Source organism: Enhydra lutris, unplaced genomic scaffold, assembly GCF_002288905.1.
Source record: "Enhydra lutris kenyoni isolate GAN:26980312 unplaced genomic scaffold, ASM228890v2 scaffoldscaffold55, whole genome shotgun sequence".
Taxonomy (NCBI): domain Eukaryota; kingdom Metazoa; phylum Chordata; class Mammalia; order Carnivora; family Mustelidae; genus Enhydra; species Enhydra lutris.
The window spans coordinates 11,490,749-11,630,031 of NW_019154139.1; the positions used below are offsets into that span (position 1 = coordinate 11,490,749).

General features: G+C 53.0%; 2 protein-coding genes across 3 annotated transcripts; both read left to right on the forward strand.

Annotated features, from left to right (window-relative positions):
- The first annotated feature begins 13,065 nt into the window (after window positions 1-13,065).
- LOC111157586 (myosin heavy chain 9) lies at window positions 13,066-102,262 on the forward strand. Of its 2 annotated transcripts, XM_022519126.1 has the most exons (43): window positions 13,145-13,283; window positions 42,833-43,184; window positions 47,572-47,728; window positions 61,021-61,048; window positions 61,853-61,946; window positions 64,946-64,960; window positions 65,964-66,056; window positions 66,465-66,528; window positions 67,057-67,155; window positions 67,517-67,660; window positions 68,649-68,744; window positions 69,784-69,902; window positions 71,654-71,806; window positions 72,766-72,939; window positions 74,276-74,449; window positions 76,469-76,583; window positions 76,853-76,915; window positions 78,877-79,070; window positions 79,355-79,476; window positions 80,229-80,298; window positions 82,019-82,179; window positions 83,038-83,146; window positions 84,139-84,270; window positions 84,649-84,855; window positions 85,294-85,431; window positions 86,694-86,817; window positions 88,663-88,834; window positions 89,611-89,823; window positions 90,153-90,297; window positions 91,477-91,683; window positions 91,842-91,946; window positions 92,165-92,317; window positions 93,315-93,563; window positions 94,594-94,806; window positions 94,950-95,162; window positions 95,413-95,574; window positions 96,956-97,084; window positions 98,052-98,140; window positions 98,231-98,354; window positions 98,667-98,875; window positions 99,441-99,549; window positions 99,689-99,861; window positions 100,696-102,262. In XM_022519126.1, the coding sequence occupies exons 2-43, from the start codon at window positions 42,852-42,854 to the stop codon at window positions 100,811-100,813; spliced, it is 5,961 nt and encodes a 1,986-aa protein (XP_022374834.1). In that variant the 5' UTR covers window positions 13,145-13,283; window positions 42,833-42,851; the 3' UTR covers window positions 100,814-102,262. The 2 variants fall into 2 exon arrangements, with proteins under 2 accessions (XP_022374833.1, XP_022374834.1); XM_022519125.1 differs by lacking the exons at window positions 64,946-64,960; window positions 76,853-76,915 and having other exon boundaries at window positions 13,066-13,283; window positions 100,696-101,888.
- Window positions 102,263-110,381: 8,119 nt separating this feature from the next.
- Window positions 110,382-116,196, forward strand: LOC111157638 (apolipoprotein L2-like). The gene is made up of 4 exons (XM_022519232.1): window positions 110,382-110,588; window positions 110,770-110,867; window positions 111,861-111,987; window positions 115,042-116,196. The coding sequence occupies exons 2-4, from the start codon at window positions 110,837-110,839 to the stop codon at window positions 115,901-115,903; spliced, it is 1,020 nt and encodes a 339-aa protein (XP_022374940.1). The 5' UTR covers window positions 110,382-110,588; window positions 110,770-110,836; the 3' UTR covers window positions 115,904-116,196.
- The last annotated feature ends 23,087 nt before the right edge of the window (window positions 116,197-139,283 follow it).

Here is a 139,283-nt window from a genome sequence, read left to right on the forward strand (position 1 = left end):
TCCCATGATGGAAGCAAGCCCAGGGTGCAGTGGGAGCACAGGGGAGGACTTCTGCTCCCCCTGGGGAGGGTCTGAGAGGCCTCCTGAGGGACTCATCACCCTTGAAGACGTAAGAGAAAGGGGGACATGGAGATCTTGAGTGGAGTCCTGGAGACCCGGGGGCCCTGAGACAGAAGATGTCTGCTGGGAATGAGAGACATTGCACTAGGTTCATGGGGCACATGACTGGAGAGCCATGAGTGCCATTCCAGGGAAGGAGAAGGCTTGGGCCCAGTGAGGGACTACACATGACGGGTGCTGAGTAATCATTTGCTGCATGAATAACAGATTTATAAAATATAGGTGCTCAGGATATACCTCCTGAGACTGTCTTCATTAAAATCTTGCCGGAGGATGCCTGGGTGGCTCAGTTATTAAGTGTCTGCCTTTGGCTCAGATCCTGATCCTGGGGTCCTGGGATCAAGCCCCACATCAGGCTCCCTCAGTGGGAAGCCTGCTTTTCCCTCTCCCACTCCCCCTGCTTGTGTTCTCTCTCTCTCTCTGTCTCTCGCTGTGTCTCTCTCTGTCAAATAAATAAATACAATCTTTAAAAAATAAATAAATAAAATCTTGCCGGGGATTCTCGTGTCTGATGGCATGGACACCCCCTGATGGGGCCCGGGACTCGTCACACTTGAGGGTGATGCGAACGACCCTGGGGGCCTTGTTACCTTGCAGACTTGGGCTCTGGTGGGTCTGGGCTAGGGTCTGGGCTGAGAGATCTGCATTTAAGAAGCATGGAGGTGAGGCTCACACTCCCCATCCCTGTGCTTCTGGTGCGAGAATCCCACTTTTCTGCAGCAGCCCTTTGCCTCGCTGCCCCCCCCATCCCTGCTCCTGGGCTCTTCCCATCCCAACACTGGACTGCTCAGAGTCCCACACAGTGTGGTCTTCTCCCCATTGGGGTTTGTGCTCCGTGTTTCTGCCCGGAGGTGCCACCCTTTGCCCCTCCAGGACCCTGCCGGGCTATCCCGTGGGCCGTCCTATCAGTACTGGGGTGAGTCCCCCTAGAGACTGCAGCTGGTCGGTCACCCACCCTGCCAGGTGAGCTGACTGTGTCATGGGTACTTGACATTGATTTCTCCTTTGCAATGACCATCGTCATCTTCATCTGACAAAGGAAGACACTGAGGCACAGACAGGTTCAGTAAGGGGGCAGAACCTGGATTCTGACCCCCCACTGCCCAAGACAGACACACACACGCAACAGAAGGGAAGAGGGGCCTCCCAGAGAGATGCAAACACACAGTAGTTCCCCCAGAGGGAGAAGTCTCCTTCTAGTGGGTAATGGGGTCTTATAGGCCGGTGGCGGCTTCAGGGGGCAGAATGGGCAGAAAAGGCATGAAAACTGTGGGGCAGCAGCGGCTGGTTTGTACTATGGGCAGGTTCAGAGTGCAGGGAACAGTTGCTGCTTGGGGTATAGGACCTCCCCCTGCCCCCCACTCCCAGAGGGGACCAGGGAGAGACAGGGCTTACCAGAAGGTTGGAAACTATTGGATGCCCCCTCTTCTATCACCCTCTCCCTCCCCCCTCCCCTACCCCCTCAGCCAGGCTCTCAGTGTAGGAGTTACCCAGAAACCACTAGAAAGATTCTTGGGCTGGATAAAAGTGGGAGGTGCTCTAGGGTCACGGAGGGCCAGGGCAGGCTACCAAGAGAGAGCTTTTGGATTTTGTACCAACAGAGTATCTGGATTCAAATCCCAGCGCAGCCACCTATGAGCCCAAAGACTCTGATCAAGTCTCTTCCGTGCTCCAGTTTTCCCCTCTGCCAAAGGAGGAGAAAAAAAGAATAACAATTGGGCTGTTGAGAGTAATGAACAAATCGCAATTAGAACGTTATTAGAATCTGAGAGATCCGCTGTGGTCTTAGGCACATTACTTGACTCCTCTGTGCCTCAGTTTACACATCTGGGAAATGGGGGAGAATAATAGTACCCACATCAAAGGGCTGAGATGAGGATGTAATAAGGTAATCTTCGTGCCAAGTCCTCAGCACCATGCCTGCCCAGAAAGGCTCAGTAAATCTGGGCTGGGCTGATGCTTTTAGCTGAACTTCAGCGCAATCAACTCAGGATGTGAAAATCCCGGGGAGAGGGGAAGTGGGAGGAGACCTCTGACGCTAAGGTCATTGTCTGGAGGGGAGGAGGGAAGGGCAAGCGACAGATGGCAGTGAGAGTCTAGCAAGAAGGAAAAAAGCCTGGGTGAGATGGTCTCCGGCAGACTGAAGGCTCCTAGGGAAGAGGGAGGACGAGGGAGGCCTCTGGGTCTGAGTCTGATTGGCATGGAGAGGCTGGAAATGTGAGTAGAGCTGAAGTCAGGCGCACAGACAGGTTTGGCAGGAACCAGGATGGTGGGAGTTCATCGTTTAGACACCGAACAATAGGGAAACACATAGAGAATCTTGGGTAATAGAACTATAGGTAATTTAGATATTTTTCTGTGTTTTAAAAAAATATTTTGTAACTTTAAAAATGAATTTTTATTATTTTATATGTGTGTGTGTATATATATATATATATATATATATATATATATTTTTTTTTTTTTTTAGGATTTTATTTATTTATTTGAAGAGAAGAGGGAGAGAGGCACGGTGATCCAGAGCACAAGAGCAGGGGGAGGGAGAAGCAGACTCTCCACTGGGCAGGGAGCCTGGTGTCCGGCTCTATCCTAGGACACCTAACTGACTGAGCTACCCAGGCACCCCTATATGTCTATTTTAATATGTAGCATATGTTTTCATATTTAGGTTTGATTTATAAATAGATAATACATTCCGATGAGTCTAAATGTAAGAGATTTAAAAGGGTTTTTCAGTGAAAATTCTCCCACCCCAATTTCCTAGACCCCAGTTCTAAGGAAAAAACTCCATGTCCCTCACTTCTTGTATATCCTCCCCAAGGTATTCTGTCTAGTGTAGGATGTGTTGTTCTAGCATTAAAAAATAATGCCGATTAAGATAAAAAGACTGAAAAACACATGCAACAAAAACATAGACAAATTAAAACTTAGGAAAATCAAAAATCTTTGTGCCTCAGAATCTACTATCAATAAAGTAAAAAGGCAACCCACAGACTGAGAGAAAATACTTAAAAATCATATATCTGATACGGGATTAATATCTAGAACATACAGACAACTCTTAAAACTCAACACCAAGAAACAAGCCACCCAATTCAAAAATAGGCTGAGGACATGAGTAGACGTTTCTCCAGAGAAGACATACAAATGGCCAAAAAGCCCGTGAGATGATTGATGCTCAACATGTCTCATCAGGGAGATGTCAATCCAAACTACAATGAGACACCTCCTCACATCGGTTAGGATGGCTGCTGTCCAAAACCCAGAAAAATGTCACCTATTTTCCTGTTGTACATATATTCCTTTATTGACAGTACATTCTTTTTAAAGATTTTATTTATTTATTTGACAGAGATAGCAGGAGAGGGACACGAACAGGGGGAGTAGGAGAGGGAGAAGCAGGCTTCCCATCGAGCAGGGAGCTGGCTGTGGGGCTCTTTCCAAGGACCCTGGGATCATGACCTGAGCCAAAGGTAGACGCTTAACCACTGAGCCACCCAGGTGCCCCCCCCCCCTTTTTTTTTTAATTATTAAGGAGAAAGACACCAGGAAATAACAAATATTAGGACAGTGTGGAGAAACTGAAACCCTTGCACATTGTTGGTGGGAAGGTCAGGTGGTACAGCCATTGTGGAAAACGGTATGGTGAGTCCTATAAATAAATAAATAAATAAATAAATAAATAGAAATAGAAATACCATGTGATCAAGCAACTCTACTGCTGAGTATATATCCCAAAGAATTCAAAACAGAAGAGAGATGGGTATAGCCATGTTTGTAGCAATATTACTCACGGTAGCTAAAATGGGGAAGTGCCCCCACGTGTCCACCAGTGAATGAATGGATAAGCAAAACGTGGTGTATACCTACAATGGGATAGAATTCAGCATTAATAAAGAAGGAAATTCCAACACCTGCTATAGCCTGGGTGAACCTTGAGGACATTATGCTCAGTGAGATAAGCCAGACACAGAAAGATAAATACTATATGATTCGAGGGGACCTAGAGGAGTCATCGTCCGACAGACAGAAGATGGAATGGTGGTTTTGCAGGGGTGGGGGTGAGGTGAGACGGGATGGGAGTTACAATCCAATGGGTGCACAGTTTCAGTTTTGCAAGATAAAAAGAGTTTTGGAGATGGATGGTGGAGTCAAAAACGGTGAATGTGGGATGCCAGGGTGGCTCAGTCGGTTAAGTGTCTGCCTTTGGCTTGGGGCATGATCCTGGGGTCCTGGGATCGAGCCCCGCAATGGGCTCCCTGCTTCTTGGGGAGCCTGCTTCTCCCTCTGCCTGCTGCTCCTCCTGCTCTCTCTCTCTCCCTCTCTCTCATTCTCTGACAAGGGAAATAAATAAAATCTTTAAAACAAAAACAATAAAACAAAAGTTAGGTGGTCAATTTTTTTTTCCAAAGATTTTATTTATTTATTTGAGAGAGAGAGAGAATGAGAGAGAGAGCATGAGAAAAGAGAGGTTGACGGGAGAAGCAGACTCCCTGTTGAGCAGGGAGCCTGATGTGGGACTCCATCCTGGGACTCCAGGATCATGACCTGAGCTGAAGGCAGTTGCTTAACCAACTGAGCCACCCAGGCACCCCTAGGTGGTCAATTTTATCTTATATGTGTTATATGACGATAAAAATACATTAAAAAAAATAGACCCAATGTCAGGATGTGGCTGGGGTTGCAGATACAGATTTGGAAGTCATTCCCATAGAGATAATATCTCAAAGTGGGGGAGAGTGGGGTAGAAGCCCAGGAGAGAGGGCACAGACCAAGAAGAGGGGAGAGGAGGAGGGCTGAGATTCCACAGACACAGGCCACTCTTGATGCCAAGGTTGTGAGTTTGAAACTTGTGTTGAGATTACATAAATAAATAATTTTTCGCAAGATTTTATTTATTTGTTTGACAGAGAGAAAGCAGAATAAGCAGGGGGAGCACCAACCCCATTTGCTGTCCTCACAGTTTTGTTTTTTCCAGAATGTCATCTTGGCAATGTCACATCTCCAATGTCAGTTGGAATGCCACAGAATGTAGCCTCTTCAGACTGGCTTCTTTCGATCAGTGATACGCATTTAAGTTTCCTCCATGTCTTTTCATGGTTAGATAGCTCATTTCTTTCTTTCTTTCTTTCTTTTTTTTTTTTTTCGGTCATTTCTTTTTTTTTTTTTTTTAATTTGACAGAGAGACAGAGATCACAAGCAGGCAGAGAGGCAGGCAGAGAGAGAGAGGGGAGGAAGCAGGCTCCCCGCGGAGCAGAGAGCCCGACTCGGGGCTCGATCCCAGGACCCTGGGATCATGACCTGAGCTGAAGGCAGAGGCTTTAACCCACTGAGCCACCCAGGCGCCCCTCGGTCATTTCTTTTTAGTGATGAGTGATCTATCCTTGTCTGGTGTACCATCATCTATCTGTTCACCCACATCTTGGTTATTTTCAGGTTTTGGCAATTTTGAGTAAGGCTGCTGTGTATATATGTATGCCGGGTTTTGTGTGGATGTAAGTTTTCAACTCCTTTAGGTAAATACCAAGGAGCCGAACCCCTGGATCATATGGTAAGAGTATGTTTAGTTTTGTAAGAAACTGCCAAACACTGTCTTCCAAAGTACCTTTGTGTTCCCGCCAGCAGTGAAAGAGAGTTCCTATCACCCCCAACTTTGCCAGCATTTCGTGTTTTGAGTATTCTGGATTTTGTCCATTCTAACAGGTGTGTAGTAATACCTCATTGTAATTTGCATTGCTCTGATGCCATCTGTGTTTCTTCTTTGATGAGGTGACTGTTAAGGTGTTTGGCTCCTTTTTTAATCTTGTCATTCTCTTATTGCTGAGCTTTAAGAGTTCCTTGTATATATTTTTTTAAGATTTTATTTATTTATTTAACAGAGGGAGATTATAAGCAGGCAAAGAGGCAGAGCAGAGAGAGAGGGGAAGCAGGCTCCCTGCTGAGCAGAGAGCCCAATGCGGGACTCAATCCCAGCACCCTGAGATCATGACCTGAGCCTAAGGCAGAGCCTTTAACCCACTGAGCCACCCAGGCGCCCCTCTTTGTATATTTTAGGTAACAGTCCATTATCTGCTATTTATGTATTTATTTATGATTTTATTTATTTATTTGCGAGAGAAAGGCAGAGATAGTGAGAAAGAGCACAGGAGGGGAGGAGAGGGAGAAGCAGGCTCCCCTCTGTGCAGAGAGCCCGATGCAGGACTTGATCCCAGGACCCTGAGATCATGACCTGAGCCAAAGGCAGACGCTTAACCAACGGAGCCACCCAGGCGCCCCTCTGATTTGTTTTTAGGTTGGGGAAATCCAAAATATGTTTTTAGGTGGGTGAGCTCCCGAGATGTTGAAGAGAAAAATAATTAGCAGGAATACAAAACCATAGATAGAGTATAATTCAAATCATACTACTTTCTTTATGTTATTGGTAACTTAATTTTGTGTAATTAAAAAACTCATAGAGGGGCGCCTGGGTGGTTCCGTTGGTTAAGCATCTGCCTCTTGATCTCAGCTCAGGTCTTGATCTCAGGGTTGTGAGTTCAAGCCCCATCTTAAGCGCCACACTGGGCATGGAGCTTACTTAAAAAAAAAATATATATATATATATATATAGATAGATAGATAGATAGATAGATAGATAAAACTTATAGGAAATTGCAACAATAGTAGAAAAGACTCTTGTGCTCTTTATCCATCTTTGCTAATGATTTATATTTTGCCCCAATTTTATTTTATTACTTTCCTATTTATTGAAGTATAATTTACAGTCAGCATAGCACACGTCATAAGTGCACAAATCAATAAATTTTACATGTGTAGACCCTAAGTAACTACCAACCAGACCAAGATATAGAACATTCCAGTACTCCAGAAGGCTCCCGTGGGCCTGTCCCATTCATAAACTCTCTTCAGAGGGAACCTCTATTCCGGCTTCTGTGGCTAGAGATTGATTTTGCCTGTTTTATTTATTTATTTATTTATTTTTAAAGTTTTTATTTTTTTATTTGACAGAGAGAGACACAGTGAGAGAGGGAACACAAGCAGGGAGAGAGGGAGAGGGAGAAGCAGGCTTCCCACTGAGCAGGGAGCCCGATGTGGGGCTTGATCCCAGGACCCTGGGATCATGACCTGAGCCAAACGAAGAGCTTAAGGACTAAGGCACCCAGGCACCCCGATTTTGCCTGTTTTAGAACTTCACATAAATAGACTCATGCAGTAGCTACTTTTTTTTTAAATCTAAACTCTTACTCAATAGTGTGTCTGTGAGATTCTGTCATTAAAAACAACAAAACAACTGAGTAATAGAGATATGTCATGTACCATAAAGTTTGTCCTTTTAAAGTATAAAATTTAAAAAAATGACAGGAGGGGAGGGAACCAAGCAGAGCCTGTGACTCCTGGTCTCAGGGTTGTGAGTTCAAGCTTCGCATTGGGTGTGGAGCCTATTTAAAAATAAATAAATACATAAGTAAATCAAATATACAATTCAGGGCACCTGGGTGGCTCAGTCGGTTAAGCATTCAACTCCTGGTTTTTGCTCAGGTCCTGATCTCAGGGTTCTGGGATCGAGCCCTGTGTTGGACTCTGTGCTCAGTGTGGAGTCTGCTGGAGATTATCTCCCTCTCCTCTGCTCGCTTGGACTCTCTCTCTTCCTGTGTCTAAAAAAAAAAAAAAAAAAAAAAAAGAAAAAAAGAAAAAAAACCCAACTCCTTAAAGAATACAATTCAGTAGGCTTTTAGCATAGTCATGGAGTGTGCCACTGTCACCACAATCTGATTTCAGAACATTTTCATTGCCTCAAAAAAAAAAACCAAAGAAACAAAACAAAACAAATACCCAAAGAAACCCAACCCTCCTAGCCATTAGCAGTGACTTCTCATTTCTTCCTCTCCCCAGCTTCTGGCAACCACTAACCTGTTTTCTGTCTCTATAGATTTGCCTATTCGGGACATTTCACATACATGAAATTAAACGATGTGTTCTTTTGTGATTGGCTGCTTTCACTCATCATTCTGTCTTTAAGGCTCAACCCTGTTGTGGCAAGTGTCAGGGCTTCCTTCCTTTTTCTAGCTAATATTCCATTGTACAAAGATGTACATTTTGTTCATTCATTTGTCAGTTCACAGACATTGACATCTTTGTATTTTTTTTTTTTTTAAGGATTTTATGTATCTCTTTGTCAGAGAGAGAGCACAAGCAGGGGGAGTACCAGGCAGAGGGACAAGCAGGCTCCCTGCTGAGCAGGGATCCCGATGAGGGACTTGATCCTGGAATCCCGGGATCATGACCGGAGCCGAAGTCAGGCACTTAACCGACTGAACCACCCAGGAGCCCCACATTTTCATATTTCTTTACATGTTAACTAATTTTTTCCCTTCTCTGTGTTAGTCCATTGCATGAACATACTCCATACATTTTTTTCACCGTTGGTATTCTTCTCTCCTCCTGGTTTTTGGCTATTTTAAGCTGCTATGAACATTTTTGTACCTACTTTTGTTTTGTACTCAGTTTTGTTAGGTATATGCTTAAGGGTGGCTTGCTGGATCATTGGATATACACGTATATTCAACTAACACTTTCGCAGAGTGGTTGTAGAAACTTACACTCATTCCCACAAGCCATTTATGAGAGTTCCAGTAGCTCCCATTCTTGCCAACATTTTGTATGTTACTTTTAATCCTGCTGGTTGGGGATAGTGCTATCTTGTTGTGGTTTTAACTGGCATTCTGTGATAACTCATGATGTTTAGCACCTTTTTGTTGCTTCCTGGGTAATTAGGTATCATCTTTTATAAGTGCCCATACAACTCTTTGCCCACTTAAAAAAAGTTGGGTTGTCTGTCTTCTCTTTCTTTCTTTCTTTTCCTTTCTTTCTTTCTTTCTTTCTTTCTTTCTTTCTTTCTTTCTTTCTTTCTTTCTTTCTTTCTTTTCTAAAGTAAACTCTACCCCCAGCTTGGGGCCTGAACTCACAACCCCAAGATCAAGAGTCACATGCTCTACCAACAGAGCCCACCAGGCACCTTGTCCGTCTTTTTTTTTTTTAATGTATTTTTATGACAGAGAAAGAGAGAGCACAAGTAGTGAGAGCAGCAGGCAGAGGCAGAGGGAGAAGCAGGCTCCCCCACAGAGCAGGGAGCCTGATGTGGCGCTCGATCCCAAGACCCTGGGATAATGACCCAAGCCAAAGGCAGTCACTTAACCAACTGAGACACCCAGGTGCCCTGATTTTTCCCTCTTTTAAATGTGTCTTTTTTTTTTTTTTAAAGATTTTATTTATTTATTTGATAGACAGAGATCACAAGTGGGCAGAGAGGCAGGCAGAGAGGGGGGGGAAGCAGGTTCCCTGCTGAGCAGAGAGCCCGATGCGGGGGCTCGATCCCATGACCTTGGGATCACGACCTGAGCCGAAGGCAGAGGCTTTAACCCACTGAGCCATACAGGAGACCCCCCCCCCTTTTTTTTAAATGTGTCTTTTGATGAACAGAAGTTGAACAGAAGTTCTTAATCTTTTTTTTTTTTTTTAAGATTTTATTTCTTCATTTGACACACAGAGAGAGACAGCAAGAGAGGGAATCCAAGCAGGGGGAATGGGAGAGGGAGAAGCAGGCTTTCCTCTGAGCAGGGCGCCCGATGCGGGGCTTGATCCCAGGACCCTGAGATCATGACCTGAGCTGAAGGCAGATACTTAACGACTGAGCCACCCAGGTGCCCCAGAAGTTCTTAATCTTAATTAAGTTCAATTTAACAGTCTTTTTTTTTTTTTTTAAAGATTATTTATTTATTTGACAGACAGAAATCACAAGTAGGCAGAGAGGCAGGCAGAGAGAGAGAGGAGGAAGCAGGCTCCTTGCCAAGCAGAGCCCGATGCGGGACTCGATCCCAGGACCCTGGGATCATGACCCGAGCCAAAGGCAGAGGCTCAACCCCCTGAGCCACCCAGGCGCCCCTAACAGTCTTTTCTTATAGTTTATACTTTTTGTGTCTTAAGAAATTTTTGCCTATTTCAAGGTCATGGAGAAATTCTCCTATGCTTTCTTCTAGAAGTTTTGTTGTTTGCTTTTTATATTTAGGACTCTGATCCATCCTGAACTATTTCCATAAATGGTGTGAGGGTGTGATTATACCCATTTTACAGATAAGGAAATAGATACTGAGTCTTGCCCAAGTATTCACTAAGGACTATTTTATGCCAGGCCTTGTGTTGGTTCCATGTCCACAGAGACAAATAAGGCACAGTCCCTCTGTGTCCTCAGGCAGCTCCCAACCTGGGCAGAGGAAACAGCTAGGAGATGGAGGATTAAAATCTAATGTGCAGTGAGAGAGATAAGGGAAAGGTGATGTGATTGTACAAAGGACAGGCACCTAACTGGCCTGCAGGGTCACGGAGGACATTTTCGAAGAGGTGACATCGGAGTGAGTAATTTTCTTCTAACTTTGATAAAATTATGCAAGTGATATTTGTGTTAGAAACACAGATAAGCAAAAGGAAAAAAACAGTAACAATCCTTCTACCAAGACATTAACCTTATTTACACTTTAATATAATCCTTTTGAAAGTTCATTTTCTGTTTCTGAGACATACACACATGTGCACACACACACACACCCCAGATAAACACACAAATACTGCACAAGAATAAATGAAATCTTGTTATAATAGCATTCTATAATTTGCTTTTCTTTACTTAGTATATTTGAAATCATAAATACAAATCTAAACAAAATTTTAGTGACTTTTTTGGTATTTATTTCTGAAACATACAGATGTATCAACATTTATGCAATCAATCTCTTATACAATTATTTCTAATATTTAGTGACTCTAAACAATGTTGAAAAGAGTACCTTTTTTTAAAAAAGATTATTTATTTATTTGACAGACAGAGATCACACGTAGGCAGGGCAGGCAGAGAGAGAGGAGAAAGCAGGCTCCCTGCTGAGCAGAGAGCCCTGATGTGGGCCCGATCCCAAGATCCCTGGGTCCCAGGACCCTGAGATCATGAACTGAGCCAAAGGCACAGGCGTAACCCACGGAACCACCCAGGTGCCCTGAAAAGAGTACCTTTTAAACCACTATCCTTGCACTTTCCCAATTATTTTTTTATGGTGAATTCTCAGAGAGAATTGATCAATTTATTTTCCTACCTGTATCTCTAAACCTGGCCAACACGGGACATTTTTATACTTTCATTAATTTTTAAAAATTTGTTAGGTGATGGGATCTGGTGATATTGTGTTTGCATTTCTTTGCATTTCTAATAACTTTTTTAAATTTTACATTTTTTATTTTTATTTTTTTTAAAGATTTTATATTTGTTTATTTGACAGAAAGAGATCAGAAGTAGGCAGAGAGGCAGGCAGAGAGAAAGGAGGAAACAGGCTCCCTGCTGAGCAGAGAGCCCAATGCAGGGCAGGGATCACCACCTGAGCCAAAGGCAGAGGGTTTAACCCACTGAGCCACCCAAGCGCCCCTCTAATAACTTTTTTTTTTTCATAATTATTGGCCATTTATGTTTCTTCTTTCTTACTTCTGTTCCTTTTTTAGGGCCATTTTTGTTTTGGAGTACTCAGGGTTTTTCTTAATCACTGAGAAGAGCTCTTTGTATATTGTTGGTAGTAATTCTTAGGGTTGCAAAATTCTTTTTTCCAGTGCTCTTTCGCTTTTCTATCATACATTTTTTCCTCAAGTTATAGTTTAGTCATAATAGTATGAACATTCCAAAAGGAAAGTGTCATAAGAAATTTGCCCTCCTAGATAGAAAATGTATTATAAAGCTACCATCATTAAAGTATTTTGGAAATAGCACAGGAACACACAGAAAGGTCAATGGATACAAACTCAGAAGCAGGTTCAAGCACATACAAGTTGGAAAGGCGATGAATAAAAAATAGATAACTGGCTATTGCGAAAATTGTATTAGATTTCTCCCTCTCTCAACAAACAGATTCCAGATGGATTAAAAGATAAGAACAAAAAATTAAAAAAAAATTTTTATTTTTGTATGGCGAAACAATTTTTTTAAATTAAAAATTTTTTTAATATGCTCTACATCCAACCTGCAGCTTGAACTCACAACTCCTAGATCAAGAGTCTCATGCTCTATCCACTGAGCCAGTCCCTAAAAAAAATTTTTTAATAAAAAAAGTTTTTATTCTCGTGTAGTAGGCAGTAACCAAAAAGAGTGGCTCTTTGCCTACCCAAAAAGAACACCCAAGAAAACATTGGTAACAAATATCTAAAGGGAAGTGTGCGAATTAATCACGTGCAGGTGAGAATGCTTGGAAGTGCACCCAGGAACCCCTGTGAGGACAGCTCTGAAGGCTGGAAGACTGCGCCGTGCCCACTCTAAAGAGAGGGTCAGGAAATGAACTCAGGGCGCCCACACCGGATCCGGGGCTGAGTCCATGCCCGCCCCCACAGGCCATCATAATTATGTAAAATAGCACTTTTTCCATATATGGTACTTAATATCTGTTCTTCTGGTAGGATGACATGGGACCGGGAAAACAGCTCGAGGGGCGGGGTGTCAGAGCCCCGGACCTTCCCAGCCGGCTCCCGCCCTGCCTCGCCCCGCCTCGCCTCGCCTCGCCCCGCTTGGGCAATACACCAAAATCCCGGCCTCAGCCTTCGGCGAGCCTCCTCCTTCTGATTGGACTCTCTCTGTGTCAATCCTCTCCCTGGAGCCTGGCTGTTCGTCGGGCCCCCTACGGGGGCGGGGCTCCCGCCTAGGAAGCGCGGGGGAAGGTGGAGCGGGTGGAGGTGGGGGCGGTTAGCGAGGATGAATACCCACCCCGCTGGACACAGAGGCTCCGCCCTCCCCCTTCCCACAGGCCCCAGGTGTCTGTCCATCAAGACCGGGGACGGGCTGGAGTGGGCGAGACGGTTCGAGGGGGCGGTGTCGTCCCTCCAGGCTCCGCCCTCGAGCCGGCGCCGGGCTGGAATAGGCGGGCAGCCGCAAGGGCGGGGCGGGAAGGCGGCGAGGAGCCGAGCTGGGTGCGGTGAGGCGCGCAGATCACCGCGGCTCCCGGGCAGGGCACGGAAGGCTGAGCGAGACTGACCTGCTGCAGCACCCGCCTCGCGTTCTCGCCCCACCCCGCCGTCGCCCGAGCGCTCGAGAAAGCCCTTTCGGGAGAAGCAGCGCCCGTTCCCCGGCGCAGATCCAGGTTCAGGTGAGCTAGCCGCACCGGCCGGTCCCGCCCCGGGCGGGGGCGGTGGCGACCGGACGCGCGGCGTCTGGGGCGAGCGGCCGGACGTGTGGTTTTCGGCCTCTGCGCGGCCGACGACCGGCGCGCGGGGCGAGGGGGTGCGCGCGAACGCCGCGGGCCCGGGCCGGGGCACCGCATCCTTCCGGGAGCGGCCGGAGGACCCCCTGCGCGACGCTCGGGGAGGGCGCCGCTGGAGGCAGGGCCTCGGGAGCAGGCCAAGGCTTTGGGGCCGGCGCTCCCCGGAAACCCTCCGCCCCTCCCCCTGCCTGCCCGGCGCACTCCCCCGGCGGGGCACCGGGAGCCTCGACCTCCCCTTGCGGCCGGGGCACGCGCCCCGCCCTCGCCTCGCGGAGAGCCCAAGTTGGGCAAACTTTTTAACCCCTTCCGGGGAGCCGCTGTCCCTAGGACCGGACCGAGCGAGCGTGAGATGGGGGGCTCGGGGGCAGCGGCTGCTTTGGAAGTTTCCAAGCTTTTTCGAAACGGAGGTAACGGGCAGGCAGGGACCGTTTGGCAGCTGTCAGGGCGTCCGCCTGAGTCAGAATCGGACTGTCCTGCTGCAGACATTGCACTCGGCTCAGTTTCCGCCCTCCGCTCCCGACTTCCTCATTCGCCCGGCTGCGATCCGCTGGGCGGAGGAGGGGGACGGGGAGGTGCGGTGGGTGCGTGGGGAACCGGGACCCAGCGGGTGCCAGGCGAGGCAGGAAGGACCCCCCCAACCCCCCCTCCCGCCCCCAGCCCCTCAGCCGTTGACTTTTGACTTCCGCTACCCGGCGGAGGAAGGCCCAGGAATGCCCGCAGCCATCTGAGCGGCCCGGGGCGCACCTGATTTCCACCGCACCTGGGGGCCACCCCACGCGGGCGGGGGCGGGGAGCTGGGCCCTTCTCCTTTAGGACTAGACCTGCGCTATTGCATCGTCCCTGTTTGGGCCAGATCGGGGTTGTTACCCTGCCTTCTCCGCTTTTCTGTGCCAGGGGAGGAGGGGGGTATCCTCACGCCATCCTGTCCTGGGGCCACGCCCGGGGCAGGACTGCACCCCCTTATCCCTGCAGGGAGCCCAGTCGTTTATAACAACGCTGTACACACCAGGACAGGGTTGCCGGCAGCCTTGAGGTGGGGGCGGGGTGAGGGACCGGCTGCGGTCTGTGGCCCCACCCAGCTGGTGTGGGGAGAAAGGTTCCTGGGAAGTCCCAGGTCCTGGCAGGTCCCGGAGACCAGCGGCCTCTCTGCGCTGGGCGGTCAGAGGCCCAACAACTCCTCGGTTCAGTGCATCCTTTTCTAGGTTTAAGAGGATTTCAAAGTAACTGTTGAGTAACTGTTGAAGGGGAAGAGAGCCTTTGCTCCTTCCTGCAACACTGTGGCCATTTCTGACACCGCAGAGACCTGCCTGATAACCTCACCTGGTGGTTTATTTCCCTTTTGGTGAGGAGGGAGGCTGCTTTAAGGCCTGTTTAGACAATCACTCGATTAATATTAGTCAATTTATATACAAGGCTGCGGGGTGCAGAGGGAGGGTACATAGATGTGTAATTGAACAAATATTTAACTGACTGCTCTGTGCCAGGGACTCTGGCAGGTGGTGGGGGGGTGGGAGGTTGAGTAAGACCTGGCCCCTGCCCTCCGGCACTTAGGGAATGCTGAGACAAATCTGCAGATGACTCTAATATGAGGCGAAGATGACATGGTCCTCAGAAAGGTACGGTGAGTCATGGGGACTGTGAGAGCAAGGAGCCAGCCCACTCTGCCCAGGTCCCAGAGGCCTCTGCCCTCCAGGAGTTCCCAGTCCCCCTCCCCCACCTCACCCCCACTTGCATAACTGAGCAAGCAAGAGATTGCTTTGTGTAACTTGAGAGTCACCGTGCCCCCCACTTGGCTGCGGGTGACCCCGAAGAGCTCCGCTTTTCACACTCAGCGAGCCCCTGAGCCCCGGCAGTGCCTGTGGGCAGATCCAGGTGCCTGGATTGGCAGGCTCTGTTCGGGAAGGGCAGCTCGGCTCCGGAGGTGGTCTGTGGGGCTGCTTGCCTGAAGAGCACAGGAGGGTAGAGGAAAGAGGATCAGGGTCCCGGCTATCTGAGTTTTTACTTTTTAAAAAAATTTTTTAAACTTTTTAACCAAAGGGGTGGGAGATGGGACAACTTCCCTCTTGCAGAATGAAGGAAGCATGTTAATCACAGGCTGCCTTTTGCCTGTTCTTGCTCCAGAAAAAACAAAAAGAGGATCTGTTAGCTTTTGGGAGCGAGAAAAGCACACTCAAAATGCGAGAAAAGCACACTCAAAATGCGGCATTGTTGTGTCGCCTGCTAGGGTATTGCTGGAAACCTGGCTCTCTGTGCTTTCTTCACTTCCTCTTCTAGCTAATCCTTCAATCAAGTACTGAAGACAGCCTTTACCAGCTTGACATCTTTATTTCAAAAGGAGGGGAGGGGTTGGCTGTTGTTTTCCTCTGAGCCTGGTCTTACCCTTCCCTTGAAGGGGGAGAAAGAAACCCAAAGCCAAGGAAAGAAAGGAAAAAAAAAAAATCCATGTCTTGACAGCTTCCTTCCAAGCATCATGTTCCAAAAATATTTATAATAACAAAATCTGTGTGTCGTCTTAATTAAACAAACGTCCTAATTTGCTGAGCATAAAACAGCATCTCTGCCCGCAGGGGCAGGAAGTGCATTTTCCCTTTGTGCAGCCCCGGAGAGTCACTGCCTCTCGGCCTTAACCCTTGGTGTGCTGAACTCCTGGGCTCAAGTCCCCTGGTGACAACAGACTGGGCTCAAGTCCCCTGGCGACGACAGAATGGAGGCCTGGTCACCCCCTGGGAAGTGGGGGGTGCTCCTGTGACTTCTAGAAGGCCGTTCTTAGAGATGGGAAGTGTGGGGTGGTGAGCCTGAGAGCTAGAGTTCAAATCCTGACCCTGCCACTTAATTAGCTTTACGACCTTAGGCAAGTCATGTCACCTCCTGGAGCCACAGGGCCCTTCTCTGTCAATGGGAATGGGTACCTACCCTGAAGGGTTAGGTGTGAGAACTGAAAGAAGTAAGGTGTGCGCAGGGCCCGATATACAGTGGCTGTGTCAGTTTCTAAGAAAATATGTAAATGACAGGTCTCAACTCCCTGGGTCCTCAGGTCAGGAAGCAGGGAAGGGTAGGGTAGGTGGGGTGGGTGTTCCTAGCTCCTGCTCAGTGTTCTTTCTGCTTTCTCAAAAGGGGTGTGTGTGTGTGTGCACATGAGTGTGTACAGTGCTTGTGGACTGTGAGGCAGAGGTGGGTGGGGCAGGGCGGCATCTGCTGATGCTTTTGGACGCCCTCAGCGATGAGCTTGTGCCGAATAGCCTCTTTTCAGGGCTCTGGCCCAGGCAGAAGGTGTGCAGACTGTCTGCGGTTTTTGTTCTAAAACCTGGTTTCCTGTGATCCAGGAGGTCTAGGGTAGAGCCAGAGGGGTGACATGGAAAGAGCACAGCTCTTGAGGGTCTGGAGACCTGGCTTCTGGCTCTGGTTGGGGGGAAATCCGATTTTGATAAAAAGGGCCCTGTCATCTTACAAAGACATGATGCCAGTTTATGTGCCCACCTGTTAAACACAAGAGTGAGTGCCTGGGAAACTGGAAAATTCAGTAATTTTAATTTCTCCGAATTGCCCCAGTGGTGAAGGCACGTGCTCAGGCCCTACGCGTAAGATGGGAGTATAGGTTGTAAGAAACTGTCTTTTTACACTTGATCTTAGCCAAAAGGCCGAGTAGTGATGAAACGGTCTTTTTTTTTTTTTTAAGATTGTATTTATTTATTTGACAGAGATCACAAGTAGGCAGAGAGGCAGGCAGAGAGAGGGGAAGGGAAGCAGTCTCCCTGCTGAGCAGGGAGCCCAAAGTGGGGCTCGAACCCAGGACCCTGAGATCATGACATGAGCTGAAGGAAGAGGCTTTAACCCACTCAGCCACCCAGGCGCCCTTGAAACTGTTTTAAAGGTAGTTTGGTAGTGTCCGCCAGAGCACAGTCCCTCTGACTGATTTGTAGGAATTCAGCCCACAGATAAACTCAGATAATGCGAGAGGAAGTATCCTAGGATGTTTTTTACGGCATTGTCATAAAAAAAGACAGGAAAGAAGCAAACTGCCCATCAGAAGGGTCCGATAGGGGCCCCTGGGAGGCTCAGTGGTTAAGCATCTGCCTTCAGCTCAGGTCATGATCTCAGGGTCTTGGGATCGAGCCCCGTGTCGGGCTCTCTGTTCAGTGGGGAGCCTGCTTCCTCTCTCTCTCTCTGCCTGCCTCTCTGCCTACTTGTGCTCTCTCTCTCTCTAAAAAAAAAAAAAAAAGAAGGGTCTGATAAATCATGGCACAGCTCTCCAGTGGGGATCCTACAGTGTAGACCTTAGAAAAATGAGGCTGAGCCGTAAGTGCTCATAGGGCATGATCTGCAAGATAGTTGCCAGTGGAAAGAAAAAAAACTATGTGCAAAGTAGTATGTCTAGTGCTCCCCTTTTTGTCAGGCATAGTATGTCGCTGGGGCTCTGCATGGAAAGAGACCAAGATGCTGGTAATTGTGGCTGCCTCGGGAAAGGGAGGAGGGCCCCGGAAGCAGGAGTGGGGTGAGCATTGCTCTTCACTACCTGGCCTTTTTAGTTTTATCACCTGTCAAGATCAGGGGGTCTTCTGGCCAGTCTTGTAGGTTTCAACGTCACGATGCATTGCTTTCGATTTTCCAGTTTCGTATTGAGTGCCTGTTGTATTGAGTGTGCAAGGAAGGAGGAAGGGTCTTAAAAACGGACTGACTCGTTCTCACGGGTGGAACATTTTGGGTCTTGTTTTCTTCCCCGTGACGTCATATTTCCAGAGTAACCCCTTAAACAAACGCCTGTTCTGATCCACTCCCTGTATTCTGGGAAATGATAGATGATTGCTTTTTCTTTGCTGTATGAGAAAAGGAAGCCCGCAGTGTGTGTCTGGAAAGTATTTCAGGATACCCTTTTGCCAGGCTTCCCACAATTCCCCTGGCTCCAGATCATCCTCTGGTCTTTCCTGGGGAGCCCGCTCCAACCCTAGGGCTAAACCAGACCTTCATTCACTTAGATTCTCTTTTTGAAACTCGGGGTCCCTGCAACCACTAGCGTGCCCCTTCCCCCTCTGTCCCCAGTTGTCCCTCAGGCTTCTGGCCTGTGGTTTTTAATGTGTATTAATAACAGTGGAAAAGCCCAAATTCTTGAGAAAATGTGATCAAAAGGGTGTTTTGCGTTGGAGGGCCCCGGTTGCCTTCTCAAGAAAGACCATCTTAGCCTTGGATGCTGTGAGGACTGGAGAAGCCGCCAGGTCTGCTCACTACCAGAGTTGGCTTTTTTTCTGTGGCGAAGCCAGAAGAAGACCCGGTCAGGGTATCCGACAGGTCTGCGTCCCTGCCAGGCAGTCTCTGGGCCTCCTGGAGGAATGGCATGAGTCACACAGGAGTACACAAAATGAGCCTGGGGCTAAAATGGGCCTGCCACCACATGGGCAGATGGCTTGAAGGCTGGATGCTGGCTGGTGTCCTTTCCCCTGTCCCCACCTCCCCACCTCATGCTGTGAACACTCCAAATATTTGGGAAGCAGGATGGGGGGAGCTGCCCTCCTGCTCCTGATGTGTGTCTCTCTAAAAAGTAACTGAGACAGGCTTCCATTGGCCACTCTCTGGGGACCCACTCTGCCCTCTAGTTTCTTAAGCCTGAGGTGATTCAGCACCCAGAAGGGGACACAGCCCCTGGCCCCCTGCAGGTGGACCCAAAAGAGGCTCTTGGATCGCCTTTGGCTGAGGGCGAGGCCTTCCTGGGAGTGTCTCTGGGCCTGGCTGCCCCTCTCTGGCGGTGCTGCGGCCTTCACCTCCAGCTTCTCCACAGGGCTCCCTCCCACTGTGGCTGGAGGGAGCCTTGCCGGGCCTTCCGGAAAGTGGCCACCGAAGGGTGTGGCTTCCTGCTGGGGCAGGTTGGGCCCAGACCTACGGCGGGGGGGAGTGGAAGGTGCAGCCTATCTTCCCCCCCTTGCATGGCTTCCTCCGGGCCTCTCAGAGGTTCTAGGTCCTTATGGTCCTTACAGTCTGTCCCACGCAGAGGAGAAAGGGGGCCTCTTGGAGGTCGTTTCCTTCACCTCCACCTCCCCACAGACATTTCCTTTCTGGGACCTTTGCATCTTCGAGATTTCCCTTTCATGTGGCATGGAAAAAAGAAGAATGAACAACAGAAAAAAAAAAAAAACCCTCTACCAAATTTATTTAGAATTCTAGAACACGTGAGCTGGAGGGGCTCTTAGGGATGATTTCACCCCCCCCCTCCAATTCGAGAAGGAGCTATTTGCCCAAAGCTCAGCGAATGAGTTGGTAGAAAGCTTGGGCTCCTGGTTTCACTCAGCGCCAGAGCCTTGCTTCTCAAAATCACGTGGCCTCCTTTAAAAGTGTTTTTTTTAAAGTGTTATCTTCCCTTTCTTGGCCTTTATGCACTGTTTAGCCGAGCAACACATACTTAGCTCCTTTAATCTTTCCTCAAGAGTCTACTCTCCACACCCTTCGTCTTTTTCTTTTTGGGGGGAGAGGCGCTCTGGTTAAGAAGTTGGGTGGGAAGTATTCTCGGTTTCTCTGAACTTCTTCCAGTTGGACAGGGCCCCTTCAGCTGAAAGTTCCCACAGCTCAAAAATCAATATTTCACATGGGGTAGCGCCAGGCAGCCGGGTGGGCCGCTCAGAGGGCCACACTGGCTTTCCAGTGTCCGTCAGCTGGTGCTCATTTCTAGCAATTTTAAGTCATGTAAGGACTGAGGGGATCGATTTCTTGTATTTTCCATACGAAACCCCGGTGGAGGGAGCAAAACAAGGGCTTTGGGGTCAGGCGGAGCTTCGACCAGCCTTTTGCCTTTTCTCCAGCTGCTCGACCTCTGCCTCAGTTTACCCGCCAGCGACAGGGAGGTGTCTGGTTTTTCCGGGGCTTATAATTGACATGTAAAGATACGGAAAGCGGTCCGGTTCTTTCCTCCCCCTCCTTCCTCCTTTTTCATGTTCTCATCAATATCATCTGTCCTCGGGTGGTGGGCAGGAGGAAATATGTGGTCAAGTTTTAAAGATTTTAAATGCATCCAACGAGTCTGTCCCTGATAACAAGAGTGTGGGTTTGAGGATGGCTGAGGAACCTGCCAGAAGGTCTATCTCCTGGGTCGGAGGCTGAGTTGGTCAGTCTCAGCCCTCGCATCCTTCTTAGCACACAGTACAGCTTACCTTGTCGCACTGATCTGAGCCGCGTTAGTGAAGCTTTTTTTTTTTTTTTTTTAAAGGTCATTACACAGCCGTAGAGGCTCCTTTATTTGGAGCTGCCTGTGTTCAAAAGCCGCCGCATTTCCTGTGTTTTGCATGAAGTCACTGGGCTGGAGAGGGAGCTTCCTGTCTGATAAACATAAAGACATGCACTGGAACTGGTCCCACTGGTCTGGGATGGGGAAAGATGCTAGAACCCGCTGGTCTGAGGACGTGGAGGTCAGAGGTCCTGGGGGGGGGGTCAGAGGTGGGGTCTGTCCTCAAGTCTAGATCCCTAGGTTCTGCCCCTGGGGCCTGGTGCAAAGGTGGCTCCTCGTCATGAGGGCTGGGGCTCACTGCTCTTCTGTGAGCCTGGGGACGATGGGGCCCGGACAACCAGAGCTTTCGAATGCTATTTGCTCATCTTTTCACTTGACAAAGCGCACATGCCAGGCACCTGTCTGGAAATCTCGGGGAAGAAAAGTGGTGGCAGGGAGTCATTTTTAAAGTTTTTGTCTTTTTTTTTTTTTTTTTTTAAAGTAGGTCCACACCTAGCATGGAGCCCAACATGGGGCCTTGAACTTACCACCCTGAGATCCAGATCTGAGCTGAGATGAAGAGTCAGACGTTTAACTGACTGAGCCACCCAGGGCCCCCCTTTAATATTTAAGACCAGCTATTGGGATAAGGGTATTGACCCCAAATTTCTTTGGTGAATCTCAGTCATCAAAAGACTCCTTGGGCTGCTGCTGTGTGGCCTTCACCATGCTGGGCTTGGTGGGGCTTTGGTAGGGTGGAGGGCAGAGAGCCCATCTCCGGCCTCAGGAATCTTCCCCTGTGACAGGAAGTTGGAGGGGAGGAGGGAGGGACCGACCACTCATCCCAGGAGGTAGGCCCCTGCAACCCTCTGCGACTGGGGATTTCTCAGCGATTTCTCAGCATCTTGAGCCAGCCTCCCAGAGGCTAGAATTGCCTGGGGGGGGGGGGGGGGCGGGAAGATGGAGAAGGTGGGGGCCAAGGAAGGAAGGAAGAGGCTCTGTTGGGAGGGCGTTGGCCTTGGAATCAGGAGGTCTGGGTTGAAGTCCCAACTGTGCTAATGAGAGTAAGAGTACCAGTAGTTCCATTTTGTTGAGCACGTGGTGCATTCTAGGCGCACTGCTGGTGCTTTTACATGGATTATCTCATGTTAAGTCTTACCTCCTCATGAGGTAGGAAATTACCCCCATTTTACAGATGAGAAGACTGAGCAGGTGTTCACAACCCAACGCTCTGATTCCAGACGCCCCCATGTGACTGTGTAGATGCCCTTCACTCCTGAACTTGTGTTTCCTTACTTGGTGGTGATAAGTGTTGGTCTGGTCCCCAAGGCCTCCTCTTGCACTATTGGCCAAGAATTAATGTAGGGAGCAGAGCTTCGAGCTGCTGCAGAGTGGGGCCTCCATCCTGTTGTGCGGATGGCTACCCTAATGTTGCATTGGCTGCTGACATCACCTTTAACCTCATCCGGCCATTCTTTAGATGCCTGTGGTTGGTCCTGAGGGAGGGCAGGTGATAGACCATCCTGGCCACTGTGCCCGCCTGCTCGTAGCGGGGCCGTGGCTGGTCTTCACTGGAGAGGAAATGAGGGCCAGAGGTGCCAAGGAGTCTTGTCCACTGGGAGGCGGGGGAAATAGCTCCCTGGCCCTAAAGAGAGACCTCTCTGTGACTAGGTAGGAGGCAGCAGGGGGATGATGGGCAGAGGCGGTCTCAGAAATGTCCAGAAACCATGGGCAGGCCACTTGGGCTCTGCTGTAGCTCCTTGGGCCCAGGGAAGTCACCGGATCGTAGAAACAAGTTGCAACAGTTTAGTTTTGTTGTGAAGAGAAAGTTTCAGAATCCTAGTGGCAGCTTTGGGGCAGATAGATGTTTATAATGGTAAGGGAGTTCTTTGCGGGGCGTGAGGGGAGAAGATGGGTGGTCAGGGGGTCCAGAGACTGGACTAGAAACAGGTCTAGAGACTGTCTTTGCTCTGGTATTTTCTTTCGCTCCACATCAGTGGCTAGCTTGCAGGTGTCCTTGCCTGTTCAGCCCTGTGCTGTCCCTGTCTTTCAGCTTCTGGCTCAAGGGAGCCTTCCCTGGATGACACCCTTTTCCTAGAGAGCTGGAGAGCAGCCCTTATTGGTTCAGAAAGGAGTCACAGGCTTGTACCCCTGCCCCTCCCCCCCGAGGAATGAGTGGACACTTCTGGCCCTGCTAGTGTGGCTCAGTCCATCGCCCTGAGTCCCCTCTGCAGCCTGCGGAGCGATCTGGGTCAGTACTGGGCTGCTCGGGCCTGACATTGGGTGAGGAGAGTTTCTGTCCCCGTTCTCAGTGCCACCAGTTGAACACACACTCAGAAAACCCAAAACCAAACCCGACCCAAACCAGCGCCTTAACCTAACCGTACACTCGTTTTACAGATTGACTGAAAATCAGTAGTAAGAATTTGACACACGCTGGATTTCAGCACTTAGTAGATTCCCTACTATCCGTGTAGTTTGCACTACTGTTTGGTGCTGGTTGTGAGCTAGAGATTATCTTGGAATTTCTACTGTCTGCAGTGAGATGACAGCTCCTGTGTTGGGGGTGGTGGTGGCTATGCGGACTAGGGAGTTAGAGAAAGCAGAGGGAGTCAGCGGGCTGTGGGCAAGGGAGTGGGTGACTCTCAAAGCAGCAGCTGGGTTATTTTTCACTCAGTTTATTTGTTCATTAAATATGTCTAAATGCTGGGGTGTGCTGGAGACTGCTTTGGTGCGGAGCGCGTGTCTGCATGGAGCCAGAGTCTGTGGTTTGTATTCCGGGAGGGGCGGGGGGGGGGAACCAGACAGCAGCCAGTCAGGCAAGGGCGTGCTCAGAGTCCCCGAGGCTGGCTTGGACCAGAGGACTCTCCGTCTCCCAGTCCCGGAGGCTGGGGGGCTGAGAGTCCACGAGCGACGCCTCTCTCTGTTTACAGCCGGCTGCCTTCTGCGCGTGCGCAGCCCCCGTGGCTCCTGTCCTCCCCCGCTTCCGGGGATGCTGGGCAGATTGGGGAGCCCACCCGAATGCCCTCGTTTTACCTTCATCAACTCTGTAAAGGCCCATGGCCCAAACAGTCCCATTTGAGGTGCTGGGGTGTTACAGCCTCCACAGGTGAATCTGGGGAGGTGTGGGGCGCAGTTCAGTCCGTACTGGGAGAAGGGAGTGGGCGTGTGTATCCGCAGCGCGCTCTCCCACAATCCAGGGCCACTGGTTCCATTCTTCCAGGTGTGAGGGACTTTCTGTGATTTCCCCAGGTTTTTATTTCATTGCTTCGAGCTGCAGTTTCCTCCTTCGTAAAGTGGCTAATAAAACCCATGTCAGTATCCTGAGTCGCTTAGGTGGGAAGGCTCTCAGCCTTTCACGAACTCCACTCACGGTGGGTCCCAGTACGTGTCAGTCCCCATGCCCTCTCCTGTCCCCTCACCTGCCCCTCATTCACCAGAGCATCTTTTCCTCCATCCTGCTTCCTCCTCTCTGCTGCCCAGTGCGCTGTGATCAGGTGCGGGGTAACGGGGCTTGTGGAGGGGACGGAGTTGTTCTTCCCGGCTTTCTGTGCCTTCCCCTCGGGGTGATCTCATGCCTTACCCAGGCCTTGTTGATCGGCCATTGTTCCCGGAGGTGGCTTCCCTCTGATGAGCCGCAGACACTGTTCTCGCACGAGGGATGATGGGTAACATTTTATAGAATGGTGGTATAGGAATCGAAACATAAAATCCTAGTTGCAGCCAGACAATGCTTTCCTCGCTGTGTCAACACTGCCCTGGACCGGGGGCTTGTTGGCACTTGTCCGTGCTGGCCTGCTTTTGGGTCTTGCTTCCCCTGTTGTTCCTGGGACCCTCACCTGTGGTCGGCACTTAATGTGTGCTTGAGAAACAGGTGAATATATTCTCCCAAGTGTGCTGGCTTAGCGTCTGCGCCAGCACTTGGCTGCGTGTGACCTTGGGGAGAAAGCTTTACTGCTTTGGTTCTGAGTCTAACCACTGGGATGTGTATATGTCTCGTACTTACGTAATAGGCAGCAGGCTCTGGAACTGGACCCTTTGTCCTGATCCTGATTCTTTCACCTGCCGGCTCTTTGACCTTGGTAAGCCGTACACCCTTTCTGCACTTGTTTTCCTTGTGTGTGGGATGAGGAAAATGAGAGTCCCCATAGAGGATTTTGATGTTCATTAAAGTTTGGCTCTATTGTTTATGTGCTTGATTTCATACACAAATTAAAAAAAAAATTTTTAAGCAAGCCCCGCGCCGGATGTGGGGCTTGAACTCATAGCCCTGAGATCAAGAGTCACATGCTCCACCTACGGAGCCAGCCGGGTGCCCTGTTCTTAACACTATTTGTCCAGCACGGACAACAGTCTGTTATAAATATATCTATTTTTATCCATTTTAAGAAACCTATTCCTATCAAATTTTTCTGTCACTATAGTTTGAAGTCAGGCTCAGGTTGTTGCAATGAAAGTCCCAATCCCATGAAGGGGGGGGCAGTATTAATGTTCCCACTTTATAGTTGGGAAAACTGAGACTCAAAGAACCTAAGTACCTCCCCCAGATAGTGAGGGAGAGCTCACATCCTCTCCTGCTCCTGGATGTCCATATCCGCTTTCATTGCCTCCCTTGCCTTCTCACCCAATGAATGCATTCAGTGTGGGCTGGGGGGGGTGATGTTTGTGAAGTTGGGGGTTTGTAGATCAGGCTTTTGTATACAGCCTTAAATCAGTGAGGCCCCCCGCCTTAAAGCAGTGAGGCCCGGTGTTTCCTCGCTGGCTTATGGGGCCAGGTGTAAAGTGCAGCCTTCCGTGTCCCTCTGAGGCATGTCAGTGGGCAGCAGGTGGGTTTTTGTGGCCAGGTGTGTGAGGTATGGTCAGTCTGGTTCCTGTGGGAAACTAGCTTTTCTCCCTCTGCTTCCCAGTGCCACCTCCTCTGAGCCTCCTGCCCGCCCCCCCCCCACCAGCGCCCTGCTCCCAGCTGCCTTCTGCCTTCTGCCGGAGCCCAGCCTGCCGCCCTCTGTTTCCTGCCTTTGGCAGGCTGAGGAGGAGGTGGCTGGCTGTGTCGCGCCAAGTGCTCGTGAAAAATGCCTCATTATGGGATTAATTACTGGCCGCTGGGCTCTGCGGCATTTACAGGTCCCCGTAAGTGTTGGGACTTCTCACCTCCAACCAGACTCCTTCCTCCAAACCAGCTGGAGTTCGTTCTGCTGACTTTTTGGCTAGCCCTTCGAGCCTCGTGTCGGAGAAGGAATGGACAAGGGCCTCTGAGGGCGAGACCGAGGATCTGGCAGCGACCCTCCCTGCCACCTAATAGCCGTGTGCACTGGAGCCCCGGTTCTTCAAAGCGACACCACTTCCAGGCTGCAAAGCCCCTTATATGCGGACGGTTGCAGTATCACACTGGTGTACTCGAGAGGGTGGGAAAGGTTGGCCCTCTACCCCTTTAAAACAAGTCACAGGCTCTAATTATCCTTAGGTTCAAATAGTGGAGGCCACTCCCCCTCCCCCCTTTCTGGCTTTCAGACAAGAATCTGAAGAATGTGATACTGAGTGTGGACCTGAGCAAAGATCAGGGGCAGGATTCTGAGCTCTTCCGGGGGCTTTACCAGGCAGCCTTTGTGCTCCTGGACCTGGGACGTTCCGAATTGGCTGTGGTTGGAAGTCTCTGACAACGACAGGCGCTTTAAATTCCAGGCTCTTCAGTGGGTTCCGAAGGGGACAGCTGGGAGGGGTTGGGGGAGGGGGGAGTCAGGTTAAAAAGGAGTTTGCCAGGGAAACAGCGGCCGCCCCAGAGGTTGGGTACCAGCCAGAAGGACTGCTTCTATCACGGGTGACTGGGCAGGTGGCTGTGGGTCGCCTCAGACTCCTTCCCCTTCCTGATGATAGCTCTCAGGGCAAACCTCTGGGGCTCACTTCCTCAGTATTTGTTGAGCCGGCCGGGAGGCGGAGCTCCAGGGCACACACACACCCCGACTGCACTAGTGTGTGTCCCGGAGCCAGTCCTTTAGATGCTCTGGGCTTCAGTTTCCTCTTCTACTGCCCACGGTCGCTGTCTGGTCAGAAGAAGCAAGTGCTGGTGGTTACTTGTCAGCATCGCCTGGGGTGTGGGCCTCATGATGCCCATTTTACAGATGAAGGAAGCGAGGTTCGCGGTGTTCAGATGACGTCCCCAGACATTCCCTCAGCCTCTGAGTAGAGACTGTGGTGGTCAGCCCCAGGTAGCCTGACTCCACGAGTGTCACCTTCTGCCCCGATCCCACATCCCTGGGCTGCACACTCACGGGTCTGTGTGCGTGCCCATGTCTGCGTGTGTCCAGGTTTGTGTGTGTGCACGTGCCTGTGGCGTGGGTTCGTTCCCAGTCCAGCAGGTGTGTGGGGTGGGGGCGCCGCTCTTCCCTTCTTTTTTTTTTTTTTTTTTTAAAGATTTTATTTATTTATTTGACAGAGATGACAGGTAGGCAGAGAGGCAGGCAGAGAGAGGGAGAGAGGAGGAAGCAGGCCCCCTGCCAAGCAGAGAGCCCGATTCGGGGCTCGATCCCAGGATCCTGGAATCATGACCCGAGCTGAAGGCAGAGGCTCAACCTGCTGAACCACCCAGGCACCCCGCTCTTCCCTTCTTAAGCGCAGCTCAGCCTTGGCCCCTTTGGAAGCCAACCTGAGGCCGTGGCTGGGGCAAAGGAGCAGTTCTTGGCGGGTGGTAAAATAAGCACCCGCCAGGTTCTTGGTGAAGGACGAGGTGAGGTCATCCCCACAGCTGGGCTTCCTGCTCAAGAACAGCTGGGTGGGCCCGCCTTGCAGACGTGGGTGCTATCACAGCCTTCTCTAGGAATTCATTAGTCTTCTCCAGGAATTGACTTTTTCTGTAAAGTGGGAGATAGGTGTGTTTTTATCTTAAATCTGTGACTAGTATTTGGGTGATTTTCTCCAGGGAGGCCAAAGGCCCTAGGGTGCTGCTTGTCGCCCCTGGTTTCCTGGAGAGCTTGGCTCCGTCCTCTAGGCAGCCTGCGTGCCTGGGGTTGGCACCTGCTAGCCCGCTTGAGAATTGTCCCGAGCGATGGAGATGTAGGGAGGAGAGGCTGTTTGCTGATCATTTGGGAGGTCTTGGTCACGCAGTCCAGGGTGATCCCAAGCAGCTCAGGGGAAACGGCCGCCTGCCCCCTCCATCCCGAGTCCCGCACTTGCCACAGCAACTTTCACTGTTGGCTTGTCTTACTGCAGAGTTTGCCTTTTGCCCCCTCCGACCTCTTTTGTGAGATTCTGATTACCCCTCTGGAGGGTAATGAAGAAAGAAATTCCTCTCAAGTCTTTGTTCATGTTGCCTTGCTGGAGAAGGAGGCCACTCTGGTGTCCTTTTGTCTTTGAAATTGTAACTGGGGAGCTTCTGGAAGGCCACGGACTGCCCGTGAGCATCTCGGTGAGTTCCGTGAGGTGGTGTGCGGAGGGTTCACTGCCTCCCATCGATTCTCAAAGGGGTCCCTACTGGATGAAAGTGTTCACAACCACTGATCCAGAGAGAACTTTAGGTTTCCTGCTTCTAGAGTGTGCGCATGTACACGTGTGTGTGTTAACAGACGGCATCAGCAGGCCGTTAGCAGGCATGAAGGTCTGTTCGTTACAGGGTCAGGTTATGCCTCCCCAGGGATATAAGTACTCAGAGAGCAGCCTCTCTGAGCTCATCCCTGTAGGATAGTGATCTTCCTTGCATTAAGCTGTTAATATGTCATTTCTGGGCGTCTCTTGAGTTTAAGGCTGGGGCTTGGAGGGGTGATATTCTGATTGTAGCAGATCAGATCTGCTGGGATTCTGCATACCGACGGAGTGCTGTCCTTGGCTCCAGGTCCTCAAAGGATATTTCCTAAATGCCCATATCCATGCCGTTTGCTCCACCTCTCTGAGCCTCTGAGTATGTATTTGAAGGGGAGGGTGGGGAAAAGGAATAGGGCAGGACCACAGGCCGCGCACTGGGCTTTGCTGAGGTTGTCAGGATCTGGTGATGGAGCAGTGGTCCTTGAACACAGCCAGTGCATGGCAGGTGACTGCTGTCCTACCTGCTGGAGGTTTGACCCCCCCAGGAGCCTTGCTTTGGCTTTGGGATAGAGCTACTTCTTTTTTTTTTTTTTTTTAATAAGGTTGTTTCACTTTCTTTTTTTTTTTTTTTAAGATTTTTATTCATTTATTTATTTCACAGAGAGAGAGAGATCACAAGTAGGCAGAGAGGCAGGCACAGAGAAAGATAGAGGAGGAAGCAGGTTCTCCGCCGAGCAGAGAGCCCGATGCGGGACTCGATCCCAGGACCCTGAGATCATGACCTGAGCCGGAGGCAGAGGCCTAACCCACTGAGCCACCCAGGCGCCCCTAGAGCTACTTCTTTTTTAAGAAGTAGCTTTTGACAGAGATCACAAGTAGGCAGAGAGATAGGCAGAGAGAGGAAGGGAAGCAAGCTCCCTGCTGAGCAGGGAACCTGATGCGGAGCTCCATCCCAGGACCCCGAGATCATGACCCGAGCGGAAGGCAGAGGCTTAACCCACTGAGCCACCCAGGCGCCCCTCGAGCTGCTTCTTGACCTGACTTGTGGTCTTGGGAGACTCACTGGACCATTCCGAGCCTCATGTGCCCAGTGACAGCCGAGTCAGATTGGTATTTTTTCAGACCATCAGCTGAAACCTCATTGGTGGGTCATGAAGTTACTTTCATAGGTGGCACCCAGTGTTTTTAGACACCGAACAAAGTAGATTCCAGTGGAAAATACCAAGGTGAGTGGCAAGTATCTATCATTTTGTGGAGCTTTCGTTTGACCTGTTTGTGTGTGTATGGGGATTAAAAGCCCTTAATTTAAAAAAAAATTTTTTTTTTGCTGTGGGTTGAAATTAAAAAACAAAAAAGAACAACAAAAAAAACCTGTTGGCGCTCCAGAATGAGATGCTCAGGGGGCCTCTTTCAGCCCATACTTTGTGTGGTTCCCGCCTACAGGTCTGAGCCGAACCCAGTCTCCTCCTCCACTCCAGCTGAGCCTGTAAATGGAGTCCCTTGCAAGATCAAACTCTTTAAAGTTCTTTACAAAATTCTGGGAAATGAGCTGCATTCCTGGGGTGGAATAAATCATGTCTAGTTAGGCTAGGCAGGATGTGACTTCAAACCCCCCGAAGTGGGCTGTGTGAGGGCAGTGCGAGTGACTGACTCATTATGAGCTCAGCCACGACACAGACTTCTTGAGAGAAGAGGCAAAGTTTGTTGGGGGGGGGGGGCGGGGGCTGGGCCTGGGCCTGTAGGCCCGGGGCACCACCAAGCACCGCTCCTCCGCTCGCCTATTGTGATCCTCACAATAGTTCTGTGAGTGGAGCAGTGCTCTGACCACATTGCAGAGCTGGGACTGTCAGCTAGACCTGGGGGGCGGGGAGGGCTGCACCCCCACAGGCTCTCCAGTACTCACAGCTGTCCTGGGGGGTGCTGGTAGCACCTCCCTTTTATAAAGTGAGAAATTAAGGCCCAGGGGGCCCAGGCGGCCCAGGCAGCCCAGCTGAATTTGTTCTGTTAACTGATAGGTCTGGGGTGGTTCTAGGGCGCGTCTGGCTGCCTCCTGAGTCAGATTCCTTCTAAGACGCCTTCTGGGAAGGTCATGAATAAGTTAACACTGTTTGGAAGGGCTGTCTCCTTTCACTGATGAAGCTCATTATCGGAGTTGACTTAAATGACTGCCTGATCGATTCAGGAAGATTGACCCCCGGCCAGTCCAGTCGTGTGTCTCTTAGAAACAAACGAACATCAGATATAGCTGGAAGGGGCACTGGTGACAAGGAAGAGGACACTGACATGGTCCTGGAGGCCACCTCTTCCGAGCCTCTCCTTCCTTTGCCTGCTCGGAGTGGGGCGGGGGTGGGGGACGACAGACCACAGCAGAATCACTTCTGTTTGGGCGATCAGGTGCAGGATTATTGGTCTTCGCGTCAGGCAGTCTGTGAATGGCTGGCAGAGAGTCTGTGGTGTTTGACCTCTGGACTTCCGACCTTTAGGGAGGCTGGAACCTTCCCCAGGTTATTCAGCGCCTGGGACCCATCCCAGGCCTTAGAGTTCTCAGCCCCACAGGGATAGGGTTGGGATGGCTGTTGGTGGTAGTGGCTATACTCCTCAGAGTTTGTTGTAGGGGTGTGTGTGTGTGTGTGTATGTGTTGTATTATTTAAACATCACTCGGAGTAACAAGCTGGTGTTGGCCTGGGTCTGGGTGCAGGGGTCTTCAGAAATTGCCCCTAGTTTCTCATGTGGGGTTGCATTTCCCTGCCACCCCAATGTGGACTCAGGAAACCCAGCGCCCTGCACTTTCCCACTGAGACGGCGGCCGTATAATTAGATCTTCTCAGTATGGTTATTTTTCTGCGTTGGGTTTCAGCAAACTGTGCTCACATGCTTGAGGAGAGAAAAACCGTCCCATCAGCAGAACCAGAGGGAAGGAGTAATTCTGCTGCAGGCTACTGAAGGGTTCAAGTTGCCCCTCATGTGCGCATGCGCCGTCTCTGGCGAGTCCTAGTGATGCCCTCAGCGGGAGGGCCGGGTCTGCGGGTCCAGTGCACACGCATTTCCTAATGGGAAGGCGGCCAAGCGGCTGTGTCAACCTTGTTACACCTGGGGGCGGGTCTGGGGCTCAGAGTCCTGGCTGTGTGGGAGGGGACACCACCTCATATCTGGAGCCTTGGGCTTCTCTTTGCAGTCCCCTTGGTGTGGTGGCTGAATGCTCGTCATGGAGAAGGTGAGGCCCATGTGTGATCTCACTGCGCAGATACTGAACCAGTTACGCGCAAAGTCAGGGTCCGGCGTTGGATGACTTCCTGCAGATCCAGCTGGGGGCCTCGCCCCCCACCTCTAACCATGGAGTGAAAACTGTGTGCTCCCCGCCCCCCAGCACTGGACAGGAGGGCTTGGGAGGGTTACCTTTGGAATTGGTTGTTCTCTTAGACAGCGCAGCTCCAGAAGACACAACGAGAGGCACTGATGGAGGACCCTCTCTGTGGACCCTGGGCTCAGTCAGCTCCTGCCTACAGGGTCTGGGGGGTGGAGGGGACAGTCCCTGCCTTCAGGGAGTCTGATGGCTGATGGGAAGACAGGGAAAGGAAGCAGTGGTTCTGGTACAAGTCAGATTATGCTGGAATCGGTCTGGGGAGGGGAGGAAGCTAGATGAAGATCTACTGGGGTATTAGGATAGGCTGCCCAGATGATGGGGAGAGTTGGCCGAGGAGCAGAGGCTCTCCCCTGTGGAGCTGGGTCTAGAATGGAGAGTGGCGGGAGGCAGGAGAGGTGGGGCTGGAAGCACAGTTGGGACGCATTGGGTGCTGGAGTTGCTGGGTTTTAAAGGCCATGATAGGGGGTGCCTGGGTGCTCAGTGGGTTAAGGCCTCTGCCTTGCGCTCAGCACTGGGCTCTCTGCTCAGCAGGGATCCTGCTTCCTCCTCTCTCTCTCTGCCTGCTTCTCTGCTTGCTTGTGATCTCTCTGTCAAATAAATAAATAAAATCTTAAAAAAAAAAAAATAAATAAAGGCCATGGGAGTCTTTCTCTCCAGGCAGGATGGACACGCTCCATGGCAGAACTTGAATGGAACGATGGGTCTGGCTTCAAGCTCTGCTTTCTGCCCTGATTGGTTGACTGAGTCATTGGTTAAGAATGTATCTTGTGGCCCAGCAGACAGGGATGGTATCTTCGAGGAGGAGATCCATTCAGGCACTTCAGTCTGGGTGACTGTATGATGCCTGAGCCCTACGCTGGAGATGGCAGGTCACTTCTTACTTGGGAGGAAATGGCTGCAGTGTGCATTTACTCCTGCTTCTCCCTGAGCTGGGCTGTGTGCGCTAGTAGATCCGAGGCTGCCGCCTGGTGCCTTCCCTTGTCCCTTTCTGTTTAACCACTTTCTCCCTGGCCCTGTCCTGGGACTCTGACCTCTCTTAGATTGCAAGCTGGCTCCTGGCTCCTCTGGGCTGCTTTGCAGCTGCTCACTTCTCCTGTCCACTCCGAGGCAGAGGTCAGAGAGGGTGATCTCTTTAAAATTCAGATCCGATGATGTCACCCACCCCCACCCCCCGGGTGGCTTCCCCTTGTCCCTCCACTAAAATCCACATTCTTCAGCATGGTTGATAAGATCCTGGGTGAACCGCTTCGTTCATCCCCTCCAGCCTCCAGCCTCTCCTCTGCTAGGGCTACTCCCCCCTCCCCGCCTCGCCCACCTTCCGTTCTTACCCATGGAGGAGGAGGGAATCTATGCACAAGGTTCTGGTGTCTTATTGTTTTAATTAATTTATCTTAGGGAGAGAAAGAGTGAGTGCATGTGCGCATGGGGAGTGGGAGGGGCAGAGGGAGAGAGACTCCTGAGCGGGACGGGACACGGGGCTCCATCCCAGGACCTGCTGTCATGACCTGAGCTGAAACCAAGAGTCAGCTGCTCAACTGACCGAGCCACCAGGCGCCACTCTGGTGTCCTCCTTGATGGTCTGGTTTTCATGGGTGTAGAGCAAAGGCAGAGTGACCCCAGGCCCTGCCTTCTGTAGTCAGGCACACATGAGCCCTTCTCAGTGTTCCCCAGGCCGGGAGGAGTCCTCGGCAGCCTCTCCCTGTGGCCTCTGTGGAAGGAAGGGCAGAGAGTGTAGGTTCTGGGGCTCTGGTGCTAAATTCCTCTCTGACCTGTCTCTGGTCTGGTGTTCTTATCTGCTGAGCATCAACACAGGCTTGGGTTGGAATACTGCTAACGGCAACAAGTCCCAGCTTCTTCTGTAAGCAAACAGCATTCCTGAGGTGGGAGGAAGGGGGCCCATCCTCCAGTCCTCAGCGGCTTCTGCCTCCTGGGCTCTGGACCCGGGAGTACCCTCCCTTCCCCCTCTCCCCCCTCCTCCTGCCCCACCTCTGCATCCTGTGAGAATGAATGCCTTAGGGTGGGCTGCTTCTGTAAGTTTGGCCCTGGGTAGGGGGGCACAGAGTACCGGCTTCCCCCAGAGATGCTTGTTCTACTAGCCCCCTAGCCCCCATGTATCTGTAGGGCAGGTTCTGTGGCCCGTTATCTTGTTGGAGCCTGAGAGCCTGACTCAAATCCCGCTCTTCTGCCCAAGGCCTCATGCACACCCTGCCAGGCCGGCACTGAGGAGGCGTTTTCCTGCAGGCTGGCCGGGGGTGCTTTGCCTCACTGGACAGACTTTAGCGGGCTTCCTTGTCTGCAGGCTCCTTGGAGCATTTCCTGTGCAGGAGGGCACGGGGAGGCAGGTGTCCAACCTCCTGTGGCCGTGAAACCCTCTTCGTGCTGAATTACTGGCGTACTGTGCCGTGGTGTTAGCTGTGGACCTGTGTATCCTGGAGAAAGAGTCGCCAAACTCCTGGAAACTTTCCAGAGGACTTCGGCGTCCTTCTAGAGAAGGATTAGGGTTAATTAGGAGGATGAGACCTAGAAGTTCTTACTCCGTGTCCAAGTCTTCCCTGGCTGTTTGAGTTACAGCTCCTCTGACACAGATTTTCCCCTCACGGTGAAGCTGGGAAGGTGAACAGCTTCAAGGTTACCGGAATTGAGTGGGGGAGTCTGTGGGACTCCATCCAAGTTTACACCCATTCCATTCGAGTACAGTGCATTACAGACTTCCCTTGGGATTTGCAGAATTGGTGCGCTGCATTGCAGTGGTTTTTCTCAAGTTCCTTCTGTCTGTTCGAAGTTGGTCCAAAGATGGATGTCTGCCGTGCTTGCTAGTTGTGGCCCGAGGGCTCCGGGAGAGGCAGGGAAGGCTGCCCCTGAAGGCTTCGCAGGGCTCCCGACCAGGGCAGAGGCCACACCACACCAGCCAAGGGCCTCTCTGGTGTGTCTGGTGGTAGATAGTGGGTGCCTCCCCCGTGATTAGTCAGGAGGGGCTAGAAGGTTCCAGAAAACGGAAATGGTTTTATTTAACCTTACAGAAAGCTTCTTGGGGACCAATAAATTATCTTCACTCCTGTTTTCTCTCTGTGGATTGAAAGTCCCCCCCACCCCCCCACCAGTGCTTTCTTTCCCCCCTTGTTTTGGGGCTCTAAGAACTAGCCCATAAATTACTTGGGCTTTGTCACAGTCGAGTGGCTGTGAGTGGCTGTGAGCCTTACGCTTGCTGCCAGCTTGGGTCTCAAGGCGATTTTCCAGCTTTTTCGAAAGCTTCCCCGTTACTCCTTCCTTCTCTTTGTGGTGTTCCTCATACATTCATTCAGGAAAGTTTAACTGAGCACCTGTTGGGGTCAGGCATTGTGCTGGACATTCAAAAGCAAGGACATGAATGAGACCTGCCTCCCGTGCTCAGGTGAAACTGCGGACAACGACAGTTCAGCTGTTGGATTACTCGCGGGAAGTCCCTTCGTAGCTATGGAGGAGGACGTTGGAGTTGAAATTTGAGAGCGGGCTCCTGGTGCTGAGGATGAGGCCTCAGCAGAGGCAGCTGTGAGCTGGGCTTGGTTATGAGGAGGGGCGGGAGCCCGGAGATTGAGGGGTGGGCTCAGAAGTGCCCACTCACCATGAAAGTAGGGTTAGTTTTACTGGGGAAGATGTGGAGCCACCAAACTGTTTGGAACTGGTGAGTAATTGCCAGTACAGTAGGATGTAGGACGCACAGAAATAGAGCTGCTGAGCCATCCTGAGGGCAGCGGGGGGGTACGGATTGGAAGGAGGTGGAAGACTCTGGGGAAGGCCAGGAAGGGGCGGCTGTGCAGGCTAGAAAGGAGGGGTGCAGTCCTGCAGCAGGGCGCTGGCCTGAGGGCTTGACGGAGGGCTTTGCTGATCCACGGGAAGGAGTTTATGGTCTCAGGTGACCAGATGGATGGGGTCTTGGTGGAGACGCAGAAGAGAGTCCGGGTTTGGGGGAGTTCAGGAGAGATGGTGCTTGTGGGCTCTCCGGGTGGAGACATGGACTGCGTGTTAGGCACTCAGATATATTAGAGGGGGTTTGCAGGAGATTTCTGGGTCAAATACATTTATCTGGGTGTCCTCCTGGGGACCAGTCCTGATGTATCAGAACCTTTCAGTGAACGGCATTTGGAATTCCCAGGATATGGGGTAAGCCAGCACAGCCAGGGGAGCACCCCCCTGGCCCCCCATGCCCCCCAGCACGACTGCTGCCTGCCTTCCATGAAGGACTTGGACCTCTTCCAGCAGGCAAACTAGGTTGTGACTCAGCAGCTGAGGAGCTGCGTTGGGGGTCCTGGAGATTCATGCCCTGCCTGGGGAGGCACAGGAGTCTCCTTTGCCAGATATTTGGGAATCTCTACAGTCCATTCCAGTAGTGGGTTCAGGTCAGGTCCCTTAAAAGAACAGTGCATTATAGGGATAAGCACTCCTTGGTGACAGTGCCATCCGTAGTGGGTGGGTCCCGCTGTGTGGGTTCTGGGAATCACTTTTCACTGGGGAACTTCTGTTTCTAGAAGTGTGTACTTCGGACTCAGGAGAGCGTTTACTGAGCTGAAGTCTGGCTTCTTTGCAAGGTTTACTCCTGCAGCTCACCCCTCCAGTCCATGCTCCTCAAACTGGGGGTCATTTTGCCCCTCCAGTACCCGTCTTGGGCAGTGTCGGGAGACATTTTCATTGTCTCTCCTGGGGACGGAGTGCACTCTCGTCTAGTGGGTGGAGGTCAGAGATGCTGCTAGATCCTGCAGTACACAGGACAGCGGCGCCCCCCCGCCCCCAAAGAATTCCAGCCCCACGTGTTTGCAGTGCTGAGGCGGGGGAGCCCTGCTTTAACCCATCAAGTCACCGTGTAGTTCCTGAAGAACTCCCCCCTCTTCTCCCTCGGCCTGGTGCCACCTCTTCCCCTCCCCCACCAGTCCTTGTCCCATCTTCTAGGACCCAGTTGACATCCCATCCCTTCCGTGAACCCCCTGCTGCTTTGAGTTTTCCTTCAACTTATGCCTTCCTCTCTGTTCCTGCGGTGAGTGACTTACTCATTCGTCTTTCTTCATTGAGTTGTGTTGGTGCTGGCTGTTTATGTGGCCTTCCCCTCTACAGTGAAGGTTCCACGAGTATAAACTCCTTAGGTCCTTTGTACCTTTGTCACCGTATTTTTGCACATGGACCTTCAGTATGTAGTAGTTCATTGAATAAGTAAATTTCAGGCATTCGACAATTTCTGGGTAACTTCAGCAGCTGCCTTCATAGGCCCTTCCTTCACGATGGAACTCAGGTGCCTTGCTAGTTTTGCTAACTCAGAAGCAATGGCTGCAGGAAGAAAGGAGAAGGGACATGTTCACTTGTGCTCTCCAGGTGGGGGTAGGGATAAAAAAAAACAAGCAAGGAGCCTGCTGGCAGACATGGGTGGTGAAGCTGGAATGGGGCTTCCAGTGTCTGAGCTGAGGTCACTAGGTCTCTGAACTGGAACCTTGGCTCGGAGAACAGAGGTGGCTCACCCAAGGTCAGACAGACCCCTGGCCCTTCTCTCAGTGCCAGATGTCTAAGGTGGGAGTGTGAAGGCCCTGGTACAAAGCAGCACCAGGAGGGGGTATTTGCAGCTTCCTGTTAGCATGAGTAGAGTCTGTGTCCCTGGTCTGCTGAATGATCCAGGGCTTCTGGGTTTGTTTCTCCCCAGAGAGTCCCAGAGAGCTCCTGGGGTTGTTGTGGGGAGGCAGCTGAGGTGGAACCCCGGTCAGTCTGAGTTTGAACCTGGGCTTTGTGACCTGTGTGGGCCTCGTTGCCCTCACCTTTGGGGATGGAGAAAAAGGAAAGCTGCTTCACAGGCCCTCGGACTGGATAGCTTTGAGATGAGATGGGAGGACCTGTAGCTCCAGGCCCAGAACTTGGCGATGGAAGCCTTTACATAGACCCTTGTTTTCTAGGAATGTACAAGCTCACAGTGTTTGGACCAATGATTTTGTCCCAGTCGAGTAAATTCTGTCTTTAAGGGGCTAGCTGTTTCTTTTCCAAACAAGCACACAAGTCAGTAAAAAGAGAACCAAGTGAAGGGTGGGAAGCTGGGGGGGGGGTTGGTCTTTGGGAAAACAGGAAGGAGTAAAAGGTCCGGATGGATGTTCGGGGAGAGGAGGAAAGGGAGAAGGCAGGCAATCAAGGAATTACATTTTGGGTAGAAAGCAGAGGTTTTTGGTCAACCTATTTTCTTTCAGTTTCATCATTTCCTGAGAGTCCTAATTTAGCCTCTGGTTGTGTCCTCTAGATTATGGCCTAAAAAGGCAACTACTTGGGTTTCTTGGAGTTGGGCTGGCACCCGCAGGAAGCTGGTGTGGAAAGGGCTGGCCTCCACCGGATCTGCTCTCCAGTGGGGAAGGCTGCCTTCTTTTTCCTTAACTCCTTGCTGGCCTGTGAACCCTGCAGAGTGCCACAATTTCCTGAGGTCCCTTAATCCAGACCCCCGAGCTTTTTCCCACAGTTTTCCTAGTGCTGGTGTGGCTGCTGCCCCATGGGCCTGCTGTTCCCGTGGCTGTGCATACCAGTCGACCCTTTTGGAAAGCATTTTGGTAATACTTCTCAAGGCCATAAAAATGTTCCTTTGTTTCAGTAATTACACTTCTGGGAATTTATCTCAAGGTGGCCCACCATATAAGAAAAAAACCTAATGAGTGTGTGTGTGTGTTTTTTTTTTTTTTTTAACCCCCCCCCGCCCCGTCACTTTGGAATATTATGCAGCCATTAAAAGTGTTTCCTAAGAAGGCCTTGAAGTCAGGAGTCCTGAATTTGAGTCCTTGCTTCTCTAGGTGTGTAACCGAGTGGGATCACTCCCTCTTAGAGCCTCTGCAACTTGGGCTGGAAAGTGAAGTTTTGGATAAAAATGGTCAGGCAAACTGTGGCCCTGTGGGGGCTTTTAGTCATGATGAAATGATAGGAAAAATCCACAATGTGAAACCCCATGCTCTGCCTATGATCATGAAATCTCTCCAGTGTTTCTGTGAACAAGGATTAGGAGGACTGGAAAAAAGAGAAAACTGACTTTAGGGGGGAGGGTCTTAGGAATTTATGGGGATATTTTTCTTCCTTTTGAAAACTTTATTTATTTGAGAGAGAGAGAGAGAGCGCACACACAAGCAGGGGGAGAGACAGAGGGAGAAGCAGGCTCCCCACTGAGCAGGGAGCCCAGTGCAGGGCTCTATCCCAGGACCCCTGGGAGCATGACCTGAGCTGAAGGCAGATGCTGAACTGACTGAGCCACCCAGGTGCCCCTCATTTTGAAAACTTTTATATTATGTATGGTTTAAAAGAAATTTATTTTATTTAAATTCAGTGAATTAATATACAGTGTATGATTAGTTTCAGAGGTGGAGATTCATCAGTTACATGAAACCCCCCACCCCCCTCATCACATCATGTGACCTCCTAAATGCCCATCCCCCAGCTGCCCCATCCCCCCACCCCCTTCTGCTCCAGCAACCCTCAGTTTGTTCCCCAGGGTGAAGAGTCTCTTATGGTTTGCCTTCCTCTCTGATTTCATCTTATTTTTGTACAAAGTGTCAAGAGAGGCCATTAAGTATGGTCCTAGGACAGGGAAGGGAGAAGGAGCTGCTGCCTCCCTAGAGTCCCTTCTCTGATGCCCCCTTTCATTTCTGACACCTCTGGCTGGTGATGGCTTTCTCCTTCTGCACTCTTCGAGGTCACTGCTCCCGTCTGCATCGCTGGAAGCTGTACTAGGCACACACGCATCCATAGCCGCTGGGGCCCAGGGGCCTGCCCCCAACTCAGGTGGACACCCGAACTCAGCCGTGGTCACTGCATGTGAATATACCCATCTGTGCTGGCGGGAGGGCTTTAGTACACGCCCTTGTTTATGGTGACCCCATAAACCCCACCCCTGTGTCCAGCCCATGTATATTGATCTTGGCGCTGCTGCTAACCCACGTCATTCCTGCAGAGCTGCTGACACCAGATAGCTCTGTCCTTGGCCTGGCCGAGTGGGGCTCAGCCGGGCGTAATGAAAAGTTCTACTCAGAGAGGGGCATGGAGGCCTTGGGCCAACCCTGCATGGGAGCCTTGGCACCCCTCGAGACAGAGGGGTGCAGCCGTCGGTGTTGGCCCAGCTCTGGGGGGACATAGTAGGACTCCCCTGTCTTATAGGAAGTGCAGACTCCAGGTCTCCTCAGGGGTAGACTGGCCCGAAAGGAGGGCAGGGCGAGGGGCTGGGGAGGTTGACCCCTGGCAGCAAGCAGCCGCTGTGTGCGTGGCCCTCCAGTGCGTACCTGCTGATGGCGTTCCAGGGGCGACCGATGGCCCAGGGCTTGCAGCCCAGAGGGAGCTCGTCTGCTGCTGAGCTGCCAGGCTGCCAGACGGCTGCTTTGTGTGGGTCCCGCCAGGGCTGGTGTTGCTGGGATGAAGTGAGTCTGATGAGGCCGGAAGTCCTTGCGCTGTCACTGCCCGGCGGCTCTCGTGGACAGCAGCAGGCCAGGGAGTGAGAATGTTAAAATTCCGACTGTGCTCTGATAGCACTCAGTGTGCTGGATGCTGTGGAATGTGTTCCCCCACACTCCCCGTGTCCCACTCAACGTATCGGCAGTCTGACCTGGCTCTGAGGCCAGCCTGACTTGTTCGGTGGGTCCCCAGCCCAGGTGTGCCAGGGAGAGCCCTGACTGGGGGGGGGGGGCGGTGATCTGGGTTAGAGCCCTGCACCCTGACTGGACTGGGTGACTCTGGGCAAGTAACTTGCCTTCTCTGAGCCTACTTCCTCATTTATAAATTGGGGATAATAAATGATCTTTTGTAGGGTGATTGATGTTTCAGTGAGGTTAATGTTAGGCTACCTAATGACTGTTCCCTTTTCTTCCACTTGGAGGGATCTCATAAAGGGCATGGAATATCCTTGGGTGTTATTCATTGGGCTGGAATAGTGGAACTTTTTTTTTTTTTTAAAGATTTTACTTATTTGAGAGAGAGAGAGCGTGAGCGAGAGAGAGAGCACACGTCAGGTGGGGGAGAGGGAAAGGGAGAAGCAGACTCCTGGCTGAGCAGGGGCTGGATCCCAGGACCCCGGTATCATGACCTGAGCCCAAGGCAGACGGCTAACTGCCTGAGCCACCCAGGTGCCCCTGGAGTAGTAGAATTCATAACCGGCAGTGGACTCAAGATTTGGGGGGACGGGGTTCGAGTGAATCCCTTGCGGCATGTTGATGGGAGATCGTCTTGTCCGTTTTGGGTTTGAAGTTTGCGGAAAGGTTTAGAACTGTAGCCTGTGAAGCCCTCTGCTCTGTGATCCTTCCAAGTCCTCAAGCAGGGCAGTGGCATGGGGACGGAGAGACTGGTTTCAGGAGCCTGGGTCCTGGGACTGAGGAGCCTGCCTGGCTAGTTAGTGGTCGGTTGGATGGCAGAGACGGAGAGGGTGGCTGGGATGTCCTCTGGTAGAGAGAAGCCTTCCATTTGCTTGAATGCCTGGAGGGTGTGGGAGCGGGGACAGCCTTCGGAGATCCCAGTCCCTGCAAACAGAAGGTGAGGCCAGGCCGTCCCTTCCTGCCTCGCGGACTGCTGTTTTCTCCCGGGGGCCGGGGGTGGGGGGCGCGGGTAGTCTTTGCAGGTGGATAAATGGCCCTGGTCCCCCAAGAGGGGCTGCTGGGGTTTGCTTGGCTGGGACTGTAAACAAAGCCACCAGCTGAGGTTGCTGGGGAGGCTGCCAGGCTCTGTTCCATGGACTTGCCTTCCCTCCTGTGGGGGGTGGGGAGGCGAGTGAGCAGATTTCCTGGAAAACAACCCCTTTCCTGGAACGCGTCCAGGGGAGCCCCTTAGTCTTGATCTGGAAAGCATTTAATGAGCCCAGATAAGATAGGCCTGGGCAGCCCAGGCTTCTTTTGTTCTGTCCCTCCCATACCTCCAGCCTCCTTGGCATCCAAGTCCCTGTTGGAATCTAGATGTGTGAAAGCCTGTGTGACTCTGGATTTGGATCTGGGGTCCTCCTGGCCTCCCGGGCCTGGAGATGGGGGCCTTGACCTCAGAAAAGAGAGGTCTTCCTGTGTTGTGTGCCGCAGTGAGCTTCTGGGCTGCTCCTCAGGGGGCTGTGGGCTGGCTTTGTCTCAGACCATGTTTCGAAGTCCTGCGATCTGTTTACCTAAACCAGCTGTCCTCCCGGTGGGTCCCAGCCTCAGCCTTTGTGCAGGAATAAGTGCTGTGGTTATCCTGTGGGAAGGCCATGGGACCAGGAGTCCCGAGTCCCCCATGGGTGACTCTGGAGAAGCCCTTGAACCTCCAGGCAGTTCCTGTTTCCTTGTCAGTAACATGGGATGTAGCATACTTCTTACTGACCACACAGAGTTATGATGAGGGTCTTTTTGAGATTCCATTTCTGTATTTGAGAGAGAGGGAGGTAGCAAGAGAGGGCACGAGCAGGGAGGAGAGGGAGGAGCAGGGAGGAGGGGAAGAAGCAGGCTTCCCGCTGAGCAGGGAGCCCCACCCGCGGCTTCATACCAGGACCCTGGGACTGTGACCTGAGCCAAAGGCAGCTGCTTAACTGACGGAGCCACCCGGGCACCCCATGAGAATATTTTGAGATAGCGAAGTGCGTGTGCAAGCATTTCATAAACCATTGAACACACAGGTGTAAGGGATTATTTCATCCTCTTTATTTTGCAAATGAGTTTTGAAAAAAGCAGACACATGGTGCTTCAGGTCTGGACATGGGTTTGGGGGCTGCCTTTCACATTAGTGGCCCAGAAGGGAAGCGCTCCTAACTGTTCCTGATGTTTCCTGGAGCCTGACTTCTTTTCTTCTCGCCTTATTTCTTTGGCCTGTGTTACCGAGATGGAATTAGCATCTCTTGGCAACATACTAGTGTTGGTGTTTTTATTTCTTTTTCCCCTCTTGGTTGACTCCGTGAAATAAAAAGTTTTTTAAACTGGCAACTTCCGCTGTGCGTGGTTGTCGTTCTTTGCCTTTTGGGGCAGGGGCGGGGGGAGCTAATTAGAAACTAGCTTTTGTTGGAAGTCCTCTTAAATTGTGTGGTGTCTTTCCTGTCTCAGCGCGTGTAGCAGAGTGACTATGGTTACATTTGTCTCTCGAGAGTCAGGTTAGACTCCTCATTCGGTGTCACGGTAGTTTTATAGATCAGTTTGATTGTGGATGGGTCTTAGAATCTACCTTCCCGTGAACTTCTTACCAAAATGTGTGAGGACAACTTGTTGTCGTTGTCTCAGTCGTGTACATCTTCTTCCCAAAAATGAAGAGCGGGAAGACACCTGGCAGCGCTGCCGCCGGGTTTTAGAAGTTTTGCTCTGTCTACGCCAGTGTTGCCGTGTTTGCAGAGCTCAGACGGGGTCAGCAGGCCTTGTGTGGCTGAGGTCGTGGTGTCTAACTTCTCCCCTTTGATTCTCCCGCAGGTCCTGGCTGTGAGTCACCATGGCACAGCAAGCCGCTGATAAGTATCTCTATGTGGACAAAAACTTCATCAATAACCCGCTGGCCCAGGCCGACTGGGCTGCCAAGAAGCTGGTATGGGTGCCTTCCGACAAGAGCGGCTTCGAGCCCGCCAGCCTCAAGGAGGAGGTGGGGGAGGAGGCCATCGTGGAGCTGGTGGAGAATGGGAAGAAGGTCAAGGTGAATAAGGATGACATCCAGAAGATGAACCCGCCCAAGTTCTCCAAGGTGGAGGACATGGCAGAGCTCACGTGCCTCAACGAAGCCTCTGTGTTGCACAACCTCAAGGAGCGCTACTACTCGGGGCTTATCTATGTAAGTGGGGCCCGGGGCCGGAGGTGGGGGGCCCGGCTCTGTCCCGTCCCCCTCACTTGCTTGGGCGCTCTTGCTTCGGGAGAGGAGGGGGCTCGAAGAAAGCAGGGGTGACATCCTCAAACTAGGCATGGGAGTGTCTTCACGGAATGTTCTGGTTTTTCTCTTCATAGCCAAAACACACCAGGAAGCCTGTTTCAGATCTGCACGGAGGGCGAATATCATGGTGTGCGCCCACCCATGGGCCTGGGTCCTGGGTCTCGGTGGAGATCGGAAGGCTTGTTCTTTCTAAAGCAAAGGAATGCCATGTCCTGGTTTCCCACCTCGTTCCTCCTGTACCACCTGGTCCCCTTCCCCCTCCCCATGGCCCCGTCTCTTTTTTAGACTCTGTCATCTTGTTCTTGTTAAAGGACTGTTGGTATGCCTTGCTTCTCCGGGCGGGATGCTTTGAGCAGAGATGAACGTGGAGAGCGAGGCTTGAACCATCCGTTCTGGTGCTGTGCCAGGCTTAGTGGCCCAGAAGGGCCCAGAGCGTGCCAAGGAGAGGGAGCGGCCCTTTCTCTGTCCCCTGGGCAGTGGGGCCACCTGTGCAGAAAGACTGCTCATCCCTGTTTTAGGAAATGTCAGGAGAGGAGCCTTTTCCTATCTCCTGCGTAACAGGCTCCACAGTCTTAGGGTCCTAGGGTCACAGAGTTCTTTCTGATTTCTTATTTCTTCTCTTCAGTTCCAGGGTATTTATTCTAGTTTCATCTCAGGTAGGGAAGAAATATCTGGCTCTTGTTATTCCTAAAATAGCTCTTTGTTTAAAGATGCTGTTATATTCACCTTGGCCTTCTTGGTCTTGGAGCTGAATACAATGGTTCTCAAAATTTGTTTCAATGGGAGGAAGAAAACATCTTGAGAGCCTTATAGCCCTCTCAGTGGGAGGGCCAAGCCTTGGACCCAGGGGCTGGCCCATGATCACACACGTAATAAAAGGACACGCTGGACTCATCCTGGCCCAGGGACTGTGAGGGGCCCCCAAAGAGTCAGCCATTTTATTTTCTGTACAGCCTCAGGCTGACGTCAGCACACATGTCCATAGGGCCCTTCTCCACCATACTGGACCGGTATCCCTGAGTCCCCTGCGATGTGCCAGAATCCTCTGTGGGGCCACAGGCCATCCTGGATTGCCCAGAGCTGCTCACCGGGCCAGACCGCGTGCCAGCACTGTGTTCCCTTGCTGGTTGGTAAATTGGCACAGGATCACGAGGTTCTTGTTTTCTGCCATCGATGACCTCCCTTTGGGGATGAGCCTGATCAGTCAGGACCTGCCAGTGAGGCCATACACAGAGAGGGCTTCCTGCAAGAGTCCTTCTTGTGGACCAGCTTAGTCCGGCCTGCTGATACAGCAGGTGAGGAGAGCTGAGGCCCAGAGAGGGCCAGAGCCCAGCGCAGGGTCATACAGCCTTCGACTGGGACTTGGGTCATACAGCCTTCGACTGGGACTTGGGTTTCTGGACTCTTAGCCCAGCTCTCTCTTTCTTGGTGAGAGCACTGTATGGACAAAATTAAAAGCCTCTGTTTCTAGGGATCTTGATCACTGAAATTCAGCATTTGGTGACACGCAGAAAAACAAGGAGCCTGGAAGGAAGCATTACTTGGCTGTTGGGGCAGCTGGGAGCCAAGGCTGATTGCCTGGGAGTGGGACGCCCCCTGGGGAGGCTCCATAGCTTATTGTACCCATTCTGCTGTGCCCCGGGGCTGGCATGGGCTCTGGTATAGGTTCAGATCTTTTCCCGGCCACGCGGCCTGGCCACAAGGAGCCTCCCTTCCTCCCTGGTGAGAAGCGTGTTGTACGTGCCAGCCCACACCTGCTTCACGGCGGGGCAGGGCTCCGCAGCCATGCTGTTCTCAGTGAAGGTAGCTGGTCCTCTGCCTGGCCTTCCCTGGTGTCCCTGTTCAGCTCGTGTAGTTACTAGGGATTTGCTGAGTGTGGCACCCACTGAGCAGCCTGTGCTGGCCTCTGTCAGCTGGCTGCAGACCGTTTTCTGTCCCACAAAGGGAAACGTTACTGAAATGCGTTCAGTGTTAGTGGCTTCATCTTTCCTCTGAAAGCGTGGGTTTCGCTGTGGAGGCAGGCAGAACTCTTTGGTTGGAAGCGTTCATTCCTGTTTCTGTCACCTCCCGTGTGCACTTCCTCCTGCCTCAGCCCGGCCTCCTTCCTAAGCATCTTCCCCAGAAGGGAAGTCGATCGTCTCTGCAGTTGCCCTGCTGGGGACCCAAGCAGGTGCAGAGCAGCGCGGGGATCAAAGCCGCTGGGCAGGGGCTGCCGCCTCATTCACAGTCCACCTCTCTGCGCACGACGTTCCAAATTGCGACCCCGGAGCCTTTGTGCAGTGTGTTTGCCTGGGGTTGTGGGCGGCGTGGCTAATCTTGAGCCACAGCTGCTCTGTCTGTTTCCCGGGGGGTGAGGCCCTGGGTTAGGGGGCGGCTGGGCACAAAGAGCCTCTGTGGCCCGTGAATGGAGCGGGTCCCTGGCATGGCCATGGCGGGGGGTGGGGGGGCAGAGCCACTCACTCTGTGTTCGCCGGTCCCTGAGCCTTCCTCTGCCAGCAGGTGCTTCCTCCCACCTGAGCTGCCGGGCTCACACCCTGTTGGTTTGATGGGATTAGTCCAGAGAACTCTGAAGCTCTGCCCAGAGAGGCATCCACAGGACCATCTGCCCACCCAGCTGTCCAAAAGCCTTGTCCCAGGAGCCCCCAGTCCCCTTCTGTTGTCACGGCCAGCTGTTTGCACACATCTGGCTCTGAGGCACGCCCTAAAAGTGTGGCGGTGTGTCCCTGGCTTTCATCGGGCTGATTTCCTAGAGTGTGGGTTTTCTCAAACCCCAGGAACAGAGCTCAATTGTTTCTGAGCTCCTGGGATGACCTCACTGCTCCCTGGCCTTCCACTTCATCCCCACCCGACAGTCCCATGGAGGGAAAACCAGAAGTCTCTCGCCTTTCTCTCATCTCCCTGTGATACCCGCGCCGCAGGTGGCCAACACCACGTGCAGACCTCTTTGCTTGGAGCTTTCCCAGTCCCTTGTGAAAGAGGAGTTGGAGGGAAAACAAATGACTGATTATCCCAGGAAGAAAGAAAATCGAGGGCCCTGAGTCCCCCCTCCCTACAGAAGAGGCAGCCAGACACACTTGGTCATTTCCAAACTTGGCTGCTCTTCCGCAGGCAGGCCGCTGGAGGTTACTGGGTCCCTCTGAGTTCTGCTTTTAATCTCTTAACTTCCGCTTGGGAAGTCCAAGTGCTGTAGCCCTTGGCCACGGCTGGGAAGGGGCTTTGTCCTCCCGATTGGTCCCCAGGTTCTAGTGGAACCCACCTTTAGGTTCAGCCACTAGCTCCATCTTCTGTTGCGGCGGGGCTGGGGCTGGGGCTGGGGCTGGAGGGGTGGGGCCAGCACAGAGCGCAACTCCCCTTAGGGTGCTGGCTGCCCTTGGATTGAGGGGTGCCACCATGGGCAGTGAGGTAATGTGATGATGAAAACAAAAAGACAAGAGTTCAGAGGACTGGCCCCTTACCGGGATGCTCTGGACTGGGGTGGCAGGAGACCTAGGGCCACTCCCAACCCTGCCTTTAGCTGCCATAGGACCTTCAGCTGTCATTAAACAGTCAGGGCTGCAGGTGTGTGTGAATCACGGCCCTGCATGGCTGCTTCTGGGCTTGTGGCACGTTGTCCTCAGAAGAGGGTGCTTGGGTTGCTCTCGAGACTTAAACACAGCTGTACCTCCCAACTGGACACCTGTCACCTGGGTGGTCTCCGGAGTCCTGCCCAGCTTGTTAGGAGTCTCTCTCTCTCTCTCTCTCTTTTTTTTTGGGGGGGGGGCTGAGGAGAAAGATCTGGGAAGGAAAAGGTTATTAGAAAAAAAGAGTAGTCACAAATTAATGTGAATTTACTTTAAGACACTGAAGACAGATCTGTCTAGATCTCTGTTGAGGCTTGAACATCTCTGCGAGAGTCTTTCAAGGTGGACTACTTGGTGGTTCTGCACAGTTTGCTCCTGAGCCAAATCCTTTGCTCTCTGTACATCTCACGATGATAGTCGCATCTCTTACTGTCCTCGGGTCCGAGTTTTTTAACTGGACTTCTGCCGTCTGTGTCCTGCTGTGGATCTTGCCCGGGGCACCTGCTTGTTGGCATGCAAAGCTGGCCGTGTCATGCAGTCGAGGGAGGACCCTCACCGGAGGAGCAGAGTCGGGGCTGGTGGCCCTCCACCCGCAGGGGAGTGGGGGGCGGGGGGCGTTTCACGTCAGCCCGACTCTGGGTCCTTGGTGGCAGACACTTTGCCATGAAGTTTGCCTACCACCGAGAGTCCAGACTTCCTAACGCATTTCTGTCTGCTGCTCTTTTCTTTAGACTTATTCAGGCCTGTTCTGTGTGGTCATCAATCCTTATAAGAACCTGCCCATCTACTCTGAAGAGATCGTGGAAATGTATAAGGGCAAGAAGAGGCATGAAATGCCCCCCCACATCTATGCCATCACAGACACCGCCTACAGGAGTATGATGCAAGGTGAGTGCCTCGGCCTTCCCCTGCCTTCCCCGGCCTTGCAGACACCTTTGCAGGTGCTCAGTCACATTCAGTGTCACGGTGATCTAGGGACTTGATCAGCGTTGATGGCCCTTGTGGTGGCACAGTGCATCTTGGCAGTCTCTGAGTCGCTATGAGAGAGCCAAGGCAAATGGCTATCAAAGGACATGTTTATATGTTGAGAGAATGTTCTAGAAGCTTTAAAAAAAAAAACAACAATCCACTTCCTAATTATCACAATTTCTCATTCTTGTAAAGACTGTCTGTGCTAGTCCCCTCACTTCCAGGCCCCTTCTTATGCCAGATACTCCTTTTCCTCGCTTTTCACATCTTTTTTCTTGCTCTTCCCTCGTAGTCTGGAAACGAGCTTGGGTTTTTCCCATCTTTAAGAAGCAGACCCTAAATCTCTCCTGGATTCTGTACCCCCTGTGGTTTGTCTTTGCGCCCTCATCACAGTGGAGGTTTGTACAGGAAGTGTCTGCTCCACAGGCCTCCCTGCCGTTCTCCAGACTGTCTGACAGAGGTTACCCTCCCTTCTGCGTTGCTAAATCCATGGTACTCACATGTTCTTATCTTGTCTAACCTCTCCCCAGCGTTGGACAATCTTGACCACTCCTTTTGAAAGCCCTTCCTTCCTGTGTGACCTTCTCTCTGGTTCTCTCGATCTCTGCCCACCCCTCTGCCTGGTTCTCTCCTGCCTCTCCCCTGCCCCCGCTCATCGGTGCCTCTCAAGGTCTCTCTGCTGGTTCCAGTGTTCCTCTGGATGACAGACCCATCTACTCGAGTGGCTTGACCGGCACATTCTGGCTGAGAACTGGGCCTGTCTCCGGATTAGCAGCCCCTTGGCCCTGGCTGCCATTTCTCCAGCCACCCAGCCACCGGAGCCTGGAGCCTGGCTTGCCCTCCACTCTCCACTCTCATTCTCCCTCCTTTTTTCAAGTCCATCAGCACCCTCTATAGATTTTATCTCTTTTCATATTTCTGATCTCCTTGCTCCTCTCTTATCCCGTGGCCCTGACCTCAGTTAGGGCCTCCACAGTTTTTAACCTGCACTGTCTCTGTGACCTCCTAACCTTCACTATCAATAGAGCCCTCCTTCTACTTTGAGCAGAGGGTCATCTTCCTAGAATGTAAAGCTGATCACCCCCCCGCCCCCAATTTTGAAATCTTAAAAAAATCTCGAAAAGGCTCCTCATGGCCCCAGAGATAACCCCTCAACCCACCAGCAGCACACAGGTGCCCTTTGTAATTGGCTTCCCTCCTGCCCCTGACTTGGCCGCCACACGGACCTGCTTACATTTCTGTCCCTGGCCTTTCTGTGTCCAGCTGCCTTGCCCGTGCCAGCTGCTTGCGATGCCGGGCAGGTCCCTAATCTCCCATTAAAGACAAGGTTGAAGCATACCTGCCCTCCAGGGAGGATGTCTGGGCTAGATTTGGTGACACTTTATTTGGCTTAGGTGTTCAAAAATTTGTTTTTCTCTCCTAGACATGGATGGGGCCCACGTTGTCTTTAGATTCTCAAGCTCAGCCAGGTGCTTGGCGTGCGGTAGCCTTTCATGTAATTCCCAGTCAGGCCCAGCTTCCAGCAGGGCTGTATGCTCACAACCACGTATCGGTAGCGGTTTCTCGAATCTTCATACTCGTGCGTGGTTTCTTTCTTTAAACTTTGCAGTGAACCTGGGCAGTGGTGGTCAAGAACCTTGCTGCATTAGCAAACTTTATCCCCCGTGTAGTGGTTTGAAGGGGTGATGAGCGCGGCTGTCCCGTACCGTGCACACAGCGTTGGCGGGAAGGCATTTCATTGCCAGACTTGATGAATTATGCAGGACGTACAATTTTGGCCTAGCGTTTGGCTTCTGTTGATGTCTATGAAAATTTCTGGAGGAAGCCAGCCCTTTAGTTTTAAAGTAGGATGTCTGTTTCAAAGTGCTAACTAAAGCAGTCTGGTGGGAGAACATTCTGTGAGATTCCAGAAGAGCCTGAGTCTGTGTCTCTAGAGGCTATGAGTCAGTTTTCTCCTAGCTGTCTTAATTGGCCTGGTGCAGGTTCACCCCGGAGTCTTCCTGAGCTCTGTGCTGCTGAGTTAGGGCAGTTCCACCCTCGGATCCTGGATTTGAACCGTTTTCTAGCACGTGGGCTTCTTTCACTTTCAGCAAGCCACAGGTTCTCTGGGGCGAGAACAACGTCATGACGTAGAGCACGGCACCAGCAGTTGGAGTCCTTGGAACTGGACTTCAGTCTTCCGACAGCCTGCACATCTCCTTCCTAAAGATAAAAATGTCCTATTTTTATCCAACAGAAAACTTGGAGGGGCAAAAGCCAGAGCAGTAGGTTGGGGAAGTTGTTGGAAAAAAAGAGAGGGGTCAGCAGAGGGCCGGAGTTTTCCTTTGTGTTGACCAGGAAGTCTCAGCTGGAACCAAATGGCCTTGACAGGAAGTAGGGATCTCCCCAAATTATGAGAGCAGGTGGGCGGATTTTTCCATCTTTTGGAGACCGGGATGGAAATTTGTTGGTGGGCCCAGGAAGCCAGAGGTGTTGCTGCTGCCTTGGAATGATCTGTGCAAATGCGGGGTCCCTGTAATTTCCAGCTCTCAGTCCATGAGGCTTTCCCTGCCCCCTGCGTAATGCTGGATTGGTGCAGCCTGAGCCTCACGGGGACCGACTGAGAACATTTCCCAGTCCCTTCTCATACGCAGCTGACCTGCACAGCAGTTAGCAACAGATTTCTTGTTCTTGGAGCAGAGAGGAAGTTAATTAACAGAAGTTGCTCCAGTCTCAATAAGAAGGTTCACCAGTAAAGAAAGTTCCGGAGAGCAGCCGTGGTTCTCGCCCTCAGTCCGGTGTGGAGGTGCTGTGGTGCCTCGGTGTCCGGGCAGAGTGGGGACGAGCTCCTTAGCACTGGCTCTGCAGGAAAACGGTGTTGCTCTCTCCCACTTTCTGACCACCCTGGTCCTTTTGTGCTTTTTAAACTAAACAGGAACTAGGAAAAAGTTTCCTCCCTGAACTGTCTGTGGCTTACGACATACTAGCCAAATAGGGTAGTTGGTGTCTTTGGGGACTTTTATGAGATGAGCTCTTGGCCTGTTGCTGGGACCTCCCCATCTTTCATCTCCTAAATGGAGGATTTAGGAGATCTTCATTTGGCTTGTCCGTGAGTCCTGATGCATGCCTGTTGTTAGTTAGCATTGCTAGTGTTCATTTCCACTTTCAGAAGCCTCCAGTTTGGATGATAAATTATGTGGTCACTCTACCTGATTGTCAGACTACACCAGGGTTTCTCACACTTGGCACGGTTGACTTTGGGGCCAGAGAATCCTCTCGGGGGAGGGGCTTGTCCTGGTGCTCATAGGATTGCTCAGCAGCAGCCTGGCCTCCAGCCTCCAGATGCCAGCAGCTCCCTCCCTTTCCGTGGTGACAATCGGAAACGTCCCCAGACATTACTACCAGATGTTCCCCAGAGGTGGGGACTGCCCCTACTTGAGACCCACTGGACTGAGCCCCGCAGATTAGTTTCATTGCGTGTCGACTCCCTGGATCAGTAGTGCCTCTGGCCTGGCTGCCCGAGGATCCGAGACTCGATGCCAAGGAATGTTGGGAGAGACGAGTGCTGTCTGCCATGGGCACGGGATGGGGCATGGCAGTGTTTGGTGCCCCGGATTATTCTGTGGAGCTAGGAGATAGAAGGTAGAACACCAAGAGGTCTAGTATATGATTCTGGCATCGGAGGCTCTGGCAGACCGGGTGGAGGGATGAGATGTGTTTGTACCCAGATACCTGGGGCTGCAGCTACGTAACGAGACCAGCTGCTACCCACACCTGGTGCCCGCTCGGCCGCAGCAGGTGTCAGGTGTCTCGGGAGTTTGGGGGGAAGGCGTGGCCTCTGAGGCTTCGTGTGGCTGGGAAGGTACTGCTGAGGTTGGATCCTGTGGAAAGGCTGGCAGGTATGTGTCAGTAGGTGGTTCTGGGGCAGCTTAGACGGGCCCAGAGTTTTGTTTTTCGTCTCGACCTTGGGTTTAATCAGAGTTGTAGTGACTTGGTTGGTTCACCCTCCAACCCAGGCCTTTCTGTTTGGTTAATCTGTTGTCCCGGCCATTAATGCGTCTTCCTGCCTCAGGGATTCAGTAAATGCATGTCAAGCTGGCCGGAGTGTGAAGGAGAAGTGGGAACTGGCTGTTGCCCGCCAGGCAGAGGACAGCCCAGTGGGGCATGTGCCCGGGCAGGAACCCTGCGTGGGCTAAAGAAGGGGTGACCAGGTTGGGAATGGCATGCCTGGCTTCCTCTGGGGCCTGGCCTTCCGGGGTCTCCCTCTGGGGGTAAGGGTGTTCTTAGAGGAGAATCAACCCATTAAAGGACCCAGCTTGAGCACAGTCCTCTCTCCAGCGAAAGCAGAAAACCTCTTCTCTGTTGATGAGGTGGAATGACAGGTTTGGCTCACTTGGGGTGACTTCATGGTATTTTAATGAGCTCCCAGCACTTCTAGGGGGAGTAGAGGCAGGGTCTGCCTTCCTTCCAGGCCTCTGCTAATCTGAGAACCATTTAACCCTTTGCTCTGTGCAGGCCCCGCCTCTGCCTCTCGGTGGCGGGGAGGCTGCACAGGCAGCGGCTGGTCACCAGGCAGTCGCCCGGGGTCTGGTACGCCTCCGAGGTCTGTAGGTGACGGACTGACCATCGTGGGCCGACAAGGAGTAGAATTCTAGTGCTGCCTTTGCATCTGAATGTGATCCTTCTTATTCATGGGCGGAGGGATAGGCTCCGAAATAAATATCCCTGACTTGTCTAGTGCCTGCAGAGTCGGTCCTGGAAGCCAGGGTCTCCTGGTGGCCCTGCCAGTGCCTGTCCCCCAGGGGCACTGTTGCCCCTCGCTCTTGGGCTGCTGTTTGGAGGACGGCTGGCTGGCGGCCCTCACTCCCTCTTCGCGTTCTCCCTGCCCGTTGCTCCTGTGGAGCTGCTTTCCAAGGCCTTTCTGAGTTAAAAGGTGCCGTATGGGTGAGGCCCCGGGGAAGGGCTTCGAGGGTGCAGTGAGGCATGACTGTGAACATACTCACGGGACAGGCGGCCGAGGAAGCCACAGACGGGGTGATTCCCCGGAGCAGGAACGCGTGGCCTGGAGGCTCAGACTGCAGAGGCCCTACCGCTGGCAGGGAGGTCCTTAGCTGGGCTCCAAGGCCCACCCCGCAGGATCGTGCCCCCTGGGGAGCTCCTGAAGGGCAGGGAAGGGAGCTCAAGGGTTGGGGGGGAGAGCTGGGTTGGGGGCTGCGGGGCGAGCATGCGGGGCTTTGACTGGTGACACGGTGTTGCGGCGCCTCCACGGTAGGTCACTGGCGCCAGTTTGCTGGGCCTCTGTGAACCTTGGTCTTAGGAATGACTGGCCTTGTGAGCCAGAGCTGTGCGGAGAAGAGCGTGTTGGGTTCGCCCTGGATTTGGGTGGGCGCCTGGCTCTGTCGCTTCCCCCCCTGACTGGGGCCACTATCCCCGAGCCTTCCTTTTCCTTGCTGGCCTCCTGGCGTAGTGAATCCTACTCAGAGGGTCATTGCAGGGGTGGAGCGACGCTCGTGCACGGTGCTGGCCTGTAGTGAACAAGGGCCGTCTGGAAGGTGCCCTTCGAGTCTGGAAATGCAGCTTCCTGACCAAACCCTGCCCTGCCCTCCGAGGTCGGCCTTCTTCCCGGCGCTCTCCCGCCTGCTGGACGCAGGTGATAACCTGTGCTTCCTGCACGCGGCTCCTTCCTCTCCTCCTGGAGCAGCCTGGGACACTTGGGGCTCCCAGTGGCAGCACGCACAGGAAATGGCTTGTCATCTGCCTCCCTGCAGCGGCCGCATAGCACTGGGGCGTGTGTGGACAGATGCGGTCTTCAACTAGTCCCATCTCGTCCACGGCCCATAGGCCTCAGGAGTCCGGGGGCTGACCCGGCTTCGGTGGGGCTTCAGGAAAACGTCATGCCCTCGGGAGGTGGCCTTCTGGCGCCACTGAAGGGGTCCTCTGTCCATGTGTGGTCGGGACCTGGGGTGGGGGTTGCGCTATGACCCGCAGCCCCAGGCCCAGTGGAGCCGATCCCGGGAAGCTGCTTGCTTGGGGGGCCCCCCCAAGGAAAGCCCTGTCCTCAGAATGAGGCTGCTTAATTATAACGTATTCCTGTCTGTTGGTCTCTTGTTGGTAAAATCTTTCTAGAAGAAGAACCAGTGGCTCATGGATCCTTTTCAAGGATTCAGCTTTATTTAGGCTTACTTTTCTGTTCGGTGTTTAATTCAACCCAGTAGGCCTGCTGTGCTCTGCTCGGGGCCACCTAAAGTGGCGGACAAGAATAAAGTGCCCTCCTGGAGCCCTGAAATTTTGAGGGTGGTTGAAAACGTGGCTCAGTGTCTCTGTGCACCTCCCCTGCTGAGGCCCCCCCACCCCAACCAACCAAAAGTCACCTGCAGTGTCTGTAACGGCTGAGACGAGCTGTGCGTGTACCCTCCCTGGGCGTGTTCCCCGCTGCCTATGGACGCCGCTCACCAGCCGTTTTTCCTGTTCTCTCGCGTTCTGGCTCCGAGTCTCGTGCCAGGAGGTCAGGACTGAACGTTGGTGTGCTCAGAGAAGAGGGTTGCTTTCCTTCTCCTGCCTGATTGCTGGAATTAAGCTGTCAGATGAGAACAAGACTGATTTTCTAAAACTAAAGGAGAAGAGAGCTGAAGTCTGCAGGCGTGAAAGGCAGGATTCTCTAAGTGGCTTCTGTAAAATTCCTTCGGTCTTGACCAAGGCTTGTCGGCCCAGAGTCCACCTTTGCGGTAAACTCTGAGGATCGTTGGTGTTCTGTTGGCTGACAGCCCGCGCTGACCAGGGCCCAGGGTGTCTTTCCAGCCAGACTTTGTGACTTGATCAAGATCTGTTCTCTGCCCTGAGTTGGTGGGCAAATACAGTAAGGCCAAGGTCTAAGCTGAAAGCCAAGGGCAGAGATCGTGTCCCAGGAGCAAAGCCTGGCCTGACAGTTACCAACACACTTCTCGCTGCATTTGGTGGCCCCTTCTCCAGGCGACTGGAGCCAGTGGCTTCTTGAGGAAGCATCTCCTGGTGTTGCTGTTCATCTCCCGGCAGGGATTTTCCTGCATTCCTGGAAAAACTCCTCCCAGGGTGGCATTTGGAAAAGCCAGCTCTGTCTGTGCTCTGACTTGGAGCCAAGTGTGTCCTGAGCTCTGCCTGGTGGTGTCCACCGTGTTCCCAGCGTCCTGTTGTCCTTCCTTCCTGTGCTCCCTTAGTCCCTCCCCGATGGCCCAGCCCTCTGCAGAGCCGTGAGCTGGGGCTTTGGTGGGACTCAGCTGGGCCCCCCTGCCTCTCTCCTGTTGTTCCCTGAGCAGAATGTGGTTTAAGAGCAAGGCAGGCTGACCTCCCAGTGTCCTGGCGGCATTTGCTGTGGGCTGTCAGCACTCACTCGTGACTTTTGAATTTCCCTCCACCCTGACAAGCCCTGTCAGAGCTGTCCGCAGCAGCCCCACACAGAACGTTCTTGCTCCCAGCCCCGCCCAAGGACGAGGTGTCTGAGTAGCCCGCAGTGGTTTCTGGAGGGTCTGCCTGTGCACTGGGAGCTCACCTGTGTGAGCAGCTGGGTGCATTTTGTCCTAGAGAGGGCCGGTTTGGGGCCTCACCTGCCCTCTGCCATAATGAGAGTTAAGTGCAGTCCCTGGGGCTTCTAATTATCGAGGGTGCCTGATGGGGGAGGCGCCCGTTCTCGGCCTCCTGCAGTGAGAGCCGTGGGCCTCCTCGGTGGGGTTCAGACATGGCCTCACCTGGGGGAGTGTGTGGGTGGAGACACAGGGCCAAGGCCGGCTGCTTGCTGCCTGGGGTGGCTGCTGATCCAGCACCTCCCCGGTCTGGGGCTAGCTTTGTATGGCAGAGAGAACAGAGCCAGCAACCACACAGTGTGCTTGGGAGCCACTGGCAGGTTGGGTGGCTGGGCGGGCGGGCTGCCTGAGGCTCCGGGACACTGGGGACCCTGAGCCTGTGCTGACACGGAGCTTCAGTCCATCTGCTTTGCTCACCCCTCGACTTGCCTCCCAAGCACCTGTAACCCGCGCTCGTGAAGGGGGCTGGCCTTGGGGAGAGCCCCACGTGAGTTTGCAGGGTCCCCAAAACACTTCCTGAGAGAGTGGCCGGCTCCTTCTCCACAGCACCGGGGCAGGCCTGCTGGTGGCCCAGGGCCTTCCCAGCCCCAGATTCTGAGCTTGAACCTACAGGTCTCTCCACGTTTCAAACTTGGTGAAAGACTTTTGCATTTTGGCCCACAAGACCCTGACACTCGTGGGGGTCTGAGGAGAACTAACCCCCGGAGTCCAGGAATGGGCCCTGGGCAGCCCGATGCTTCTTGTGCCAGGCGACGGGGAGCAGGGTTCACACAGTGAGCGACCCCAGGGTGGTGGAAGGTTGAGGCCTTCTGTGTGTCATGGGTCACCCCACACGGGCGGGTCACGCAACCTGAACCTGCCATTGGCTTTGCTTTTTTCTTGGCCCATGTCCATTGCTCAAGAGGCCTGGTTGACCTGAAGAGGGGTCCCGGGGGCAGGGTGCTCTTCCAGGTGTGACCCCAAGAGCAGCCCCTCAGAAACCTCGGGAGGCCTTATCTCAGTGAGATTGATGAGTCAGTCCCAGCAGCGGCTGGTGGTGGACCAGGCCCAGTCTTTTCCTTCTGTACTTCCTGTCAGGGCTGATGTCACCACCCTGCAAGCCTTGTGGCCTTTTATGGACAAGAATTGGCAGCTCCTCTTGTGAGGAAGTGAGCGATAAATAAAGTCCCTAGCCTAAGTCTCTACCTGGGGTGAGATACCTGGGGTCAGGTTTCCCCTCCTCACACCTGAGCTGGCCTTCCGGAGCCGGCTAGAGACACCTGTCTGCATTGGATGTGTGTATCAGTTCTGAAAGGCCTTGGGACATATGGGGTTTAAAATAAAATCAGAAGAGGGAATGGCCTCATCACTGAAGATATAACTTAAAACCTTTTTTGTTCTGTGAAGGGTGCACGGTGGAGAGCTCTGGAGGTGCAAAGGGCCTGGGGTTGTTAAGGACAGTGTTTTCAGGGGCCTGTGCTGTACCACGTGCTTCAGGCCCTGATGTCTTCCAGTCCTTGGAGCAGCCCTGCTGGTGAGGCCCTGGCCTCTGATTCTGAGAGGTCACGGGGCCAGTCATCTCCAAGGGGAGTACAGAGTGGAAATCGGAACCCTGGCCCCTCCCTTCTGTCACCACTCCAAACCCCTGGACAGTGGTCATCTGAAGTGTGTTCTGACGAACCCTGTCTCCACCACCCAGGCAGCTCTGGTATTTGTCTTCTATTCTTCCAATGGGGAATTCGAGAAGATTTTATCTGAGGGAAGGCTGCTGCTTCCAGTGAAAAACCATGATAAAGAGATTCATAGGCCTGTCTCTACCCAACTCCCACCAAGTTAGGGACGGGGAAGGCAGGGGCTCAGGGACCACAGTCAGGCTGATGCCTTCATCCCGGCAAGGAGCCCGTTTCCCAGAACTGGATTGTCTCTGCTGGGTGTACTCCCATGGTTCTGGGCCATGGGGTTCCTGTTTGGCTGGCTCTCTCCTGGTGTGGTGGAAGGAAGGGCCTTTTCAAATAAGCTTTCGGTCCTTATGGGCCCAAATAAGGACTTCAGTCAGAACAGAGCGGGCTGACCACTGGCGTGTCTGTGTGCGCAGCGAGGTGACGGTGTGGGGAAGGCTGAGGGAGGGTCCCTGCTGGAATGCAGTGGGGGTGTGGCAGAGTAAACTGAGTCAGGCAGAAACCTTTCTGGTTGCTGAGAATTCTGACGGTCCCAGTACCCAGAACAGATGCTTCTGAGCTCAGGGACAAATCCAGAAGTGCTGGGAGAAGACACACACACAAACCAGGGACAGTGCCTGCCTTGTCTGCTGCCTCGGGTTACTGTGAGACCACAGGATAACAGGCCCAGACCCACTGTAAGAATTGAGAAGACCTTTCCAGACTTACGGGGTCACGGTGTTCTTCACTGCAGGCAGGTGGAATTGGGGTGCCAGGTGGTCAAGAGCTGAGGAAATGAGGGGCCTCCATCGGTTTTCCTCTGCAGAAACATTTGCCCAGAAGAGTATTCTGGTGTAAAATGCAAGTATGGGCATGTTCCCTTTGAGTCTGTGCTGACCCTGGTGCTTCAGGGGTTGGAGGTGAAAGGTCAGGAGAGGAAGGACTGGATGGAGCGGATGGAGGTTGCATAGAGTTTGGGGCTAGGATTGGAAATGGAAGTGTGTGCAGGCCTCTGTGTGTGTACACGCGCACACAGCTGTATGTGCGACCGTGTGCGCGCCCAGAGAGACGTGTGTCTGTGTGCATGCGTGTGCATGCTCGCATCTGTGTACATGTACTTGTGCGCATCTGTGTCCGTGCGTGTGTGTGTGTCTGCACACGTGCGCCCGTGCCCCCGTTTGTGTGTGTGTGTGTGTGTGTTTGTGGGCTCTGCTGCTTCCTGTTGTTCAGCAATCCAGCATCTGACTCCTCCTCACACAATTAGAGGAATTCCAGCCATCCCAGGGACGGGGCCTGGACAGCCCTGGGAAAACGGTTCCTTCTGGAAGGGATGGGAATGTTTCCTTTTATGGTAGCGTCGGCTGCTGCTGCTGCCTTAGGCTTGCCAGCACGAGCAGGTACATTCTTGCCCGCTTGTGGAGCGGTGACTAAACGTGCCTGCAGCTGGGGCCAGCCCGGGAGGAGGGGCGGGGGAGGCAGGGGCCGGGAATCACGGCCCTGTTCGCTTCAGACCTTGCTGGTCGCCACACTGACTGTGGGGGGCAAGTGATGGAAACAGCCCTGTCTTCCCCAGCCCTTTGCCCCCACCGCCTCCCGGTCCCATCTGTCTGAGGAGAGTCAGTGGGAGTTCCTCCTGCCCCCGCCGCAGGGTCTTGAAGGACATTGCTTTGTGGGAAAGTTGAGAGGGGAGTGGGGAGCGAGGTTGCTGACCGAGGCCTGCTCTGAGCAGGTCCGCAGTGGTGCCCCGGGTGTGGGGTGTGTGCACGGAGGTGCCTGGCCGAGTTCCCTTGCACAACCGCCCCCCCAGGGTTGAGTTCTTTGGGGGCTAGAGGGAGGACTGCTGAGGAGGGTGGGGGCAGCTACAGCTCATGCTGAGTGTGAGGCTTGCTTTTGCCTCTTTTTGTCTGGATGTCCTCTTTCCCTCCAGAGTGACCCGTAGTCAGGGGAAGAGAGATGGTGGCAAATGCCTGGCCCTGTGAGCTCTCAGAGAGGGGCACGTTGGAGGCCCTCCTGGTGAAGGGGCAGATGACCTAGCTGAGTGGTGTCTGTTGGTGTTGAACAGTAAATCATCTCCTGAGGCCATGCGCACAGGAAGCCATGAGTCACTCCCCGTTGTCCCATCCTGCGCGGGCCCTGGCCAGCCAGCGGCAGCCAGTGAGCGTGTCCTTCAGATCACCAGCGTTGGTTTCTGTGCAGTACCACTGCTGAAAACGGGCTAATCCTCCTCCACTACTCCTCTGCTAGTACTCCTCTATTACCGCTCGACTAGTAGGGCTCTGTTACTCCTCTGCTTGTAGTCCTCTGTTACTGCTTGACTAGTAGTCCTCTATTACTCCTCAGCTAATACTCTTCTGTTACTCCTCAGCTAGTAGTCCTCTGTTACTCTCCCACTGGTAGTCCTCCTCTACTCCTTGCCTAGTACTCCTCTATTACTGCTCGACTATTACTCTATTACTGCTTGATTAGTAGTTTTTTATTATTCCTTGCTTAGTACTCCTCTGTTACTTCTCAGCTAGTGCTCCATTACTCAGCTAGTAGTCCTCTATTGCTGATTGACTAGTACTCTATTACTGCTCGACTAGTAGTCCTCTATTACTCTTTGCCTAGTACTACTCCATTATTGGTAGTCCCATATTAATGCTCGACTAGTAGTCCTCAGCTAGTACTCCTCTGTTAGTCCTTGACTAGTACTCCCACTGCCCTGGCAGTCCCACCACCACCCACCATGGCGACTTTACAACAGACAAGTAAATAGCAGCCATTTGTGGAATTCATTCTCTTGACTTGCCAGGCCCACTTCATCTGTTATTTCTGTTTTCTGAGCTAATCCTGCCAGGGAACTAGTAGCATATTTATTTTATGGATAAGGAAACCCAGAGTTGGGATTGAAATACCTCACCATGGGACTCCTGGGTGGCTCAGTCAGGTGGGCGTCTACCTTCGGCTCGGGTCATGATCCCGGAGTCCTGGGATCGAGTCCCGCATGCAGGTCCTTGCTCAGCGGGGAGCCTGCTTCTCCGACTCGGCCTGCCATTTACCCTGCTTGTGCTCTTTCTCTCTGACAAAGTCTTTGGGGTGGCGGGGAGGAAGCACCTCACTGCAGCTCAGATGTTAGTAAGTAGCCTGGTCCTGGGTTTGGCTGGTTTGACCTCAGGGAGTTGCGGGTATTACACAGGGCAGGGTGAAGAGGGGGAAAATGAGTTTGTCTACGCAGTTACTGCTTAAAAGTGGGCCTCCCGCGCTGACCCAGGTCCGCCCACACGTCCGTGGGCGTCTCTGTCAGCCTTAGCTTTCGAAGCGTGGACGCTGCCGTTCTTCCGGCGCGAGGGGACTGCGTTGTTTGTGTCAGTCCTTGCCGACAGGGTCACAGCTGGAGACCGTTGCTGAAGGTTTCTGATAGCCAGGCCTTGAGACCCAAGTTGTCACGGAGACCGGTCAGAGGCTGTGGTGCTGACAGGTTTCTGTTCCTCCCCAGATGGGCGGCATGGAGCACCCCCCACGTACCAGATGCCACACGGGGCTTCTCCCCACCACAGAGGGGCCTGGGGCTCCAGGAACCCGGGCCTACACACATCGTGGTGGTGGCGGTGGCAGTGCAGGACCCCGGGGCTGTCCCGCGGCGAGGCCAGCCCTGTCTGCTCAGCCCTCGCCAGCCACTGAGCCAGCATCCCTTGTTGACACGGGGACGGACGGTGTTTCCTGCACCTGCACGGGCCTTCTCTCTGTCAGCCTGCACCCCGCGTTCCGAGCACCAGGGCAGGCCCCCCCTCAGCCCCTGCAGACTCTGGGGGAGCTTTCCCCTAGGTGGTCTCCCGGGGGCGGGGCAGGCCACCAGGGTGGGCAGTCTGAGCTCCAGGCACCTGTGCCTGTCCCTCGTCCAGCGAGGCCCTGGGTCGGTGCAGCCGGCCGGTGTACGGGGGTCCCCGTGAGGGTGGCAGGCCGGGCTTTCTGCTCCTGCGAAGCGGGCAGCTCTTCAGAAGCCCGACGGGGAGGCTTCTGCCTCGAGCAGAAGTTAACCTGGATGTTTCCTCTGTTTCAGACCGAGAGGACCAGTCCATTCTGTGCACGTAAGTGTTTCCGTCTGGGGAGTGGGGCTTGTGTCACCCCAGTGTCTTCTGGCTTGGAGGTCTCCTCCCGAAACCGGGCTGGCAGGGAATAGTCCTAGTCCAGCCCTGCCCCTTCCCCAAGGGATGGGCCCTAAGGGAGTAGGTTAGCTGCTGGCAGCCCCGTGGCCCGGGGAAGCTTTATTTCAGGCCAGAGACTGGCTCGCCCTCCTCAGAGAAGCCTGTGTACAGTGTGGGGAGGTTCGTAGCAGAGGGGGCCACGAGTCCTCATCAAAGCAGGGTTGGGAACGGATTGGCCCCTCCAGAGCACGTCCCTTCTGGCTCGGAACAGTGGCTTTCTCAACCTGCTCCGCTGTAGGCACTGGGGCTGCTTGCCTGGGTCCTCTGAACTTAACAAGGAGATAAATAAACCCCGTTGCCTGCCGGGGGACTTGACGGTACAGAACATTCCTCCAAGTGGTTTCGAAGGGACGTGCATAAGTGCCTTTGACCTCGGAGTCAACAGTTGCCTAAAACTCATGCCGGAGACTTTCGGACACACAGGCGGCAAAGTGACCAGGGTGGGCGGCGTGGACAAATGTCCTGCTTGCTGGCCGGCCTCCAGAGGGCCGTGGGAAGCGGCCAGCGGCCAGAGTGAGGATTCCGGAGCTTAGTACTTACCTGCTTCTTCCCTTTTTCTGCCACTAGGGTTGGGTCCCTCATTGACATCCAGCTGAGTTGGGGGTGGTGGAGCATGCGTCGGGAAAGGGATGGACTTCAGGGATTTGGCCACTTCTCCCCTGAGAACTTTCTTGCCTCTCTTGGCAGGGGTGAGTCTGGAGCCGGCAAGACAGAGAACACCAAGAAGGTCATTCAGTATCTGGCGCACGTGGCCTCCTCACACAAGAGCAAGAAGGACCAGGTGAGTGCGGGCTGTCCTCACACGGAAGCGCCTGATCTTCCCGAGGAAGAGCCTTTAGTGATCATGGTTTGGAGCGTTTCGGGGATCGGAGCAGAGGCCAAACCCACTCCTGTGGCGGCTGCAGCTTGGCGGTCCCAGGAGTGGGCCCGGTGGTAGCCAGTCCACTTCTCCCCCAGCCTCCTAACTTTCCGAGTTGGGGCGGAAACGGGAGACCACCGGGGTTTTGCAAAGCCGGTGCTTCTGGTGTCGGCACCTAATGGCTGTTGGGCCTCCGCCCCCGAGGTCGGAAGAGAGATTCCAAAACTTGGTTCTCAAGTTGATGGAGACCTGCAGCCTCTTGGGCAGGCCTGCTTTGGAGTCCCCGCCGCTTTTCCCCGCTGTTGAGATGCCTCTGGGTGGACATTCCCCCAGGGAAGAGAGGAAGGGCAGTCGGCAAGTCATCTCACTTCCCTTTTTTTCCCCCTCCCTCTTGATGGATTTTGGTCGAACTCAGCAGTGTCCTCGCTAGGTGAGCCTTGCACGTTTACTGCACGTTCTGCACCGGGAATGCGTGTTCTGCCCATCGTGTGCCCTTGGATTATGTATTTTTTTTTCTGAGCAGCTTTTCACTCCACACCATTGTCACTTCCTGCGGCTAGACCTGTTCTCTTAGGCTCGGCTCACTGTCTCGGGAGAAGGGGCGGGGTGTGACACACAGTGACCTCTCGTGCACTCTCAGATGTCTGCTCCTGCAGAGCGGGGGTACGGGGCTGCGTCTCTGAAGCTCTTCTCACAAACGGTGGCTGGACCCCGAGCTCTCATGTGAGCACGGCAGCCGTGAGGCTCCGTGCCGAGCCCTGACCGAGGCGTAGTGGAGTGGGCATCCGCTCCCCCAGAGCCCCGCGCCTTTGGCGTCTGGACCAGATGGGGATGGCCGGCCCCCCACTGCCACCCCTGTGCCGGTCAGGAGCCACGCCTGGAAGGCCCTCCACATTGGAGCTTCCCAGGGTTGGGGGTGATCCCGTCTTCAGCATGCCCGTGTGGTGCTCTCTCTCTCTCTCTCAAGCACACACTCTTAAGCTTCCTTGTGCAATCTAAGTGCCCAAGGTGTCCCCTCAAGCCATCGGGGGGACCTGCGCTGTGTCCGTGGCTCCCCCTTACTGGGGAGTTGTGTGCAGCGTGTGTCAGTAAGTAGCGGTGTGTGTCCCTTTGCATGCAGACCTGGGGTGTGTCCTGCAGAAATGTCCTAATGAGTACAGTCTTCTGGAATCGCACCAAAAGTAACTTTTCATGTGCCAGACTTCTCAAGACATTCTGAATCTTTTCCTGTGGGGCGTCAGGAGTTATATTTAGAAACTAATAAAGTTCTTCTCACTCCCTCTCTCCAACCCCCCATTTTCCATTCTTCTTAAACACAGAACTGTGAGGTTGGGAGTCCTCTAGCTGTGGTTTCCTGTCTCTGAATTTGCGGTAAAATCCAGCTTCCAGCTATTTATTGAATGCCTAATATGTGTCTGGGTCTCTGGAGGGTCACCTTGGAGTCCCTGCCCTGGAGGATGGGAGACAGAGCAAGAACAGAGATCCATGTGCCTAAGCTGCAGGGCTCGGGCACTCTGCTCAGAGACGACGTGTGCTGGGGGTGGGGTGATAACGTGATAACTTGTCACATCCTATGTCTCAGGTCGTAGTGCGTGACGGGCACTCTGTCTCTGGATGGAGAGACTGAATGGGTCGCTTCTGGCTTCCGATTACTGCTCAGGCCCTCCATTGTAAAAGCCACAGACAATTGGGTTGATTTCCTTGCCCAAAGCCGTACAGTGATTTTCCATATGCAGCTGGGGCACGAGATGCTTGAACTTGGTTTATGGCTCTTGTGTTCTGGAGCCTGTCACAGCATACAGTGGGCCAGAGCTGTCCCTTGCAGTGACCTGGTCACTTGTCCCAGGACTGCCCCCCGGAATGTCCCAGACTTCACCCAGGCTGGTAAGGTGCAGCTTGGGGAAGGGACTTTCCAGTTGGACCTCCGTAGCCTGAGCAGTGACCGTTGTCCCCTCTTCCTCTTTCTCCCTCTGTTTTTTATATACTAGTTGGAAGCCACTGGCACAAACACCACCCAGTGAAGCCCTTCAGAATCCATATGGGTGATTCTAAATCTTAGAGGAGTATAGACTACCAGCAGGACCTCCTCATGTCATTGTATGCAAATACTGTTGAAAAATAGAGGTGTTTTCTGTGCCCAGTTGTGGGTCAGTAAAGAAGAGCCCAGACGTTAGCCCTCCCCGTTGTGTGCGTGGAGCCTGGCTCTGGCCTCCAGAGCGGCTGTTCCCTACTTGGCCCGGCGGCTCCACGTTCCACAGCAACAGCGTGCGGTCCCAAAACAGAGACCTTAGCTTTGCTTCCAAGTCGGGGCTGGCGGCGGCGGGCTCTGGTGGGGACCGTGCTCCCATCCGTCTGCGGAAACAGGAATGGGAGTGGCTCAGCCAGCCCAGCAGCCTGGCCTGTGCTTTGAGAGGAACGTTTTAGTGGGTGGGGGAGCAGTGCTCATCCAAACCTGGCTTCGCAGGCCCCTCCCAGCCCATTTGGGGCGTTGGGGTGGGGGGCACGTTCTGGGACTGCTGGTGCCAAGCACACACGGATGGTGTGTCCAGTGGCTTCAACCCCTGCCCCTCTACGTGGCTCTGCTGACCTTCCTTTACTCCTCTTTGTGGCGTGAAAACAGAAGGCTCCCGTGCCCTTGGGGGGAGCCTCAGCCAAGGATGGCTGTTGGAGGAGGAGGGCCTCCTCGGGCCCCTTCCCGCCTCTGTTGGGCTTCCAGTGCTGGCTTGGGGCTCTGCTGACGTGCCTTGTCTGCAGCAGGTGTGCCTGAACCTCACGACTCTCATGGGAGCTCCTGCTACTACCAGTTTTCCCTTTCATCACTCACAGGCAGCCGTTCCCGGAAAATCCTGGCTCGAGTCCAGCCTCGCTAATAGATACAAAAGCCGGCCTGGCCCCGTGTGATGTTCTTTCCCCCTAGAGAGAGCCCAGGTATTAAGGTGAATGAGAGCCGAATTCTTCTCGGCCAGTGTCAGTTATTGCCTGATCTGCTCAGAAGGTGATGGCCGCTTCCAGAATTGATGGAACCTGACAGGGTTCCACGCAGGGCTGGGGCAGGGCGGGAGATGTGGCAGTGAGGGATAGGTATGAGGTAGAAGACTTGAATCGGTACCTGCTTTGCTGATTGAGTGCTGGGTGACCTCGGGTAAATCATGTCTGCTCCCTTGACCTGCGTTTTCTCTTCTGTGAAATGGGACCACCCAGTTTTGCCTAACCTGAGACTCCCGAGGACCCAAGGTTAAGAAGGCGTAAGGGGGTGATTTGTCATCCACTGCATCCCATGAGACCACAAGTAGAGTTCATCAGTGTTCTTGATAAGCAGTTTGGGATCCACAGTGGGCCTTGTTGACCCCCCAACTCAGACACCTGACATGCTGGCTGCTGGCTTGGGGGTTGGCGGGACAGGGTCCAGCGAGGAAAATGCAGTGTTTGTTAGGACACAGATGAAATGAGTTTGTGTCTCCTTGTCCTGTGAAAAGGAAAAAAAAATGTTGTTGGGTCTCAGGTGGGGCTTAGAGGCACAGAGGGCAGAGAGAAGCCCTTGTACCTAGAGTTGGGGATTCTGTCCCTGAGAAATGGCGCCTCTCCTTGGTTCTCAGTGCTGCTTCCCGAGGCGTCCCGCACATTTGGTCTGGGCTGTTGTCCCAGGATCTTGAGAGCGGGGAGAGACACCCACCTTCCCTTTCTAGGGACACGGGTTGGTCGGTCCTGGGAAGTAAGTCCGAACCAGTGAAGGTTTCCAAAGGACTGGTGGGAAGGTTGCTCCCGAGTGACACGGGCCAGGCCAAGGCTGGCGTGGCCAGAGCCCGTCTGGAAGCTTCCGTTTCTGGCACGGTGGGCGTGTCGACACGGCTCTGCTGCCGTCCTCCTCTGCCTGGCGGAGCAGGTTTGGCAGCCCGAGCTGCTGCGCGGCCTTCACTGCCCCTCCGGGTTCCCTTCTAGGGCGAGTTGGAGCGGCAGCTGCTGCAAGCCAACCCCATCCTGGAGGCCTTCGGGAATGCCAAGACGGTGAAGAATGACAACTCCTCACGATTTGTGAGTAGCGGTGTCCAGCTTGAGGGGCCCGGGCTCCCACCCAGAGCTCGGTGCATGTCACCTTCTGGCCTGTTGCCCTCCAGTTGGTGTAGCTCTGCATATGTGGCTTCTTCAGCCCAGTGGCAGAAGGCCAGTGGGGGAGAGTAAGGGGTTACCTGCCGGTCCCACCGATTGTCCCTGTAGCCCACAGCCCGTTAGAAGCTGGGGCCGGCTCAAGGAGTGGGGGACACTCGTGTGCCTCAGCGAAGGGGCGTGGGAGCCTCTTGACCGTGTCCTGGCCCTCTGAGTCCGGAGTACTCAGGCAGTGTGGGCACAGGGCCCCTGGCCTCCCAAGTGGGCAGTCTCTTGCTTTTGTCCCTTAGGCTGTAGGTGGGGGGGCCTCTGATCACTTCCTCTGTCTTTCCTTAGGGCAAATTCATTCGCATCAACTTTGATGTCAATGGCTATATCGTTGGAGCCAACATTGAGACTTGTATCCTTGGTTAATTGCAGCCGGGGTCCGGGCGGGAGGGGACGAGTCGCTGGTGGAGAGCAGCTGCTGCGGCAGCTCCCCCTCATTATGGGCCTTTTGGGGAGCCTCACCTGCGGTGTTGGGAGGAGTGCTGTGAGCAGCTCTTTGAATCCCAGACCCTGAACTTGGGTGGTCCTTTAGTAGCCAGACAAAGTTGCGCCTTGAAAGGAATGGGATGATGAAGACTGTCAGTGTGGTTCCCGGAGGGGCGGGGTCTGAGCAGGTGGTACTCCATTTCTCCCCTGCGTGGGCATTCCAGCCTTGCTGGCGACAGTGTCCTGCTGTCCATCCCCATGTGAGAAGGGGCTCCTCAAAGACAGGGCTCTGAGTGTGAGATCTGCTGTTCAACAGGCCGTACCCCTCGAAGGTGAGAACCAGGGTAGTTGGTTTTATTTTGCCGTTTGCCGCCTGCTCAGGTTCAGTTGCTTTTGGCCGGGGTAGGGAAAGTGCCTTCTCTGCTGCATGCACAGTTCCTTAACGTTTGCAAAGATCTCTTGGAGAAGTCGCGTGCCATCCGCCAAGCCAAGGAGGAGCGGACCTTCCACATCTTCTACTACCTCCTGTCCGGGGCTGGGGAGCATCTCAAGAGTGAGTAGTGGGCCCAGCGGCCTGGCCTGTGGGCTGCCGGCCCCCGTCGGGCTGCACCTTCCAGGTGGGGAATGGAAACGTCATCTCCCAAGGCCTTGGCCTTCTGTTCTGACCATGCCAGAGAAAAGCCAGGGCAGTGGAGTCTGGCTCTGTGAGTCACAGGGCCCCGGCGCTCTCCGAGACTCCGTAGAGGGCAGTCTCACATGCTAAGGGGAGAACATTCCTGGCTACTCTGCAGTTCTGGGCCGTCTCAGGCCTTGAGGGCTGCTTCCCATTGTCCCACACTTTGGCGGTCACAGTGCAGCTTAGAGCGCTGGATACGGCACCTCCCCGACCCGCCTTTGCCCTCCATCCCTCTCAGCCGACCTCCTGTTGGAGCCCTACAACAAATACCGCTTCCTGTCCAATGGGCACGTCACCATCCCCGGGCAGCAGGACAAGGACATGTTCCAGGAGACCATGGAGGCCATGAGGATTATGGGCATCCCCGAAGAGGAACAGATGGGTACAGAACTGGGCCTCCTGTGGCTGAAGGAGGGGAGGCGGGGGGCTGCTCATCACACACCCTTGGAGGCGTTGGGAGGCCTGGGGAGAGCTTGCCATTGGCTCTGAATCTGAGGGAGTCCTGTAGAGGCCGGGAGGAAGGTCTTGAGATTGTGGGAAAATGGTACTTCAGGCTTGAGTACCTTAGGGTTGTTTGCTCCCAGCGGCCCTACAGGCATTTGTGCCCAGGGGAATAGGGCCAGGCGCTCAGCTGCTCCGGGCTGGGGTCGTCTCCATTCTTGCTTTGTGTTGGCGTATGGGAAGGGGCCAGGGCTGGGACCTTTGCATTGGCGAGGGGTGGGACATGCCTGTGCCTTCCTGTTTCCTCAGAAGGAGGATAAAGAGGCCTGTGGCTTTATTTTCGAAAGACTGGGGGAGAGGGGGAATACACCCTGTTCTCTGGCATGAGGCTTGGAACCACCTTGGCTCAGCCACAGACAGTATATAAATGGTGGGCATGGTTTTGTCTGATAGAACTTCATTTATAAAACTAGGCAGTGGGCCCTGAGGCAAGAGGCATGTTCTTGGTCCAGATTTAGAAGTTTTGGGAGGTTCTGTTTTGTTTTGTTTTTAAGATTTTTTGTTTATTTGACACAAGAGAGAGCACAAGTAGGCAGAGCAACAGGCAGAGGGAGAGGGAGAAGCAGGCTCCCCGCTGAGCAGGGAGCCCAATGTGGGGCTCGACCCTAGGACCCTGGGATCATGACCTGAGCTGAAGGCAGCCCCCCAACCGACTGAGCCACCCAGGTGCCCCAGTTTTGGGAGTTTTAACAGAGCTTGGGTCTAAGCATTAGGGCTGCCCAAGCCAAGGTCTGTCTCTCCAGGGTGGTGGGGCCCACCTCATGGCTTGTCCTCTTCAGGAGCCCCTGGGGGAGGGACCGGCCCCACCCAGGGACTTATTCCAGCCACCCCATCCCCGGTTCTGAGCTGCCTTTGATTGTCCCCCAAAGGCTTGCTGCGAGTCATCTCGGGCGTTCTTCAGCTCGGCAACATTGTCTTCAAGAAGGAGCGCAACACGGACCAGGCGTCCATGCCCGACAACACAGGTAATGCTCATGGTCCCGACACCTGGAACACAGGGCCCGAGATATGGGTTTGGATTTGCTTGGAAGAAGCCTCAGGAATTCCAGCCAAACCAAATACACATTATATGTATATTTATGGCTGGCTGTCGCTTTTTTTTTTTTAAGATTTTAACTATTTATTTGACAGAGAGAGCATGAATGTGGTGGGGAGCTGAGGCAGAGGGAGAAGCAGAGTCCTCCCTGCTGAGCAGGGAGCCCTCCGTCCCCGGGCCCTGGGATTGTGACCTGAGCCAAAGGCAGGCGCTTAACTGACTGAGCCACTCAGGCCCCCCACGCTCTGTATCTATCTATCTTTCTTTTTTTCTTTCTTTCTTTTAATAAAATACAAATGTCACCCTGGCATATCCTCAGGGAGTAAGCCTCAGAAGGAGCTAGAAAAGCCCTTGGTCGTGTGGACCAGGGTTTCCCTCCGTTGTTCTGGAGGCTAAACCAGTTGTCCCAGTCAGTAAAACCATGATTTCTGCTCTCGCTCCATCTCCTGCGTGCCTTCCCCCTGAACACGTCAGGACAGCGGACCGCTGCCATCCCCACATCTGTTCCTCCGCCACTGCCGTCCCCTGAGTCACTGCAAATGACCCCATTTAAGCTGTCAGCCCTAATGTGCCCTTCTTGGGGCTTCTGAGAAAATGTAACACATGCGTGTTTGGATCGTAAGAGATGTTCCCAGGGGATGTATGCTGTCGCGCCCCCTAGCACCGGGGCCGGGGTGGGGGGGCTGCTCCTCCGAGTCCTATTTGTGGGTAGGACCCACTTCCACACTAACTGTGTGGCCAGGATTGTGCAGAGGAACTGGCCCTGGGCCCCCTGTGAGGAGGGGCTGTGACCACGGGGTCTGAGGCGAGAGCTGGGCATCGTGCGCAGGGCTGAAGAAGGGCCCAGAGCCAGTTGTCCTGGTAATGATCACTCAGTTACCGCCTCTCGGTTGAGCACAGGGACTCATTCTCTTGGGTTTAATTAAAACTTCTCGCTCCTCCCTTCCTTACTCTTTGAAAAATCGCAGCTGCCCAGAAAGTGTCCCACCTCTTGGGTATCAACGTGACGGATTTCACCAGAGGGATCCTCACCCCGCGCATCAAGGTGGGCCGGGACTATGTCCAGAAGGCACAGACGAAGGAGCAGGTAGGCCCTCGGGCTGGGGGTTCGGGCTGCTTTCCTGGCAGGGTCGCTGCGGTGGCTGGTTCGGGGCCCGGTCTGGGCCACTGCTGTGATGGGCACCTTGCCTGGGTCCCTCATTCAGCCCTCCCAGCAGTTCAGGGAATAGAGTGGTGTTTACCCCCAGCGAGAACATGAGAAAACTGGTCCAGGGAGTCAGGATGCTGCCCCAGGCCCCTGGCTTAGGAACGGCCGTGGGTATGTTGTGCTCCTTTGCATGGAGTCGACATGGGGACTGATTGGCGAGTGTGGAGGCTCGTCCTGTTCTGCTGTAGAGTGAAGGGGGGAACTCGCTGTTTCCTAGCACAACTCATTCTGGTGCCGGGACGGCGGCATCCACCGCCCTCGAAGCCCGTGCCAAGCGGCTGGCTCCCACAGCCTGCTGTCTCGTGGTGAGAGACAGCAGTGTCTTCCCTTGGCTGTGCGACATGGGCAGGCCTGCCTCCCCCAGGAGCTGGGATCCCTCCCCAGCCAGGCCCTTCTGTTGCCACTGGCGATGGGGGGCTCTGAGGTGCTGTACCCCACCTTTGAAAAATACTTCAAAGTTCACATTAATGAGTCCTTTTTCCTAGGGGTGTCGTCCCTGGTACCCCACGGGCGATGCTCAGCAGAGCCGTCCTACCACAGCCAGGAACGTTGTTTTCAAAAGACAACATGCACAATTACTACCAACTGCATTTCCCTAATAACTAAAGAACCTTTATTTTTTTCCATTATGAATGTTTAAGATTCAGAAAATACAGGGGCGCCTGGGTGGCTCAGTGGGTTAAAGCCTCTGCCTTCGGCTCAGGTCATGATCCCAGCGTCCTGGGATCGAGCCCCAAGTCGGACTCCCTGCTCAGCAAGGAGCCTGCTTCCCTCTCTCTCTCTGCCTGCCTCTCTGCCTACTTGTGATCCCTGTCAAATAAATAAATAAAATCTTTAAAAAAAAAAACCACAAAAGATTCAGAAATACAGAAAAATCTAGATAAAAAAAATTGTCACAGTCCTAGTCAGTGACAAGTATTGGGCAGCTTTTTATTTCCTGCAAGGTTTTTTCTTTTCTTTTCTTTTCTTTTCTTTTTTTTAAAATTTTTATTTTATTTATTTTAAGTAGGCTCCATGCCCAGTGTGGAGCCCAACGCAGGACTTGAACTCAAGACCCTGAGATCGAGACCGGCGCTGAGATCAAGAGTTGGATGCTTAACCAACTGAGCCACTCAGGCGTCCCAAGGCTTTTTCTTTCTACAACTTAGTTGTCACCCTGGCTTATTTATCGTGGGACTGTTCCAGCATTTGCAGAAAAAGAGTGTCATGAGCCCACGAGCCCGTTGCTCAGACAGCTTCGAGAGTTCCCGACTCCCGGCCCGTCTTGGCCCACCGTTAATCTTATTCCCCCACTTCTCACATTTGAAGGAGACCTCATACGTCTTACCTTTTCTCCTGTAGATGCCTCTGTATGTCCCTCTTTATCTTAAAAAGGATTTTGCGAATGTCTGAGTACTTCATGCCGTGCGTGCATTGTCGGGCACCTAAGTTGTTTCAGTTTCGGGTCATTGTAAATAACGCTGCGGTGACCCTACTTGTGCGCGAAGCTTTTCTTCCTATCCTTAGGGCTGTCTCTCTGGGGGACAGCTGTGCAGGTGGATTGATTGGAGCAAAGGGTTACAAGGTTTAGAGGCTCCTTGCATCTGACCTTCTGTCCCCCTGGGCTTGTCCCCTCCCTTCCCCCACCCCAGGCGGACTTCGCCATCGAGGCCTTGGCCAAGGCCACCTACGAGCGAATGTTCCGCTGGCTGGTGCTGCGCATCAACAAGGCTCTGGACAAGACCAAGAGGCAGGGCGCCTCTTTCATCGGCATCCTGGACATCGCTGGCTTCGAGATCTTTGAAGTGAGCTCCCCTCCCGTGCTCTCTGGGCCACCAGCTCCCTGGGCAAGAAGTCTTCTCTCCGGTCCCACGGCTGTCTGAGTGGGCCAGCTCCTCCCTCACGTGAATACAGGACACATCAGCTGGGTGTATTTTAAGCTCCAGCAAGCACCCGTCCCCCCACCCCGGGCAGTGCTGGCGAGAATGGGACCTTCTGGTGGGTGCACTGGGAGCCTGCACAGGCAGGTGCTTTCTCAGATGGATTCTTCCAGCAACTGTTAATTGGGTGTCAGACGAGACCTTGTGTCTGGCCCTGGAGACTGAGGTCTGGCTGGAAAAGTGACACTTGGGGTTCTTAGCCTCTGGCAGGTTTCAGAGAGAGACCGTGAACTCTGAGGGAGGCGGTGGGCAGGGGACGTCCCTCTGTTTGTCACTAACATCTCGTTGATGCGACGCCTTTCCTTTTAATTGGGAATTGAGCAGAATTGACAAAGCGCAGTTGTCCTAGCAGTGCTCAGGGTCTGTCTCCGGGGGTAAGCAGACGCTTTCACACCACGGCGGTTTGTGGAGACGACGTGCTGTCCTTCACGCTCGTCTTCCTCAGCCTCCTGGAAGTCAGGGAGCCCGCAGCTTGTGCGTGTTAATAAGGAAATACCATGTGTTCGTGTGGCACAGTGTTTTCATAATTACATTTCAGCATAAGTGTTTTCCTTTCTCAGTAGTCCCTCTATTTTATTCATTTTCAAACTGTTCTGAGAGAGGCTTTATCAAACTTCTAGAAAGGTCCATGGGCTTCAGGTAGTGAGGAATCCCTGCTCTGGGTTTGATAAGGGAAGGCTGCCTGCGGGTCTGGGCTCCCCGGGGGCCCGCACCAAGCTGCCTGAGGAGGTCCATCCTGAACTCCCACCCCACGCCTCGCCAAGGGGCCGCGGCTTGGCAGCGGGAGGCAGGCACCGGGCTGACGTCTCCCTCTCTCCCTGCAGCTGAACTCGTTCGAGCAGCTGTGCATCAACTACACCAACGAGAAGCTGCAGCAGCTCTTCAACCACACCATGTTCATCCTGGAGCAGGAGGAGTACCAGCGCGAGGGCATCGAGTGGAACTTCATTGACTTTGGTCTCGACCTGCAGCCCTGCATCGACCTCATCGAGAAGCCAGTAAGAGCCAGACCTGCTCTGACCTCAGCTTGTCACTCCTCCCCTCCGGGGAGGGGGGGCCCATGCCCCGCCTCCTGCTGCACGTTGACATGGGGCAGAGGTGTCGTGTCTGGTTCCGCTCCGTGTCGGTGCCACCTGCAGGAATAAGCCCGCGGGCTTGGATCTGGTGCCTGGGGGCCTCACCCAGCTGCCGACCGGTGGGGGGCTGTGGCTGGTGCCCAAGTATCCTGTCTTCTGTCCTGGGAGACCACCCAGTGTTTACCTGAGGGGTGGGCTCAACAAGCCCGTCTTTGTCTTAGAGAAACAGGCGTGCTTTTATGCCGTAGCATCCTGTCCCCAGGTGCTTCTGCTGCCCCGTGGCCATGGGCAGAGCCAGGGTGTTGAATGCTGCTTCCGTTGCAGGTGCTGAATCTGCCCCCGCCCCCGCTTAGGACTAACTCTGTACCAGAGCTGCCGGCCCCCGGCGTTGGCTGTGGGTGCGCAGCAGTATCTGGAGAGCAGCTGGGGTCGCCTGCTTGTGTTTTAGGTTGGGCAGGATGTGCTCCTTCATGGAGTGCGAGCCGTTTCTTGCTCTGGGTTCTCTCTTGTTCCCAGAGTCCTGAGCTGCTGGAAATGGTTACAGCTGGAGTTACCCTGACATGCCAGTTGCTGGAGGACCTGGGAGGGACCTTGTGCATTTGGAAGTGTTAAGGCGGGGACAGGGGTGGAAACGATTCCTGAGCCTAATGTCAAGCATTTTACTTTTGTGATGAGTTTTTCTTAAATCAGTTGAGGTTTTCAGTGAGCAAGACCTCATCTGCCTTGGAGTCCGCTTAGCCAAGCTCCACAGCGTTTCAGCTTTCCTTGTCAATCCAGCATGTTGTCGGGGCTCTCGCCACATGGGGTGCACACGCATTACGGGGGGCGGTGTCTCCCAAGTGCCCTGGGCGTGCGGGTCATGGCGCACACCTGTCAAACCCACCCTGTGATTTCCAGGGCATGGACTCTGATGAATCATCTGGTTAAAGTGTGTCGGCCACAGCCTAGACCTCAGAAGTTTCTTTTTAAATTAGAATTTTTTTTAAGTGGGCTCGGTACCTAGTGTGGGACCTGAACTCATAACCCTGAGGTCAAGAGTCATGTGCCGTATCCCCTGAGCCAGAAGGGTGCCTCAGACTGGAGTTCCCAAGTTGAGTTGTGCTGATGCTTCCTTTTACCTCCTCTGTGGGGGCAGGTGTCACCACCTTCTGCTGAGACTCTGGGGCTTCTGAACCCTAACCTCTGGCTTCTCGTGAAGGGTATGGGTGGGGTGGGTCCCCAGGTCGTACTCACCTGTGGGGTGCTGCGTTTTTCCCAGGCAGGGCCCCCTGGCATCCTGGCCCTGCTGGATGAGGAGTGCTGGTTCCCCAAAGCCACCGACAAGAGCTTCGTGGAGAAGGTGGTGCAGGAACAGGGCGGCCACCCGAAGCTCCAGAAGCCCAAGCAGCTGAAGGACAGAGCTGACTTCTGCATCATGCACTATGCAGGCAAGGTGAGGCGAGCTCGCATGCCTGCACCTGCCCGGGGGGAGGGGAGAGGAGACGATTCTGTCCACCCCGAGGGGCAGGGCAGCCCTGGGGGCGGGCCGGGGGACAGTGCCCGGCCAGCGGGTCCGTCATGGCAGGGATTGGCATCCACGTGGCTTTCCCAGCTCGCGGAGCCCCGTGCTGTGCGCCGTTGTACGGGGCACTTGCAGCCTGCGTGGACGGCGCTCAGACTGGTACTCAGTGGTCTGGGATTAGATACATTTTCTGGGCATGGAAGGGAGATCTGTGCTCCAGGCAGATGCTGGAGTTTGAATGAGAGCCTGCCACTCGTCAGTGGTGGGACTTTGGGTCAGTTAACCTCTCTGAGCCCGTGGTCGCCTCATCTGGAAAATGAGTAAGCCCCGCTTTGCGAAGTTACGTGCGTTCAGTGAGCTAGTGCGGCCTGGTGCTTGGTGCCGTTTGGTGCTCTCGGCGGGGCCGCTCGGCCTTCGCATGCCTGGCCTCGCGGGCTGCACTGTCTGCGGTGTCTGTGCCTGTCGTGTGTGTTGGGGAATGTTCAGTAGCACTCCTGGCTTCTACCCACCAGAGGTCACTAGCACTCTCCCTATGTGTGACCAGAAGGTCTCTAGACATTGCCACATGTGGGGTGGGCACAGTGGCTCTGGCGGAGAGCCACCGCTGTGGGTGACAGCTCGGTTAATGGCCAAGGCTGCCCAGCCACAAAATGGCAAAACTGCTCTCGTCCCGACCTGAGGAGGGGTGTCCTAAGTGCACAGAGCTCTGGACTTCGAATAAAGCCGGCTTCAGCAAGTTCGGGTTCTTGCTGGAAGCTCTAACAGGTGCAGCCAGAACATGGGATGAGTTGGGCCAGGCCGGCCTTGACGCTGTCACGGCTCTGCTCCCCAGGGGCACCTGGTCCCCACACCTGGTCCCCGCCCACTGCTTGGGGTACGGTGTGTGTGCCCCGAGGGTACCCCGAAGGCCTGGCCTTCAGCTTGTCTGCTTCCTGTGGTTGCTGAGGCACACAGCTCGTGACTTTAAAAACACCCATTAAAAAAACCAAAAAACCCCGAACTACCAGTGCTATTTCTATAGTTACCTACGGTAACGTCCCTGAGCCTGCATTCCCACTTCTGTCTTTGTCAGAAATGCCCGTGTAGAGCCACACACAGGGCTTTTATTGCAGTGTTATTTATCATGCCAAAAACCAGTCACACCGGAAAGCCCGCCGGTGCTCCTGAACGTTGAACCTGGCCACGTGCATCCACGCCTGGGCTGCAGGAGTGATGGCTGTGCCAGGCGACCAGGACGCGGTGTCGGGGGCTTCGACACCTCCCCAGAGGTAGCAGGAAGCCAGCATCACACACCGCACGGTTGATGGGCGCCTGTGGGGGAACCTCCAGACGGGGCGGTAGAGGAGTGCTGGCCCCAGGACAGTGGTCACCTCTGCACCATGCTGTGGGTTCGGAAGAGGGAGGCTGAAGCGGCCTGAGGCGGCCTGCGCTGGGTATCGTTCTGGGGTCTTTGCTGTGAAAGTACAGCGGATTTAAGAATGTATTTCAGAAAATAATAATATAAGCTCAGGGAAAACTCAGGCGTCCTGAAAAGATAAAGCAAAAATCCTTGCCCTGTTCATTAAAAGAAATATTGTAACATTTGGGTTATGTCCTGCCAAAAATTTTTTTCTTTATACTTATGTTACCAAATAGATAGATAGATAGATAGGTAGATAAATAAATAAATAAAAGAGGATTCCATTATATTGCCACAACCTAAATTTCTCAGCCAGTCCCCCGTTGCTGGATATTCATGTTGTGGGTAGTTTTCTCGCTGTTGCCTGTCCCACTGCCGAGAACGTCCTGCTGTGGCCTTGCCACCCTCCTCACTCCCTCCTTTCTTGGGGAAGGAAATACCAGGTCGAGGGGTGTTCGCGTTCTTAAACTTCCTCACCCATGGGGCTGGCTGGCTTCCAGAGCGCCTGTGTCCCCAGAGCAGCCTGTGACCCGGGCCCCTGACTCTCGCAGGTGGACTACAAGGCTGATGAGTGGCTGATGAAGAACATGGACCCGCTGAACGACAACATCGCCACGCTCCTGCACCAGTCCTCCGACAAGTTCGTCTCTGAGCTGTGGAAGGATGGTACGCCCTTTGCCCCCCGCCTCCTGCCTCCCCGTGGCCTCGGCTGGCCTCGGCTGCCTGCCTTCGCCACAGTCCTGGGACGAGGGCCGGGCCTGCGCCTGAGGGAGTGCCACCACGGCCCAGATCCCCTGCATGTGGGTCCCCCATCACACTCCCTTCTGCAGTTCCACCTCTCCGTGGCAGGCCGGTGGCTCTGGAATTCTTCTTCCTTGCTTCTGTGGGCTCCTCCTCTCCCTCTGCCTGGTTTTGCTTTAACCTCTCTGTTGCAGAACTACAGAGCACTCAGAGGGCCTATTTCTATCAGCGCTTTCCCTTTCTCCACCTAGAACCAGGTGACTGCCCCCCGGGGGGCTGACCCTCGTGTGCGGTGCGACACGCTTCTGCTGAGTGTTCTTGCCCCTTGGCTCTCCCTGCCTGACTGCCCCGTCCCTGCTCTGCCCCCCACTTGTGGGCAGGCTGTCCACCTCGATCTTGGAAAGGGGGGAAAACCAGCATAAAAATCCATATTGTTCTTAAGAGCTGCCCCCTCTCCAAAGGGGGTGCTGTCTTGCTGCTTGGTTGGCTGTGGGCATCTCAGCATGAGGTTCAGGGGTTGCGTGTCCTGCTGCGTGTGTGTGTGTGTGTGTGTGTGTGTGTGCGTGTGCGTGCGTGTGCGTGCGCGCGTAAAGAGCCTCTGTGCTTTAGTTCAGCGCTCTTGGCAAGGCCCTGCTCCTTCTGGGCCCGGCCTCCAGGGGGCAGGGCATGCTGCCCTGAAACGGCCGGTTTCCGTGGGGGCACATTCACCCTTCCTCTGAGCGCCCTGAGCGGCCTTCACAAGCCTCCCACTCCCAGGAAGCCTTCGGTAGCTAGTGAGGTGGGCCCTGGGTGCTCGAGGTCCAGGATGCCTCCCCCTTTGGTGGACCGGTTTGCGGGTCTGTCCTCGCCCCTGCTGCTGTCTTCAGAGAAATCCTAGAGCTCTGGCCACAGAGGAGTAGGAAACAGACTTTCTCTCAGAGTCCTCAGCTTTTTTTTTTTTTTTTTTTTTTTTTTTTTTGGAAGATTTTTTAAAAATTTATTTATTTGACAGAGATCACAAGTAGGCAGACAGGCAGGCAGAGAGAGAGGAGGAAGCAGGCTCCCAGCCGAGTAGAGAGCCCAATGCGGGGCTCGATCTCAGGACGCTGGGATCATGACCTGATCCAAAGGCAGAGGCTTAACCCACTGAGCCACCCCAGATCCCCAAGAGTCCTTAGCTTTTATATCCAGGAGCAGAAGGCTTCAAACTTAAAGTTGGCTCTTGCTTAAAATGGACCTCCGGTCACCAGCCGCTTTGGTTGGATTTGCTTGTTCGTTTCATTTCACTGCGGAGGATGTGGGCCCCCTTGCTCTGGGCCTGCGCCACAGTGCCAACCAAGGGCAATGTCCCGGGAGGGCGTGTGAGATGATAAAGACCATGAGCTAGGAGACCCTGCAAGACACAAGAGCAGGCAGGGGTCTGCAGACTCCTTGGGACCTCGTCGCTCCTGACACCGTGTGCTGCTCTGGGTCCCCAACCTACCTACCTATTTATTTATAGTTATTGTTAAAGATTTTATTTATTCATCAGAGCAAGAGAGAGCGCACAAGCAGGAGGAGTGGCAGGCAGAGGGGAGCCCCGGGATCATGACCCGAGCTGAAGGCAGACGCTTAACCGGCTGAGCCACCCAGTCACCCTAGGTCCTCAGTTTAGGGGGCTCTGCGCGGGAGGTCCCCAGACAGTGAGGGGATCCTCCAGAGTCCTAAGAACCACGGCAGGTAACTTGCCAGCTCCCACTTTCTAACTCCCAGCCTGTGCCCTTAGGAAAGGTCAGTGTGATTTCAGGGTACTGCTCTTTTGTTACGTTGTTCTTTGGGACGTGGAACTGCAGGGTCCTGCAGGTCAAGTTTTAATACCTCCCTAGAGCATAGCGTAGTGGCCAGGCTCGCTGTCCTGAAATCCGGTTGCGGCTCTGTTACATCTCTCTGGGAACAGGAGCTTGTACAGTGGGCTGAAGATGGGTGGTGAGAATGGGGGGTTGTGGGGTTAGCCTGTGGACCCCCCGCAGTGGCTTTGCAGGCTCTCCAAACCCTTTCCCCTTTCCCGCCTCTTGTGCACAAAGTCAAGTTTGCTGAACGTTTGGAGTTGACCTTTGCCCTCTGTAGATTCTAAGTAGACACGGTCTTGTTCTGTAGCTTCTTCTCCTTCTCTCCGGTGTCTGTCTGTCTCTTTCCTGTCCCTCCACCCCCACACTAGGACCACTGGGCACTCATGGGCTTTTTTGGGTGGTCTCTGCAGTGGACCGCATCATCGGTCTGGACCAGGTGGCCGGCATGTCGGAGACGGCGCTGCCCGGGGCCTTCAAGACACGGAAGGGCATGTTCCGGACTGTGGGTCAGCTCTACAAGGAGCAGCTGGCCAAGCTGATGGCCACGCTGAGGAACACCAACCCCAATTTCGTCCGCTGCATCATCCCCAACCACGAGAAGAAGGTGCGGGTGCCTGGCCCCGTCTGTCTCTCTGAGCAGAAGTGCTCCCCCTGCCTCCCACCCCACACTGAGAGCCCCGGCAAAGACCCTGTGCAGCTCGGCACAAGGCTCCCTGAGCACACGGGCTGCAGTTGTGGTCTGCCTTCTGCAGGGGTGCCTGTGGGCTGCCGGGACTCCCACCCCCGGGGGCGTTTACCCCGTGGAGTCCCGAGGGGCCTGCCTGCCCTCCCTCCTTCCGTCGACACCAGGCGCTGACTCGAGACCACCGCGTCTGTCTCCCTCTCCAGGCTGGCAAGCTGGATCCCCACCTGGTGCTGGACCAGCTGCGCTGCAACGGGGTCCTGGAGGGCATCCGGATCTGCCGCCAGGGCTTCCCCAACAGGGTGGTCTTCCAGGAGTTCCGGCAGCGGTGAGCCAGGGCTGGGAGCCTGCCCTTCCCGCGGCGGGCCGCGTGGGCGAGGGGGCGGTTGCCTCATCCCCGTGGAGCGGGGGTCTGGCCGGCTCCTCCCGTTCTTTCTCTGTGCCACCCTCTGTATGACAAGGGGTTTCCCCGTCTTTGTTACCTTGCCGGCTGTCACTGCTTGTGACGGGGGCCCTGGCACTGCTTCCTACCGCCAGGCATCCTGGAGGAGAAATTAAAGAGGAATGAGCCAAAGACGGGGGTGTTCAGGGGACTTTGTGGAAGTGGAGGTCTCAGAGCACTGTGGCTTCCTGCCGTGTGCGCAGAGCGGGACATCGATGACATGGTCCTGTGTGCGTCATGACTATGTTCAGTGCCATTTGCTGGCCCGATGCGGCTCTCTGTTTCTGGGGCTGTCCCACTTGTTAGAGGCCCCTGCAGCGCCTTGGGGGAAAGGGGACAGATGTAGACACTGGGCCATTGGCAGTTGGTGAGCCCAACCTAAAGCTTGCCCTCGTGTGACCAAAATAGCTGTGTGAGTTTTCGTTCACTTTTTGGAACACCTGAAGGCTGTCTGTGTCACTCAGCCTAAGGAAAGAGCAGGGTGGCATTTGCCGAATGTCTTCCTCTCCTGGGAGACTCGTGAAGGGAATCCCCATGTGTGCTGTCGTGTAGGGATGGTCCTCCTCTCTCCCGTGCATCCCAGACCCCGTGGAATCCAAGTGAGGAGTGGACTGACCAGGCTTCTCGTTCTTCCTCAGATACGAGATCCTCACACCGAATTCCATTCCAAAGGGCTTCATGGACGGGAAGCAGGCCTGCGTGCTCATGGTGAGTAGAGCTGCTGTCTCTGATTCCTGCTAAGGCGGGGGGTGGGGGGGTGACACCGACGGTGAGTGTGCATGTGCATGGCCTGTGCCCGCGAGCCTGGACCTGGCCCTTTTCGCTGGATGACAGCTGCGCTCTGTTGTCCTGCGCTGACACAGTCCTGATTCTGCCCGGGCCCCTCTCGGCGGCCCTGTTGGCCCTGGGATGGTCAGGGATGGCGTGCAGGACTGGGCAGTGTGGAGACTAATGCTGCGGTCACGGCAGGCTCTGGTGGGACCCGGTCCTTTCCTTTCGGGCCCAGTCTCGTGCTTTCTTGCTCGTGTCTCCTCGGACTGTCACACCCAGTGTGGGTGGCAAGGGAAGCCCCCCCCAAGCAAGGCAGCCGGCCCGGAGCACGGCTCCAAGCCCCCACAGTGTGTGCTTCTGGACATTCCTCTCAGTCCCTTGAGCAGTGCCTGCTGTGCAGCAGTGTGTCTGGGGATGAACGACAGCCTCTGGGGACTCAGTGGCGGAGCTGGGGCCGGATGCCCTCTGTTCTGTGTCCTACTGTATTGGTGTTGCGTTGTTCTTCAGGTGTCCAGGGTAGGCTGCCCCTGCCTCCTGGTGTCTTTGCTCTGCGTTCTTTCCAAAGAGGAGAGAGAATGGGGTGGGAGTTGTCAGAGGAGAGGGAAGGAAGAAGTAGACACCTCTGTGGGAAGCTCTGCATTAGGTGATAGGGAGGGGGGTTGGGAGGGAGGAGAATGCTCCCTGCTGTGCAGTGCCACCAGCTGGTGGGACCGGGGGCCTGATGGGGAGGGCGCATGGGCCAGCCTTTCTCCAGGCTGTCCAGGCGAGGGGTGGGGCAAGGAGGGAAGATGCCCGTGGTGGCTCCACCCGCAGTGTCCTTCCCTGCTCTTCCCAGGGCCTCTCCGGGACAGTTGGTGCTATTTGCCCCCCTCCCCCCACCCCAGCTAGTTCAGATCCCACTCGTCCCATCCCAGGCTCTGCCTTTTTCAGATCGTATTCTCAGTCCTTGTCTCCCAGGCAGACAGGCAGACAGATGGACCCTTGCCTCGGTGGGTTAACAAGAGAGCCCTATACTATACCCAGACCAGTCAATGATGGTCACGGGCATTCACTCCACTCCGTCCGCAGCACGTGTGGCCCTGCATTGAGCTCAGCTCTCTTGTTCAGATCTCACAGCCGTACTGCGGACAAGGCATTATTATTTGCTTGATCTCTTCACTCTTGTCCTAATTAAAGAAAGTATCGTTCCCATTTTCCAGCTGAGGAAGCACAGGCTCCTAGAGGTTAAAGCCCCAGGTCCCCTAATTAGTGTTTGGTCCAGGGCTTGGCCTGAACTGGAGCGTGTCCTGGTCTTAGAGACGGTGACGATGCCGCTCAGCCACCTGTGGTTCGAGGGTGGCCCGTCTGGGCACGGGTAGCCCGTGGTGGCAGTGCACGGAAGTGGGAGGTGGAAGGAGAGAAGACCTTTTGGTCCCTTTGATGTCGAGGTTCTGTGTTTTTCCGCTGTCTGGTGCGTCACCCTGCCCTGTGCGGGAAGCCACCTGCCCCTCCTCCCGGCATCCTCTGAGCCCCGCTTTCTCTGGCTCCGGGGGACAGGCTGCCCAGCGGAGAAGCGGCCACTGGTGGAAAGCCCTGCTGGGACGGCCCGCTGGCTCCAGCGTTGCTCTGAGGGCCCCGTGGTGGCACGTGGTGAATGACCTGCTCTGCCCCCCTCTAGATCAAAGCCTTGGAGCTGGATAGCAATCTGTACCGCATCGGCCAGAGCAAGGTCTTCTTCCGGGCTGGCGTGCTGGCCCACCTGGAGGAGGAGCGGGACCTGAAGATCACGGACGTCATCATCGGCTTCCAGGCCTGCTGCAGGGGCTACCTGGCCAGGAAGTGAGTTCTCAGAGGGGCCCGCCTCTGCCTGACCTGCCCGTGCTCCAGCTTCCCGGCTTTCCTGCAGCACAGGGGCACGGATGCTGGCCAGGGCTGGAGCTCTGTGGCCCTGCTTTCTGGATTTATGTCTCAGGTTTAAAGTGACCAGCTGGGAAGGGGCGACTCTGGGCCTGATTTGCCTGCCACAAAGTTGTGCTTCCCAGTATTCCTCACCGTGTCCCTTGTTGTGGGGATGATGCCCAGCAGGTGACTGTCCCAAGCCTCTTGTGCTCCCAGTAAAGGAGACCGTCCTCCAGTCTGGAGCTTCTCCTCGGGAGTAGGGCTCACCTGCTGCGGGACAGTGGCTGTGGCAGTTGCACACTGGGCTTCCGAACCCCTATGTCTGTGCTTGTGGCTGTGTGTTTCAGTGTGAGCTGGGAGCCCTGAGGGACAGAACATAGCTCTGTGGTATTTGGACAAACGGAGCCCTCACGTATCCCACAGCCCCCCAAGTTGACACGTAAAGCCCACCTTTGTAGGACATCAGCTGTTATTTTCCACCAAGGGCCCCCACTGGAGGGTGGCAGGGGACTGGGAAGCTGCAGTCTGTCTACTGAGTGACCAGCAGTCCCGCTGGACACAGAGCTAGTTAGCCACAAGGGACTTTCACCCTGTGAACATACTTGTCCCTTGGTGATGAACAAAGGCTTGGTGACCTGGGTCCTTGTCATCTTCTGGGGGCTCACCCACAGGACTCACCCCCAAGGCCAGGCTCCTTCCCTGCACTTGTGCCTTGAGGCATCTCAGGTGGGGAAGGGTTGGCTCCCCCATCTGCTGGAGCCGTGTGGTCTCCTGCCCTGACGGGGTCCCTCTCCTCAGGGCCTTTGCCAAGCGGCAGCAGCAGCTGACGGCCATGAAGGTCCTGCAGAGGAACTGTGCCGCTTACCTCAAGCTGCGGAACTGGCAGTGGTGGCGGCTCTTCACCAAGGTGGGTTCCCCACGGGCTTCCCTCGCTCCTGCCCCCGCCAGCGCTCTGCCGGCCTCTGTCGCCTCCTGCTGGCCTCTGTGCAGGACTTGGGGCCCAGGGAGCTGCGTGTAGCCTGGGCCTCCCCGCCCACCCCCCCACCCAAGCCTGCCGACATGAGCCTGGGCTGGGCCTGCCCTGCAGAGTCTGGACCATGCGCGCTGTGGCATGTGTCTGGCGTGGACGGCCTGGGCGCTGGGGCCGCGTGTGCTGGGGGCGCTGTCCTCCCAAGCAGCCACAGGGCCATGGGGTGCTCCCAGCTGGACAGGCCTTCCCCTCCCTAGGCACCCCCCCCCCAAATCCCTTCATCAGGAACATAGTTCAGGTTGCTTTCGATTGTAATAGATAATTTGTGGCCATTGTGAAAAGTTAAACTAACACAGAGTGTAGAGAAGCAGACAAATGTTCACACATGATTCCTTCAGCCCCAAGCCAGTGTCTGTGCCGGGCAGACGTTTGCGTGCTTATTCCCGCTTTTTTACTCTTTACGTCTCCGCTCACAAACCATACACGTGCAGTCTTACCTAGCTGAGCTCTGACTTGGTAACCAGGCTCGTGTTGTGTTTTTGCCATTTAGGATTCCTTCACGAGCATTATTTTTTAAAAGTCAGCTCTTGTTCCCCGGAGACACTTCCTGTTTTATTTTATCTGGCCACTTTCCCTGTCGTGTGTGTTTCTCTCCTTCCTAGTTTTTCACCCCTGTGAACACGCTGTCCACATCTTTGTGCACGCACGGGTGGTTTCTCTGACCTATATTTAGCGGGGTCAGAGGCCCCGGGCACCCAGCACTGAATCCATCTCCAGGAGGATGGTCTGTGTTGGTGTAACCCCCCCTCCCCCGCAGTGGGTCCGTTTGGCCATCCCTCTAGGGAGCTTGCCCCTCGAGCCTGCCCCTGTGCAGGTGAGGGCCTGAATAGGCATCCTTAGCCAAGCGCCTCTGCCTCCATCTCTCCCAGGTCAAGCCGCTGCTGCAGGTGAGCCGGCAGGAGGAGGAGATGATGGCCAAAGAGGAGGAGCTGGTGAAGGTCCGGGAGAAGCAGCTGGCCGCCGAGAACAGGCTCACGGAGATGGAGACCCTCCAGTCCCAGGTAGGTGTGTCTGCGGGCTCTGGCCCGTTGTTGGAATGGCCGCTCCCAGTGCTGCCACCTGCTGGCCAGCAGGAGGCGGGGCGTGTTGGGAGTTGCCGGAGAGGTTTTGCTGTTCCTGTGAACAAACCCCACTGGGGTTCTGTGATGTAGGGAGGGGCCCCGTGGGACAGAGAGTTCCTGGGTGTTGGGTAAATCCATTTCCCGGGGATGGTGGTGCACGGCTCACAGGGTAATGGTGAAGGATCCAGAACACGATGTTTGGGAAATGCCTGGGAGCCTCGGCAGCCTCAAGACGGGAACTGTTCTGGCGGGCGGGGAAGCCTGAGCGCCAGGACCGCCGAGCTGCCGGGGCTCATGTGGTCCCCATGCTCTTTGCAGCTCATGGCGGAGAAGCTGCAGTTGCAGGAGCAGCTCCAGGCGGAAACGGAGCTGTGTGCTGAGGCCGAGGAGCTCCGGGCCCGCCTGACCGCCAAGAAGCAGGAGCTCGAAGAAATCTGCCATGACCTGGAGGCCAGGGTGGAGGAGGAGGAGGAGCGCTGCCAGCACCTGCAGGCCGAGAAGAAGAAGATGCAGCAGAACATCCAGGTCAGCCCCCTTCCTCCTCCCAAGAAGGGGTAGTGCTGCCTGCAGGACATGGGGCGGAGGGGATGGGGCGCAGTGCCCCAGGAGCCAGAGAGGAGGCTGCAGTCGCCGGGGCCGTGGGAGGTCGCTCTTTGGAGAGCTCCTCTCCGCAGGCAGGGAGTCCTCACAGGCGCCAGACACAGGGGATCCCAGGCACTTTGTTTTTGTACCCTCAGTCCTCACTGTGGTCCATCCGAGGAGCCAGGGCGATCGGCTCTGCCTCCGGCTCATGCTGCTAGCGAGCAGCTGGCTCAGGGAGGCACCTCAGAAGCAGCGAGCACACTGTCGGGCCGGACTCCCTCTTCGGCTTACCCTAGTTGTGAAGACGGAAGCCCGCCAGTGGGGGTTGGGCGGGTCCGTGTGGTCTGTTCCCCCCTGACAGTCTCCCTGGCCCCGTGGTAGGAACTGGAGGAACAGCTGGAGGAGGAGGAGAGCGCCCGCCAGAAGCTGCAGCTGGAGAAGGTGACCACCGAGGCCAAGCTGAAGAAGCTGGAGGAAGACCAGATCATCATGGAAGACCAGAACTGCAAGCTGGCCAAGGTGAGGCCCGGGGGGCCCAGCCACATGGTGGGCAGAGGTAGGGTTTGCGTCTGGGCACAGGCTAGGTTCCGGGATCCCGGTGCACCCGCCTCCCTCCCTCTCCTGCAGCCACAGCGTCTGGCAGTCACAGGCCCTCCTGCGTGTCTGTGGCCTCTGCGTGCCAGCATCCTACTCAATGGGGTGTTTCTCACCACTGAGTGGGGCCCAAGGGCAAGGTTTGGCTTATCTTCTCGGTAAAGCTCTCTGTCAGCTTTCAATATGCAAGACTTACAGCTGAGCCATCTGTGGGGCGTTGCACATCCGTCCCCAGGGGTCTTCAGGCACCGTGGTGGCTCGGTGTGGAGGCGTGGGTGCCCTCCACCAGCCGTCCCCAGTGTAGTGGCTGTTTCTCTTAGAGCCAAGTTGGGTCCCCGTCGGAGTCTTATCCCGTAAGCAGATAAAAGCCCAGAGTCGAGTCAGTTGAAAGAGTCAGAAGGCTCCCCCCAAGCCCAAGTGTGGGGCCTGGGCAGACATGGCAAGATGCCAGCCTGTGGACTCTGTGACACGAGGCTCAGACACCTGGACTGGGGGCTGGTGTTCGGTTAGTACCGGGCCTGGGAGGTCAGCATGGTTGGGGACTTGCTAAGATTAGGACTTTAGTGGTAACCACGTGGCGGAAGGTTGGGGGAGCAGCCGGGGTGTTTTGGAGAAGCTTTGGCATGAGAAAGGCGGAGGTCACAGACCATGCAGTGGACGGGGGCCGGGCACATAGCCGGTAGAGTCATTGTGTCTGAAGCCCCTTCCCAATTCTGGCTGCCACCTGTGTGCCTTTCTTACTTGAGCCCAAAGGGTGATGCAGGTCCAGGAAGGCCTTAGGCACCCCCATTTATAGACCCCAAGGAAGCCCACCCAGCTGATTCAGGGCTGCCAGTGACTTTTCTTCTTTATAAGATTTATTTATCTGAGAGAGACCATGAGGGGCAGAGGGAGAGCATCTCAGGCAGACTCCCTGCTGATCGTAGAGCCTGACTTGGGGTTTGATTTCAGGACCCAAATCATGACCTGAGCCGAAACCAAGAGTCTATCACTTAACCACCTGCGCTGCCCAGGTGCCAGCTGGTGACCTTTCAGGATTACCCTTTGATCTAGAAAATCCTAGTGAATCAAGCATTTGAGTCCTCCCCTTGGTTCAGTCCTAAATTTCCGGGCAAGTTATACTTTGAAGAGTGCTGAAGTGTCCTGTGCTCAACTAACTTTACTCTTTGACCCACCTCACCCGTCAGGAGAAGAAGCTTCTGGAAGACAGAATAGCCGAGTTTACCACCAACCTCATGGAAGAGGAGGAGAAATCGAAGAGCCTTGCCAAGCTGAAGAACAAGCACGAGGCGATGATCACCGACCTGGAGGGTAAGAGGGCAGCGGGCGGGGACTGAGGTGCCCCTGCTGCGGGCCCCAGCTGGGCCTCGCTGCCGGGAGCAGGAGCACTGGGCTGGTCTCGTGTTCACTGCGTGCAGGCAGGCTCGTAATTTGCAGCCCCTAACGACTGCCCTGAAGACCTTGGGGACAGCTCTGGTTCCTGTGGGAGTCTGGGCCTCCGGGCACTGGCTGGACTGGGGACGGATGTTCCCCCACGTGAGGGGCTCTCGGAACACTTCGGCATTTCTCTCCTGTCGTGTGCTGTGAGTTGCACAAGATTGACGTCCTGAGAGGTCCGAAGTCTGATCCTAGCTTTGCCGCTTACCGGCTGTGTCGCCTTGCAGCTCTCCCGTAATCTCCGTGGGCTTCAGTTTCTCTTCCCTTCAAGGGGGCGCAGTGAACGGGCGTCCACAGGGACGACACTAAATCACATGTACAGGCACACCATGCGGGGCTGGGCTGGACCGATGGCACGAGAGGCCATTGCTTGACTCGGGGCAGGTGACCAGTTGTGCCTTCGCCTCCCTGTCTTGTGGGAGGACAGCAGGGTAGAACACAGGTCTGTGTCCTTTGAGACATGTAGATAGCGAAGGGACAGGGGAGAGGGGACCACTGTGGAGGCTCCGAGCTCACGCCAAAAACCACCGCTCCATCGACAGAGACTCAGGGCAGCCCTGCGTGTCCAGGGCACTAGACGTGTAGGGCCCAGACTGTCCAGACTGAGCACCAGGAGGGTTTTCCTAGCCCTTCCTGCCCGCTTCAGGTTTGTAGGGGATGAGGCGAGTCAGGCTGGCAAGGGGAAGCAAGGTGCTGGAGAGGGTCTCTGCCCAGGGACTCCCTCCCTCATCCAGATCTAGGAGGGCAGAGCCACTGGGTGGGCAGACACAGAGGGGGGCTCAGGTTTGACACCGATGAGTGTTAACAGAGATGTGGGACAGTCTGAACACACACGGCTAGTGGGAGTGGGAATTGGTAGTGGCCTTGAACAGTCTGGTGCTGCCTGGTGGCTTTGAAGCTTCACATGCCTACAACCAACTCAGCACTCTTGGCCACACACCCTGGGGCTTCCGGGCCAGCGCGCATGGCAGCAATGCTCCTGAGGGCACACGGTGAACGCGACCCAAACGCCCATCAGTTGTGGCACGGGGATCGCTGGGGTCCGTTACCAGACTGGTCCACAGAGATCAGTTGCACTGATCCTTAAGTTGCTCAGTTTCAAGGTCTTACTGTTGAGTGACAGAAGCAAGTTGAGGAATGAGTCGCTGACCCTTACTGAGTACAGACTCTGGGCTAGGAGTTGTCGTGAGTGCTTGCGAATACCAATGCCCACAAGCCTCGCTACCTCATGAGTCAGGTGGTCTCATTATCCTTGTTCAGATGATGCACAGAAAGGTTAAGGGGTTACCCGAGTGATGTCCTAGTGGGAATCATAAGGCCATACATTGGACCCTGATCACCCATAATGACTGTATAGAATTCATACAGGACGTTCCCTTACACAACTTAAGTTCTTGAAAAACAGAGCCTGTATTTTAGGGAGGCAGACCTGGTACAACCTTAAAGGAAAACAAAGGAGCTGTGAGCACAACTTGCAGGGGAACATAGGTCCCTGGTGGGGCAAGTCAGCAGAGTTTGGAGTGACACCTGACGTGGCAGCTCGGGGGATATTCTTTCCTTCATCCAAGCCTTGGGTACAAGTGTCTGCTTACTGTGATCTTTTAAGGCTCACATCTGTTTTATAATAAAAATTCAGTATTTTTTGTAAAAATAGAAAAAGGTGGAAAAAAATCTGTGGGCACTCAGGGCTCTGTTGGTGTCCCCCGGCTTGTTCCTCAGAACGCCTCCGAAGAGAGGAGAAGCAGCGCCAGGAACTGGAGAAGACTCGCCGGAAGCTAGAGGGGGATTCCACTGACCTCAGTGACCAGATCGCCGAGCTGCAGGCCCAGATCGCCGAGCTCAAGATGCAACTGGCCAAGAAAGAGGAGGAGCTGCAGGCCGCCCTGGCCAGGTGAGGCCACAGTCAGCGCACAACAGGGCCTGTCCATCCTGCTGGCACCTGCTGCCATGCAAGCTGTGCTGCTGCTGTCCTCTTGGAGCTGTCGCACAACAAGATAGGTCCTGTCCCGCTAGGGCATGCGTGCGGCTACTTCGTCACTGTCCCTTTGTAGTCCCCCAGAAGTCATCCACAATGTCACCCAGTGCCCTAGGCCTTCCTTTCTCGCATTTTTAAACTTTCTGGTTATACGCCTGCTTTAAAAACAAAAACAAAAAACCCAAAACTTCGCTTTAGAGCAGTTTTAGTGTCACAAGAAAACTGAGCAGAAGGTGCACAGAGTTCCCCAACAGCCCCGCACCTCCCCCATGCGGCCCTGCCCAGTGTCACTTCGCAGCCAGGGCGGCACATTAATTGCAATTAATGAACCTGCACTGGTGTAATTCTCACCCCCAGGGTATGTACTGTATCTACGGTGGAGTGCAGGCGGCGTTTCATTTCCTTTTTAATTTTCACTTAATATTTACTTATTTACTTATTGTTACATTTCAAGCACTGAATTTCAGTTTGGAAAATGAAGTGATTCTTCTACGAGGTTTTTCAGTTCTCAGAGTGGTTTTGCTCTTAAATCTTCTGGAAGCTTCAGATACTGTTTCTGTGGAGAGGAGCGCCTGAGGGCTATGGTGACGACTTCCAGAAGCAGCTTTGGCTGCTCCTCTCCAAAGCCTTTTCTGCACGCTCTGCTCCCTGAGGTGGAAAGAGCCTCCTGATGTTGTTGGTCTCTTCGACAGAGTGGAGGAAGAAGCCACCCAGAAGAATATGGCCCTAAAGAAGATTCGTGAGCTGGAATCCCAGATTTCTGAGCTCCAGGAGGACCTGGAATCGGAGCGAGCTTCTAGAAATAAAGCTGAGAAGCAGAAGCGGGACCTCGGGGAGGAGCTGGAGGCTCTGAAAACGGAATTGGAGGACACTCTGGACTCCACGGCTGCCCAGCAGGAGCTCAGGTGCGTTGTGCAGCCGAGGGGCCAAGTCACTAAGGATGGGAGTGGGAGGGGCAGGAAGGGTGAGGCCCCCTCAGCAGCTCTTCCCTGGGTTGGAGCAGAGTGGAGGCCTGTCGAGGAAGCTACTGTGGAGTTTGGGTGAGGCCCGAAGCCTCCCCAGAGAGGGTCTGCGAGCCTGGGCTGGAGGATGCATGGCCGGGAAGGGAGCATGGCTGGGCAGCAAGGCTGGGGCGGCTGGTGCCCCTTTCCAGCCTCTCTGCAGTTGGGGGAGAAGAGCCCAGGGCGGCAGCACGCCCAGGCCTGGCCTCCATCCTGAGGGTGCTTCTTTGCAGGTCCAAACGCGAACAGGAAGTGAACATTCTGAAGAAGACCCTCGAGGATGAGGCCAAGACCCATGAGGCCCAGATCCAGGAGATGAGGCAGAAGCACTCGCAGGCCGTGGAGGAGCTGGCCGAGCAGCTAGAGCAGACAAAGCGGGTGCGTGGGCTTCCCTGGGACGGGCTCTGGGACTGTGGGCGGCACTGGGCTGCTGGCGGGGCAGAGTCCTCCTGGAGGTGGGCTGCCGCCCTGGGCCAGGCCTGCAGAGCAGAGCAGCTTCCAGTACCAGCTGTCTGGGTTGAAGTCCAGGCTCCAGCCCTAAGCGGCTGTGTGATTTGGGCCAGTCACTGCCTCTGTGCCTCAGTTTGCCCATCTGTAGAGGAGGCTAAGGATAGGTCTATCTCACGCAAATCCCTGACTGTCGGAGTTGATGACAGGTAAAAGCACGTGAACAAGTGAACGATAAAGACTCAGCAAGTTGTTCGAGAATGACTGTTGTTAGTGTTTTGTTCAGGACCCGCCAGACCAGAAAGCCTCCAGGAACTGGAGTGGCCTGGTGCCGAGCATCAGAGGGCCCCAGGGTTTTCTCTGGAGCCACCCCCACCTGGTCAGCTGGAGTCTTGGTGGGAAGCCTTGGGATATTAATCCTGCTGGTCTCGGGCAGGTGGCTGGGCCAGGCGGTTCCCCAAGACCACGTTCTGCCTGCTGTGGCCCCTAGCATGTAGCCACTCTGGGTGGCAGCCTGAGAGGTCAGAGGTTTTTCCACGTGACGGCCTGTACAGTATTCTCAGAGGCATGCCTTGTCCATCCGGGCCCCTTTTGGTGGAAGCCTTACCTTACCCTTCAGCTTTTCCTTTCCCAACATACCCCGTCATGTGTGCGGCCCCCTGACACGCATCTATGACCCTGTGACCAGCTCAGTGGAGAGCAGAATGGGACTGTCGAGTGGATTCTGTACACGCCACTTGTATATATTCTGGAAGATCATCACGTCATCACTCAGAACATCAGATTTCACAGAGGCTTTACTGGAAGCCTGACTGAGCAGCTGTTACTTCTCTTGGTGTTCTGATACTGCTAAAGTCTTAGGATGTAGTCATGATAGACCCTAATGCTTGAGCTGGGTGGGGACTGTTGCCAAGCTGAGGACACGGGCCGCGTGCCCCGTCCGGCCAAGTGAGGAGTGCGGGTCCGGCCCGAGCGTCCGGCCTGAGGCTCTCGGCTGCACGTGTCCCCCAGGCTGGCCCACCGGCGTTGCTGCCCGGAGAGCAGACTTGTTTCCTGGCTCCCGCCAGGGCCTCGCTGCCCATTCCCACCTCGTGGCTTGCATCCCCGCAGGTGAAAGCCAACCTGGAGAAGGCGAAGCAGACGCTGGAGAACGAGCGAGGGGAGCTGGCCAACGAGGTGAAGGTGCTGCTGCAGGGCAAGGGGGACTCTGAGCACAAGCGCAAGAAGGCCGAGGCGCAGCTGCAGGAGCTGCAGGTGAAGCTCACCGAGGGCGAGCGCGTGCGCACGGAGCTGGCCGACAAGGTCACCAAGCTGCAGGTGAGGCCTCCGCTGCGTCCCGGGCCCCCGGCGGGGGTGCCTGCCGCCACGACTCGGTCTTGGCCCGGATCTCCCTTTCAGGGAGGCCTTTGGGTTGGCGTGACGGCTGAGGTGGGGCCAAAGCACTCATGGGCCTTCCCCCTCCCGTCCCCGTGCAGGTTGAGCTGGACAGCGTGACGGGGCTTCTCACCCAGTCCGACAGCAAGTCCAGCAAGCTCACCAAGGACTTCTCCGCCCTGGAGTCCCAGTTGCAGGACACACAGGTAAAGACGGCAGCAGGGCCCAGCTCCTCCGTTGACCCATCCTCCCCTGTATCCACAGGCTCTCTGGGTCCTTCTGCCCCTGCTCCCCACCGCCCCCCCGGTCAGGTCTGTAGCAGCTGTCCTCCCAGTCCGAGGGACCGGCTCCTCCCTCCCGTGGAGGGTGTGGGGCCCGCGAGGCTCTGGCCCTGAGCCCCGGCGCCCCGCGTGTCTCGCTGTAGGAGCTGCTCCAGGAGGAGAACCGGCAGAAGCTGAGCCTGAGCACGAAGCTGAAGCAGGTGGAGGATGAGAGGAACTCCTTCAGGGAGCAGCTGGAGGAGGAGGAGGAGGCCAAGCGGAACCTGGAGAAGCAGATCGCCACCCTCCACGCCCAGGTTCGGTATCGGCCCCCTGTGCCCCGCAGCCCCCTGGAGACTCGGGAGCTGGCGGGGGGCGGGTAGTCTGCAGGCTGGGCGGAGTCCGGCCGGGCGCCCTCCCTCGGGGAGCTCCTGCCCTCGCCAGCCAGAGCTGCTGGCCAGGGTCTGAGGTGGAATTCAGGGGTCTGTAGATGTGGTGGAGGAGACGTCCCGTCTGTGTTTCCACTAGTCGGGCTGACATCGGCGTTGTGTTCGATCACACACGTAGGCTGTGAGGCAGGCAGCATCAGTACGTGAGGTGTGAAGGAAACCACAGATCGCTGTGTCTGAGCCGTGGCGAGCTTTGGGGTATCATGGTGCTCCCGTCGCTTCGGGAGCTCGTGCCGGACACGCTGACAAGGGAGCACATGGACACTGTGTCACGGTGTAAAGAAGTACCCAGCAGCTGAATTTTTCTGTATTGGTGTACTTGCTGATTTTAGCATCTTACGCTCATTAAAACACCATTATAAGGAGGCCACAGTTTTTTTCTAGACCGTCAGAGGGTCTGTAACCGGAAATAGATTTAAGAGTCGAGTTCTACATCTCGTGTAGGGCTCAGCGGCCAGGCCAGGAGATCTGTACTGCCTCCTGGGGGGAGGGGCGTAGTCTGTGCTCCAGTCTGGGTGGGAGTAGCTGGTGGCTGGTGTGGCAGCTCTGTCTCTGGGTGCGAAGGGGGCTGCGGGACAGATGCCTGTAGATCTCCTGCCTGCGGCAGACAGACTCTGTCCCTGGCAAGATACCAATATTGGAGGATGATATATGTCGATGGAAAGCAAGAGGCTTGGTGTACATCTTGACCGAGAGGCCGCCCCGGGGCTGCACGCACTAGGCAGATGCCCTCGGCAGAAAGCTCGTTTCTCTCACTCCAGCTGAAGAGGGGCGTGTCCGTGACTGGCCCTCTGCTCATGGGGTGCGAGCTGGCTGCCCCTGCCCTGGACCTGGGCTGTCTGATTAACTCTGTGCCTCGGCCCAGGTGACGGACATGAAGAAAAAGATGGAGGATGGCGTGGGGTGCCTGGAGACCGCAGAGGAAGCCAAGAGGAAGCTCCAGAAGGACTTGGAGGGGCTGGGCCAGCGCTACGAGGAAAAGGTGGCCGCCTACGACAAGCTGGAGAAGACAAAGACACGGCTGCAGCAGGAGCTGGACGACCTGCTCGTGGACCTGGACCACCAACGCCAGACGGCTTCCAACCTGGAGAAGAAGCAGAAGAAGTTCGACCAGGTGGGTGCGGCCAGGCTGCCCCCCATGCCTGTCCCGTCAGGCACATACACGGGGCGTCGAGGCCGGGGTCACCTCACACCTTGCTGGGGAGGGCAGGGCTCCCCCTTGCAGCGGGCGCTTTTCCCCTTTCCCATGTCTGACATCTTTCAGATTGTCTACAATGAACCAGTTGTACTCTTACATAGGACTTTTTTTTTCTTTACTCTCAACATGGGGCTTGAACTCAAAACCCCAAGGTCAAGTATGCACAGGTCCTAATGACATCCCTGTGACGTAGGATTTTTATTGACGCATCCTACCTCTGCCTCATTCCAAAAGCTCTGAGGCAGCTTACGGAGAGACCCAGACAGTGGGGTAGGACAGTTCAGGAGAACTGGTCAAGTGTAGCCCCATACATGTTGCTGGGGGTGGAGGTGCACCGGATCCGGCCACACTCCTCTCCTCGCTGCTGTCCCTGGTTGCATACCTGCAAGGTCTGGCGAAGTCTAGAACATTCATTCTCTGGCTGTTTAAGAAATGGGCCTGGGGAATAAAGAGGTATCGGCAGAGGGTTTGGGGAGATGGGGCGATGAGGTCTGGCCGCGGGTGGGCCTGCACGGAGAGTGGACACCCAAGAACTTGAATGTAAACGGGAATCCTTGATGAGCGCCACAGGTGGCGACTGGGCCTCTAAACAGCCAGATGGACGTGGTTTTTAAGGAAAACAGCAACTGGCTGTTCAGGAGAACAGGGCTTTTCCTAGTTCTGAGGGAGTAACATTCCGTGTGCGTTCTCAGGGAAAGGGCGCTGATTATTAAATGATGAAAACCGGCCTCACGGGGTGCTGGCAGAGGTGATCTCTGTCCTAGTCTGGTTACAGGGACATGCTGGATGGCATGTGCCACACTTGGGGCCCGCCAGGTACCCCGGGCGACAGCCTGGTCCCCTCCCCTTAGACCAGCACCTAGGACCCTCAGTCCCCAAGGAGTATGGGTGCGGGTGCTTTGCTCACCCGAGGGCTGGAGGCTCATGGTGACCACCTCTCCCCCAGCTACTGGCAGAGGAGAAGACCATCTCGGCCAAGTATGCGGAGGAGCGTGACCGGGCGGAGGCAGAGGCCCGGGAGAAGGAGACCAAGGCGCTGTCGCTGGCCCGGGCTCTGGAGGAGGCCGTGGAGCAGAAGGCGGAGCTGGAGCGGCTGAATAAGCAGTTCCGCACGGAGATGGAGGACCTCATGAGCTCCAAGGACGACGTCGGCAAGAGCGTGAGTGCCGGCTTGCCGGCTGGCTCTCAGGAGGGCGGGGTGGGGACAGCCCCAGGGACTAGGGGCTGAGCGGACACCAAGGCTGGGGACGTTGGGAACCTCATCCCTCAGCTCCTGACTCGGTTTCCCTCGGCGGGGGTCAGGTCCACGAGCTGGAGAAGTCCAAGCGGGCCCTGGAGCAGCAGGTGGAGGAGATGAAGACGCAGCTGGAGGAGCTGGAGGACGAGCTGCAGGCCACAGAGGACGCCAAGCTGCGGCTGGAGGTCAACCTGCAGGCCACGAAGGCCCAGTTCGAGCGGGACCTGCAGGGCCGTGACGAGCAGAGTGAGGAGAAGAAGAAGCAGCTGGTCAGACAGGTGTGGGCGGCCCCCCACACTGACCCCCGTTTCTGGCAGGCTTCTTTCTCCTTTCTCTCCCTGGGTTGTGTCGGGCTCCTCCTCCACGCCTTCAGGTTCCAGTCGCCTGTCTCCGGGGTCAGGGACCCTTTCTTTGATGGTCCGTACTCTTCGTGGGACCCTGGAGGCCCCATGCAGCCCGGCCTGGGCTCAGAGTGGGGCAGGGTCTGGGTGTGGATGCCGCCGTCCGAGCCGTCGGCCTGTCCCCCAGGTGCGAGAGATGGAGGCAGAACTGGAGGATGAGAAGAAGCAGCGCTCGATGGCGGTGGCTGCTCGGAAGAAGCTGGAGATGGACCTGAAAGACCTGGAGGCCCACATTGACTCTGCCAACAAGAACCGAGATGAGGCCATCAAGCAGCTGCGCAAACTGCAGGTGAGGCCACCGGCTGTGTGGGGCGCGGCTACACCCGCAGCTCTGGGCTCAGGCGGGGACTGGGCACTGGTCGGTGGCTGACAAGTGCCGAGGGACACCACCCTCCCCTCTCCACGGGCTACCAGGATGCCCTCAGCCCTGGAACAGAAAGCAACCTGCAGTAAGATCGTTGACTTTGTGTGCGTTAAGCAAGGAAATGCACTTAAACCTAGAAACACAGTGACATAGGGACGTAGTACTTGGTGGTAGATTCCAGAGTAAACCAGACATGGCCCGGGGTCATGGCCCCAGGTCCCGACCCGATAAAGCCTTAGTGGGCAGTGATTGAAGCTTCCAAGCTGAGCATAGAACCCCACATGCAGCCCACATCACAGAACGCACGCTTGGGAAATTCTCACTTCACCAATAATTAAAGATCATAGATTTTGTTTATTTGTATGTTTTTTATTATTAAATTAAATATTATTAAAATTTAATAACTTCAACGTCACTAGCATACAGTGTTATGTTAGTTTCAGGTGTATGACACAGTTATTCATCAGTATGTCCATACAGTACTCTGTGTTCATCAGGATATGTGAAAGATAACAAATTTCATTCTTTTCTCTTTATTTATTAATAGATTTTGTATATTTATTAGAGAGCACGAGTGGGAGGAGGAGCAGAGGCAGAGGGACAAGCAGATTCCCCGCTGAGCAAGGAGCCTGTTGCTGGACTCGATCCCAGGATACTGGGATCATGGTCTGAGCTGAAGGCAGATGCTCAACCGACGGAGCCACCCAGGCGCCCCAAAGATAACAAATTTTAAAAAACAGCTCTGAGAAGCCACGTGGCACACCGAAACCCAGCCACAGAAAGAAAAAGTTTAGGGTCTGTCGGTGAGGTCGTAGGGCAGTTGTACCTGTTACCATCTGGCCTGAGGAGTCCCAGTTTAGGATTTATCTGCAGGAGAAAAAAAAGAAACAAACCTATTTGACTAAGATCTTTAGAGTCAGAACCAATCACAGGAGAACAAAGGAAATGTGTTTTTTCCCCATAGTGGGGGCTGAGCTGGCAGGTGGGCACGGACCCAGAGGAGCTGGTGTCCCAGGGAGCGGCCTTGGAGCGCTGCATTTGGGTCAACAGGACATTGTAGAAAGTGTAGCCCGGACTGCAGCTCGGGCTGACGGGTAGCCGGTGACTGCCACCACCGAAGGTGTGTTTTGTAAAACCTGATGGTTAAAGACGTGTGAAAACGACAAGGATTGAAGAGATCTGTGTCCTTATTATTTTGCCCTTTCCTGTTCGGTTGGTTACATGTGGCGGCCGGCTGAAAGCAGCCCCAGGCTCTGAGGGTGGGGTGGGGGCTGTGGGGGGACCAAGCTTCTCCTGCCCACCCCAGGCCCAGATGAAGGACTACATGCGGGAACTGGAGGACACACGTGCGTCACGAGAGGAGATCCTGGCTCAGGCCAAGGAGAACGAGAAGAAGCTGAAGAGCATGGAGGCCGAGATGATCCAGCTGCAGGAGGTAGGCCTGGCCCCAGGAGGGCACTCGGGGTCACCAGCAGGGGGCAGCCTACGGCCTCTGCCCAGCCAGCCTGGGTCGCCCAGTGGCGAAGCTGGCAGCCAACCAGGCCAACTTCAGCAGTGCGTTGGGGGTGGGTTTGGCTTTGTGAAAGAATTCCCTGCAGGGTTTCATTAAGTAGCCGGGCTTCCTGGTGTGACTAAAATGTGTGTGTGAGTTAAACTGTCACCATTTGGGGCCAGCTCCCTTGCATGAAATGAAGCTTCGTGTTACTCCACAGCTCCTGCTGAGTGTTTACGCCTGGCAAGGGGAGGGTGCTTTCCCAAATGATCCGGCACCGCGTATCCCCCTTGCCGCCTTGTCTGTCACACGGGAGGTGTATCCCTAGAGCCTTCCCTCTGTTCTAGGCGGTCTTCTTCAGAGTGAGGTTATCGGGCCACCTGGTGCTCCTAGTGGGGCTGGGTGTCTGGGCATGTCCTCGTCCACACTGTCCTCATGGCTGTGCCCTCGCACCTGGGCCTGGGGTCAGCCCTCCCTCTGAGGTCAAGTGTGGCTCTCTGTTGGGATCACCTTACCCAACTGGCTTTCAGACTCTGTGCTCTCACCCTAACTCCCATCCTTGTCCTCCCGACTTCTGGTCTCCCCAGAACGCAGAGGGACCAGTATCCCATTAGCACAGGACAGTTTTTTATCTATCTCTACCTCCCCAGTCTGACTTGGCTCTAACACTTAGAGAGAGGGGCTTTGCAAATGTGGTGCCCAAGTCATGGTCTCAGAGGAAGGAATCAGCCCTGTAAGCCAGAGGGGATCGTGAGGAAGGGCTTCATGGAGGAGGTAGACCTGGGAGGGAGTTTGAGAGGAAGGGCCAGGGGCTGGGGGAGCATGGTGCTGTGAGTTCCAGGGATGGGAGAGGGGAGCTCAAGGGACTTTGGGGCGTCCCAGACAGTCACAGTCCACATTCTCATGGCAGGAACTGGCAGCCGCCGAGCGTGCCAAGCGCCAGGCCCAGCAGGAGCGGGATGAGCTGGCCGACGAGATTGCCAACAGCAGCGGCAAAGGGTGAGCCATGGTGTGGCATGTTGAGCTGAGGGCAGGTGGTGCCCATCCTCTGGGACAGGCCCTGTCTCACTGTTCCCCGCTCTCACCCAGAGCCCTGGCGCTGGAAGAGAAGCGGCGCTTGGAGGCCCGCATCGCCCAGCTGGAGGAGGAGCTGGAGGAGGAGCAGGGCAACACGGAGTTGGTGAACGACCGGCTGAAGAAGGCGAACCTGCAGGTGGGTGGGGCCAGGGCTGCCTGGCGTTTTCCCGCACCAGGCTCTGCTCCTCCCAGACTATGCTGGCAGGAGCCTAGGGCTTGCTGGGCTTTGGAGAGGGTGTCCTGGCACCTGTGAAGGTCTCCCTTGGTTTTGTTCTCTGGACCCTGGCTGTGGGGGAGCTCCCTTTTCTAGGAGGGTCCAGAGCTCGTGAACTTGGGGCCCGAGGGCCTAGTGTTTTCTGGGGGCTCTTGAGGAACCAGTGACCCTGCTTCTGCCCCAGGGAGCCCCCCGCCCCAGCCTTCCTGGGGTCACCAGCCCTCCTTCCCATAGATCGACCAGATCAACACTGACCTGAACCTCGAGCGCAGTCACGCCCAGAAGAATGAGAATGTGCGACAGCAGCTGGAGCGCCAGAACAAGGAGCTCAAGGTCAAGCTGCAGGAGATGGAGGGCACTGTCAAGTCCAAGTACAAGGCTTCCATCACTGCCCTGGAGGCCAAGATTGCACAGCTGGAGGAGCAGCTGGACAACGAGACCAAGTAGGTGTTCCTTCCCATTGCCTGCCACAGCCTGCAGACCCCTCTGTTCCTGCCCGAGGCGGAGGCTATTGTCCCCCTCCTGATGGCCGCTCATCCCTTCTGCTGGGGCTTCTCAGAGTTTTCATAGGAGTCCACGGGCCCTCCTCTAGAGTTGGGGCTTTGGACAACTGTCTCTCGGGGCTGAATCAGGCAGAAGTCGCGGTTGCTGCCTGCTTGGGCAGCTAGTCTGTGGGCTGAGTAAGACTGGGGCGTCTTTGGAGGTAAAGGACAGGTCACACTGGGTTGCAAATCTGTTTCCCCTTTCCTTGCTACATACCTGCTCTTTGGGCTGTGTCCCTTCCCTCCCGGAGCCCGGTTCCTCCTCTGTGAAATGCAGTCGTCGCTGTGCGTCCCCCGCAGGAGACCAAGCATGTCGTGGGTGTTGGGTGGAGATGGCCGGCCTCCGCCAAGGGGGTTCCCCGTGGGGAACATGCCCGTGAGGCCCAGGGACAGGTCGTCCAGCCGGTGTGGTGTGGCCAGACCCTCTGAGCCGGAGTCCCTCAGCCGCCGCATCTCTGCCCCGCAGGGAGCGCCAGGCGGCCTGCAAACAGGTGCGTCGGGCCGAGAAGAAGCTAAAGGACGTGCTGCTGCAGGTCGATGACGAGCGGAGGAACGCAGAGCAGTTCAAGGACCAGGTGTGTGCGCATGCGTTTGCGTGAACGCGCGCGCGTGTACGTGGGAGCGTGTGCGTGCGCGCAAGCACGTGCACGGGGCCGCGGGGCTTGATGGGCCTCTCCGGCAGGGGCGCCTGACCGGGACCTCTCGTCTCCACAGGCCGACAAGGCGTCGGCCCGCCTGAAGCAGCTCAAGCGGCAGCTGGAGGAGGCTGAGGAGGAGGCCCAGCGGGCCAATGCCTCCCGCCGGAAGCTGCAGCGCGAGCTGGAGGACGCCACTGAGACCGCCGACGCCATGAACCGCGAGGTCAGCACCCTCAAGAACAAGCTCAGGTGAGCCCCATGGCCGCGGCCTCCCCTCCCCGAGCTCTGGGGCGCCGGAAAGCTCGTTTCAGACGAAGCTCCCAGAAGCCGCCCCAGTCTGCGTCAGGTGCCGCGTCCTCTCCACCCGTGCCGCTCCCGGGGCTCCCGGGTGAGCCCTGCGCTCCGTCTCTGGGAAAACCCCGCCCGCGGAACCAGGCCGGCCCAGAGGGGCTCCAGGCTGGCTGCGGGGCACTGGCGGCCGCTCGCGGGGCCCCGGCCGGCCCGGCACGCGCTGGGGGCCTGGTGGGCGCCGGCTAAGGCGGCCCCGCGGCCTTCACGGCCCCTGCGCCCGCGGGGAGGCGCGGCTGTGCGCTCTCGGGGAGCGTTGCTGCTGGAGGGGGGGCAGGCGGAGGCTCTTTTTCCCGGGATTCTCGCAGCTTCTCTCCCTTCCGCGTGAAGGCGACAGGAGCCCGCCTTCTAGCCCGTAGCTCGTAGCGTTGTGCGCGCGATCCGGAGAAGGCGTGGGGATCTCGTACCGCGCGCGGTCCTGAGTCTCCGTCTCCCCCGCCGGTGCGTCGTCGAGTGTGGGTGTGCAGGCTGGCATCTGTCTCGCACGGGTGCCCGCGTCTGCTGCTGGGCCTTTCTCTCTCGCCGTCCGCCGCGGCTTCCCCACGGCTTCTCACTGGTGTTTGGGAATGAAGTGGGAGCCCGTGTTTCTCCAGGCTCCCCGGTTCTCCTCGCCCCCCCCCCCCTCGCCACTGCCCAGGGCGCTGGGGCCTCGTGTCCGTCTAAGATGGCTTGGAGGGGTGCCAGCTGTACGTGCCCACCTGGCCGGCCCTGCTGACCCTGTGTCTCTGTCCCCAGGCGAGGGGACCTGCCATTTGTCGTGCCCCGCCGGATGGCCCGGAAAGGTGCTGGCGACTGCTCAGACGAAGAGGTGGATGGCAAGGCGGATGGGGCTGAGGCCAAAGCTGCTGAGTAATCTCTCCTCCTGCTGCCTGGAACGGATGGACAGACCGCCAGATGACTCCGTCTCCCCTTTCCAGCACCCACCACCCTGCAGCACCCTCCTCCACCTTCTGGGGACTGCCGTGACCGTGACCTCCCCACCCAGTCCCACCAGGCCAGGAGACCTCAAGCCTGCGCCTCCCCGCCCACCCCCCCAGGCCTTTCTGAGGGCGTTTGGCTTCCTCCGCTGCATCCGCTTCTGCTCCCCTCCCACCCCCAGCACCCGATACCAAAGAGTCAGAGTCTTGGGCCCCTGGCCTGGGAACTGAGTGACCAGCAGGATCTCAGCCCTCCCTTGCCACATAGCACAAGACAGTGAGGCAAGGAGGGCAGGCCACCGGGGATGGGCAAAGAGTTTTCTACGAATCTATTTTTCTTCAGACTAAGAAGTTTTGATAGCCCAGCACCCCAGGAGAGTTGTCACCTTCCCCCACCTCCGCCACCAGCTCCCCCTCCTCCTTTGCTGTTGGCAATCACACATGGTGACCTCACGACCTCTGCCCCGTTGGCCCCGCACTCCCGTGGGCCCTGGGTGATTGGGTAAGGGCAGGCCCAGGGCTGCCCCCTCTGTGCAGGGCACAGAATGCGGGGTGCAAGGAAGGAGCCGTTCCTCCCCACGCGCTCTGGGTAGCGCCACAATGGTCCCCTTCCTGTTTCAGAGTGTCTCAAGTGCAATGATGACTCCCTTCCCTCCTCTGTGGAGGGCAGCCGGCCCCTGCCACCAGGGGGCTGCTGGGCCCAGCAGACAGGGCCTCGGGGACACACTGGGAAGGCCATCGGGGGCTTCTCCCAACATTCTTGGGGACCAAATATATTTAATGGTTAAGGGACTTGTCCCAGGTCTGACAGCCAGAGCATTGTGAAGGGCCAGCGGCCCCCCCACACGACCTTGTACCTACTCCAGGACTGGGGCCCAAGGTACATAATCTGCACCGTCGACTCAGTATGGTTTAAAGATCTGCCATCTGCATGGATGTGTTTGAAAGGAAAAAAAAAAAAAAAAAAAGGTTTCTTCTCCCCTCGCCTTATAATAAATGATAAAATTCCAAGTCTTTATCACTGCCTTTCCTTTGAAACCATGTTTAGAAGAGAGTAGCTTGTCCTACACTGGTCTACATTGGTTGCTGAATTTACCTGTATTCCTGTTTTGTATATGATGCATTTAGACTTACTTATGGCAAAGAAGGCATCTTTTTTTCTTTTTTGAAAACAAATCATGAAGATATATGAAAGCTACATATGCCTAAAAAGCTCTGAATTCAGGTCCCAGTTGCTGTCACAAAGGAGTGAATGGAGCTCCCAGCCCCACCCCTTTTTTATATAATAAAAGTGCCTTAGCATGTGTTACAGCTGTCACCACTACAATAAGCTGGTTTACAGATGTTTTCCACTGAGCGTCACAATAAAGAGTACCGTGCTACGAGCCGTGTGTCTGCTGGTGTCTGTCAGCCGGAGCGGGTTGCCCGGATGGGACGGCATCTGCTTTGTGCATCATCTTCTTTTTAATATTTTATTTATTTGAGAGATGGGGAAAGAGCACAAGAGGAGGGGGAGGGAGAAGCAGGCTCGTCACTGAGCAGGGAACTCGATGCAAGGACTTGATCCTAGGATGATGGGATCAGGACCTGAGCCAAAGGCAGACGTGTCACTGACTGAGACTTTGTGCATCTTCAAAAGCTTCCCGTAGTGCAGCATGGCTGAGGCACAGACTGGGGTGAGGAGTGGCAGTTGTGCAGGAAAGGTAAGCTAGAAAGGGGGACTGGACCAGGGGCAAGGATGCTAGGAGGGTCTTTTAAAACTTCCATTTACTTCAGTTACTGAGTACCCACTGTGTGCTTGACTGGGGTTTAGGGACCCAAATCTAGGTGCTGACTTAGGAACGTCCTTAGTTGTTAGACAAAGCCTGCCCTCTGGAGGTTCATTTTGAGTTGTACATAAGCAAGACCAAGGGAGTCTGGTGGTGGGGTCTGTGGGTATTGGAGCAGGAGGCCGCCAAACTTTTGTTCTTTCATTGGTTCTTTTAACAAAGGCAGAGGAGAACCCGGCCCCTTGCTGGGCACCTGCCCCACGAGGACAAGGAAGACAAGAGGTCCCTGCAGCAGCAAGAGGAAGGAGAGGGAAAGGCATCCCTTAGAGAAGGGCGATGGCGTGGACCCAAGCAGCCCACCTGTGCACCGCCAGGGTCCCGGGACTGCTGTGGGGCCGGCTTGTCTGCTACAGAAAGCGGTGGGCTTCCGTCTGCCCACTCCTTCAGCGTCTGTGCAGGTGTGCTCGCCGGCCCTGGGGAGGAAGCCGCAGATGACGGCGGGGGGGGGTAGTCAGGTGCCAGGCACCAGAGGACTCTGGGTGCTTCTAGCTTTCTTAGAGGATCCAGGGGAGAACTCCTTTCCTCCAGCTGTGACGGCTCCAGGCTTCCCTCTGATGTCTGCCTCTGCCTTCATGTGGCCTTCTCCCCTCAACTCCCTGCTGTCTCTCCTCTGGGTGTCTCTCGTAAGGACCCTAGTCATTGGATTTAGGGCCCACCCAGATATTCTGTGATGATCTCAAGATCTTTAACTTAGTGGATTTGCAAAGACATAGGATTTTTCTACAAGATGTCAGTTATGGGGTGCAGAGATGAGATCATGGGTGTGTCTTTTAGGGACCACCATTCAGTCCACTGCAGTACTCTGCAACTATCCGTCCTTTGCCTTCAGCTCCGTGACTCGACTCTGCCCTTTGTGCAGGGGAAATTCCGACCTGGGACCCATCATGCCCACAAGGGATGGGCAGTCCCAGGGTTGCCTGACCCACCCACCAGGCGGAGAGGGAAAGAAGTTCACAGCGTATGTTTTGGAAGGGGACAGGGAGGGAGTAGTCAGCCAAAGAACAGGGTAGAGGCGAGGAAGCCATGATCAGGTAGGTCTGTCTGTGCAGAAAAGCAATGTGATGTGGAAAAGCTGCTTCCTGGAGGTGAAACCGCCACGTCTGGGGCTCTGGAGGGGATCCTGGCACAGTAGGAGGCTGGGAGGGGCCCCCAAGTTTCGGGCTCTCTTTAGATCCTGGTCATTCAGCCACAGAAAGGAAAGGACTATTTGTAAAAGCAGGAACTTGGATGGGGTTCAAGCCCCATTACACTGGGCATGTTTTTTAAATGCCAGTCTTAAACGCTTACATACTGTGTGACTCCACTTATCAAACATTCTCAGAATGCCAAAATTACAGTGATGGAAAGCAGGTCAGTGGTTGCCAGGAGTTAGGGAAGTCCTGGGAAGGTGTGACCCTAAAAGGTGAGTTCCAGGGAGTTTGCTTGCAGGGACAGAACAGTCTCAAGTGTTGTGAGGGTCCCGTGAATCGACGGGTCCTCGGACTCTCATGCAGACATACCAGTGAGTGTGGGCAGAAACTAGGGTGGTTTGAGTGAGGTCCATCATCCAATTACTTGAACCGGGGTCCGTATCCTTGCTTTGAGAACGACCATAGTTAGGGAAGATGTCACTGCCAGGAAAATGGGGTGAAATGGACTTTTTAATTTTGTGAGTCTACACTTTATGGGTTTTTTGTTTTTAACACCTAAGTTTCTTTTTTTTTTTTCTTAAGATTTTTTTTTTTTTTGGACAGATCACAAGTAGGCAGAGAGGCAGGCAGAGAGAGAGAGGAGGAGGAGGCAGGCTCCCCGCCGAGCAGAGAGCCCGACACGGGACTCGATCCCAGGACCCTGAGATCATGACCTGAGCCGAAGGCAGAGGCCTTAACCACTGAGCCACCCAGGCGCCCCAAGTTTCTTTTTTTTTTTAAAGATTTTATTTATTTATTTATTTATTTATTTATTTGAGTGAGAGAGAGGGCATGAGAGGGATGAAGGTCAGAGGGAGATGCAGACTCCCTGTGGAGCCGGGAGCCCGATGTTGGACTCGATCCTGTGGCTCCGGGATCATGACCTGAGCCTAAGGCAGTCACTTAAGCAACTGAGCCAACCAAGGGCCCTGTGTTTTCTTTTTTTAAGTCTGTGATTCAGGACCCGAATTGTGATGGTGATGGGGGAGCCCCACGTTGGGCTCCCTGCTGAGCAGGAAGCCTGCTTCTCCCTCTCCCTCTGCCTGCCACTCCCTGTCCCTCTCCCCCTTTCATGCTCGCTGTCTCTCTCTCAAATAACTAAAATCTTTATTTAAAAAAGACTCCATTTCTTATTAGGATTAATTAACCGTGAAAGAGTCCCCATTATACTAACTCCTTTTTGCATTACAACTTTTTGTTGTATGTATATGTATATACCTTTATATCTACCTTTTTTGTACACTTGGTCTCGGCTCTTCTCCTTTCAACGTTATTAAGAACTCACGGCCTTTCACAGACTCAGCCTGGCCCAATTAAACATGATCAAAATAATCATTATCAAGTATCATTATTACTCTATGTAATTTGGTAGGATCGCCAGTGAGTGCCCTATTGAGCACCGCTCTGAACATCCCCGAAGCATCCTTTCCTTCTGGAGTAGGGGCTGTTGAAGGCCCCTGGAATTCAGTTTTCTTCCAAGGTGTCTTGCTACCTTTGAGGGGAGGAAAACCCATGGGTGCCTGTGGGAGTGGGCAAGGGATGGCTAGACCATATATATACCTGTGAAAGGGTGGTGTTCACTCTGATTATTCTCGTTGAACCTATGTTATCATCCCACTTTTCTTAGAGAACTTAACTTTATCAACCACCGAGGTTTCTCCCACTCTGCCACTTGTCACATCAGGAGTCAGGCTGATTTCTTATGAGTACTGATCCACTGGCTTTCATCATGTTGAACATGGTGGTGCCAGAAACCAGCCCATTATTGGGGTGAGCTGTTACTGCTCTAAAGGGACTTCCACTTTCTTAAAATTAAAAAAGAAATCAAATAAGCGCAAATGGTTAAAACAAATCCATTAGTCCCGAGGGCTCTGATCACCCACTTTCCCAATTAGAAAGAATCGCTTTCAATGTGTTGCTTTTTCTTTAGGTGGTTAATCAGTATCTTTATATGATATTCCTACAGTGGCAGAACAGAATAGGTGAGAGTGTAGGCTCTGGAGATAAGGAGTCTGGATTTGAATTCTGGCTCTGGCACTAGCTGGGTGCTTTGGGTCAATTACCTAACCTTTCTGGGCTTCAGTTCCTTTTCTTACAGAATCATGGTGAGAACTAATGTATGAGTTGATGCGTCCAAATCACTTAGAACTGTGCCTGGTGCAAAGTAGATAGTCACCCACCACGATAGCTAACTTCATTCCCTTGATTTTTATTTATATTGAAGATATTTTTAGTTATTTATTTGACACAGAGAGATCACAAGTAGGCAGAGAGGCAGGCAGAGAGAGAGGGGGAAGCAGACTCCCCGCTGAGCAGAGAGCCTGATGGGGGACTTGATCCCAGGACCCTGAGATCATGACCTGAGCCGAAGGCAGAGGCTTAACCCACTGAGCCACCCAGGCACCCCTCCCTTGACTTTTAAATTGTAATATGAGCTATTTATTTCTTACTAGGGCAGAGAATGATTTCACTTATTTTTATACTTTTTCTTACACACCTCCCCACCTTGTCCTAATATCATTCTATCACTAAACTTAGGTCCTCAGTTAGAAACCTTTCTAGTCGTAAGACATTTACTTACACCTTTGTTTCTTTCTTTCTTTTTTTCTTACCTCTTCATTTCCTAGCCTCTCAATTGCAGCCGGTATTTTCGGACCGCCCGCTTTGTAAAATGAGGATATTAATCCCTCTCCTCTCTTCAGTGCTGCAGCTCCCAACTTCTACCATTGTACTTTGATTTACATATTGATTGACCACAAATGCATTTAGTTCTTATATTTAAATAGTCTCTTTTGTTCTAGAAGTTAAAAATCAAACAAGAATGTTTACATATTTGTGATGTTTTCAGTATTGTTTACTGTAAAGCTAACTTGTGAAATGTAGTGGCACACGCTTTCTTGTACAGTCTTAATTTTTCCCAACTTTCTAATTGCCCTTGTTTTTACCCCTTGCAATATTGTTTTCAACGTCTCCTCAATTTCTTTTGAACAGTGCATTATGTCAGTATTATACCAAGTCCCCTTTCCCCACACAACTCTTCACTTCTTACTCCATTCTGGGCTGTTGCTCTCTACGTCTGCTGCATGCCCAGCTGTATTCCTTGGGTTCCTTTCTGTCTGTGTTAATGTTCCTGTTTCCTGGACCTCACATCTTTCTGTCTTTTGGTTTCTTGGTTATTATCCTCTACCTCATGCCATAAACACATGAACTTTTTTTTCCCCTGCAGCTCTTTCTCAAGTAATTTTCTTTCTTTTTTTTTTTTTTTAAAGATTTTATTTATTTGACAGAAAGAGATCACAAGTAGACGGAGAGGCAGGCAGAGAGAGAGAGAGAGAGAGAGGAAAGCAGGCTCCCCGCCGAACAGAGAGCCCGATGCGGGACTCGATCCCACAGACCTGAGATCATGACCTGAGCCGAAGGCAGCGGCTTAACCCACTGAGCCACCCAGGCGCCCCTCAAGTAATTTTCTAAGAAATGATAGCAAATGGTAACTTGTCATTCCCCATTTAGGTACCTTTCTGTTGTCACCTTTTTGCTTTATTTTCTGGAAGTTTTCCTTGACTTTTCTAACCTTACCTTAGACTTCTTTAGAGTCAATCACTTTTTAAGTCCCAAGATCTCTTTTTTGTCCCATTATTTTTTCCCTTTCCAGTGCATCCTGTTCTCATTTTATGAAAACAACACTTTTCTAATCTCCCAGAGGACATTGATTTGAGGTTTAAAAAATTATTTTCTGTCAAAATTATGTATTTCTTCTGGTATCAGTGTTTTTAAGGTTTATTAAGTCCAGTTGATTTTGGTATTCTGACTTTTTTTAAAAAAAGATTTTATATATTTATTTGACAGAGAAAGAGAGAGATCACAAGGGGGAAGCAGGCTCCCCGCTGAGCAGAGAGCCCGACTTGGGGCTCGATCCCAGGACCCTGAGATCACATCCTGAGCTGAAGGCAGAGGCTTAACCCACTGAGCCACCCAGATGCCATGTTATTCTGACTTTTTTATAGTGTGAGCTCTATGCCCAACATGGGGCTTGAACTCCTGACCTCGAGATCAAGAGTTGCATGCTCTGCCAACTGAGCCAGCCACAGACACCTTCTGGTGTCATTTTTTATCGATCTTAGCCACCCTTTCCATCTGGTCCTCTTTCTTGCGTGTCTGATCGTAGGTTGCCCAACCGTATCGAAGAGAGAGGTAAGTTGACTGACGGGCTTCCATGTAGAGTGAGTGGATGAGGGCCTCCTAGGCGCCAGAAGACAGGTATTTTTTTCTGGAGGCTTTCAATTCTGCTTTTCCCCTTCTGGTGTAGACCTGGGCTGATGTGAATATAGGGTCGGGTGTGGGGTTGGTAACCTTATTCCTGCTCACCTCCACCTGTCTCTCAGCTTCGGTCTCCCTCTCCGCAGCTCTGTGTAGCAGACTGTTCTTCGTGCCTATTTGCCCTCTCTCTGTTTTTCTGATGGAAACTCCCTCTATGTTTCTGTATTCAGCTTCAATTCTCTGACCAGTCTGCATTCAAACATTTGTCTAAGCCTCTGGACTACCGCTGGGCCCCGTTCTCCTTTTTCATTGGCAGCAGAATGAAGAGAGACGCTGTGTGGGTGCTTGAGTCCAGCAGGCAGGGTTGTACCCAGGCTACCGCTGACCAGATTTCTGACTCCGGGAAAAATCACATAGTCTGTGCTTTAGTTTCCTTTAGTTTCCTTATCTGCAAACAAGAATGCAAGCGATACGCAGCTCAATGATTATTGGAAGAAGATGGGTTACTATTTGTAAAGTCTTAGAGCCATCACCGGTCCAGAGCTTAGGACACAAATGTGAGTCACTGTTTTCATTCATTATTTTTATACCTATAAGTACTTTTACTCTCTTTCAGGAGGAGTGGCTGTTAAATGCTCTTTTGTCTTGTTCAGATAGTGCCAAAAGCCTGGGACTCTTGACCTTGGGGTTGTGAGTTCGAGTCCCAAATCGGGTGTAGAGATTATTAAAAAAAAAAAAGTTAACTTAAAATATAATGCTTAAATGTAATCAACAATTGCTGTCTTTCCTCATCTCGCAAGGCAGGGTAATAACAGAACTTTACCTGCCTAAAATAAATATAAATGATTTATATAAATAAATTATTTATATAATTTTTATTATTTATAAATTATTTATATAATTATATATATTTATATAAATAAATAAATATAAAATAAAAATAAATTCTCTCTTGTTAGGGGTCTGTTTTTTATTTTTTAGTTTATTTTTATTTTTATTGTTAAAGAATTTATTTATTTATTTGACAGAGAGAGACACAGGAGAGGAGGAACATAAGTAGGGGGGGTAGGGGAGGGAGAATAGGGCTTCCCGCAGAGCGGCGATATGGGACTCCATCCTAGGACCCTGGGATCATGACTAGACATGAAGGCAGATTCCCAGTAACCTAGCCACCCAGGTGCCCAGCAGTCTGTTTTTTTAAAAAAAATAGGATGATGGACACCCTCATGTACTGTGAGTGTGCATGTGATTGGTATAACATTTTTTTGTAACAGTGTGGCTCTAGGTAAGAAAAAACTTGTACGTGTTGATAGCTTCTGACCCAGTCATCATGCTTCTAGAGGTGTCTTAAGGAAACAATCTCAAATACAGGCAGTGTTTCATACAAGGAGATTGTTCTTTGCATTTACATTTAGATGAAGAATCAGAAAGAGTCTAAGGTTCCCAGTTGGGGGAGGACTAGAGAGAGGACTGCACATTATCAAGAAGGCTAGACAAGGGCTGTAGGGATTGTGCCAGGACTCAGCAGGAGTCCAAACCCTGTGGGATGAAGAATCTTGCAGAAGCAAGGAGGACACAGGCTTTGGGAAGCTGTGGCACCAGGAAATTGAGCGAGACAAAGACTGGTTAGCGATGCAAGCCAACTCTGTGGAAGGAGAGGAGTCATTTACAAATAAATACTTACACAGCTGACCCTTGAACAAAATAAATTTGAATGACACAGATCGACTTATGTGCAGATTTTTTCATTAAATATATGTGCAGTACAGTAAATGTACTTTCTCTTCCTTATGATTTTAGCATTTTAATTTTCTCAAGCTTTCTCTGTTGCAAGAACACGTTTCCTAATACATATAACATACAAACGGCGTGTTAATCAGTTATTTATGTTATTGGTAAGGCTTTTGGTCCGGAGTAGGCTATTAATAGTTAAGTTCTGAAAGTCAAAAATTACGCATGCATTTATTTCCTTCACGAGGATGCGGGTCAGCACCCCTAACCCCTGTATTGTTCAAAAGTCACTGTACATAAATAAATCTTTTTGTAGATTAAAGGGAGTAGAGCACAGGATTTAGATCAGAGACAATCGGGTTCCCGTCCTGACTCTAGCACTACTGTGAGAACTTGGACTAACCTAAGTTCAGGTGATGGTTTCCTGCACTTACTAGTGGAAGCCCCAGGAGCCCCACATCCTGGAGTGGGGTACTCAGTGAGGGGCCACCTCAGGAGCCTGCCTGTCATCAATACTCGATCAGTATTAGCTCTTACCCATTAGTAAACACAAACGTTCCCGACCTCAAGGAATTTCCAGAACACGTGTTCCCATCTTTTCTTCTGTGTTTGGTTTCATTGCTTCTGTAACTTCTCAGATGGCAGTCTCCTCGTCCGATGATCTTCTTCTTGTGCCCCAACAGGCGACAGGACCCTGACTCGGCTTGGGAGTGAGCTGGTGTGAGGTGAGTAACTTTCCTTCAATAGCAGCTGGCAGAAGCCAGTACACACACACACACACGGGGTAAAGTCCATCTTGGCATTTGTCGCCATCCCAGAGGGAAGCCCCAAGACCTGGCCCCTCACTGCTGCCTGCTGCCTCCGCTGGCTCACATTTGACCCCACGATTTGTTCTCTCTTCCCCAGCGGTGAAGCGACAGCTCCTTCTAACTGCAACGCGGACGCAAGCAGTAGGGAAAGCTACGGCGACACCATGACCTCGGGAGCCCGTGGGCTCAGCCCAGGTAGTCGCCTTCCAGTTCTCTGGATGATCCCTGGAATTGCGGGGATGCCTCCAGCCTAGCTCACCTACAGAGGAATCGGTCCCTTGAAGAGCTTCCTTGAGCCCCCAAGAGAGGTCAAGGGGAGTCCCCAGCCCAGGAGTCTGTAGGGACACCTCCCTCTTGTCTTCCGAGGGTCATGGCTGAGGTGCTTACTTCCTCCCTTCCCCTGCTCCCCGTCAAATCCATCAATGACCCAGAAGTGAGGCCAGGACAGTCCAGAGGGAGGTGGGGGACAGCAGAGGGGAAAGGAGGGGAAAAAAGGGATCCTGAGGCGTGGTGTGGGGAGGGGGTAGACCAGCAGCCTTGGAGCGTGCTCCTGCCCTCTTGCCCTGTCCAAGCCTCCAGCATGGCTCGGGATGACTGTGGGGCTTTACAAGAGAGGCCATTTCCCCCAGCTCTCACCCTGCTGCCAGCCTGAGTGCTCTGTGAGGGTCAGTGGGCCACGACCTGGACCCCAGTCTGGTCTTTGCTACCTCCCAGCTGTGTGATCTGGAGTGCCTTACCTTACCTAACCTGTAAAATGAGAGTATTTCCTTGTGTGGTTATGAGGATCAAATAGAAGGTGTTTATGTGTTTGGGCCAGGGCCTGCTACACAGTGTATCCTCCTTAAGTATTGTTGCTGTCCCCTGTCCCTGGAACCTGTTAGTTCCAGGTAAAACCTCCCCTCCCCTAGCATCCCCCGGGCTCCCAGGGCTATATTAGGGCACTTGTCCTGTGTCCCAGCTGTAAGCCCCTGCTGTCAGATACGAAAGCGGGGCAGGAACTGAATCTATTGATCTCAATATGCCTTCAGCCGGCTCACAGCTATTTCCCCTCCCTCCCACCGGCAGGTCCATAAAAGCACAGTTTAGCGCTGTGGTTTCCCTCCAGCTAAGCCTTGGTTTCCTCTCTCCCAGAGGGAAGCAGGAAAAAGAAAAAAACTAAAAGCCTTTCATATTTTTTTTTCCATCTAGAGAGTGAAGGCCTTCTCGAGGAGGTCATTGAGACTTTCCTGAACACAGTGAAGCGTGAGGAACTAGACTTCCTGCTGAGTGACCATGAATCCTGGGAGAAATTTGTGGCTGAGGGCACTTTGTCCAGGTACTCCCCGCCCCCCGCGCAGATGCCCCCGATGGTCAGCCAGGTCTCTGTGGGACAGTGTCCTGGGGGCTGGGGTTGAGTATGTTCCTTCTCGACAATCCATGAGGAACATGTCTTCCATGACATTTGCTGGCAGTGAATGGTCTTGGATTGAGGAGAAAGAAACCTGCAGAGGGCAGGTTATGTGACCTTAGGCCTTAACCTAAAGCTGACCCTTCTCTGCCTTGATCTCTTTATCTGTTCAATTTTATCGTGGCAAAATGAAGATAATGCACGTAAGGTCTCTAGCATAGTGATGACACATAGTAGGAACTCCATTAGTGTTAACGCATTAGAAGATTACTGAGAAGAGATGGTGGTAAGGGTCTTCTTCCTGGAGATGAGGGCCAAGCACGACTTCCTCTGGGACCAGTCACAAGAACACTGACACTTCAGTCTGTGGCCCTGGGGATTTGGATTAGAGCCTTCCCTCCCCATCTGAGCAGTTCCATGAACGTGCAGGATCCTGCGGGCCCATATCGTGGAGAGGCTAGGGTGGAATTGGACTGAGCTGGTTGGATCCTGACTCTCTCCCTGCGCAGCCCTTCAGCTCTCTGTGTCTGTGTGTCTGGGAGTGTCAGATTGGGCATTTGTTCCATGAAAACAATAATTCAATTATATTGAATTATATAATTAACAATAATTCAAAACAGTAATTCAATCTGAGAAGATTGTGGCCAGGGCCTTGGTGTGAATTTCAAGGTCAAAGGTGAAGAACCTAGTCATCCTGTCCAAAGTCCCAGGAGGCTTGGACCAGGGCCAGAGCCAGTGGTCACAATTGATAAGAGGGCCAGGGCATCTAGATTGGAGGACTAGGTAGGCTTGGGCAGTGGATCTGGGACTGAGTGAAGCTCTAGGGCACAAACTTGAGGAGACCAGGGGCCTAGCAGAGGTTGGGTGTGAGGGAGAGGGGACATTTCTTCCCTCCCTTCTTTGATCTCCTCACCGCTGGGATTGCCAGGCCATGGGGCAGGGTTTCTTCCATACCTTGCCTTGGAGCTGGGTCAGTCTTGACTACCATTTTGAAACCCCTATCTTCTAAACTGAGCAGCCCCAGACCAATAGGAGGCAGTGTGACTTTGTGACAACTTCCAGCTCAACAGGGGACAGCTGCCAATTGTGTAGCCTTTGAGGGATTCTGAGCCTCAGAAGTCCCCACCAAAGAGGAAACTACTTTCTCCTCCAAACCTAGATCATTTCCCGCTTACTGGTTCAAATAGAAGGTTCATAAAGTCTCTTGTAGCTTTAAGAGATGTCGTAAAGTTGCACATGGCCTTGGTGTACATGCATGCAGAGCTGTGACCAGCTAAGGTATTATTTAGGCTGTGACACCTGTGAGCTTGGCGGTGTTGGGTGGTGGTTGGGGAATCCATGACATGAGCTGGAAAGTCTGAGGGGAACCAGGGTAGTGGGTGTCCTGGCTCTCAGTCAGTTGGGGCAGTGGCTGGGCCTCATCAGAGAACAGCCAGCAGGCTTGGGAGAGACAGCAGCTGCCAAGCAAAATGGTGATTAAGGACTCTTCTTGCTGTGAGATCTTGTTTTCTTAAACTTCACGTACCCAGAGTTAGCCAACTGCAAAGTCTGAGGGCACAATCCCTAAGGCTGTCCCTACTTTTGCACCAACTAAAATTTGGGGGTGTCCCCAACCCCCCCTGGGATTGGATGATTCCCCGGAAGCACTCACAGAGCTCACCGAGAGCTGTCCCCTCAGTTATGCTGTGTGACAGGGAGAGATACAGCTTCCCACCAGCCAGGAGAGAGACACTTGGGGCAGAGTCTGGGAGGGTTTCCAGTCCAAAGTTTCCATCGTCCTCAGGAGGCCTTACTGTCCTGTATCCAGTGTGTGACAGTGCACGGGGAGCATTGCCCGCCTGGGATGCTCACACTGTGCAAGTAAGCAATTACTGTGACACTTACTAAAATGGTCAAGAAGACTTAATTCATGCCGTAGGCGTCAAGAGTGATGTCATAGCGGGGAGAGATTGGGCTCATCTTGAAATAGAGTGAAGACCCGTAGGGATTTCTAGGCAAGGAGCAGTGCGAGGGCAAGGGATGGGAAATCAGTAAGAGGAGACATTAAAGTGGAGGGATTCTTGCTAACCTGACCCAACAGCGTTCTTCCTGAAGGCAGGTCAAAGACTGGCACATCAAAGGTGGAATTTGATCAGATGTCAAATGTGATGAGATATTGAGAGTGTGTGGATTCTCACTAAGCTGTCTTAACACAGCTCTTGCTAAGACTATGCAGTCTGTTAAGGTCAGAGCCCAGAAGACCAAGGTCAAGGCACAGTCAAGAGAAGGGCTCATGAGAGCCTGGGTAACGTGTTTTCCGGGAGAGAGTATTTTTCAGCCTGAACCTCAGGACAGTTTACTGGGGCTCAGTCACATCTGCCTGCATGGCTAACCTGTTGCCTTCTGCTCCCCTGGGAGGCCAGTTTCTAGATCCTCCATAGTCACAACTGACAGCTCATGACCCAAAGACTCCATCATTTTGTCAGGCTGTCCCATGGCCAAAGGCCCAGGCAAAGGAAGACAGTCTTATCATTCTAGGACCCTTGACATCCTAGGTGGGGCCTAGAGCTCACTTCCCAGTGCCCAGGGCAAGGGAAGACCTCTGTGGGTAGGTTCATCCCTCAGCACACACGACGTTTCTCTGAAAGAAGGATTTCCTGTTCCAACCTCACTTCCCTTTCTTCATCTGCAGAGTTCCCAGTCTGCACACACTGTGGTACTGACCATGGGAATCTGTCCTTGACTGTGAGGCTGTCTTCCTCCAATAGCCACTATTTAAGAGCCTCTGAGGATGACCTGGACTTATTTACTCCCCAACTGGGTGTGTGTTATGGAGCGTGAGCAGTGTGTGGAACGTGTGCAACATTGCAGGAAGGATTCTTTGCATTTGTAAAACTCTTTTCCATTTGATTTACAGTAAAAGTTCTGTGGTGTATGGAGGTTAGAGCAAATGGAGCCCATTTTCTGGATAAGCTCCTAATCCCTTGACCTTCCCTGTTACAGGGAGGAGGCAGAAGCCCTACGTGAAGTTCTGAACGAGTTGCAAAGAACGATGGATCTGGAGGCCGAAGAGCAGGAGGCTAGGGAGAGTTTTCTGCATCAGTTTCCTGAGTTGAAACTCAAGCTTGAGGAGCGTATAAGAAAGCTCCACGAGCTTGCAGATGAGGTGGACAGGGTACACCGGGACTGCACCATCGCCAACATAGTAGCCGGCTCCGCTGGTGTTGTGTCTGGCCTCCTGAGCATCCTTGGTCTGGGTCTGGCTCCTGTGACAGCAGGGGCCAGTCTGGCACTCTTGGCAACTGGAATGGGGCTGGGAGCAGCAGCCACTGTGACCCAGGTCTCTACCAGCCTCGTGGAAGTCTCAAGTGAGTCGTCCGCAAAAGCCCAAGCCAGTCACCTGACATCAACTGATTTTGACAAAGGGGAGGTCATTGCAAAGGTTCTGCATGACCGCATACCCCAGATTTATTCCTTAACAGATAAATGCTTTAGAGTCCTGCAAAGCATTGCAAGGAATGTTCGTGCCATCAAGCTAGCCAAAGTCAAACCTCGCCTTGTAGTCAATGCCAGGCGCCTTATGACAGCTCAGAGAATCTCAGTTCGAAGTGGCCGGCAGGTGCAGAAAGCTTTTGGAGGCACTGCTCTGGCAATGACCAAAGGAGCCCGGATCATGGGTGCGGCCACCGCAGGTCTCTCCCTTGCAATGGATGTGGTCAACCTCGTGAAAGACTCAGAACACTTGCAAAAGGGCGCAAAGACAGAGTCAGCTGAAGACATGAGGCAGCAGGCCCGGGAGCTGGAGACCAAGCTGGAGAAGCTCAGCGAGATCTATGAAATTCTGAAGGAGGGCCCGACTCCGTGATCCCCGAGCAGGGCGGGGAGCAGGGACATGTGTGGGACAATGACATGGAGGTGCCTTATTAGAGGGGGAAAAAGTGCAAAATAAAGGTTTTGTGTTGGGGTGTTGAGTTTGGCATTTCTGAAGCTGAGCCAGTGAGGGAGGGGTTAATGCAGTTGGCAGAAGGGTAGGGGGGAATGTTTAACAAATTGTTGGTGCTCTTTGGGTTCAGGGTGCTCTGAGCGACCAGTGAAATTCCAATGATAATCTAAAGGGTTTTGGAACAGTGGCTGATTTGGAAAAAAAAAAAAAAAGTGGTGGTGGAAGGGGGGGAATAGAAAAGAGATAGCAGAGGCCAGCCACAAGTCAAGGAACCTGGCCATATGTCGAGGAGATCAACCAGCTCGGGGGCCAGGAGACGCCGCCTGTCTGAGCCTCAGAGTCCTCATCGCTTGGTTGGGGGGGAGTGTATTGAAGATCTGTGTGGCTTTCGCAATCCTGTCTTCTATCGCCTGCTTCAATAAATATGGACTGATGTATTGTGCCTTTGGTTGAGTTCATGCTAGGGCTCGCCTGGGCTCTGGAGGCCTGACTTCCCTTCTCCATGGGCTTGTCTTCTGGGATCTCAGGGACCACGTCCTCCATTGCTTCTCCTGCTCACTCCCTGGGGTCCCACTCTCCCACCTGGTTATTTTCCTCAGAGCTCAGCACCCTGCAGGCCCCACTGGGACTCCCAGGGAAAGCTTGCACACATCTGGTGTCGCACTGAGCATAAGCCTATCCCTCAGCCAGTGTCCAGAACCCGGGATCGAAGGGACGAATGGCTGTGTTTTTCTGGTGGGCGGGGGAACCGAGCCTGGAAAGCTGCAGACTTCCTCCTCCCTCCTTCCCTCGTGGACCACCAAGCACCTCAAGGCCTTGCTGTCCCCACCACAGAGTCATGGGATTCTCCCTTCCTTCTTTCCCAGACCCCACCTCCTTTCCCTTCTTCCCAGTCACTCGTCCTGCCCTATTTCCGGTCTGTCCCCGCAGGAGGTGGGGAGGGGCTCCTGGCCATCCTTGTTCCTATGGCTTCATCAGCCCAGCCATTAGATTCTGGGGGGTTTGCAGGAAAGGCGAGAAAAGCCTCACCTACTTTCTGGTTTAGCTGTCCCCCAGGACTCATGACCAGGGATTTTCTGCACTGGGGTTAAAGAGAAGGAGGTATTAGAGGTTTCATCAGCATTAAGGAATCCAGCCCTTAATTTGTTTCCATGTGTCTATTGCTCTGTGCCTGGCGAGCACTGTGGGAAGTTGAGGGCAAGTGAGGTGTCAGGGGGATTCAAGGAACAAGCCTCACCCAGAACCCCTCACGTATTGGAGGGCACGTTAGCCTGAGAAGATGCATGATGACACGCTAGGATTTGGACACCAAGGGACAACATGGGGATTCCAGGGCCCCCCATGTGGTGGAAAGGAGCCTCATTCATTTATTGGAAGCTCTACTCAAAGCAAGTAGTCTTGTTATCCAGGCTTCCTCATCTTTGGTGAGTGGAATAATTCTTGGCTCCACAGCTTGTTGTTTTTCTCACCATCCTGTGAGAGACCAAAGGTGTGAACCGAAAAGCCTCTGGTGTGTTCTTCAGGGAGCAGGGCATACTCAGGGTGTGAGGTCTGAGGCCTCCAGATGGTTCTGCTAGGAGCAATAGGTCAGCTGCCCCAAATTCTGTTCTTGGCATCCTTGGAATGTCATCCTCCAGCAGGCGGTGGCGGGGGCGGGGTGGTCCTGGTGGGGCCAACCTCTCAGATCAAAGACCGTGGGACCCAGGAACCGACCACCCCCATCACATGATGCACGGGGATGTGGAGAGCTCCCTGTGCCAGCCTCAGCCACAGGATGCTAGATGCCAAGGACCGACGGTTCTGTCACTGAACCAACCAGGAGGATGCGGGCCCTAATCATTCAGATGCTGTGATGTCACCACTATCTTCCAGTAGTGAAAAACTCAGTAGGATTATTAAAAATCCAGCAGTTAAGAATTTAAAAGGCCCCTAGGCATCTGGATTGTAGGAATGTTGTTGCTCAGAGGATCAGGAAGGACTGAGATTGGTTTAAATGACAGAGTTCGGACTTGCTGTCAGAATCCGAATGCTGGGAACCTCTGACCTTGGTATATTGAAGGACCTGAGATCATGACCTGAGCTGAAGGCAGATCAACTGAACCACCCAGGTGCCCCCACTTCTTTTTAAGAGACTGAGAGAGAGAGAGAGAGAGAGAGACAGCACAAGCAGGGTAAGGGAGGGGCTAAGGAGAGGGAGAGAGAGAGAGAAGCAGTCTCCCAGATGAGTGTGGAGCCCGACTCTCGGGGCTCGATCCCAGGACCCTGAGGTCACAACCTGAGCCAAAATCAAGAGTCTGATGCTCAACCAACTGAACATCTAGGAGCCCTGGTAGTTCATTTTTTAAAATGAGTGATATGTATGGATATGCTACATTTTGCCTATCCTCTTGACAGACACTTGCACTGTTTCATTTCTTCTTCTTCTTCTTTTTCAAATATTTCATTTTTAAGTAATCTCTACACCCAAAGTGTGGCTTGAACTCATGACCTGAGATCAAGAGTCACATACTGACTGAACCAGCCAGGTGCTCTGGTTGTTTCTGAGAAGCAGTTGTGAACAAGACTGCTCTCTACTAGTCTTGTATGGGCATGTTTTCATTTTTCTTGGGTATGCGCTAAGAGAGGCTGTGTGGTATGGTAGGTTTATACTTAGCTTCTGAAGAGCATGCCAAATAATTTTCCGGAGTGGTTGTACACCTTATGCTCTCACCAGCAATTATGAGAGTTCTGGTTCCTCTGTGTCCTCACCAGTACTTGGAATTGGCCATTTATTTCATTGTAGCCATTCCCATGGGAGTGTAGTAATGTCTCACTGAAGGTTTAATTTGCATTTTCCTGATGATAATGTCGGTCATCTTATCATATCCTTATGAAGCATTCCTGTATCTTCTTTTTGTGAAGTGTCTGTTTATATCTATTGCCCACTTAGCCTGGGTGGCTCAGGTGGTTGACCATGATCTTGGTTTTGACTCAGATCATGATCTCAGGGGCATGGCATCTAGCTTTGTGACTGACGGGGAGTCTGCTTCCCCTCTTCCTCTCCCTCTGCCCCTTCCCCTGCTTATGTACTCTCTCTCTCTCAAATAAATAAATAGAAATAAATCTATTGCCCTCTCTTCAAAATTGAGTCTTATTATTGATTTGTAAGAAGTTTTAGTATGTTCTAGATACAAGTCATTTGTCAGATAAGTGTACTGAGAATATTTTCTCCTGTTCTGGGACTTGTTTTTCCCTTTCTTCATTTTTTTTTTTTTTTTTAAAAATCGGAATTTTTCATTTTGATAAAATACAATTTTTTTTATAAAATACAATTTATCAACTTTTTTCTTTTATGGTTCACGCTTTTTGATTCTTATCTAAGAAATCACTGCCTAACTCCAAAGTTATAATTACATTCTCTTCCATTTTCTTTTACAAGTTGTTAAAGTTTTTGCATTTAACTTTTTGGTCCATTTCAAGTTAAGTTTTGGGTATGATGTGAGAAAGAGACTGATGATCATCTGTGTCATGTGAATATCTAGTTGTCCTAGTGCCATTCGTTGAAGAGACTTTTCTTTCTCTCCTGAACTGCCTTGGCTCCTTTTCTGAAAATCAATTGAGCATATGTATTTCGGTCTACTTCTGGATTCTCCAGTCTGTCTCATTAATTTATATGTCTGTCCTTCTGCTAACACCACACTGTCTTGTTTTCTATAGCTTAACAGCGAGTCATATGACGGAGTAAGACATCCAACTTTGTTCTTCTTTTCTTAAAATTGCTTTGGCCATTCCAGATCATGTGTATTTCCATATACATTTTAGAATCAGCTTTTCAATTTCTACCAAAAATGTCTACCGGGATTTGGATGGGTATTACATCAACAGTAGATAAATTTGGAGGAAACTGACATGGAAGCAATATTGAGTCTTCCAGTTCGTGACATGTTATATGTTTGTGTTCATTTAAGTCTTGTCAGACTGCTCTCAGCAATGTTCTGTAGTTTCTGGTGAAGAGCTCTTGCATCACTTTTATTAAACTTACACTTAAGTATGTTGTGGTTATTGGCACTATTGTAAATGAAATTTTTTTTTTAAGATTTTATTTTATTTTTTAAGTAATCTGTACACCCCACACGGGGCTTGAACTCACAACCCCATTATGAGATCAAGAGACACACTCCCCCGACTGAGCCAGGCAGGTGACCCTGAATGCTTCTCTTTTAAAATGAAAATGAGGGCAAATCTCCCCCTTTCTCTCTCTTATAAGGGCACTTGTGATTACATTTTGTGCTCATTTAGATAATCCAAAACAATCTCCTTATTCAGGATCCTTAACATAATCACACCAGCAAAGTCCATTTTGTCATATGAGGTGATAGTCACAGGTTCCAGAGATTAGGATATGGACATATCTGGGAGGGCCATTACTGAGCCTATCACCATTATAAATATTCCTCTAAGCCATGCTTCTGCAGCATCCCATCAGTTTTTATACATTGTCTCTTCATTTTAATTTAGTTCAGTGTCTGGTTTTTAAGTTTCCCTTGAGAATTCTTCTTCAACCTATGGATTATTTAGAAGTATATTTTTTTGTTTCCAAATATTTGGGATTCTCTTCACATCTTATTTTTGTTGATTTTGAATGTAATTCAGTTGTGGTTAGAAAACCTTGTCTGCATGATTTAAATCCTTTAATTTTATAGATATTTGTTAATGGCCCAGAAAATGGTCTAGTTTAGTGACCATGCCATGTACCCAGAAAAGAATGTGTATTCAGCAGTTGTGTGCAGTGTTCTGTAAATATCACTTAGCTCAAAATAATTAAGAGTGCTGTTCAGATTCTCTATGACTTTACCAATTCATTTATTTTCTTGTCTACCAGTTGTTAAGAAGGAGGATGTTAAATTTTCCAGCTGTGAGTCGGAACTTTCTCTCTTTTATTTGTATGTATTTTTGCATCATGTATTTTGAAGCTCTTTTATAGATATGCACACATTTTTTATTGTATGTCTCCCAAATGAATTGACCCTTTCATCATTATGAGATGTCCCTTGTTATGTTTGGTAATATATTTGGTCTTGAAGTCTATGTTATCTGATATTACGAGGGCCATCCCTGCTTTTTTATGGTGGCAGTTTGCATAGTATATATTTTTCCACCCACTTACTTTCAACCCATCTGTATCTTTATATTTGTATCTACTTACGTTTGTTTATAATCTTTAAATATCTCTTATAGACAGCATATGGTTGCATGGTGCTTTCCCATCTATTCTGGTAATCTCAGCCTTTTATTGGAGTATTTAGTTTATTAATATTTAGTGTAGTTATTCATGTTATTGGACTTAGGTCTACCATTTTTCCCTTCTTTGGCTTTATCTTTGAACAGTTTGCTGACACTCTTCGGCATTCATGGCTGCCCTGGGCTCGGTCCTCTCATTTCCATTTTTTTTTCTCCCCAGAAAGATGGCAGGTTTTCTATCAGAATTTTAGCCACATTGAGTTGTGCCACAATTACATCTGCTTTCAAGGGAAAGCTGCAAAAATGGAGAACTCAGTCTTTGCCCATCACTTAATCTATATGGACTCCCCTCAAAATCTTCCTGCTGCTGTTCATTCTACTGAGCCCTGAAGTGGTTGTTTTTTACACTTTCCAGAGTGTATGGTTGTTATCTTCAAGACAGTCCATTTGTTAGTTACTTAATTTAAATTAATTTTGAGCTTTAGGTCCTTTAAAAACTTGCTGTGTGAGGTAGAGCAAGCCACTGCCCCTGCTTTTGCCTCAGTTTCCCCCTGTACCTGAGATAATTCTGTCTTAGAAGTATATGATAAAGAAGTAAATAAATTGCAAACTGCATTGTGCTCTTCTGTAATAACATTCATCTCTCTTCAGTCTCTTCACAGGCTGTTAACGGTCCAGAGGATTATCCTAGCAAAACAGACTCTTACGGTGAGAGTGACCCTGGACTTTCCATTCCAGTGCTACTCCCATCCACTTCCCCTTGGCAGTAAATCAGAATAAAGACTGCCAGCTTTGGAGTCAGATCGGGATTTTTATTTCTCTCTGTATATTTGAGATCTTGGGTAATTGGTTCTCCTCTCTCAGCCTTGATTTCTTCATTTATGAAATGTGGAGTGAATGTCAGAATTAAATTCAAAACTGCATGTAGGACCTTTGCACACTTAAGCCTTCAACAGCTAACCGCTGTCCTCCACTGTGATTGGGCAGAAATAGGATTTGCTTTCCTTCCTGCATCCCTTCCAAACTACTGTAATACTTGCCACTCCTGGCTCTCTCTGTTTCAAGAGAAGCAGTCAAGCAGAGATGAGCTGCTGCAGAAAATCTGGATTCTCTGAAAATAGGCTCCCACCTCTTTCCATGTCCACCAAACATCATGGCCATGAACTCATGCTTTCTAAATTTCCATTTTTATTCAAAAACTATTCACTTCTGACTACTTGAGTCTAGGACACTGGAGACATAGATGCACTAGGAAAAACCAGAAAGTCTACCAGAAGGAGACAGATAAGGAAAGAGGCATGAGGCTATATTTACGGGCCCACAGGTATCATGGAAGCAAGGAGCTGGTGACAGTCAACTCTGCCATGGAAGATTCTGGAGAGTTCTTCCAAGGAGGTTAGGCTTTGGGAGGATGACCTAGATCTTTCCAGGTGATGGAATTAAGGGTCCTGGTAGGAGGAATGTCATGATCTGACACCTGGAGGCATGCAGGTAAGTAGATGGCATTCAGCACAACCATCAAGACAGCTATTTCTGCTCTAACACCATGTACATTGCAAAATCCTGAACCACAACTAATAGGGTTGATGAAAAATTTACGTTGAGAAAGACCCTCCAAACCTGTGGGACACTCTAACTGGAACACTAGCCCAAACCATAATGATCTGGATGAAAATCCCTTCCCAATTAAACCTCCAGCATCCTGGGCTCCTGTCATCACAGCCAGTTCAATGCTTGGTAGCCTGGAGTCCTGAGGGTTCTGATCCTTCTTTCAAGAGGTAAGTGCTGGGGAGCTTTTGCTTGTAATAGAGACTATTTTCATCAAAATGAAAAATCAGATCTGGGGCACCTGGTGGCTCAGTAGTTTGAGCGTCTGACTCTTGATTTCGCCTCAGGTCATGATCTCAGGGTCCAGGTCCAGGATCGAGCCCTGCATTTGGTTCCACACTCAGTGGAACTGCTTAAAATTCTCTCTCCTTCTCCCTTTGCCCCCCACCCCACCCCCGCACACGGCTCAGGGCAAGCTCTTGCTCTTTCTCTTTAAGAAAGAAAATCAGATCCAGGTGTAGCCTTCTTGATTAACCCATCATTGCAACAGGGTGGGAAATGACTTCACAGCTTCCTCCTCTGCACTCACAGCTTCATACAAAGGTTCATGTCACGGAAAGCTCAGCTGGAAGCCGTTTGGGTCTGGGGTCGATGGGAGAAGAAGGTGGTCCTGTGCGTCCTGCGGATTGTCTGCGTTTCGCCTAGTCTGTTGGATTGTGGGGAAACTCGCCCCTGATTTGCTTCGAAACGGTAACGTGCTGGAGAAAGCTGCCCGATGCTGACATAGTTCTACTAGAGTCACCTGAGGGGACACGAAAGCGACAAGGACAGGAGTCAGGTACGGTACCCGCGAGCCCCCTGCTCGGAGCCCGCAAGCCCGGGCTGTGTGGCCGTCACACGGGGGCCGGGAGGTGGGCGGAGCGGAGAGCTCAAGCTACCAGCCGGTTAGTCCTGCAGCCCGTGTGACCGCAGGAGGCCCCAGTGGGTGTGGACATGGGCTTCCTCGGAGTCCGCCAGCCGAGCGCTAGGGCTGAGGCTGACGGCGGAGTCTGGCCAAGGTACTTCTTCTCGGTGATCTGTTTCCCTTTGGGGTCTATCTTGGATACTGACGGAAGGATGTGGGGTAACTGGGTCCACCCGCGTCCTAATAGCCACGCCTTTGTGGTCAGCGATCTCGAGCGCGTGGGGGCAGGGGGAGGAGGAGACGGCCTTACTCTCACCTCTTCCCCGAAATAACCGTTTTCAAGCAGGATTATGGCCTCCGCCATTGACAAATGGAGAAACCGAGGCATGGAAAGTTTAGGTAACTGGTGCAAGGTAGCAGAGTCTGGATCCGGACCTGGATTCGAATTCGACTGCTCTTTCCGCGTCGCCATGCCCCAGAGGGGGAAGTGCTGTGCTCGCGAGCCGGGTCCCATGGGTGCGCGGCCAGGTGGCCCCAGAGGGCAGTAGCTGTAGGCATGTGCGTTTCTCTGGGCATCGGCGTCCCTGGTAAGAGTGCATCGTAATTTACCCGCCTGTTCCTGACAGGTGCACTGCTACCGAGCTTCCTTGATATCCTTTGATACGTTGGAGGCGGTGCTGGGTAAGGGCCAGCTCTGGAGGGAGGATGGGCCCCTGGGGAACCTGCCCTGCCTGGAACGTTGGCTCTGCCTTCATTCCCTGGCCTCTGGTGACGACCAGAATTCCACTGGCAAGGAAATATGTGCTCTCTTTGGTCCAAGGAACGCGTCAGCCGTGGCAGATGAAGAACAAAGACGGCCCTTTTCCTAGCCACTCAGGTCCGGGTGTATACTTAGCCACATCACCTCACTGGGGCAAGCTAGAAACTCCCAGAAGTTTCCTCACTGAAGCCAATGTGTCTGACCCGCCCCGCCTCCCTCCCCTGAAGGTCACTAAGGATGTGTGAGCAGCTGGCCCTGGGCAAAGTGTGAATTCACATGAGCAAGAGGACGAATTTGTTTGCTGTTTGGAAATGCTTTGGACCAGCAGGTCTCTTCTCCCAGGCTGGCCATCATTAGCTGCTGGTTCAACAGGAAGGGGAGTCTTAGACCGGGGCCTGGACTTTGGTTGAGGAGTCCAGGGTTGAGGAGGATAGGGAAGGACGCGGTAGTAAGAATATTGGAGGCAGAGGCCCCATTCCTGCAAAGGCCTGTGCTGGGAGGGGGACAAAGGAGAGCCTGAGGCCCAGAATCTGCAAGAAGGCCAGCACTGGTCACTCAGGCTCCTCTGTGCCAGGACTCCTGCGGAATCTTCTGGCAAGGGCTGCCGCCTGAGATCTGGGGCACTGGGGATACAAGATGCCACCAGCAGCCTGCAAAGGACAGGAGGTGGCACTGTCCGCCCAGGCACTGGGGGCTGTCGGAGCCGCAGCCTGGGGACCTTTGACGTCAGCAGTGACAGGAGAGGCCGGAAACAGAGCAGGGAGGGGCTGGGGTCTGGTAAGGGGGCGGGGAGGGGGCAGGGAAAGAGCACAGGAGAGGTGCTGACTGTCTGGGGGATCCCCCCAAACCCTCAGGAGAATAGGCTCTGGGATCCAAGAGGGAAGGAGGGGTGGAGCCGAAGAAATCCTGCTTTGTGACTGTTTTGCCCATGAACTGGAGGGCCAGGGAACCAGGCTATGTATGGCCTCGCCGCCCAGGCGGAGAGCCCGGCACTGCCCACAGCTATCGGGGCTGGCTGCTTTGCCTGCAGAGCAGAATGGTCCAGACCCCTGTCTGCATCAGATCCAGAGAGGAAAGGGGCTCAACACTCCTCTAGCCTCAGCCCTGCACACTGGCCTGGTGCCCTCCCTAGGTGCCCTCCTTGTCCCCTCTGCCCGCCTCTGCCTCCTGCTACCCGCCTCTGTCTAGCCATCCCTCTGGGCAAGGCAGGGATTCTCCAATGCAGTGCGGTAGTCAGTAGGGCTGTTGGCCACATTCTCTGGTTTCCTCCCTTTCAGACGCTGGGTAGATTTATTCTTCCTGTCCTCCGGATGGTGGGGTGGGAATCTGTAACCAGTTCTGACCAGTGAGTTCTGAATGGAAATAATGTGTGTAATTTCTAATCCATGACATTTAATGTTGATCTAAGAACTGTTTCCTTTACCATGACAACAAGCCGTGTTCCAGAGACTGGCCTCTCTCTGCTTCTGGCCCAGGAGGAAAGACCACAGGAGCAGGTCTGTGTCTGACCCGTCGTGGACATGTGGCATGAGCACGAAGGAAACTCTGAGGGGTGCCTGGGGGGCACAGTCGGTTAAGTGTCCGACTCGATCTCGGCTCAGGTCTTGATCTCAAGGTTTGGAGTTCAAGCCCCATGTCTGGTTCCGTGCTGGGTGTGGAGCCTTCTTAAAAAATACATAAATAGGGGTGCCTGGGTGGCTCAGGGGGTTAAAGCCTCTGCCTTTGGCTCAGGTCATGATCTCAGGGTCCTGGGATCGAGCCCTGCGTCGGGCCGTCTGCTCAGTAGGGAGCCTGCTCCCCACCCCGCCCTCTGCCTGCCTCTCTGCCTACTTGTGATCTCTGTCTGTCAAATAAATAAAATCTTCAAAAAATAAATAAAGGTAAATTTATAAACCCTGGAGGTTTGGTGGTCGTTGCTGGAGGACCGACTCCACTATCCTGCCTGATACAGCAAAGCCCCTGGAAATTGTGATCTTATCTGTAGGGTGCTGTGAAAAGCACGTATCTTTAATTTCTTACGTAAACTAGAATTATAATTAATAACACTGGATATCACTTAGTGGGCACTTACTACCACTCACATATTATGCGACGTTCTATGGCAAATGTCGTCTCATGAATCCCCACCAGAGCCCTAGAATTTGGTAGTGTTGGCCCATTGAGTATGGTCAGTCTCATCGTAGAGATCAAGGGACTCACACTCTTGACCCAAGGTCAAGACCATAGTTCTAAGTGAGAGAATTGAGATGAAATGCGAAGTCCTCTGACCCCATAATTTTCAGTCTTTCCACCATATATATATGGACTATATATAATCCATATATATATGGTGTACAAAGCAGACTAGTCCTATCAAGAAAAAAAAAAACCCATGGATTTTTAAAAGAAATGATCTCTTAACAGGAAAAACATGAACATCTGCCTTTTTACTAAATTGGATATGAAAGATGATCTTGAGGGCTGAACAAAGTGGCTGGCTCTCTGGGGTGTTGTTTGACAAGGGGATCTCCATTTCTTTTCTCCTCTGATTGGGCTCCCTATCAGATAACCAGCGGCAGGCACCAAAGGTTGAAGACGCATTTTAAGAGGACGATTTTGTCCGTCATTTAAGACGTTTCCATACAAGTTAGGAAGTATCTGGTGTTTGCATTTTTGCCGTGGAATGGTCTGAGATCTTTCCACCCAGGGCTGGCTTAGGGAAGGGAAGACCCAAGCATCCCACTTGCTCATGCCATCCTGCCTGCCTCCGATGTCCTTCCTCTCACCTCTGGCCTGCTAACTCTTGAAGACTCAGCTCCACTGTGGCTGCGGGGGTCCCTGCTTGTCCTCTCAGGCTGAGCTCCATCCTCCCTGTGACCTACGGAAGTGACCTGAGCATGCGAGGTGGGGTCCGAGACTCTAGACAGGCAGAAGGGCGTTGCATTCTCTCTCTCTTTTTCTTTTTTTAAAATTAAACCTTCTATTTTAGAGGTGTACAAAATACTACAGAGCTAGCTCAGGGGACTTTTTTTTTTTTCCTGTGCAAGGGAGAGAGACTGGAGAGGGCACAGGGAGAAACCCATAGAGAATCTTAAGCAGACTCTATCTCACGACACTGAGATCATGACCTGAGCCAAAATTAAGAGTCTGATGCTTCACCGACTGAGCCATCCAGGTGTCCCAAGTGAGCGTATTTATTTTTAAAGATTTGTTTATTTAATAGGGAGCTAACCAGCAGGGGGGAGGGGCAGAGAAAGTCTCAAACAGGCTCCGTGCTGAACGTGGAACCCAACACAGGGCTTGATCTCATGACCCCGAGATCACAACCTGAGCTTGACCAGGAGTCAGACACTTAACCCACTGCGCCACCCAGGTGCCCCAAATAAATTAAACACCTACATGCTCTAAATGCAAACACACACACAAATTTAGCACACAGCCAGCCAGGTCTCTGCTTTGAGGACTCTGCTAGCTGTATTTTCTTGGAGCAAATGAGGCTTCTTTGCCGCCTCTTCAGTATCCCAACCAGGATATTGACATTGCTATAGCTGGGGCACAGAACACTTCCGATCCTACGAGGGTCCCTACTGTTGCCCTTTTATAGCCACACCTGTTGCCCCCCCCACCTCCGCCCCTCCTTTAGCCTCCACTGGCTAATCTCGTCTTCATTTCTAGAATTCTGTCTTTGCAAGACTGTTGAATAAGTGGAACCACACAGTATGAAACTTTTGGAGATCGCCTTTTTCATTCAGCATGGCCCTCTGGGAAGTTGTTCGGTTCGTCACCAGTATCCGTCGTCTGCCCCTTCTGATGGCTGAGCAGTACTCGCGGTGTGGATTACCAGTTTGTTTCCGTCTCCCTTTTGAAGACCTTCCTCATTTCTTAAGCACCAGTGCCTCATGGACAGATACTTGCACACAAAGGGGGTCCTGGAGAGCAACATTAGTTGTGATTAGGAGTGTGGGCTCTGGACTTGACTCCTAGCTCCAGAACTTACTATCCATGTGAGCTTTAGTCAAGTACCTAACTTCTGTCTGCCTCAGTTTTTCATCTGTAAAGTGGGAATAATGGTAGTGCCCATCTTACACAGTTATTCTGAAAATTAATGTACTAGTCCTTGTTAGGTGCTTAGCCCACAGCCCGGTTGATGGTAAGAACGCAATTAAAGATTAATAAAGGGCCGCGTGGGTGTCTCAGTCGGTTAAGCGTCTGCCTTTGGCTTAGGTAATGATCTTGGGGTCCTGGAATCAAGCCAGTTAGTGGCTCTCGGAGATCAGGTTCCCTGCTCAGTGGGGAGTCTGCTTCTCCCTCTCCCTCTGGTCCCACCATCGCCCCGACCCATGCACTCTCTCTCTCTCTCTCAAATAAAAATCTTTAAAAAAGTTAATAGTAATATATCATCATTAATCATAAATATTCAGTGAACTGAAATGAAAAATCTGGAATAAGAAAATTCAAATTGGCAAAATGTCCAAATTAGGGAGTGGTGGCACATTATAAAGGAATTATTTGTCTTTCCTACAGTCTTTACGTGGTTTTCCTGAGTTTCAACTTGCCCACACTCGTTGGAAACAACCAAGTAGAACCCATTGATGATGCTGTGTCCTTCCTAACGCAGCTCACAGCCTCTCTCTGGGATAAAGGTGAGTCGATCGACTCAAAGAGCGCACACTGAGCTTTTCTTGTGTACATGGCCGGCACGGATCTAGGCGTCAGGGAGGCTGCCATGAGCAAAACAGACACAGCTCATGCTCACAGCAGGTAATAATGTAAAAGAGGAAGCTCTTGGGGTGCCTGGGTGGCTCAGTGGATTAAGCCGCTGCCTTTGACTCAGGTCATGATCTCGGGGTCCTGGGATGGAGTCCTACGTCAGGCTCTCTGCTCAGCAGGGAGCCTGCTTCCCCCTCTCTCTCTGCCTCCTTGTGATCTCTCTCTCTGTCAAATAAATAAATAAAATCTTAAATTAAAAAAAAAAAGAGGAAGCTCTTCCCTACCTCGCCTCTGATCAGGAGGCATGGACCTGACTCCCACAGGAAAGGAAAGGGAAGCCCCCCCGCCCAGCGGGTAGCTGTGGGGGACTCATCTTGGTTTTCCACTTCGTGGCTCAACCTGGTGTGGGTCCGCTTGCAGGGAGGGGACGTGCTTGGTGAACCATTTAGTCTTCCCCTTACCCCCAAACCCCCTACACTCCCAGCTTGTCAGTGTGATGGGGAGACACGCACCCACACTGCACACTGCACTGCAGTCACAAGAGGTAACCGGGACCTGGGCTCTGAGGGGCTCCTACTGGAAGTGATGACTTACAGGATCTTTGTTCTCATCCCTGTCCCCCACCCAGGGTCCTCCTGTGCCTGAGCCCAGTGACTGATGGGAGAGCTGCCATCTGGCCGAAGAGCCACGGTTTTCTCCGAGAGCCACTAACTGGCCCATGACCTTGGCCTCATTAGCTTGGCGCTCTCCACCTGAGCTGCCTGGATCGGGGCCAGCCAGGGAAACTAGCTCAGGCCCACAGGCCCCTGGGAGAGGTGTTGGGCAAAAATAGACCAGAGAGAGCCAGAGAATCCTTGAGCAGGAGGGCCCGTGGAGGTCACTGGCTCCAGGGTCATCCCAGCTTTACAGATGGAGGCTGAGGCCAGGGAGGGGAAGGGGCCTGGCCACGATCGTGCCGCAGCTCACACAGAGCTGAGATGGGGCTGGGCATCGCCTGACTCCCAAAGTCATGTTCTTCCCTCACCTGCGGCTCCCATTGGCCGTGGTCAGGGAGGGCTGAAAACAACCGACAGATGCTAAGAATTATAGATTATGCCCTACATTGTACATCTGAAAATAATATAATGCTGTATGTTAACTGGAATTAAAATACAGATTAGGGAACAATTCATCATAGGGTATTGCTGTTTCTGTTTAAAACACACACACACACACACACACACACACACACACACGAATTTAAAAATGCCCTGAGGGCACCTGGGTGGCACAGTCCTTTAAGCATCTGACTCTTGATTTTTGGATTGGGTCACCATCTCCGAGTTGTGAGATCGAACCCTGTGTCAGGCTCTGCACTGGGTGTGGAGTCTGAGATTCTCTCTCTCCCTCTTCTCTGTCCCCCAACTTGCCCACATGCCTGCACATACTCTCTAAAAAAAAAAAAAAAAAAAAAAAAAGCTTATAAATGGCCTGAAACAGAAAACTGGTGTGAATTTTTTAACAGGTAAAGAAGAATATGTTAAGAAACAGAGTCACATGGCAAGTGGGGACTCTGGGACTTCACTGTCTGAATGTGAATCCCAGCTCCATGCCTTATTTGCTGTGTGTCTTTCATCGAGTTACTTAATCTCTCTGTGCCTTGCTTCGTTCACCTGTAAAGTGGGGACAGCAGTGGAGCCCGCTGTGCACGGGGGCAATGATGAGGAGCCCGTCCGCGAAGAGCGCTGGGATCTGAGGCTGCAAAGCCGCCCCGAATCCGTGTTGGTAGGGAATGTCAATGGCACAGAAAGAGGAAAAAAAAAAAAGCAAAAGCCGGCCTGCTCCCCTGGGTCCTTCCCCCAGAGGAATGTGCGTACAGGAGATAACCCGTGTGTATACCAGCACATACGTGTGTGCGCAGCCGTGTGCGTTGAGCAGTATGATTTCAAGTATGGGATCAAAGCACTCTGCTTTACACAGGTTCTGGTCTTGGCTTATCCGATTGACAGTCTAGCTGGACGATGATTTTGATTCGTTGGTTCAGACGTATCCTCTTCCTTTTAATGACTATGTAGTATTCCATCCAATGGAAGGGCCATCGTGTATTTAAGTAGACCCTAAAATAGATGGTCACAACACACAGGAATGGCTGGGTCTATCAGAAACGGACGGAGTCCCAAGAAATAAGGCCGCAAAAACAGGTTGTGGGAAAATCGTCATGGGCTTGATTATCAGCCCTGTAGCTCCATGCAAATGATAAATTTCATTCGTGCATCGAGTACCAGCTGTTTGCCTCATTATCTCCAGGCCTCACGATAACCTGCTTGGGTAGATTACCATTAGAATCCACTTTGCAGGGTAGCCCACAGGTGCCGTTGGTTCTCCCAGGTCATCCCGCTAGTAGTGCAGCGCTCAGGCTAACGTAGGCCGTGTGGTTTCCTGCGTGTGCAGTGGGAGGTCTGGGCTTCCTTCTGCAGGAAGTGATGGGGCCCCGCCCACTGGTGTGTCTCTGGCCTCCTCTTCTCACCACACGCTTCTCTGTGCTTATGGCTGCACTGCAGCCTAGATGAGCTCAGGCCCCGGGCAAGGTGGGAGCTTTGATGAGGCTGAGGGCCCCCTAAGTCCAGGCAGAGCTCAGCTGGAGCTGGAACAGGCAAGAGAGGGCTGGGGTCTCTGCTCAGAACTGTATTGTCCTGCCTGACTTCTGGCTTCCTCCAGAGAGCAGCTGAATTCCTCAACTAGGGCCACTACAGAATCACCCCAGTTACTGAAACCACACTCACTCTTGAGTGGGTCTTCTGTTCTTCACTAAGGCCCCCCTCCCTCCCTGTAGCTGCTCCTAAAGACCATCTGTGGTTTAGCAAGACTTACTCTTTTTGTGTGTGGTGGGAAGGTGGTGATATTAGCCTTTGCATGGGAACCACTTCTCACAAGTTCTCCCTCTCGTTGCTGGAGCCCTGTGCTGGAGCCTGGCCTGTGTTGGTGTCTTCAACATGAGTATTTGCCAGCAGGTCTGCAAACAACAGTGAGTAGCCAAAGGCGGGGGCGGGGTGGGGAGAACAAAAGGGGTGCCTGTGTGGTTTAGTCCACTGAGCATCTGACTCTTGATTTCGGCTCACGTAGTGATCTCAGGGTCGTGAGATCAAGCTCCATGTCGGACTCTGTGCTCAGCAGAGTCTGATTCTCCCCCTGCCCCTCCCCCAACTGATGTAAGGGTGTGCTCATTCTCTCTCTTTCTCTCTCAAATATAGAGTCTTTTCAAAAAGTGAGAACAGATCCCTACCTCACACCATAACAAAGTCAACTCCAGATGGCAATATGAAAGGCAAAACTTCAAGATTTTTAGGGAGAAAAATAAGATAGTATCTCTCTGACCCTGGGACAGGGAATAATTTCTTTCTTTCCATCTTTTTAAAAAGACCTATTTATTTATTTATTTATTTGAGAGGGAGAGAGCATGAGGAAGGACAGAGGGAGAGGAAGAGAGAATCTCAAGCAAACTCCCCACTGGGCACAGAGCCCGAACCAGGGCTCTATCTCACAACCCTGAGATTAGGACCTGAGCTGAAATCAAGAGTTGGATGCTTAAACGATTGAGCCACCACGCACAGCGGGGAAGGATTTCTTAAAACATAAAAGGCACAAACCATTCCAGAAAAAAATTCATAAATTTCACTGCATTAAAATTTATCCAAAGGTACCACTACAGGAGTAAAAAGCAAAACAAAACAAAACCTCATCTCCCCAAACTAGGTGAAGATAATTTCAACACATAAATTATACAGGATTATTATCTAGAACGTAGAAGGGATTTTTCAAATCCTTAAGGAAAAAGCAAACAACCCAACAGAAAGATGGACACAGACATGAACAGGCATTTGGAGACAATGGCCAAAGAACCTCATTAGAAAGTGGGAAATGCTCACTAAAACTGTAACGCGACCTTGTTCTTCCTAACCCCTGGCTGCAGCTAGGGAGCTAGACAGAGACGGGTTCACCAAAGAGAGTTTCAGCACTGGGCTGGCTGGCTTCCTAGCTGGCCCAGACCCCACAGCCTTCCTGGCACTTCCCGCCCACCCTGAGCAGCTGCCAACCACTCAGGCATTTTCTTCCACTCCTGCTTTTTCTGCCTGGACTTAGACTTCTTAGTTTCCTAAGTCATTTCTTGTTTTTCCCCTAAATTTTCATTTGGAAAACCTGTTCAAGCTTGCAGAAAAGTTAAAAGAATGGTACCATAAATCCTTGAGCACTGTTTGCCCAAGAATCGTCATTGGTTAACATTTTGTTGCTCCTTATGATTAACTGAATTACTGCCAGTAATGTTTTTGCTGACCCATTTGAGGGCAAATCACAGGCATTTTGACTCTCTGACTCCAAATGCTTCCTCCATCACACCTTTACACTCAGGAAGCAAAAGGCCAGGAGGGACGACAAATGCAGAAGGCCTTACGATGGTTTTTATCTTCCCATTATGCATGAAACCTAGGTGTTCACTGAGGCCTCTCTCCTTAAAGTATCTTTATCCTGATGATCGAGCGCAACATACCTGCACATTCATTGAGCGTCTCTAGAAGATGTGGGGAAATGATAAATGATTTCCTCTGGGAAAGGAAACAGAGGGGCTAGGGAACAGACTGGGAGAGAGATTTCTTTTTCAGTCTGTGTGCTTTTGGCTTTTGTAACTTGGACTTTTGATTACTTGGTCAAGCAAAACCCCCCACATTTTGTAACTGACCTAAGCAAGGTCACTCGGTACCAGGAGGCAAAGAGAAGACTCAAACCCAGATCTACAACCATGAACCTGAGTTTGTTCCCGGCATTACAAGATGTTACATAAAACCACCCTTTTAACCTAAATCGATCCACTTGGGCACTGCTGGGACATAAAAGAGGTAGCAGAAATCCAAGGGAAGGTACAGACGCCTGCACCTGCCACAGAGAAGTGACATTCCTGGAGGCCTGCTGGGATTTGAGCTGCTTTCAAAGGCAGCAACATTCTAAGGTCGGAGCACAGTGGCACTCCTCTGGAGACCTCCTGAGCCAGCGGGACGGACACGGTCCCTGAGGCAGAATGACCTGGGTCCCCATAAACTACAGCTGTGACCTTGGAGAGGTCACCCAGCCCCTCTGAGTTCCATTCCTTCATCAGGAACAGGGGAAGATAATATTCCCTATCGAATGGGTTAACACTGTTGTTAGTCTAGCAAACTCCAGAAAGGTGAGTGGTCAGTCACAGCCCAGTGCTGAGGGATGGTGGCAGGTGGCTGTCCACAGCAGAGCACAATGATGAGATCGCCTCTCGGTGGGGACTCTCCAGTGTGGCGGAGGGTGTGACCTCGTATAGCCCTTTCTCTCTTTCTTTCTTGGACAGTGTGTGGGCTGAGCAAGGTGCTCTCTCAATCCTGGCGTTCCAGGATTCCGGGCACTTCTGGGCTGAATCTTCCCATGTGAGCTCCACTTATCCTCTCTAACACTGAAAGGAGAGGCCGTGGCTACACAAGAGGATCCCAGGCATGGCCCCAGAGTTGGGCAGGGGCTTCTGGCAGTCGTCTCTGTTCCTCCTGGCTCCCCTCCCTGCTTCTCACTGGAGATTGTGTAGTCCGGGTCTGGGTCCTCAGGAATATTGGTAACTGCAGATTCTTAACGCTGAACCTGACTCTAAAAACACACCTCCAGGCAGAAAAATTCCAGGGCAAAACAATTTCCCATCCCGTCAGGAAGCTACCTGTCTGAGCAGAGGTGGGAGGACAGTCTGGACCTAAAGATAGGTCCACAGGTTCTCCAACACATGTGGGCCCTGGCCTCGATCCCCTTCTCCCTGCGCCTAGCCTACCTCTCCTGCTGGTCCCTGGGGAGTGGAGCACTTCCGTTGGCTTAAACTCCCTTCCCTACTGCTAAGGACCTCAGCCCTCCTCTCTGCACTGCTCCCCTTTCCAGACCCCCAGTCCACCCTCTCCTCCCAAGCTCACACTTTCTGCTCCAAGTGATGAAGGCCTGCCCTGTCCCTGTGGTGTTATTTCTCTTCCCAACCACCCTGCAAAGTGAGTGGTTCTGTGTCCCCATTTCACAGCAGGGAGAACCAAAGCCTAAAGGAGTCCAGGTGGGGTCACAGAGCTTGGAGACAGGGGAGCCATGATTCCTGCACTGGCCAACAGCTCAAGTCTTTGTCCTTTGGTACAGTCCTAGCTGCTTGTCCCGCCCAGACCCTTGGGAGCCCCTATGTCATGCGTGTGTCCGGATTAGAGTCAAGACATCTGTGTGTGCCCTCTCGTCTGTGGCTAGAGCCTCTAGAATGTGGACTAGGCATTATTCACCTTTGCCTCCCCAGGCCAGGGGAGGACCAGGGGACACTTGGGAAAAAGGTAGCTGAAGGGACCTCCCAGCGTGATCGGGCAGATATCCCCGAGGCCATCCTTCACGAGGTCCTTGCCCCATAGCCAAGAGGGGTGCAGAAGCACCGGTGCAGAAGCTCTGGGTGCTGGCTTTCTAGCTCCAGCGGTCAGCAGGTCACTATTTTTTTTTTTTTTTCCAGCAACATCTCTGTGAAAACTCAAGCATCCTGCAGTGTCTAGAGCTGAGGCGGGCCATTGCTTTGGCCTCTACCATCCTGCCTCCCTCCTCCCCTCCCGCCTACTCTAACAGCCAGGTAATTGGAAAAAAGAGGTAAAGCATCTTAAAAATTTCCGATGAAAATGGGTGGAAGTCACTCCTGCGTCATGGAAAACAAAAGCACTCCTGGTTTCCTGACCCCGTCCCTTCTCTCTCCCCTCCCCACTCCTGCCTGGTTTCTGTTCCAGATGGGGATTGTTCTCCTTTGGAGGGGGTCGGGCAGCTGCATGGCCGGCGATGATTGGAGGCGAAGGGCAGAGGAGGAAATCCTTCTCTTGTGGAACCCTCACCAAAAATATTACTGGTCTTTGTCCAGAGGACAAGCAGTAGATATATTAATAGAAACATGTTTAGAAGTGCAGAGAATTAGTTAATAAATATTGCTCAATAAATAAATATCAATTAATAAATATTGCTTAAGTATCGCCCTCATGCTCCAGTCACTTGTGCCTGCCGTCAGGGGCTTCTAGTGTTCGGGAGCCTGCTTGGCTGTTACTTGGCTGTGTGACCTTGAGCCGATCACTTAACCTCTCTGGCCATCAGACTCATCATCAGCAAAAGGTCAAAGGTGATGGTTCACTTGAATCCACTCTCCCAGTATTGCTCTCACGATCAAGTGGGATGTGAAATGTGCATCCAGGCATCCTTTGCAAACTCTACAGATACGTACACGACTCATGTGACCTATTACCGCTCTGTGCGTGCTACGCCTTCCAAGCTCCTTTTCACTTGTGGTCTCCCATTAACTCCAATCCTAACTCAGCAGTTCTGCTCTGTTGTGCTCCCCTGTCCCAAGTATATCCCACTCATTTTTAGATCTCTGGGCATTTACTGGTTGGCAAGGGGTCAGACCTAGCCAGGCCTCAGAAATTCATCACTGTTGAGAGTAAGACTGTCAAGGCAGAAACCCAGGTCCCGCTATCAGCTGCTGTGAGCCCTCAAGCAAGCTACTTCCCCTCTCTGTGCCTCGGTTTCCCCACCTGAAAAAGTGGGACGGATAATAGCTCTTCTCCCACAGGACAGGCTGTGGGAAGGGAATTCATCAACCCACATGAAGGGCTTAGAACTCTGCCTGGCATGTTGTGGGGTCTGGACCAACCCTCCACCTCCTCGGCTCTTGGCTTTGATTCTATTGATCAGGAAAGTGAGGACCGAACCTCCAGGAGAGGCAGAGGCCCGGGGACAAGGCCGAGGGGTAGGGGAAGGAAGACAGGTAGCTGGAAAGGCGGAGCGAGGGGAGAAAATCCAGCAGACTGAGTTTCGAGCAGGTGTTTGGAGCAGCTCAGATGGGGAAGGAGAGGCTAGGAATGCGGACACCCTGCTCTGTGAACTGAGAGCTCAGTCTCTGTTAAAAGACCGGTGAATACTGATTGATGATGTACAAGATCTGGTCCTTGTTACTGGGAGTTTGTGATTTACACAGGAAGGCAAAGCAAACCCGTGAACAGCTGTGAGGTTGCCTCGCAAGAGCGACATGGTTTGCTGTGGCCCCACCTGCCAGCTGTCCGGGCAGCGCACGCTTCAGTGTCAGAGCAGCGGCCCTGACAGTTAGAAGGGAGAAGTCAGAAGTGGGCAAGGCTCCTGCGGGCTCTGGGCACGGCACGGCACACGGAGGTGTGCGTTGAGCAGAGCCCCTGGGAATGGTCAGGACTCGGCTCCCTGCTTCCTGCACTGCAAACCCTCCTCTTGGATTCATTTTCATGTTGATTGAAAGTGACTCTGGGTCTGGGCTCTGGCGTGTTTATAAATGTCTTTATTTTCCCCTGTCAGATAAATGATTTTTAGCTAGGCATAGGATTCTAAGTTCCAGAGACTTTCCCACGGAACTTAGAAGGGATTGTCCCGTGGTCTTTCAGCACTTGTGACTGATGTGATTTCTGACCCTATCGAAACTTCTTTTCTTTTCTCCTTCCCCTTCCCCCCCTCCCCTCCCCTCCCCGCCTCGCCTCCCCTCCCCTCCTCTCCCCTCCTCTCCTCTCTTCTCTTCTTTGAAGAGAGAGAGAGTGTGATACTCTGTCTCATGACACTGAGATCATGATCTGAGCCAAAACCACGAGTCAGATGTTTAACCTACTGAGCCACCCAGGCGTCCTGAAACTTATTTCCTTGTAAGGAATCTGCTTTTTACCTCTAAAATCTTTTAGAAATTTCCCTTGGTGTTTGTAGATTTCATCAACCTGAGTTGTTCTTCGTTCATGGGTCATTCAATCTGAAGACGTGTGGGTTTTTTCCAGTCCAGGGAGTTTTTCTCTTATTATTTATTGGATTATTTCTTCCTTTGAGTTATTTCTGCTCTTTAAGACAGGTATTGGAGTCTCTGGATCTGTCATCCACGTCACAACTTTTTTCCCATTTCCCATACGCTCCTGACTCTTTATCCTTCTATGCTCTTATATTATCCAGCCCATCTCCCCACTTCCTTTTTCATAACTGCCTGTTTCTCAGGCTTAGTTTGGGTTCTCCAGTAAGAAAAACCTGAAAAAAAATTATTTGAGTTCAAGTAGCTTATCTGGGGAATGACACCAGAAACTACCTTTAGACCAGTGGGGAAGTGAGATGGGGAAGGGAAGGCAGCCAACAATGGATGCACCAGTGAGCCCTGGAAGGCCCCGTAGAACACGCCTCTCAGAGCTACTCCAGGGGTGAGAGAGCCGGGGTATTTATACCAACTCCCACTGGCCATTGGTTGAGGGCTTCTCCTAGTGGAGGGGGTGTTAATTCCTCAGCACTTCGAGCATGCCATGCAAAGAGAACTCTGGAGGCTGAAGGAGGGAAAAGGCCTCAGGCAAAGAAATGCAGGCACAGTGAACCAAAATGGGAAAGATGAGGGGACGTGGTTAGGGCATAGACTATGTCTCCTTTCATGTGTGCATTAGTCATCTCATATTCCTTGGAAGACATTGAACAACTTCTGTTAAACTTCCTTCTGTTTCCTTGAACGCTTCTCTTTAATAATTTTGCTTTCACTGATTTCAGGGAAGTTTGTTGCATGTCTGGGGCCAATGGCAACGAAGAGCAAAAGTGGGGGAGTATGTTCTAGAAGCTATCCTTTGGGAGTAGGGGGTCTCAGACTGTTCTAGATTTTACCAACTGCCTGGGACTCTGCCCGATCTCTTGCTTTTCCCACCCAAGTTCTGGACACACTGTTCTGGGCTGGGGCCAAGCGCCTTTGCTCCCTACTGCTGGACAAAGGACAGGGACTACTGCCAGCTGTTTGTTCTAGATGTCTGTTCTCAAACAACCACCCCGATAATGACCTCAAGACTCTTCCTGCTCCTCAAATCCACTGTCCAAGACTCAGAACTCCCACTTCTCACAGCCTTCCTTCTTGACACATGTTTTGGGCTGTGGTTCCCCTAACAAATCAATTCTCTATATTCTCTGTCCTTCTGAGATTCCTCAACATCAGTGGGCAGTTGGCTTTTGGCTATCAGGTTTCAAGTCCTGTCAAGAGTCTACTGTTCTTAAGTATTTCTTTTCTGTCATTTCTAGGGATTGAGGATGAAAGTAGCCATAAAAACCTATGCACAGTCTAGCATATGGACCCAACCCCCAAGAAAGATAATTTTTCAAACCATTACTGAGTGTTATAA

Bases quoted from the DNA above. Each gene is read 5' to 3' on its own strand.
- LOC111157586 (XM_022519126.1), top strand. From the start codon at position 42,852: ATGGCACAGCAAGCCGCTGATAAGTATCTCTATGTGGACAAAAACTTC. The intron at 47,729-61,020 runs GTGAGTGCCTCG...CCTCTGTTTCAG, and splicing joins CTACAGGAGTATGATGCAAG to ACCGAGAGGACCAGTCCATT. The intron at 98,876-99,440 runs GTAGGTGTTCCT...TCTGCCCCGCAG, and splicing joins CAGCTGGACAACGAGACCAA to GGAGCGCCAGGCGGCCTGCA.
- LOC111157638 (XM_022519232.1), top strand. From the start codon at position 110,837: ATGACCTCGGGAGCCCGTGGGCTCAGCCCAG. The intron at 110,868-111,860 runs GTAGTCGCCTTC...TTTTCCATCTAG, and splicing joins AGCCCGTGGGCTCAGCCCAG to AGAGTGAAGGCCTTCTCGAG. The intron at 111,988-115,041 runs GTACTCCCCGCC...TCCCTGTTACAG, and splicing joins GCTGAGGGCACTTTGTCCAG to GGAGGAGGCAGAAGCCCTAC.